This window comes from Aquarana catesbeiana, linkage group LG11 (genome assembly GCF_042186555.1).
Source record: "Aquarana catesbeiana isolate 2022-GZ linkage group LG11, ASM4218655v1, whole genome shotgun sequence".
Taxonomy (NCBI): Eukaryota; Metazoa; Chordata; class Amphibia; order Anura; family Ranidae; genus Aquarana; species Aquarana catesbeiana.
In genome coordinates, this window is record NC_133334.1 from 212803551 (window position 1) to 212925446 (window position 121896).

General features: G+C 44.0%; 1 protein-coding gene across 1 annotated transcript; it reads left to right on the top strand.

The window, feature by feature from the left end:
* The first annotated feature begins 46582 nt into the window (after positions 1-46582).
* LOC141112428 (cathepsin W-like) lies at positions 46583-116236 on the top strand. The gene is made up of 11 exons (XM_073605272.1): positions 46583-46739; positions 46896-46950; positions 64233-64346; positions 64447-64589; positions 67307-67400; positions 78878-78958; positions 83661-83780; positions 91028-91092; positions 97789-97876; positions 110212-110273; positions 113063-116236. The coding sequence occupies exons 1-11, from the start codon at positions 46668-46670 to the stop codon at positions 113168-113170; spliced, it is 1002 nt and encodes a 333-aa protein (XP_073461373.1). The 5' UTR covers positions 46583-46667; the 3' UTR covers positions 113171-116236.
* Positions 116237-121896: the final 5660 nt, after the last annotated feature.

Below are 121896 nucleotides of genomic sequence, written 5' to 3' on the forward strand. Positions count from 1 at the left end.
GACTGTAGGAAAAGAAAAAACAAAAAAGAAAAAACAATTTACTGACCAGACTATATGTAAATATTATGCTGTGATGGTGGAAAACATGAATAGGAATCATGTAAAAGTTATAAAGGTAAACTATTTGTGAGACAAATGTAACCTCTTACCTGTCAATTAAAAGAGAAGTAAAGGATTTTTTTTCCTGATTCATACTTACCTAGGTGGATACAGCATTGGTCCAATGTTGCATCTGTCCCCCGGTGCCTCTAACACTGAGAACTGAGCGATTGAACACCGCTGATTACTCAGTTTTCAGGGCTCTGTGAGCAGAGAGCTGCAGACTATCAGTCACAGCTTTCTGCTCTGCTCCCTCCTGAGCTGTGTAGGGGGCGGAGCGGCCGGCTCAGGCTCTCAGCAGCTCGCTGAGAAGCTGAGCGTGATGCCAGTCCAGGCACCTGGCGGATTCGGACTTTATTGTCACGATGATGCAGTGCCTGGACTGACGACCGTGATGTCAGCAGAGAGCGGCCTTCAGCCAGCTCTCTGCTAAAAATGGGTCGCAGGAGTGCAAAACGAACTGCACTCCTGTGATCCATAGGTGAAGTACAGCCAAACGAGCTTTGGCTATAATTTACCTTTAAGGCCTGAGAGGACAGAAACTGTCATCTACTGTATCCTAACAATCACCCAGCTGTAGGAGGTACAAGATGGGGCCCACAAGCAAACTAAATTGGAGCCTTACACCTGCAGTGCCCCCTAGTGGCAGAATTGCATATTTCTCTTGTTCTATAACTGCATTGAGAAGTACAGTGTTACTTGAACTGTATTCCACAATTAGTCTTCAACTGAAAGAACTTGCAATAATTTAAGACTTTACATAAAGTATCAGAAATATTTCATTAAGGTCTTCATGTATATAGTTTGAATACTATATCATAGATATATTATTTATCGTTGTAAAGTCCATATTCACACTTTTTTTACAATTTTTCCCAGAAGAAAAAGACAAAAAAATGGATTGGAAAAAAAAAAAAAAAATTTCTCCCAATGTTTAAATTTTTTTCCATGATTTCCTATCTCTAGGTACAGCTATATTCTAGAAGGCTGAAACAGAACTTAGGCTGGTGGGGCTGCACGAGCACTTGCCATAATGCACAAGTATGCAGGTATACACAGAATACTTGCACAGTATGCAAGCTTACCTCCCAGTTTGCATTACTCAAGGTCTGACAGATCCTTGCTGACAATACCAGCATATTTATCTATTTGTAACTGAAGAATTTTTCTGTCACCCTTAGGGATGACTGAAAGATATAAATATGTCATCAACTATGTCTCAAAGTGTTAAAAGGCTGTCGTTGTATGGACACCTCCTTCTTCTAACCTCTGTGTTCTCTGTTCTGGAAGGGATACTGGAGAAAAAGTTAAACAATGTCTTGTGTTGTAAAAATGCAAGGCACTGCCTCTAACCGCCAAACCGCTGTGTGGGCTGCTTATAGTGTGAGCTGGTATGTACAAAATAGATTACATATGTCAGCTTTTAAAAAAATATTTTCTGAAACACTGATGATTAGTAATAGAATAATAAAAGGCCCAATCAGTTTGAAAGGGGGATGTGACAGGGAATGTCAGCTTCTCAATCTCTAACCTGTTTGAAGCCGGTTTATGCAGGTCAGGAGGTGAACTTCAGGTCAAATGCACCTATCAATCAATTCTGAATGATCGGAAGCATGTCCAACTGATGCCATTGACTTTAACCCAAAGCCTGTTCACACTTGCCCTTTGGCAGGTTCCAAGCAGATAAATATATTAAAAAGTGGCACCCCTTTATGCCTTGCATGTCAGAATGCCATGAGTAAAGCCTTTATTTAGGAGTGACCTCTGGTGGTTATCCTGGAGTTTTTCTGGCTATTATTAAAGTGCATATAAACCTCTTACACTGTGGGATCTATCCATCTGTTACGCAGTTGGTGTACTATTTGCACATCAAATTTGGTGGTGAAAGTGATTGATTACCAGAAACCTTACATTGTTGCGGACATGTTTTAAGGATCACTTTTGTCTTCATATGTTATGCTGTTCATGTGATTTGATTTTTTTCATTCACATATACTTGGATAAAGTGGTTCATTTTAAGGCACAGCACAACACAATTGGGTGTATGTATATATTTAGTTATCTTGTATTCAGGTAATAGTGAGTGTGGCTGTACCATTATTTAATTAATTTAATGTTTGCACATAGCACAGTTTTATCAATGTTAATACAGTAATACATACACTATGCTTGGAACCTAAGGGCAAGTTTCAACAAGCTTTGGGGTAATGTAGATGGCATAAGTTTGACATCAGTTTAAGATGCTTCGGATCATTCAGAATTCATTGATATCTGACTTGCAGTTCATCTGCTTCTGACCTGCATAAACCTGCTTCAAGTGGGTTTTGCATTCCCATAGATTTGATGAAGCAAACAAAATGCCATCAACACAGGCCTTAAAGTGGTTGTAAACCCACTTTGAAAAAAAAAAACTAACACCTGCAAGACAAAGGCATAATGAGCTGGTATGCATAGCATACCAGCTCATTATGTAATACTCACCTGAGATCGAAGCCTCTGCAGTGGTCCCCGTACACAGCACTGGCTGGTGACAACACTCCTGGGGGTTACTTCCGGGTATTGCGGCTCCAGCGCTGTGATTGGCCGGATTTGCATCACTCCCGCTCATGCGCGTGGGAGCCGCCGGTACCAGCACACTCACTGAAGCAAACGGCATGTACGTACCATATCTTCAGGGCGCATGTGCTGATGACGTCTGCACATGCAAATACAGGGGATATCTCCTAAACCATGCAGTTGTGTCCCGCGCACACGCGGTGGAAGGAGAATGCTGGGGATCACATGAGGTCAATGAGCCTCTCTCTGTTTAGGGAATTTTGATTGTGGATTTGGCACCAGTGTGTTTCCACAGGTGCAGATCCTTTTCTCCCCCATATATACATGACTGGCTGCAGGCTCATTTGAGAGCTCTGAGTGGGAGTTTGAGAGGGAATGATGTATTCAACGGTTGGTGGTTGCTGGTGATTCTTGAGACACTTTTGAAGGCATTTATTTAAGGTATGATTTTTGTTTTTTTGTTTTCCTTTTCTTATTTTTGTGCCATTATTATTAGTGTTTTATGCCTCATTTGCAGTGTCTATTTGGAGGAAGATTTCTTCCTTTTGTCTGAACATGCAGCCGGACGTCTCTCTGTGGGGGACTTTTTAAATTCCTGCACAGATTTTTTCCAAGTTTAATGTGGTCTTGTTGGATATTCTCCTGTATGCCCCTGTGAATGGGAATCCACGGAGCTCTACAAGGAAATTGATACATTTCTAATGTTTGTAAGTATAAATATAAAATGATCATTTATTGTAACGTAATATATGTCTGTGAAAACTGATATTTTGGTGAAATTTTCTATTTTCAGAGTGGTGATTAATATCCCTGAGGAAGACATTTGAAACGGCGTTGGATAGCCCGTTCCATGTACTGCTGTTATTGAACTTCTGATCATACAGTCGTTCATGGTTTTGGGTATCACCACTTCTTCTATGTTTTGTGTTCTATCTTGAATACATTTGACATGATCTTTGTTTTTAAAACATGTGCCTCATGTGAGGAGCTTTTAAAGTGAAAGTAATAAAATCAACTTTTATAATATTTTTTTGTTATCCTTGGTTGCCTTTTAAAAGTCCCATTTAAAGAGATATTTTGATATTCTATACAGTCTCTGTACAATCAAATCTGGATCTACCAAGACTTCCCCTGTCTATCCAATCAATGTCCATTCAACCAGGCTGGCCCCCAGGCCTACATAGATATCAGTAGATCTGATGCAGACCATACACTGTACAATCCACGCTATATCTACTGAAACCTATGAGGGCTGACCTTTTCCATCTAATCAATGTCTATCCAACCAGACTGGTCTCGGGCTGCACTCATGTCTGCTGTCTCTGACCATCGCTCATATCATGGCCACAATCTCTGACCATCTCCCGTATCATTTCCACAATCTCTGACCACCTCCTGTATCATGTCCACAATCTCTGACCATCTCTTGTATCATGTCCGCAGTCTCTGACCATCTCTTATATCATGTCCGCAGTCTCTGACCATCTCTCTTATGTAATGTCTGCAATCTCTGACCATCTCTTGTATCATATTTTCAATCTCTGACCATCTCTTGTGTCATGTCTGCAGTCTCTGACCATCTCTTGTATCATAAAAAATGAAAATTAAACCTGTGCCGTGGAAAAATGAAAAAAATATTAAATACAATATTTATACAGTCAAGTCCATAAATATTGGGACATCGACACAATTCTAATCTTTTTGGCTCTATACACTACCACAATGGATTTGAAATGAAACAAACAAGATGTGCCTTAACTGCAGACTTTCAGCTTTAATTTGAGGGTATTTACATCCAAATCAGGTGAACGGTGTAGGAATTACAACAGTTTGTATATGTGCCTCCCACTTTTTTAGGGACCAAAAGTAATGGGACAGATTAACAATCATCCATCAAACTTTCACTTTTTAACACTTGGTTGCAAATCCTTTGCAGTCAATTACAGCCTGAAGTCTGGAACGCATAGACATCACCAGACGCTGGGTTTCATCCCTGGTGATGCTCTGCCAGGCCTCTACTGCAACTGTCTTCAGTTCCTGCTTGTTATTGGGCATTTTCCCTTCAGTTTTGTCTTCAGCAAGTGAAATGAATGCAAAATCGGATTCAGGTCAGGGGATTGACTTGGCCATTGCATAACATTCCACTTCTTTCCCTTAAAAAACTCTTTGGTTGCTTTCGCAGTATGCTTCGGGTCATTGTCCATCTGCACTGTGAAGTGCCGTCCAATGAGTTCTGAAGCATTTTGCTGAATATGAGCAGATAATATTGCTCGAAACACTTCAGAATTCATCCTGCTGCTTTTGTCAGCAATCACATCAATAAATACAAGAGAACCAGTTCCATTGGCAGCCATACATGCCCACCCCATGACACTACCACCACCATGCTTCACTGATGAGGTGGTATGCTTTGGATCATGAGCAGTTCCTTTCCTTCTCCATACTCTTCTCTTCCCATCACTCTGGTACAAGTTGATCTTGGTCTCATCTGTTCATAGGATGTTGTTCCAGAACTGTGAAGGCTTTTTTAAATGTTGTTTGGCAAACTCTAATCTGACCTTCCTGTTTTTGAGGCTCACCGATGGTTTACATCTTGTGGTGAACCCTCCGTATTCACTCTGGTGAAGTCTTCTCTTGATTGTTGACTTTGACACACATAGACCTACCTTCTGGAGAGTGTTCTTGATCTGGCCAACTGTTGTGAATGATGTTTTCTTCACCAGGAAAAGAATTCTTCGGTCATCCACCACAGTTGTTTTCCGTGGATCTTTTAGTGTTGCTGAGCTCACCAATGCGTTCTTTCTTTTTAAGGATATTCCAAACAGTTGATTTGGCCACACCTAATGTTTTTGCTATCTCTCTGATAGGTTTGTTTTGTTTTTTCAGCCTAATGATGGCTTGCTTCACTGATAGTGACAGCTCTTTGAATCTCATATTGAGAGTTGACAGCAACAGATTCCAAATGCAAATAGCACACTTGAAATGAACTCTAGACCTTTTATCTGCTCCTTGTAAATGGGATAATGAGGAAATAACACATACCTGGCCATGGAACAGCTGAACAGCCAATTGTCCCATTACTTTTGGTCCCTTAAAAAAGTGGGAGGCACATATGCAAACCGTTGTAATTCCTACACCGTTTACCTGATTTGGATGTAAATACCCTCAAATTAAAGCTGAAAGTCTGCAGTTAAAGCACATCTTGTTTGTTTCAGTTCAAATCCATTGTGGTGGTGTATAGAGCCAAACAGATTTGAATTGTGTCGATGTCCCAATATTTATGGAACTGACTGCATGTGTGTGTGTGTGTGTGTGTGTGTATGTATGTATGTATGTGTGTATGTATATATATATATATATATATATATATATATATATATATATATATATATATATATATATATATATGTTTACACATACATATATATGTAATAGGGCTGCCGCTGTAGTGCACGGTAAGTACCCCAAAAAGTGACGAAAAAGAATTTATGCTCAGCGCTGCCTCTATGAACCGTTAATATACATATACACGCATCAAATATGTGTCATATAATATGTATAATAAAGTGCTCAATGTCAATATAGTGCAAATAAAGTGCAATCAATAAAGTTCAACAGATGTGCAAAGCAAAGTGCAATCAATGAAGTTCATCAAATGTAGGGTATAGGGCTGGTGACACGTTGATATAATCTTGTTGACTTACTGTGCTCCCCTCCTGGGTCCCCACTCACCAGATGAAGATGACAAATGCGTCTGTGTATATCAAGATGGTGCCTCCTGTCCAACGAATAGGTAGGTTGATCGTGCCTCAGATAATGGGATCTCCTCTCCTCCACCACATGATGTAAGTCCTACACACTTTTGTTGCTGTTCTGAACAAAACCCTTTCGTTATGCCCTGATTCTAAACGAAACCCTTTCCTTATGTCCTGGTGTAGGGTAGTGGACTGTGTCAGTAGAGCAGTGGATGTGTCAGTAGATCAGTGGATGCATCAGTAGGCCAGAGGTTGGTGTCAGTAAGACAGTGGAGGGGGTCAGTCAGTAGAGCAGGGGATTATGGAAATCACAATTTGTACCTTTAATAATTGAGATAAAAAAATGAATCCAAATACACTATAGCTATGAGGTAGATTTGTACACACACACGAGGCAGATTTGAGACTATCAGTGATCTTTGGTTTCCCTTGACGACCTGGTATTCAAAGAACAACCTGGTCCTGTAATGTTGCTAAAGTATGCTTTTCGATAAGTATGCTCCAGTATTTTATCTTCCCAGCTGCATCTAAACAATGAATAGTCTATCATTTTTCTCATGCTGATGGTACATCACTGTTATTGTTCTACTTATAACTTATTTGTATTTTGTTACTATGCTAATTGAAATTAAGCCAGGGGCTGGCCGCGTTGCCTCCCACCCTAAGACACAGTTTGATCCCAGTGGGGTGTGTGGGGATGGGGGGCGGCGCTCCTGCCATTAGACTATTATTGACACTGCATCCAATGGTCAAGTTCTATTATGATTCTTGTTTTCTCATTTTAACCACATTAGTAACCCTTCGTTATGTTTTATTTTATCACAGAAAGTACCAACCTTCTCTTATATAATATATATATAGATCTTTGTACTCTTCTTTATGAAAAAAACTCAATAATAGTAAAACTAATGTAGCCATCACATCTAAGAATTGGTAAGCTGCAATATAATAAATGTTTGCTTTTTGGTTTATTACCACTTTATTGCAGCCCTGTAAACATTAATTACACCATCAAATGTATCTTTAATGGCAAATGGTGTAGGCTCCTGAATCAACCTGGCACCTTTTGCAGTCTCTATACAGCAGGGCTGGAGGGTATGATAAAGAAGTAGTACAAGTTGCCAATCTGTTCATGTTCTGAGAAGAAGCTTACTGATAGGCAGAGAAAGCAGAGTGACTGAGAGATGAGCTAATCACAGCGCTGCATCTCCATTCACAGTCTAATTAAAGACTTTATATTCTTTATATATGTAGCACCCTTTAGTGTGTGTGCTAGATGTAGCATAGGTTTTGTGGTGTAGGTAAATTTTTTTTGGCTCAAGGCTAAGCTTGAGCTGTGAATCTGGGTCAGGGTTCAGTGACTCAGGGCTGGATGACTCATCCTGACAGCTCCTCTGGTGCCTCCCCCTGTTTTTGGTACATTGGAGAATGTTCTACATCTAGTGGGCAAGAGGTTAGGAGGAGCTGCCTGGAACATTTATGAGGCCGTGGCCAATCTCCAGGAGTGGGCAGGCAGGGGGCAGAGCTTACTTCATAAACAAGCAGGAGTCATGCCAGCAGGTGCAGGCAGGTGGAAGATGGAGATATAGTGCTGAGGAGGCTGTCTGTGGCCCTCAGGGGTGCCCCCTAGTCTGGGGGGTGACCTTGGGCTGGGGCTCTGGTGCTGGAAGGATCCTGCCACAACACAAGGAGGAAGCCCTTCCTGGAGGCATGGGAGCAAGAGAGAGGATAGTGTGACCAGATCAAACCTACTGGGAACTTACCAGGGGGGAGACTGCCACATGTAGCCAGTCCCCCTGAAGTCTTCAACCTTTCCCAGGAGATCTCCTGCAGAGTCAACTGGGTGGGCTGGTGAGAGTCAGCTGGGTGGGCTGGTGAAGAATTAGTCTGGAGGACTGGGGAGGAAACTTAGCCTGGATGGCTAGAGAAAGGGGCAGCTGCAGCCAGGTGGGTTGGCAGTGCCTGACGAGGTGGTGCTGGGATCAGTAGCCACAGGAGGAGAAGTACAAGCTGATTACTATATTCTGCTACACAACAAGGGGCTTCAAGTTACTGCCTGCAAAGGGCCATTGCTTAAATCTGAATGAAAATTTGATAGATCCATTAATAGCGATTAAGCTGGAGACTGCAATCAAGTGAAGTGCAGGAGGAGTGTAAAGGAGACTGTATATATAGCTGTATATAGGAAGATGTCCCCGAAGTTGTTGTTTTGTTGAAGCCAAGTGGGCATCCCCTAACCTCCCATCCCTATCCAATTTGAAATCCCCTAATAAAACACAAAAAACAAGTTATGGACTGTTCCCTGTCTCTGGAGTGCCTGTGAAGATTCGGTGTGCCTGGATGTGCAGCAGTGGGGGATCCAGTTCATCTTTGCTCCTTAGGTGGTGCACCACATATAAAGTATATAACACTATTAGGATAGTTTTACCAATTCTCTGCTAAAAAAGAGCATGGGGTCAAGAAGCATGTTGTGGAATAGAGTTTCAGTTGAGCAAGGAGAACAGTTGTTACATTTTGGTGAAATGTGTCAGAATTTAAAAAAAAAAAAAATTCTTCAGAAAAGATGGTAATCCTACTTCCTTTTTTGGCTTGTCAGGTCACCTAGAGGCTGGGTGACAGATGCACACCGTTGGGATCAGGAGTGCACCGCAAGGTAGTGGACCCTACGGCTGACTGCTGCTGACTGAACCCTGGGAGGTCCAGGAAGCAGGTCTACTGGATCACTGACACAGATCCCACTGGGAGCTAGAGTATAGATTCCCCAGGGCGCGGAGTCTAAGAGCCAGCAGGTGTTCACCAGAGCCTTTAATGGTAAGCATGGACTGCGCTGCAGTCTGGCTCCAGGTCACGGCCCCCAGGGTCTCACAGCTCACGGTAGACTACAGGAGAAGAGGAAGGAGGCAGCAGGCTGGAACAACAAGGAAAGTAAGGGACAAGCCAAGGTCGGGGCCACAAGCAGAAAAGGACAACAGAGTACACGCCAAGGTTCAGGGTCACAGGCAAACAGGGATGGTCGGGAACACGCCAAAGGTCAGGGTCACGAGCAGACAGGAATAGTTAAGAACAGGCCAAAGTCGGTAACAGGAATCAGATGTAGGAAACACAGCAAGTACACACAGAGGCTAACACACAATGGTTGATCAGCACTGCTGGCTTGCAGTGCACAGGTTAATATAGGGTTCCCTGATAGGGCCTGGGGTGGGGCCATGCTTAGAGGAGAGGTTACAAAAGCAGTCAGGTGAGGGTCAGCTGGTCTCTAGAGATGAACACATGGAGACAGGTATGCTGATCGACAAGCTCTATTGCATAACCATGACAGTACCCCCCCCTCTTAAGACCTCCCCCACCTATGCCCAGGCTTAAAGGGAAACTCCAGATGGAACCTCCTCAATAGACGAGGAGCAAAGACCTCGGATGCAGTGATCCAAGACCTCTCCTCAGGACCAAACCCTTTCCAATGTACGAGGTACTGAAGAATGCCTTTACGGAGCCGGGAATCCAAAACTTGACTAGCCTCATACTTTAGATTATCCTCAGAGGCCGGAACCGAGGTAAGGAGAGGACGAAAGGACTTATTGAGGACTAAAGGCTTTTTAGAAATGGGTAAGGGCACGAGAAGACCATCAGAAGTCTGAGCAGGGTCCCCCAGACCCTTAAAGATGTGCTGGACATCCAGCACAGGACCATCAGACTGGGTAGAGGTCAGTGGATCCCTGAGGTCAGGTTGGTTAAAAGGGGACGTGTCACAAGAGTTAAGCTGGATAGCCGGAACACAAACAGAATGCAGAGAGCCCTGAACAAAAGATTGAAAACCCCACCTGGCCGAATGAGGCAGTCTATCCAAAGGATGGATTGAGCCTCTTAAACAGGTTTGAACGGACGTAGTAGCAGTAGGGTGAGGCCAGGTTACAGAAGGTCCTGAACAAGAAGCAGGAAGCTCACTGGGCATAGGCTGGACTGGTGCAGAGGCCGACTGAACAGCATTGCCAGGTGCAGCGACCACCAGAATTGCATCGCAGGGCGTAGCGGCTGTGGAACTGGTGGACGAGTCAGCCTGGGTGTGTGTCCAAGGGGGTCCAGGGACAGGCAAAGGGAAATGGCCATGCAAACTGGAGTGACTGATTGGCTCAGGTTCACAGGTAGGCTTATCATCCAGAGTGCCACACGACCCAGAGAGTGCCTCAGCCTGACTATTGCAGGAGACATTCCAGAAATCGCTATACGCAGCGGGAAGAGCAGAAGATACTGGGATGGTGGCAACAGGAGGATTCTCTTTTGGGGTAACTTAGAGTAGGCAGGAGGAGGAACAGGAGGAATCCCAAGTCAAGATCTGTCCAGCAGTTCAGTAAACATGTGGAGAATGGAGCCATAACCAAGGAAGACCTAATATGATAGGAGAGGAGGCCTTAGGTAAGACAAGGAAGGATATCCACTCCTGGTGGAGTGTCCCTACCGACATCTTAACAGGGAGGGTCTGGAAGTGGATAGGGCCCCCTGGGAGAACAGTACCATCAATCGCCAAGACCACCAATGGCGTTGTAAGGGGCAAAAGGGCAAGTCTCATGGAAGACGCAGTTCCCCAGTCCATGAAATTGCCAGCGGCTCCGGAATCCAGATGTGCCGAGACCGAACGAGAGGAAGCGCCGACATGAAGGAACACAGAAAGAAGAAGACGAGAAGGTGAAGGTGATACTTCAGGGTCTAATACTCCACCTTCCAGATGTATTAGCCCCAATCGTTTTTCCGGACGAAGAGAACAAGTGTCACGAAAATTACCTTTGGCCCCACAGTAGAGGCACAGGCCCAGAGTTCTGTGCCTAGCGCGTTCTTCAGGAGACAGCTTGGTCCAGCCCAGCTGCATAGGTTCCTCAGCAGGCAGGGGGTGCTCCTCGGATCGAAGAGAAGGGACTGGGAGCTCAAGCTGCCTAAGGAACGGGGAGTGCTGGCGTCTTTTTTCCAGGGCCCTCTCCTGAAAGCGAATATCGATCTGGTTACACAAGGTGATGACACCGTCCAGATCAGCAGGAAGGGATCTTCCTGCTAATTCATCCTTCACTCTATCAGAGAGGCCATGTAAAAAGGTTGCAACTAGGGCCTCATTATTCCAGCTCAATTCAGCTGTGAGGATACGGAACTGAAGAGCATACTGTCCCACAGAAGCGGACTCTTGACGGAGACGTAAAAGAGCGCTAGCCGCTGAGGAGACACGACCCGGTTCCTCGAAGATATTCCGAAAAAGTTTCAAGAAATCAGACAGGGTAGAAACGACTGGATCATTCAGTTCCCACAGAGGGGCAGCACAAGCTAGCGCCTCACCGGACAGAAGGGATATAATATAGGCTACTTTCACCCGATCGAACAGGAAGTTTTGGGGCTGAAGTTCAAAATGAATCGTGCACTGGCTAAGGAACCCACTGCAAGCCTTGGAGTCCCCAGAGAAACGGGCCGGAGCTGACAGTTGTAATGAATGTGTGGCTGCGACTGATGCGATAAGTGCAGCAGCAGATAGCGGTTGAGGTTGTTGAACCGGGGGTCCTAATGAGGCCTGAACCTGTTCAAAATCCTGGGTCTCAAGTCTGCGAATTAAGCCCTGCAATGGATCATCTGCGGGTAGCGGCACATCAGCCGGGTCCATGGCTGATCAAACTGTCAGGTCACCTAGAGGCTGGGTGACAGATGCACACCATTGGGATCAGGAGTGCATCGCAAGGTAGTGGACCCTACGGCTGACTGCTGCGGACTGAACCCTGGGAGGTCCAGGAGGCAGGTCTACTGGATCACTGACACAGATCCCACTGGGAGCTAGAGCATAGATTCCCCAGGGTGCGGAGTCTAAGAGCCAGCAGGTGTTCATCAGAGCCTTTAATGGTAAGGATGGACTCCGCTGCAGTCTGGCTCCAGGTCGCGGCCCCCAGGGTCTCACAGCTCACGCTCACGGTAGACTACAGGAGAAGAGGAAGGAGGCAGCAGGCTGGAACAACAAGGAAAGTAAGGGACAAGCCAAGGTCGGGGCCACAAGCAGACAAGGACAACAGAGTACACGCCAAGGTACAAGTACTTGGGCAAATGCTCGGTATCGGTGCCGATACCGATACTAGTATCGGTATTTGGACAACCCTAATATATATATATATATATATATATATACACACACACACACACACTGTATATGCAAGATTATTCCTGTTATCTCTTAGTTCCCTATTGTATTGCCTATAAAAGGAGTAATCACAGTTGTATTAGCTATTAGTTGTATCTACCAATTAGTTAAGATGGCACTGATGTGCAGGGGACTTTGTCAGTAGGGCAGAGATTGGTGTCAGTAGGGCAGTGGATACTGTCGGTAGTTTTTTTACTATTTTTACATGTTTTTATTATAATTTATAATATTATTCTTTTTACAATTTGTTTAGGAGCCCCGTTGGTGGGCTTTGGTGAAATATCACTTTTGAGACAGACAAAGGGACAGAGAATACCCAGTCCTTTTCTCTGAAGCCTCAGCTTCACTGGACAGTGAATGAATGGGAAGTGTTCTGTGCTGGGTGGCTTCCTGATCAATCACAAATGGAAGCATAGTAAACGAAGTTTACTATGCTTCAGTTATGAATGGCCACAGGATCAATCGGTACTAATTGCTCACTGTGTTCATTCAAAAAAGAAAGGGGCAGATAAATTACATATTTACTGGCTCCTATTGCTACTCTCCATCCTGAAACATCCCCCTTTGTGTCTGCAGCAGCCAGCTGGAGAGAAGAGGAGGGAGGCCACCAATGCTGCAGGGGAGGGGCGACACAGGTAGACAGGGCCCTGGGCAGCAGGGGAAATCTGTGCCACAAGGGGTGGCGTGTGCATTCCTATGATGTCCTGGTTTCAGGCATTGGAAACTTGGACACGTGATTCAAAACTGAGACTGAATCCCGGAGGGGTGGCAACCCAACATACCTGGGTTGAATATAATCCATAACAACAAATATTCCATAAAATGTAAAGAGGTAAAGAAGAAAAATTACATCACAGTAGGTGGCCATCACAGATTTATTCCCATTGGATTCCCCACTCGAGTTGGTCCTCTGCAGATATATATATATACTCCAAAAATACAGGATATGACATCCCTGCAGAGGAAGAAGTCATACACTTGACCTGTCCCCTGCTGCAATCAGCCAAGGGATTTAAAGCAATGTAGTATCAAAATCACAATAGAATGTCAAACACAATAAAGTAACATTTTACAATAGGCGCCTTCCTACACTCTCAGTTGGCTTTCAAGCTGAACTCCAAGCAGATAGTAAAAACACAAGTTAAAGTGGTTGTTAAGCCACTACTAGAAAAAAAAAACTCCCATCCCCTCTGTAACATAACAATATGTGTCCCACTGCCTGTGTTATATAGAAAAAATGCCAATCTGCACCTATATCAGAGCGTCTCCCGGAACTTACGTGACTCCTCGGCTCTCTCCTCTGCCCGGCTGACAGCTCCAGCGGGAGGGGAGGAGGGGAAGAGAGGAGGCACAGGGACACATATTGTTATGTTACAGAGCGCATGGGAAGATTTTATAATAGTTATGAGAGCAGCAGGAGGGGAGGGGGCGGGCATTGACATGAGCAGACAGGCAGGGAGAGGAGGGGGGAGAGGAGGACAGAGAAGGACAGAGCAGGACAGAGCCAGGCTGCGGATGATGGAGGCACATAAACTGACCATGGTGTTGGGGCTCCGCAGTCATGATAAACTGTGGTCAGTTTATAGGGAGTAGGATATAGCCAGGCAGGATCAGACAGGTTTTTTAGCTGATAGAAGGGGCCAAATTACACAGCACAAGCACTATGCTGTATAACATGCTTTAAGGGATCAGGATCTGTTTTTTTTTTTTAGGGTAACAAACACTTTAAAGCGATGCGGACAGATTGGCAACTTATACCACAACTTCTGGTCTTGTAGTAAACTCTCTAAGCTGCCAGCAGTCTTTGAAATTAGCTAAAAAATCACAGGCTTTAATGTGAACCTCTCACCAAGCCTGGGGATTTTGAACATAGGCATGGAGGACATCCCTCCGAATTTTAGAACAGTTATAACTCATGATGTCCTTGCCACTAGGCTTTGTATTGCCAGATTATGGAAATCACAATTTGTACCTTCAATAATTGAGATAGTAAAATGAATCCAAATACACTATAGCTATGAGGTAGATTTGTACACACACAAGGCAGATTTGAGATTATCAGTGATCTTTGGTTTCCCTTGACAACCTGGTATTCAAAGAACAACCTGGTCCTGTAATGTCGTTAAAGTATGCTTTTCGATAAGTATGCTCCAGTATTTTATCTTCCCAGCTGCATCTAAACAATGAATAGTCTATCATTTTTCTCATGCTGATGGTACATCACTGTTATTGTTCTACTTATAACTTATTTGTATTTTGTTACTATGCTAATTGAAATTAAGCCAGCGGCTGGCCGCGTTGCCTCCTACCCTAAGACACAGTTTGATCCCAGTGGGGTGTGTGGGGATGGGGGGCGGCGCTCCTGCCATTAGACTCTTATTGACACTGCATCCAATGGTCGAGTTCTATTATGATTCTTGTTTTCTCATTTTAACCACATTAGTAACCCTTCGTTATATGTTTTATTTTATCACAGAAAGTACCAACCTTCTCTTATATAAAAAAAAAAAAAAAAATATATATATATATATATATATATATATATATATATATATAGATCTTTGTACTCTTCTTTATGAAAAAAACTTAACAAAAGTAAAACTAATGTAGCCATCACATCTAAGAATTGGTAAGCTGCAATATAATGTTTGCTTTTTGGTTTATTACCACTTTATTGCAGCCCTGTAAACATTAATTACACCATCAAATGTATCTTTAAAGGCAAATGGTGTAGGCTCCTGAATCAACCTGGCACCTTTTGCAGTCTCAATACAGCAGGGCTGGAGGGTATGAGTAAGAAGTAGTACAAGTTGCCAATCTGTTCATGTTCTGAGAAGAAGCTTGCTGATAGGCAGAGAAAGCAGAGTGACTGAGAGATGAGCTAATCACAGCGCTGCATCTTCATTCACGGTCTAATTAAAGACTTTATATTCTTTATATATGTAGCACCCTTTAGTGTGTGTGCTAGATGTAGCATAGGTTTTGTGGTGTAGGTAAATTTATTTGGCTCAAGGCTAAGCTTGAGCTGTGAATCTGGGTCAGGGTTCAGTGACTCAGGGCTGGATGACTCATCCTGACAGCTCCTCTGGTGCCTACCCCTGTTTCTGGTACATTGGAGAATGTTCTACAGCTAGTGGGCAAGAGGTTAGAAGGAGCTGCCTGGAACATTTATGAGGCTGCGGCCAATCTCCAGGAGTGGGCAGGCAGGGGGCAGAGCTTACTTCATAAACAAGCAGGAGTCATGCCAGCAGGTGGAAGATGGAGATATAGTGCTGAGGAGGCTGTCTGTGGCCCTCAGGGGTGCCCCCTAGTCTGGGGGGTGACCTTGGGCTGGGGCTCTGGTGCTGGAAGGATCCTGCCACAACACAAGGAGGAAGCCCTTCCTGGAGGCATGGGAGCAAGAGAGAGGACAGTGTGACCAGATCAAACCTACTGGGAACTTACCAGGGGGGAGACTGCCACATGTAGCCAGTCCCCCTGAAGACTTCAGCCTTTCCCAGGAGATCTCCTGCAGAGTCAGCTGGGTGGGCTGGTGAGAGTCAGCTGGGTGGGCTGGTGAAGAATTAGTCTGGAGGACTGGGGAGGAAACTTAGCCTGGATGGCTAGAGAAAGGGGCAGCTGCAGCCAGGTGGGTTGGCAGTGCCTGACGAGGTGGTGCTGGGATCAGTAGCCACAGGAGGAGAAGTACAAGCTGATTACTATATTCTGCTACACAACAAGGGGCTTCAAGTTACTGCCTGCAAAGGGCCATTGCTTAAATCTGAATGAAAATTTGATAGATCCATTAACAGCGATTCAGCTGGAGACTGCAATCAAGTGAAGTGCAGGAGGAAAGTAAAGGAGACTGTATATATAGCTGTATATAGGAAGATGTCCCTGATGTTGTTGTTTTGTTGAAGCCAAGTGGGCATCCCTTAACCTCCCATCCCTATCCAATTTGAAATCCCCTAATAAAACACAAAAAACAAGTTAAGGACTGTTCCCTGTCTCTGGAGTGCCTGTGAAGATTCGGTGTGCCTGGATGTGCAGCAGTGGGGGATCCAGTTCATCTTTGCTCCTTAGGTGGTGCACCACATATAAAGTATATAACACTATTAGGATAGTTTTACCAATTCTCTGCTGAAAAAGAGCATGGGGTCAAGAAGCATGTTGTGGAATAGAGTTTGAGTTGAGCTAGGAGAACAGTTGTTACATTTTGGTGAAATGTGTCAGAATTTAAAAAAAAAAAAATTCTTCAGAAAAGATGGTAATCCTACTTCCTTTTTTGGCTTGTCAGGTCACCTAGAGGCTGGGTGACAGATGCACACCGTTGGGATCAGGAGTGCACCGCAAGGTAGTGGACCCTACGGCTGACTGCTGCTGACTGAACCCTGGGAGGTCCAGGAAGCAGGTCTACTGGATCACTGACACAGATCCCACTGGGAGCTAGAGCATAGATTCCCCAGGGCGCGGAGTCTAAGAGCCAGCAGGTGTTCACCAGAGCCTTTAATGGTAAGGATGGACTGCGCTGCAGTCTGGCTCCAGGTCGCGGCCCCCAGGGTCTCACAGCTCACGGTAGACTACAGGAGAAGAGGAAGGAGGCAGCAGGCTGGAACAACAAGGAAAGTAAGGGACAAGCCAAGGTCAGGGCCACAAGCAGACAAGGACAACAGAGTACACGCCAAGGTTCAGGGTCACAGGCAAACAGGGATGGTCGGGAACATGCCAAAGGTCAGGGTCACGAGCAGACAGGAATAGTTAAGAACAGGCCAAAGTCGGTAACAGGAATCAGATTTAGGAAACACAGAAAGTACACACAGAGGCTAACACACAATGGTTGATCAGCACTGCTGGCTTGCAGTGCACAGGTTAATATAGAGTTCCCTGATAGGGCCTGGAGTGGGGCCATGCTTAGAGGAGAGGTTACAAAAGCAGTCAGGAGAGGGTCAGCTGGTCTCTAGAGATGAACACATGGAGACAGGTATGCTGATCGACAAGTTCTATTGCATAACCATGACAGTACCCCCCCTCTTAAGACCTCCCCCGCCTGTGCCCAGGCTTAAAGGGAAACTCCAGATGGAACCTCCTCAATAGACGAGGAGCAAAGACCTCAGATGCAGTGATCCAAGACCTCTCCTCAGGACCAAACCCTTTCCAATGTACGAGGTACTGAAGAATGCCTTTACGGAGCCGGGAATCCAAAACTTGACTAACCTCATACTTTAGATTATCCTCAGAGGCCGGAACCGAGGTAAGGAGAGGGCGAAAGGACTTATTGAGAACTAAAGGCTTTTTAGAAATGGGTAAGGGCACGAGAAGACCATCAGAAGTCTGAGCAGGGTCCCCCAGACCCTTAAAGATGTGCTGGACATCCAACACAGGACCATCAGACTGGGTAGAGGTCAGTGGATCCCTGAGGTCAGGTTGGTTAAAAGGGGACGTGTCACAAGAGTTAAGCTGGATAGCCGGAACACAAACAGAATGCAGAGAGCCCTGAACAAAAGATTGAAAACCCCACCTGGCCGAATGAGGCAGTCTATCCAAAGGATGGATTGAGCCTCTTAAACAGGTTTGAACGGACGTAGTAGCAGTAGGGTGAGGCCAGGTTACAGAAGGTCCTGAACATGAAGCAGGATGCTCACTGGGCATAGGCTGGACTGGTGCAGAGGCCGACTGAACAGCATTGCCAGGTGCAGCGACCACCAGAATTGCATCGCAGGGCGTAGCGGCTGTGGAACTGGTGGACGAGTCAGCCTGGGTGTGTGTCCAAGGGGGTCCAGGGACAGGCAAAGGGAAATGGCCATGTAAACTGGAGTGACTGATTGGCTCAGGTTCACAGGTAGGCTTATCATCCAGAGTGCCACACAACCCAGAGAGTGCCTCAGCCTGACTATTGCAGGAGACATTCCAGAAATCGCTATACGCAGCGGGAAGAGCAGAAGATACTGGGATGGTGGCAACAGGAGGATTCTCTTTTGGGGTAACCTAGAGTAGGCAGGAGGAGGAACAGGAGGAACCCCAAGTCAAGATCTGTCCAGCAGTCCAGTAAACATGTGGAGAATGGAGCCATAACCAAGGAAGACCTAATATGATAGGAGAGGAGGCCTTAGGTAAGACAAGGAAGGATATCCACTCCTGGTGGAGTGTCCCTACCAACATCTTAACAGGGAGGGTCTGGAAGCAGATAGGGCCCCCTGGGAGAACAGTACCATCAATCGCCAAGACCACCAATGGCGTTGTAAGGGGCAAAAGGGCAAGTCTCATGGAAGACGCAGTTCCCCAGTCCATGAAATTGCCAGCGGCACCAGAATCCAGATGTGCCGAGACCGAACGAGAGGAAGCGCCGACATGAAGGAACACAGAAAGAAGAAGACGAGAAGGTGAAGGTGATACTTCAGGGTCTAATACTCCACCTTCCAGATGTATTAGCCCCGATCGTTTTTCCGGACGAAGAGAACAAGTGTCACAAAAATGACCTTTGGCCCCACAGTAGAGGCACAGGCCCAGAGTTCTGTGCCTAGCGCGTTCTTCAGGAGACAGCTTGGTCCAGCCCAGCTGCATAGGTTCCTCAGCAGGCGGGGGGTGCTCCTCGGATCGAAGAGAAGGGACTGGGAGCTCAAGCTGCCTAAGGAACGGGGAGTGCTGGTGTCTTTTTTCCAGGGCCCTCTCCTGAAAGCGAATATCGATCTGATTACACAAGGTGATGACACCGTCCAGATCAGCAGGAAGGGATCTTCCTGCTAATTCATCCTTCACTCTATCAGAGAGGCCATGTAAAAAGGTTGCAACTAGGGCCTCATTATTCCAGCTCAATTCAGCTGTGAGGATACGGAACTGAAGGGCATACTGTCCCACAGAAGCGGACTCTTGACGGAGACGTAAAAGAGCGCTAGCTGCTGAGGAGACACGACCCGGTTCCTCGAAGATATTCCGAAAAAGTTTCAAGAAATCAGACAGGGTAGAAACGACTGGATCATTCAGTTCCCACAGATGGGCAGCCCAAGCTAGCGCCTCACCGGACAGAAGGGATATAATATAGGCTACTTTCGCCCGATCGGACAGGAAGTTTTGGGGCTGAAGTTCAAAATGAATCGTGCACTGGCTAAGGAACCCCCTGCAAGCCTTGGAGTCCCCAGAGGAGCTGACAGTTGTAATGAATGTGTGGCTGCGACTGATGCGATAAGTGCAGCAGCAGATAGCGGTTGAGGTTGTTGAACCGGAGGTCCTAATGAGGCCTGAACCTGTTCAAAATGGGATGCCAAATCCTGAAGGAATCGCATTACTTGGGTCTGATGCGATTTCTGGGTCTCAAGTCTGCGAACTAAGCCCTGCAATGGATCATCTGCGGGTAGTGGCACATCAGCCGGGTCCATGGCTGATCAAACTGTCAGGTCACCTAGAGGCTGGGTGACAGATGCACACCATTCGGATCAGGAGTGCATCGCAAGGTAGTGGACCCTACAGCTTACTGCTGTGGACTGAACCCTGGGAGGTCCAGGAAGCAGGTCTACTGGATCACTGACACAGATCCCACTGGGAGCTAGAGCATAGATTCCCCAGGGTGCGGAGTCTAAGAGCCAGCAGGTGTTCATCAGAGCCTTTAATGGTAAGGATGGACTGCGCTGCAGTCTGGCTCCAGGTCGCGGCCCCCAGGGTCTCACAGCTCACACTCACAGTAGACTACAGGAGAAGAGGAAGGAGGCAGCAGGCTGGAACAACAAGGAAAGTAAGGGACAAGCCAAGGTCGGGGCCACAAGCAGACAAGGACAACAGAGTACACGCCAAGGTTCAGGGTCACAGGCAAACAGGGATGGTCGGGAACACGCCAAAGGTCAGGGTCCCGAGCAGACAGGAATAGTTAAGAACAGGCCAAAGTCGGTAACAGGAAACAGATGTAGGAAACACAGCAAGTACACACAATGGTTGATCAGCACTGCTGGCTTGCAGTGCACAGGTTAATATAGGGTTCCCTGATAGGGCCTGGGGTCGGGCCATGCTTAGAGGAGAGGTTACAAAAGCAGTCAGGTGAGGGTCAGCTGGTCTCTAGAGATGAACACATGGAGACAGGTATGCTGATCGACAAGCTCTATTGCATAACCATAACATGGCTACACACACACACACACACACACACACTGTATATGCAAGATTATTCCTGTTATCTCTTAGTTCCCTATTGTATTGCCTATAAAAGGAGTAATCACAGTTGTATTAGCTATTAGTTGTATCTACCAATTAGTTAAGATGGCACTGATGTGCAGGGGACTTTGTCAGTAGGGCAGAGATTGGGGTCAGTAGGGCAGTGGATACTGTCGGTAGTTTTTTTACTATTTTTACATGTTTTTATTATAATTTATAATATTATTTTTTTAAATTCTTTTTACAATTTGTTTAGGAGCCCCGTTGGTGGGCTTTGGTGAAATATCACTTTTGAGACAGACAAAGGGACAGAGAATACCCAGTCCTTTTCTCTGAAGCCTCAGCTTCACTGGACAGTGAATGAATGGGAAGTGTTCTGTGCTGGGTGGCTTCCTGATCAATCACAAATGGAAGCATAGCAAACGAAGTTTACTACGCTTCAGTTATGAATGGCCACAGGATCAATCGGTACTAATCGCTCACTGTGTTCATTCAAAAAAGAAAGGGGCAGATAAATTACATATTTACTGGCTCCTATTGCTACTCTCCATCCTGAAACATCCCCCTTTGTGTCTGCAGCAGCCGGCTGGAGAGAAGAGGAGGGAAGCCACCAATGCTGCAGGGGAGGGGCGACACAGGTAGATGGGGCCCTGGGCAGCAGGGGAAATCTATGCCACAAGGGGTGGCGTGTGCATTCCTATGATGTCCTGGTTTCAGGCATTGGAAACTTGGACACGTGATTCAAAACTGAGACTGAATCCCGGAGGGGTGGCAACCCAATATACCTGGGTTGAATATAATCCATAACAACAAATAGTCCATAAAATGTAAAGAGGTAAAGAAGAAAAATTACATCACAGTAGGTGGCCATCACAGATTTATTCCCATTGGATTCCCCACTCGAGTTGGTCCTCTGCAGATATATATATATATACTCCAAAAATACAGGATATGACATTCCTGCAGAGGAAGAAGTCATACACTTGACCTGTCCCCTGCAGCAATCAGCCAAGGGATTTAAAGCAATGTAGTATCAAAATCACAATAGAATGTCAAACACAATAAAGTAACATTTTACAATAGGCGCCTTCCTACACTCTCAGTTGGCTTTCAAGCTGAACTCCAAGCAGATAGTAAAAACACAAGTTAAAGTGGTTGTTAAGCCACTACTAGTAAAAAAAACTCCCATCCCCTCTGTAACATAACAATATGTGTCCCACTGCCTGTGTTATATAGAAAAAATGCCAATCTGCACCTATATCAGAGCGTCTCCCGGAACTTACGTGACTCCTCGGCTCTCTCCTCTGCCCGGCTGACAGCTCCAGCTGGAGGGGAGGAGGGGAAGAGAGGAGGCACAGGGACACATATTGTTATGTTACAGAGCGCATGGGAAGATTTTATAGTAGTTATGAGAGCAGCAGGAGGGGAGGGGGCGGGCATTGACATGAGCAGACAGGCAGGGAGAGGAGGGGGGAGAGGAGGACAGAGAAGGACAGAGCAGGACAGAGCTAGGCTGCGGATGACGGAGGCACATAAACTGACCATGGTGTTGGGGCTCCGCAGCCATGATAAACTGTGGTCAGTTTATAGGGAGGAGGATATAGCCAGGCAGGATCAGACAGGTTTTTTAGCTGATAGAAGGGGCCAAATTACACAGCACAAGCACTATGCTGTATAACATGCTTTAAGGGATCAGGATCTGTTTTTTTTTTTAGGGTAACAAACACTTTAAAGCGATGCGGACAGATTGGCAACTTATACCACAACTTCTGGTCTTGTAGTAAACTCTCTAAGCTGCCAGCAGTCTTTGAAATTAGCTAAAAAATCACAGGCTTTAAGGTGAACCTCTCACCAAGCCTGGGGATTTTGAACATAGGCATGGAGGACATCCCTCCGAATTTTAGAACAGTTATAACTCATGATGTCCTTGCCACTAGGCTTTGTATTGCCAGATTATGGAAATCACAATTTGTACCTTCAATAATTGAGATAATAAAATTAATTCAAATACACTATAGCTATGAGGTAGATTTGTACACACACAAGGCAGATTTGAGACTGTCAGCGATCTTTGGTTTCCCTTGACCTGGTATTCAAAGAACAACCTGGTCCTGTTATGTCGCTAAAGTATGCTTTTCGATAAGTATGCTCCAGTATTTTCCTTGTCAAAAGAAGTTTATTGAGTATACAATGTTATAAAGATACATAAAGTAAGTTTACAAGGATCTATAAAGTAAGCTCATTGTTTTACAGTAGGGTTTATATAGGTAAATATCATGAAATTTCAAATATTAAACATTGGGTTCACGTAAACCTAAATTAAAGATATATATCATTTCCTTAGTTACTTTTGTAGGTATTTAAATGATTTATACCTACTATACATATTGTTTACAAGTAGAGTGTATATAGGTCAAATACAATCGGATAATGAGCTTTAATCGTAAGGTGGAGAAAAGGAAACAGAAAGAAGAAAAAGGGTTGAAAGGTAGAGGTATGGTCCACAAGGTTGTCCCGCTCGTCAGTTTATTATTCTTTTTAGTTCTCTTTGAAGCCTTAGAATGGGTGTCTCTGTAAGTCATTTAATCTGTTACCATGGCAACAGGACAGAGTCATTGAAGTTTGACAGGAACTGTTGTTTTATCCAAGGATGCCAAAGTTTTTCAAATTTTGGAATTAGATTTTGATCGATGGCTACCATCTTAGCATGGGACATTGTATTATTCATTCTGTGAATTGTTTCTGCTAGTACCAATGTAGGAGATTTCCATGTCTTGGCCACTGTTTGTTTTGCAACCGTTATTAGTTGGATCATAAGTTTGAATTGAGAGAGTGTTAACCATTCCTGTTTTAGATTAAGTAAAGTTAAATATGGATCTGGTTGTATTATTTTTTTAAATATTTTAGATGCAATCACGAAGACTTCCTTCCAGAAGGTTTGGATTACTGGGCACGTCCACCATATGTGTAAATATGTGCCTATTTCTGGGCATCCTCGAAAACAAAGAGCTGAGGTATTAGGTGAATAGTTTGCCACTCTAGCGGGTACAAGATACCAGCGAGTTAGGACTTTATAATTTGTCTCCAGTGCTAAGATGTTGGGTGAAGATGACTTAGATGTGAGCCATATGTTAGACCAGTCCCTGTCTTCTAAAGTTCGTCCCAGGTCCTCCTCCCACCTCTGAACGTAAGAGGGTCTATTAAGATTTGCTACTCCATATAATTGATTATAAAGTGATGAAATTGTACCTTTAGCAAATGGATCTTTTGTACAGATTGATTCAAAAATGGATAATTGGGATAATGGTGTATCCCCCTTTAGGAATGGTGTATAGAAATTTTTGATTTGGAGATATCTAAATATCTCAGAGTTTGGTAGATCATATTTTTCTCTAAGCGATGGGAATGAAAGGAATGATTTAGATGCTATGAAGTCATTTAGTGTCTGAATGCCTGATGTTGTCCAAGCTTTAAAAGAATTTGGGTAGATCCATGCCGGATAAAAGGCCGGATTTCTTTTTTTTTTTTTCTTAAATATTCTTTATTAACATTTCTTATAATTTACATTTCATAAATTTTACAAATCTTCCAACAGGCATGTGGTGACAACCTCCAATTCGTATAGACAAAGTTCATTTAATCAATCCATGTCCATTTTATCTACCCCTTCTGCCTAGCCCCTCCCCCCCTCCCACCTCCTCCCATCCCATCCAGGGTCCCACATTCTTTCATTTATTCCTTACAACCAATGCTTATCAACCAGGGGTTCCACATCTTTTCATATTTCTTTATATTTCCTCTTCTAATGTATAGGGCTCTCTCCTTCCAAATGATCTCATTTACTGTTTTTACCCATTCCTCCACCGTCGGGGGGGCTACAGTTTGCCATCTTTGCATAATCAGCTTCCGGGCTTGATACAGGCACCTCAGAACTGCTGTTTTTAGTGTTATCTCCTCCTGTCCCCATATTCTATCTCCAAGAATGCATAGTCTGGCCTCTGTTTCCAAGGATATCCCCCACCTGCTGCTAATGGCTTCTACTACCCCTGTCCAGTACCGAGCTAACTTGGGACATCTCCAGACCATATGTATCAGGTCTCCCTCCCCACCACATCTAGGGCATTTAGCGTCTAATCTTAGTCCGAATCTAAATAGTTTTTTTGGTGTATAATATGCCCTATGTACCAGCATTAAGTGAGAAACTCTCTGCGCAGGGGATACTGAGACCAGCTGCCCGGTCTCCAATATTTTCCTCCATTGTCCATCTGATAATTTCCCAACATCCATCTCCCATTCCTCTCTACACCCAAGGTGTTCTGGCCTTACAATACTTTTACCGCACAGCTGTGCATATATTTCTGAAATAAATCCCTTTATTTTCCCAGGTTTAACCACTTTCTGAAGCAATGCAGCCTCGCTCCACACTAAAGGATGTATCCTAAACTGGGCAGTCAAAGCAGATCTCATTTGCAAGTATCTAAAGAAGGTTTGCCTTGGGATTCCGTTTTCAGTTTGAAGTTCCCCAAAAGATTTTAATACGTTCCCTTTGTATAGTTGGGATAGTCTGTTTATGCCCCATCTCTCCCACTCTTTAAACTCCCCCATGGCCACCACCTCCTGTAAGTTCCTATTGTGCCACAGGGGGGCATATTCTGTAAATCCAACATAGCCCATTAAGTTCTTTACTGCCTTCCAGACCTTTGTTAACATCCTAATTGTGGGGCCGCTCTCAGGAAAAGAGTCAGCCTCCAATGCCTCCACCACTGTCTTGTGTGGCGCCTCCAGGGTCAACAACCCTCTATCTACGCTTCCGCCGCTTATATGCTGCAGCTGTGCCGCGAGAAAGTAACATCTTGGATGCGGGAGTGCCATTCCCCCTTCCTTGATTGGCAGCTGTAAACTCTGGAGGCTGATCCTAGCCTTACCCCTCTTCCACACCAACTCCCTAAATAGAGTGTCAATTTTCTTAAACCATTTTTTATTCACCCACACCGGTGTGTTATGTAACAGATACAGTAACTGGGGCAGCCAGACCATCTTAATTAAGTTACCTCTCCCTGCCACTGATAGGGGTAGCCGGTTCCAGATATCTATTTTGCGCTTAAATTTAACCAGTAATGGGGCTAGGTTATCTTCTATATACTGCTTGGGATCCTTTGTCATGTCTATACCCAAGTATCGTATTGTTGCAACCACTTTCAACTGGGAGATTTCCGATGACACAGAATTATTAGGGATATCTATGGGCAGAAGTGCCGATTTCTTCCAGTTCACCACTAATCCTGACAAGTTACCGAACCTCTCCATTATATCCATTACCTGCCTAAGGGAGTCCTCAGTGTCTCCAAGAAACAGCAGGACATCGTCGGCATACAGGGCAATCTTCTCCTCTCCTGTTCTTCTTATAAACCCCCTCACCCTAGGACAAGACCTGATGTAAATTGCTAATGGCTCCATAGCAAGAGCAAAAAGGAGAAGGGATAGAGGGCACCCCTGCCTCGTCCCTCTTTCTAAACAGATTTTTTGTGAATATTCATTGTTGACCTTAATCTTCGCACTCGGACCGTTATACAGTATTTTTACCCATTTTATAAAAACGGGACCTAGTCCGAATTCTTCCAGAACCCGCCAGAGATAACTCCACTCCAGGCTGTCAAAGGCCTTAGTTATGTCTAGGGACGCCACGGCTCTTGACCCCATATTCTCTGTCGGGGTCTGGAGATTCATATATACCCTCCTTATGTTCATGCTAGTGGTCCTGTGAGGGATGAATCCCGTTTGGTCCGGGTGTATTAGTTTACAAATGATTTTGTGAAGTCTGGACGCCAGTACCCTTGCCAGAATCTTGGCGTCCGTACACAACAAAGATATTGACCTATATGCCGACGGCTCTAGCGGGTCCCCCCCTTCTTTATGCAGCAGGATAATGGTAGTTTCGGTCATAGAGTCGGGCAACCTCCCCGCCTTTAATGCCCAATTCAGAGTTTTAAGTAATTCTGGTAACAGGATTTTCCCGTATTGCTTATAGATCTCAACCGGGAGGCCGTCTGGCCCCGGAGATTTATGATTTGCCATTCCATTCACCGCTTGCCCTAGTTCAGCTAAGGTTATTGGCGCGTCCAATCTCTCTTTATCCTCCTCTGTGGCAATGGGGATTGGCAAATTACTGAAGAATTTATCCATATCCTCCTCTCCTCCCATCCCTTGTGACCTGTACAGGTTTTCGTAGTACTTCCCAAATGTGTCCGTGATCTCTGAGCTATGAGAAGAGATCTCACCATTTAGGGTCCTAATTACAGGAATTGTCGAAGAGGAGGAGTTGGTTTTCACTAGGTAGGCTAACATGCGTCCTACACTTTCTCCTTCCACAAAGACTCGTTGTCTCTGAAAAAGTTGCTTATTCTCCCCCCTCCTTAATACTGCTATTCTTTAAGACTCTTGTTTATCCTCCCACAGTTTCTGCCTCTCTGGGGATGGATCCTCCAGGAATTGTTTCTCTGCCATCTCCAAATCCCTCCTAATCCCTTCCTCCCACTCTCTTGATTTCTTCTTGACACCTGCCACCCCCTGGATCAGTATACCCCTGAGGAATGCCTTCAGGGTATCCCATTGTATACCCCCTGTAGTTGAACCTGCATTAAATCTTACAAATTCTTATAGCTTTATTATTATCCTCTCTGGTTCTCCCATTAACTCCAACCAATATGGACTCAATTTCCAGGATCCCCGGGACTCCCTACCCCCTATATTCACTAAGACCACCATCAGGGAATGATCCGAGACCCCTCTCGGGAAGTATGCTACATCTTTTATTAACGGCAGCACTTCTGTATTCCCGAGGGTCAGATCTATCCTGGAAAGGGTGGAGTGGGAGGCCGAGAAGCAGGAATATTGTCTTATTGCAGGATTCCGAAGCCTCCACACATCTATCAATCCTGCCTCTGCCAAAAACTGGCCTAAACGGCCCTCTACTAGATTGTGTGTTTGAGCTCTTGGTGGGAATCTATCCAGTGCTATGTTCGTCACCTCGTTAAAGTCGCCTACGACTATTACCGGGGTATCCATTTTGTCTACCATAAATTCCATTAGCTTGTACAACACTTCGAGTTTAAAAGGTGGGGGGATATAGATGTTAGCTAAGACATACATTCTATTTTCTATTAAACAATGCAGAAAAATATAGCGGCCCATATCGTCTATACTGGTCTGCCGACAGGAAAACACCACACCTCTTTTCACCAATATGCTCACCCCTCTGGAATACGAGGAGTAAGCCGAGTGATATTGGGCCTGAAACCTCCTATTTTGTAGATATTTTGCCGTGTCCTTTGTTAAGTGGGTTTCCTGCAAGCAGACCAGGTCCACCCCCCTCATTTCCAACAGCGAGAAGATGGCCGATCTCTTATTTGGGTTCTCCATCCCCCGTATATTCCAGGAGCCTATCTTAAAAACCTTAGACTGCATCAGAGGGGCGAGGAGCGGGAAATAGTTCTTATAAACCCCATGGTACGCATACCAGAAAAACAAAAAAACGAAAAAAACAGGGAAAATCCCAACTTTAGGCTTAGTACAATATATTGTGCAAAAAACCTCTGCATCCTCTGTGACTCCATACCCTTAAGGCAAATAACAAAGAAGCCCACTACTATTGCCGTGAAGTGCATTATATGAGGGAAGGGAAAAAAAAAAAAAAAAACACCCCATGCTTGCACTCTATGCTTTAATACCCACATGACTTAACCTACTATTCTTACTATTACTATTATTCTAGTGACTATTCCAAGTGTTCCCCCTTATCTTCCATTTTCCTTTTTTATTTACCACACTTGTTTTCAATCCTGGATACCCTTCCCCTATCCCCTTACGTTCCCCCCCAGCTACTAAATGTGTTCTATTTTCACTCTGTCTTGGTTTTACAAACCCCCATTCACCCCGCCTCCCATCCGTCCCACCCCCCCACTCCAACAATCTCCCACCCCCGCCCTTCCCCCACCTTACCAGGTTCGCCCTAAGGGCTTTAATCGTGACCACCTCATCCACTCCCAGTGCCATACCCATTCCTACCATATTCCCCCCACCCACTGCTGATAGTGTACTCATGTACCAAATTTTAAGTGTAATACCATCCCCTTCTCTCATTCCTACTTAACATACAAATTCCTACTACCACCCTTTGCCAAGCCCATAGTTCTTCCCATCGTCCCAAATCTTCATATCAGGTATCTTAGCTCACTTGGCTCCTCTCCTTGAATTTCAGTCTCTGTTTGTTTCCTTCAAACCAGCGTGTTGCTCCTGTCGGGGAATCAAAAAAGCGAACCTCCTCAGCTGCCTCTACCCGTAGCCTAGCTGGGTACAATAGAGCGTATTTTACTTCGAATTTTTGTAAGATGCGTTTGATCTCCACAAACCCCTCCCTGCGTCTCTGCAACTCCGGTGAGAAGTCCGGAAAAAAAGAAATTTTAGCTCCTTTGTAAAAAATAGGCCCCTTTTCTCTGGCTTTACGCAGTAAAATTATTTTGTCATAGTGGTTCAGGAGCTTCATTAATAGAGACCTGGGGCGGCCTCCAGGAGGCGGGGCCCTGAAGGGGACCCAGTGAGCCCGTTCAATCGCAAACTGTAGTGAAAATGCTTCTCTTCCAAATATTTCAATGAGCCAACCTTCCAAAAAAACAACAGAGTTATGCCCCTCGCACCCTTCTGGAAGCCCCACTACCCTTACATTGTCCCTTCTTAAACGGTTTTCCATGTCATCCATTTTTTCAGTAATTCTGCCCAGTTGATCCTTCATGATTTTAACATCTTGCTGTAGTGGAAATACATCATCTTCCATTTGGCTCACCCTTCCCTCCAAAGCTGTTATCCTCTCCACTGCCTTTTGCAACTCTTGCTTTATTAATAATAGTTCCTCTTTAACCTTTTTAATTTGGCAGCTTAAACCCTCCAATGATGTTTTGCACATATTAACCGCTTGTAGTACTTCCCGCAGGGTGGGTTCTGCATCTATAGTAGGAGCATTAGTAGGAGCATTAGTTGGTAATGGTATATAAGCATTTTCCCCCATCCCTGTGCTTTTGTTGTTGTTCATATTCTTAGGCCCCACTCCTACTGCGGTTGATGAAGCCTGTCCCTGGCTTTTCCTATCCCCAGATGCTTTAACTTGCATTGCTACCCCAGTTTTTGTGGGGGTCTGCTCAGGGGCATGCGCAAATTTCTCCAGCTTTGCTGCTGCCGCCGCCTGATTTCCTTTTTCCTTTGCGGATCGCAGTGACTGCGTCCCCAGATTCTCCATGTTACCTGGTTCCTCCCCCCTTTTCCTTGACATTGCTGACTTTAAGTGTCTAAATCACACAAAGGAAAATAGAGGGGTGCACAGCAAACAGCAGGACCCAGAGTGGTCACAAATGGCAAATGTCACTAACAGCAGAGGCAATATAAGTGGTAATATGGCGTTTAAACAGGCACTATTTATGCTGTACACTATTACTTGATCCTGAAACTTTGAAACTTGTACCACAGTTACCCATGCACTCCTCCGTCCCCTTATCTTGTGATGCAGGGTCGCTTGCACACCGTCTCTTAGCAACAGCAACAGCGAACAGCAAGCTATCAGGGCCTATGCCCTTATTTCAAAGTCCTATTACAGCACAGCAAACAGCAGGTCCCAGAATGGTCACCAATGGCAAGTGTCACTAGAAACAGAAGCACTATAGTTGGCAGAGTGGCGTTTTAAACAGGCAATAATTATGCTGTATGCTATTACTTGATCCTGAAACTTTGAAGATTGTACCACAGTTACCCGCACACCGTCTCTTAGCACAGCAACAGCGAACAGTGAGCTGTCAGGGCCTATGCCCTATTTCAAAGTCCTGCTCACCTGCCTTCTCCAGACCGGATTTCAGCTGCACATCCGCTGGCTTCCACCCAGCCTCCGGGGAGTTCTTTAGGTGCCGCCTGGCAGGGACCTCCGCACTGAAGCCGCCAGTCTTTCACCCTCCACTGCTTCTGAGCACTTTCGATTCCCGGGACTCCGGTTGCACATGCGCAGTGGTGGCAGCAGCACCAGCGATACTGCCACAGTGCGTGCTGACTTTCAGGCTATGGGCGCCGATTCCTCCTCCGCCGGATCACTCCTCCACACTCGCCCTCTACCGCTCAGATCACCGAGGACTGTCTCACAGGGCGCAGAGCAATCTAGTATTGCCAGGTACTTCAGCCGTGGCAATACGCTGAGGGGGAGCTCTCAACACACCGCTCGTTCACGCTCCACACTCAACTCAAAAGGCCGGATTTCTGATAAAAGAAAGGAGAGGATTGTGTGGAGATTGTAACTGATATTTGGTTTTTAGTTTATCCCAGAGAGATAAGAAGTGTTTAGTTATGGGATTATGAATTTTAAAGCGGTCTTTAGGATCAAGCCATAATAAATTTGATATTAATAGAGGGTCATTTTCTGAAGCCTCTATAAATACCCATAATGGGATTTCCTGTTTTGCATGGTATTTGGACAGACTGGCCAAATGTGCTGCTCTGTAGTAGTTAGTAAAATTAGGGTATCCCAGGCCTCCTTTATTTTTGGGAAGATGTAGTGTGTGTATAGGTATACGTGGTTTAGAAAAGCCCCATATAAACGAAGTTGCTCTTTTTTGTACTATTCTCAAAAAATAGGAAGGAATTGGAATAGGGAGGACTCTGAATAGATAAAGCAATTTGGGTAGAATAGTCATTTTGATTGCATTAATCTTCCCTATCCAGGATAAAGGAAGTTGCGACCATTGTTTTATTAAATTTGTTATCTGTCTTAATATAGGAGGATAATTGGTTGAGAATAAGTCAGAATGAGATGCTGTTAAATGAATTCCAAGATATGGGATTGATTTTTCTGCCCATGTGAATGGGAGTGCAGCCCTAGCTGGGATCAATTCCATGTTTGTGAGTGAAATATTAAGCACTAGGCATTTCTTAGGATTAATCATAAGGCCGGATAGGGCTGCAAACCCATCAAGAGCTGGTATTAAGTTAGGACCAGAGACCTGTGGTGATGATAGGAAAAGTAATATATCGTCTGCAAATATACATAATTTGTGTGTAATACCTCCTACTTCAATGCCAATTATAGTTTGGTTTGTTCTGATGTATTGGGCCATGGGTTCGAGTATAAGGGCAAATAATAAGGGAGATAATGGGCAACCCTGTCGGGTACCTCTTTCAATATTAAAGGCTTCAGATTTGTATCCAGCATATATTATATAGGCTTTGGGTTTATTATATAATGCTTTGATCCATGTTAAAAAGTGGGGTCCAAAACCCCATTTTTGTAATGAATATTGCATATATTGCCAGGATACTGTGTCAAATGCCCTCTTAATATCGAGAGATAGAAAACATAAAGGGATTTTCCGTTTTTTAGCAATATGTGCCAATAACACTGCCCTGCGTATATTATCGCCTGCCTGTCTATTTGGCATGGAGCCTACTTGATCTCTATGTATTAATTTTCCTATAATGCTATTGAGGCGTTTTGCTATTATTTTTGCTAATAATTTAATATCAAGGTTTAACAGAGAGATAGGCCGATAATTTACACAGGAAGTATCATCAAAAAGGGGTTTTGGGATCATACAAACAATTGCCATTAGTGTTTCTTGCCGAAAAGAATGTCCATCTAGAAGTTTGTTAAAAGTTTCAGTGAGAATGGGAGAGAGTATTTCTGAGAATGTTTTATAGTATAAAGCCGAGTAGCCGTCTGGGCCTGGTCTTTTGTTAAGTTTTAGGTCTTTTATGGCGTTAGCAACTTCATCTATAGTTATAGGCTCATCCAAACTGCTTTTTTGATTCTGAGATAACTCAGGTAAGGTTATTTTTGAGAAGGATTCAGCCTCTGTAGGATTAAATTCATTGTTTGTCTTGTATAAAGTTGCGAGATGTGAGTGAAATTTATGGACTATTTTAACTGGATTACAAGTGTAAACGTTTTTTGATAATTTCAAACGTATTGGTTTGAAAGATTTGTTAGTTGAATTTAATGCCCGAGCCAAATATGTACCTGGTTTGTTTGTATTCATGTAGAAATTGTGTTTGGAGCGTTTGAGGGATTTATCAACTGACTCAGTGAGAAATAGATCGTATTCCAATCTAGATTTTTCCAGATGAGATTTTGTACTCTGAGATGGATTATCTTGAAATGATATGTAGGCTGCATTAAAATTGAGTTCTAGTTTTTTTGCTAGATTTTTGCGTTCCCCTTTAAATAGTGCCATTTGTCTTTGTATTGTACCACGCAAGACAGGCTTATGAGCTTCCCACAGTGTTATTGGGGAGATGTCTGTTGTATTATTAATTGATATGTATTCCTTTAAAGCTTGTTCAATGGCCATCTGATGTAGTGGGTGTTTGAGCATTATGTCCGGTAAGTACCACGTTGGGTCATGCGCTTTTGGTATGGCTGAGGCTATAGTAGTGTATACTGCATTATGGTCAGACCACGGAATCGGAATTATATCTGATGCAATAATTTCTGGTATCATTCCTATTGTTAGAAAAATATGATCTATTCTGGTGAAGGTTTGATGAGGGTGCGAGAAATAAGTGAATTTCTTTTTCATTGGGTTACTTTCTCTCCATGAATCTACCAGATTGTATTTGGAAAGAAGTTGAGAAAAAGGAAATCTAGAGGTTATTTTGGATGGTGTAAAAGGTGATTTATCTAGAAATGGGGGGAGGACCTGGTTCGAATCTCCACACATTATCACTGTTCCTATTTTGTGTGTATTAATCACTTGTAATATATGTGAGAGGAATGGTGTAGGTTGTTTGTTAGGAGCGTAGTAGGAAATCACCGTGATTGCTGTATCCATTATATAACCCATGAGTATCAGGTATCTACCTTCTGGGTCTTTAATTTCTGATGATAAGGTGAATGGTGTGGATCGGTGAAATGCAATTAGAGTTCCCCTTTGCTTGGTACAGGCAGAAGCCGTGTAAATTTGTTGATAAAAAGGAGAAATATATTTTGGAGTAGAATCTTTGGTGAAGTGTGTTTCTTGGAGGCATACTATGTGAGCCTTCTTGTTATGGAAAGTACGGAAGGCTTTGGTCCTTTTTTGAGGGACATTTATTCCCTGAACATTCAGGGAAAGTATATTCAGTGGTGCCATGGCAATAGATCAAATAGTTTTGACTTACTTTTTGTTATGCAGAGCTGACTGCGCAGATCAACCTGTGTGGACTGAAGAGATGAATAGATAGAAAAGAAACCAGTGAATTCTGGAGTAAAGAGTAAACAAAAAACATATGAGATTAGATGATACATTGTATAAATTATTTTTTGCAAGTAATCACAATTTACCCGTGAAAGAGAATAAATATCTCTCTCAGGGGAATAAGTGCCTTCGTCACACTCCCACATAATATGGTTGGGAGAATGAGGAGGGCTAATGGGGGTACACGGATCTTCCGCTTACAGGAGAGAAGTGCTATGTCAAAAGACATCAAAATGATGTTTCATTAATTGGAGTGCAGAATATAGTTTTTGTTGAAATTATTTATTCCAGGGTGGTTGTATATGGTTAGTCTTGCCCTAGGCTAAATAATTCAGTTAGAAAGGTACTGTTAATAACTTTGGTATTGATGAAGATAGTTTGAATTATTTTGGGATTTTAACCCTTTGAGAGTAAACAATTACATATTTTATTCATATGTAACTGTTTAGATATGTTAACTCATAAAATTGAGGTTGTATTGCTTCAGATTAGAATAAACAAAAACATAATTCTAGGAACTAGTTAGGTAATAATATATTTGTTCTAAGAAAAGAAAGAAAAAGCTTCCATTACTTCTGGATTATTGAACATATTTGTCCTAAAAAGTAATAAATCTATTGTTATTACCTGATAATATATAACTGAACAAGAATTTCCTTATTTCACTTATATATTCTAAGGCTATATGAATCAGAAGTAATAAGAAATATAACTGGAATGTAACATGATCCCACACAGTGTGTGACTATCAGAATGCAGTTACATTCAGTTATAAATATAGGTTTTTTATAGAGAACCATCTCTTAGTATAATAAATGAAGAGATATCAGGAATTAGGATGTCAGTCCATTGAATCTTCTTGGTCCATGGATGATGTGGCATAACGGCCTCTTTTGTGAGAATGATGATTCCCACTTTGTTCTGAAATTTTCTGGGTGCTGCCTGAAGGTGAAGATGATGCCATTCTTCTGCGTGTGGGAGTGTTGCTGCTTGTGGGTTCTGTCAGATTTAATTTTAAAAGGGTTTGTTGTAGTTCATCTGCTGATCTGCTTCTGTAAATTGTACCTTGGTAGTTAAATCTGATTGAAAAGGGGAAGCCCCATTGATACATAATGTTGTGGCGTTGCAGTTCCATTAGTTGGGGTTTCATGGATCGTCTTTTAGTAATAGTAAGTTGGTATAGGTCAGCAAAAATTTGATAATTGTGTCCTTGAAAATTAAGTTCCTTTTTTTCTCTTGCAGCAATTAGTATTTGTTCTTTCGTTCTGTAATAATGAAATTTTGTGATTATATCACGTGGGGGTCCATCTTTCTTTTTGGCTGTGAGGGCTCTGTGTACTCTGTCCAGTTGTAAACGTTCAATAGGGATATCTGGCTTTAGTTCTTGTAATAGAGCAGTAATAGTAGATTGCAGGTCTGTCACAGTTTCAGGTATTCCCCTTATGCGCAAGTTTGAACGTCTGGCTCTATTTTCGTAATCTTCGAGCTTAGTTTGAAGTATTAAATTCTCTTTTTTTAATTGTTCCAATTCTGTTATATTTTCTTGGGTTGTAATTTCAATTTCATCCATTTTTATTTCTAAGGCTGCGGTGCGGTTTCCCAGCTCTCTTATTTCTTTGGTTAGGCTTTTTGTTATTTGGTCTGAGGTTTGTTTTAAAGCCTTATGAAGCATCTTTTCAAATTGTAATAATATTACTGGGGATACTGAGGAGGCTTGTGGAGAAGTTTGTGAGAGGATTTGTTCTGTATCTGACTCAAATGGAGAGTCTTGCTGTGACATTTTCTGTCTGTGAGAGCGCCCTGATGCTGTATCTTGTGAGGTGACTGGAGCTGCTTCAGCTGCAGTGAGTGCCTGTGAGCTCTTTGTGAGGTGATTTTTATTTCTGCCACGGTTTCCTCCCAGTACCATATTTCCTGCCCAAACTTTCACAGTTTGTTCCCTGGGGCAAAAAGGTTCAAATGGATACCTTTTGAGCCTGCAGGCTCCGCTTTGTCCTTCTCTTCTCTCCTCAGCGGTGTGGAGCTCTAACAATGCATGTCTGCTCCGCTAGGCTCCGCCTCCTGCCCCCCCCTATGCTCCAGTATTTTATCTTCCCAGCTGCATCTAAACAATGAATAGTCTATCATTTTTCTCATGCTGATGGTACATCACTGTTATTGTTCTACTTATAACTTATTTGTATTTTGTTACTATGCTAATTGAAATTAAGCCAGGGGCTGGCCGCGTTGCCTCCTACCCTAAGACACAGTTTGATCCCAGTGGGGTGTGTGGGGATGGGGGGCGGCGCTCCTGCCATTAGACTATTATTGACACTGCATCCAATGGTCGAGTTCTATTATGATTCTTGTTTTCTCATTTTAACCACATTAGTAACCCTTCGTTATATGTTTTATTTTATCACAGAAAGTACCAACCTTCTCTTATATAATATATATATATATATATATATATATATATATATATATATATAGAGAGAGAGAGAGAGAGAGAGAGAGAGAGAGGTCTTTGTACTCTTCTTTATGAAAAAAACTCAATAAAAGTAAAACTAATGTAGCCATCACATCTAAGAATTGGTAAGCTGCAATATAATGTTTGCTTTTTGGTTTATTACCACTTTATTGCAGCCCTGTAAACATTAATTACACCATCAAATGTATCTTTAAAGGCAAATGGTGTAGGCTCCTGAATCAACCTGGCACCTTTTGCAGTCTCAATACAGCAGGGCTGGAGGGTATGAGTAAGAAGTAGTACAAGTTGCCAATCTGTTCATGTTCTGAGAAGAAGCTTGCTGATAGGCAGAGAAAGCAGAGTGACTGAGAGATGAGCTAATCACAGCGTTGCATCTCCATTCACGGTCTAATTAAAGACTTTATATTCTTTATATATGTAGCACCCTTTAGTGTGTGTGCTAGATGTAGCATAGGTTTTGTGGTGTAGGTAAATTTATTTGGCTCAAGGCTAAGCTTGAGCTGTGAATCTGGGTCAGGGTTCAGTGACTCAGGGCTGGATGACTCATCCTGACAGCTCCTCTGGTGCCTACCCCTGTTTCTGGTACATTGGAGAATGTTCTACAGCTAGTGGGCAAGAGGTTAGGAGGAGCTGCCTGGAACATTTATGAGGCCGCAGCCAATCTCCAGGAGTGGGCAGGCAGGGGGCAGAGCTTACTTCATAAACAAGCAGGAGTCATGCCAGCAGGTGGAAGATGGAGATATAGTGCTGAGGAGGCTGTCTGTGGCCCTCAGGGGTGCCCCCTAGTCTGGGGGGTGACCTTGGGCTGGGGCTCTGGTGCTGGAAGGATCCTGCCACAACACAAGGAGGAAGCCCTTCCTGGAGGCATGGGAGCAAGAGAGAGGACAGTGTGACCAGATCAAACCTACTGGGAACTTACAAGGGGGGAGACTGCCACATGTAGCGAGTCCCCCTGAAGACTTCAGCCTTTCCCAGGAGATCTCCTGCAGAGTCAGCTGGGTGGGCTGGTGAGAGTCAGCTGGGTGGGCTGGTGAAGAATTAGTCTGGAGGACTGGGGAGGAAACTTAGCCTGGATGGTTAGAGAAAGGGGCAGCTGCAGCCAGGTGGGTTGGCAGTGCCTGACGAGGTGGTGCTGGGATCAGTAGCCACAGGAGGAGAAGTACAAGCTGATTACTATATTCTGCTACACAACAAGGGGCTTCAAGTTACTGCCTGCAAAGGGCCATTGCTTAAATCTGAATGAAAATTTGATAGATCCATTAACAGCAAATCAGCTGGAGACTGCAATCAAGTGAAGTGCAGGAGGAAAGTAAAGGAGACTGTATATATAGCTGTATATAGGAAGATGTCCCCGAAGTTGTTGTTTTGTTGAAGCCAAGTGGGCATCCCCTAACCTCCCATCCCTATCCAATTTGAAATCCCCTAATACTTGATTTGTTGTAGCCGTATTAGTGCAATTGTGACAGAGAAAATTGAGTACTGTCCGTGATACTTTTTTTATTTGCACTAACATACAATTTTTCAGGACAAGCTTTCGGGGTGTGTCCCCTTGAAGAAGGGGACACACCCCGAAAGCTTGTCCTGAAAAATTGTATGTTAGTGCAAATAAAAAAAGTATCACGGACAGTACTCAAATCCCCTAATAAAACACAAAAAACAAGTTATGGACTGTTCCCTGTCTCTGGAGTGCCTGTGAAGATTCGGTGTGCCTGGATGTGCAGCAGTGGGGGATCCAGTTCATCTTTGCTCCTTAGGTGGTGCACCACATATAAAGTATATAACACTATTAGGATAGTTTTACCAATTCTCTGCTGAAAAAGAGCATGGGGTCAAGAAGCATGTTGTGGAATAGAGTTTGAGTTGAGCAAGGAGAACAGTTGTTACATTTTGGTGAAATGTGTCAGAATTTAAAAAAAAAAAAAAATTCTTCAGAAAAGATGGTAATCCTACTTCCTTTTTTGGCTTGTCAGGTCACCTAGAGGCTGGGTGACAGATGCACACCGTTGGGATCAGGAGTGCACCGCAAGGTAGTGAACCCTACGGCTGACTGCTGCTGACTGAACCCTGGGAGGTCCAGGAAGCAGGTCTACTGGATCACTGACACAGATCCCACTGGGAGCTAGAGCATAGATTCCCCAGGGCGCGGAGTCTAAGAGCCAGCAGGTGTTCACCAGAGCCTTTAATGGTAAGGATGGACTGTGCTGCAGTCTGGCTCCAGGTCGCGGCCCCCAGGGTCTCACAGCTCACAGTAGACTACAGGAGAAGAGGAAGGAGGCAACAGGCTGGAACAACAAGGAAAGTAAGGGACAAGCCAAGGTCGGGGCCACAAGCAGACAAGGACAACAGAGTACACGCCAAGGTTCAGGGTAACAGGCAAACAGGGATGGTCGGGAACACGCCAAAGGTCAGGGTCACGAGCAGACAGGAATAGTTAAGAACAGGCCAAAGTCGGTAACAGGAATCAGATGTAGGAAACACAGCAAGTACACACAGAGGCTAACACACAATGGTTGATCAGCACTGCTGGCTTGCAGTGCACAGGTTAATATAGGGTTCCCTGATAGGGCCTGGAGTGGGGCCATGCTTAGAGGAGAGATTACAAAAGCAGTCAGGTGAGGGTCAGCTGGTCTCTAGAGATGAACACATGGAGACAGGTATGCTGATCGACAAGCTCTATTGCATAACCATGACAGTACCCCCCCTCTTAAGACCTCCCCCGACTGTGCCCAGGCTTAAAGGGAAACTCCAGATGGAACCTCCTCAATAGACGAGGAGCAAAGACCTCAGATGCAGTGATCCAAGACCTCTCCTCAGGACCAAACCCTTTCCAATGTACGAGGTACTGAAGAATGCCTTTACGGAGCCGGGAATCCAAAACTTGACTAACCTCGTACTTTAGATTATCCTCAGAGGCCGGAACCGAGGTAAGGAGAGGGCGAAAGGACTTATTGAGGACTAAAGGCTTTTTAGAAATGGGTAAGGGCACGAGAAGACCATCAGAAGTCTGAGCAGGGTCCCCCAGACCCTTAAAGATGTGCTGGACATCCAACACAGGACCATCAGACTGGGTAGAGGTCAGTGGATCCCTGAGGTCAGGTTGGTTAAAAGGGGACGTGTCACAAGAGTTAAGCTGGATAGCCGGAACACAAACAGAATGCAGAGAGCCCTGAACAAAAGATTGAAAACCCCACCTGGCCGAATGAGGCAGTCTATCCAAAGGATGGATTGAGCCTCTTAAACAGGTTTGAACGGACGTAGTAGCAGTAGGGTGAGGCCAGGTTACAGAAGGTCCTGAACATGAAGCAGGATGCTCACTGGGCATAGGCTGGACTGGTGCAGAGGCCGACTGAACAGCATTGCCAGGTGCAGCGACCACCAGAATTGCATCGCAGGGCGTAGCGGCTGTGGAACTGGTGGACGAGTCAGCCTGGGTGTGTGTCCAAGGGGGTCCAGGGACAGGCAAAGGGAAATGGCCATGCAAACTGGAGTGACTGATTGGCTCAGGTTCACAGGTAGGCTTATCATCCAGAGTGCCACACAACCCAGAGAGTGCCTCAGCCTGACTATTGCAGGAGACATTCCAGAAATCGCTATACGCAGCGGGAAGTGCAGAAGATACTGGGATGGTGGCAACAGGAGGATTCTCTTTTGGGGTAACCTAGAGTAGGCAGGAGGAGGAACAGGAGGAACCCCAAGTCAAGATCTGTCCAGCAGTCCAGTAAACATGTGGAGAATGGAGCCATAACCAAGGAAGACCTAATATGATAGGAGAGGAGGCCTTAGGTAAGACAAGGAAGGATATCCACTCCTGGTGGAGTGTCCCTTCCGACATCTTAACAGGGAGGGTCTGGAAGCAGATAGGGCCCCCTGGAAAAACAGTACCATCAATCGCCAAGACCACCAATGGCGTTGTAAGGGGCAAAAGGGCAAGTCTCATGGAAGACGCAGTTCCCCAGTCCATGAAATTGCCAGCGGCTCCAGAATCCAGATGTGCTGAGACCGAACGAGAGGAAGCGCCGACATGAAGGAACACAGAAAGAAGAAGACGAGAAGGTGAAGGTGATACTTCAGGGTCTAATACTCCACCTTCCAGATGTATTAGCCCCGATCGTTTTTCCGGACGAAGAGAACAAGTGTCACGAAAATTACCTTTGGCCCCACAGTAGAGGCACAGGCCCAGAGTTCTGTGCCTAGCGCATTCTTCAGGAGACAGCTTGGTCCAGCCCAGCTGCATAGGTTCCTCAGCAGGCAGGGGGTGCTCCTCGGATCGAAGAGAAGGGACTGGGAGCTCAAGCTGCCTAAGGAACGGGGAGTACTGGTGTCTTTTTTCCAGGGCCCTCTCCTGAAAGCGAATATCGATCTGGTAACACAAGGTGATGACACCGTCCAGATCAGCAGGAAGGGATCTTCCTGCTAATTCATCCTTCACTCTATCAGAGAGGCCATGTAAAAAGGTTGCAACTAGGGCCTCATTATTCCAGCTCAATTCAGCTGTGAGGATACGGAACTGAAGAGCATACTGTCCCACAGAAGCGGACTCTTGACGGAGACGTAAAAGAGCGCTAGCCGCTGAGGAGACACGACCCGGTTCCTCGAAGATATTCCGAAAAAGTTTCAAGAAATCAGACAGGGTAGAAACGACTGGATCATTCAGTTCCCACAGAGGGGCAGCCCAAGCTAGCGCCTCACCGGACAGAAGGGATATAATATAGGCTACTTTCGCCCGATCGGACAGGAAGTTTTGGGGCTGAAGTTCAAAATGAATCGTGCACTGGCTAAGGAACCCCCTGCAAGCCTTGGAGTCCCCAGAGAAACGGGCCGGAGCTGACAGTAATGAATGTGTGGCTGCGACTGATGCGATAAGTGCAGCAGCAGATAGCGGTTGAGGTTGTTGAACCGGAGGTCCTAATGAGGCCTGAACCTGTTCAAAATGGGATGCCAAATCCTGAAGGAATCGCATTACTTGGGTCTGATGCGATTCCTGGGTCTCAAGTCTGCGAACTAAGCCCTGCAATGGATCATCTGCGGGTAGCGGCACATCAGCCGGGTCCATGGCTGATCAAACTGTCAGGTCACCTAGAGGCTGGGTGACAGATGCACACCGTTCGGATCAGGAGTGCATCGCAAGGTAGTGGACCCTACGGCTTACTGCTGCGGACTGAACCCTGGGAGGTCCAGGAAGCAGGTCTACTGGATCACTGACACAGATCCCACTGGGAGCTAGAGCATAGATTCCCCAGGGTGCGGAGTCTAAGAGCCAGCAGGTGTTCATCAGAGCCTTTAATGGTAAGGATGGACTGCGCTGCAGTCTGGCTCCAGGTCGCGGCCCCCAGGGTCTCACAGCTCACGCTCACGGTAGACTACAGGAGAAGAGGAAGGAGGCAGCAGGCTGGAACAACAAGGAAAATAAGGGACAAGCCAAGGTCGGGGCCACAAGCAGACAAGGACAACAGAGTACACGCCAAGGTTCAGGGTCACAGGCAAACAGGGATGGTCGGGAACACGCCAAAGGTCAGGGTCCCGAGCAAACAGGAATAGTTAAGAACAGGCCAAAGTCGGTAACAGGAAACAGATTTAGGAAACACAGCAAGGACACACAATGGTTGATCAGCACTGAAGATTATTCCTGTTATCTCTTAGTTCCCTATTATATTGCCTATAAAAGGAGTAATCACAGTTGTATTAGCTATTAGTTGTATCTACCAATTAGTTAAGATGGCACTGATGTGCAGGGGACTTTGTCAGTAGGGCAGAGATTGGGGTCAGTAGGGCAGTGGATACTGTCGGTAGTTTTTTTACTATTTTTACATGTTTTTATTATAATTTATAATATTATTTTTTCAATTTGTTTAGGAGCCCCGTTGGTGGGCTTTGGTGAAATATCACTTTTGAGACAGACAAAGGGACAGAGAATACCCAGTCCTTTTCTCTGAAGCCTCAGCTTCACTGGACAGTGAATGAATGGGAAGTGTTCTGTGCTGGGTGGCTTCCTGATCAATCCCAAATGGAAGCATAGTAAACAAAGTTTACTATGCTTCAGTTATGAATGGCCACAGGATCAATCGGTACTAATCGCTCACTGTGTTCATTCAAAAAAGAAAGGGGCAGATAAATTACATATTTACTGGCTCCTATTGCTACTCTCCATCCTGAAACATCCCCCTTTGTGTCTGCAGCAGCCGGCTGGAGAGAAGAGGAGGGAAGCCACCAATGCTGCAGGGGAGGGGCGACACAGGTAGACGGGGCCCTGGGCAGCAGGGGAAATCTATGCCACAAGGGGTGGCGTGTGCATTCCTATGATGTCCTGGTTTCAGGCATTGGAAACTTGGACACGTGATTCAAAACCGAGACTGAATCCCGGAGGGGTGGCAACCCAACATACCTGGGTTGAATATAATCCATAACAACAAATAGTCCATAAAATGTAAAGAGGTAAAGAAGAAAAATTACATCACAGTAGGTGGCCATCACAGATTTATTCCCATTGGATTCCCCACTCGAGTTGGTCCTCTGCAGATATATATATATACTCCAAAAATAGAGGCTATGACATTCCTGCAGAGGAAGAAGTCATACACTTGACCTGTCCCCTGCAGCAATCAGCCAAGGGATTTAATACAATGTAGTATCAAAATCACAATAGAATGTCAAACACAATAAAGTAACATTTTACAATAGGTGCCTTCCTACACTCTCAGTTGGCTTTCAAGCTGAACTCCAAGCAGATAGTAAAAACACAAGTTAAAGTGGTTGTTAAGCCACTACTAGAAAAAAAAAACTCCCATCCCCTCTGTAACATAACAATATGTGTCCCTCTGCCTGTGTTATATAGAAAAAATGCCAATCTGCACCTATATCAGAGCGTCTCCCGGAACTTACGTGACTCCTCGGCTCTCTCCTCTGCCCGGCTGACAGCTCCAGCGGGAGGGGAGGAGGGGAAGAGAGGAGGCACAGGGACACATATTGTTATGTTACAGGGCGCATGGGAAGATTTTATAGTAGTTATGAGAGCAGCAGGAGGGGAGGGGGCAGGCATTGACATGAGCAGACAGGCAGGGAGAGGAGGGGGGAGAGGAGGACAAAGAAGGACAGAGCAGGACAGAGCCAGGCTGCGGATGACGGAGGCACATAAACTGACCATGGTGTTGGGGCTCCACAGCCATGATAAACTGTGGTCAGTTTATAGGGAGGAGGATATAGCCAGGCAGGATCAGACAGGTTTTTTAGCTGATAGAAGGGGCCAAATTACACAGCACAAGCACTATGCTGTATAACATGCTTTGAGGGATCAGGATCTGTTTTTTTTTTTTAGGGTAACAAACACTTTAAAGCGATGCGGACAGATTGGCAACTTATACCACAACTTCTGGTCTTGTAGTAAACTCTCTAAGCTGCCAGCAGTCTTTGAAATTAGCTAAAAAATCACAGGCTTTAAGGTGAACCTCTCACCAAGCCTGGGGATTTTGAACATAGGCATGGAGGACATCCCTCCGAATTTTAGAACAGTTATAACTCATGATGTCCTTGCCACTAGGCTTTGTATTGCCAGATTATGGAAATCACAATTTGTACCTTCAATAATTGAGATAATAAAATGAATCCAAATACACTATAGCTATGAGGTAGATTTGTACACACACAAGGCAGATTTGAGACTGTCAGTGATCTTTGGTTTCCCTTGACCTGGTATTCAAAGAACAACCTGGTCCTGTTATGTCGCTAAAGTTCGCTTTTCGATAAGTATGCTCCAGTATTTTATCTTCCCAGCTGCATCTAAACAATGAATAGTCTATCATTTTTCTCATGCTGATGGTACATCACTGTTATTGTTCTACTTGTAACTTATTTGTATTTTGTTACTATGCTAATTGAAATTAAGCCAGGGGCTGGCCGCGTTGCCTCCTACCCTAAGACACAGTTTGATCCCAGTGGGGTGTGTGGGGATGGGGACGGCGCTCCTGCCATTAGACTATTATTGACACTGCATCCAATGGTCGAGTTCTATTATGATTCTTGTTTTCTCATTTTAACCACATTAGTAACCCTTCATTATATGTTTTATTTTATCACAGAAAGTACCAACCTTCTCTTATATAATATATATATATATATATATATATATATATATATATATATATATATATATATATAGATCTTTGTACTCTTCTTTATGAAAAAAAACTCAATAAAAGTAAAACTAATGTAGCCATCACATCTAAGAATTGGTAAGCTGCAATATAATGTTTGCTTTTTGGTTTATTACCACTTTATTGCAGCCCTGTAAACATTAATTACACCATCAAATGTATCTTTAATGGCAAATGGTGTAGGCTCCTGAATCAACCTGGCACCTTTTGCAGTCTCAATACAGCAGGGCTGGAGGGTATGAGTAAGAAGTAGTACAAGTTGCCAATCTGTTCATGTTCTGAGAAGAAGCTTGCTGATAGGCAGAGAAAGCAGAGTGACTGAGAGATGAGCTAATCACAGCGCTGCATCTCCATTCACGGTCTAATTAAAGACTTTATATTCTTTATATATGTAGCACCCTTTAGTGTGTGTGCTAGATGTAGCATAGGTTTTGTGGTGTAGGTAAATTTATTTGGCTCAAGGCTAAGCTTGAGCTGTGAATCTGGGTCAGGGTTCAGTGACTCAGGGCTGGATGACTCATCCTGACAGCTCCTCTGGTGCCTACCCCTGTTTCTGGTACATTGGAGAATGTTCTACAGCTAGTGGGCAAGAGGTTAGGAGGAGCTGCCTGGAACATTTATGAGACCGCGGCCAATCTCCAGGAGTGGGCAGGCAGGGGGCAGAGCTTACTTCATAAACAAGCAGGAGTCATGCCAGCAGGTGCAGGCAGGTGGAAGATGGAGATATAGTGCTGAGGAGGCTGTCTGTGGCCCTCAGGGGTGCCCCCTAGTCTGGGGGGTGACCTTGGGCTGGGGCTCTGGTGCTGGAAGGATCCTGCCACAACACAAGGAGGAAGCCCTTCCTGGAGGCATGGGAGCAAGAGAGAGGACAGTGTGACCAGATCAGACCTACTGGGAACTTACCAGGGGGGAGACTGCCACATGTAGCCAGTCCCCCTGAAGTCTTCAGCCTTCCCCAGGAGATCTCCTGCAGAGTCAGCTGGGTGGGCTGGTGAGAGTCAGCTGGGTGGGCTGGTGAAGAATTAGTCTGGAGGACTGGGGAGGAAACTTAGCCTGGATGGCTAGAGAAAGGGGCAGCTGCAGCCAGGTGGGTTGGCAGTGCCTGACGAGGTGGTGCTGGGATCAGTAGCCACCACAGGAGAAGTACAAGCTGATTACTATATTCTGCTACACAACAAGGGGCTTCAAGTTACTGCCTGCAAAGGCCCATTGCTTAAAACTGAATGAAAATTTGTTAGATCCATTAAGTGCCGGTTCACACAGGGGCGGCACGACTTGCAGGTCGCCTCAGTGAGGCGACCTGCAAACGACTTCCGAGGCGACTTGCAAAACGACTTCTGCATAGAAGTCTATGCAAGTCGCCCCCAAAGTAGTACAGGAACCTTTTTCTAAGTCGGAGCGACTTGCGTCGCTCCTATTAGAACGGTTCCGTAGCACAGAACGGGAGGCGACTTGTCAGGCTACTAGGTCGCCTGACAAGTCGCCCCTATGTGAACCGAGCCTAACAGTGATTCAGCTGGAGACTGCAATCAAGTGAAGTGCAGGAGGAGTGTAAAGGAGACTGTATATATAGCTGTATATAGGAAGATGTCCCTGAAGTTGTTGTTTTGTTGAAGCCAAGTGGGCATCCCCTAACCTCCCATCCCTATCCAATTTGAAATCTCCTAATAAAACACAAAAAACAAGTTATGGACTGTTCCCTGTCTCTGGAGTGCCTGTGAAGATTCGGCGTGCCTGGATGTGCAGCAGTGGGGGATCCAGTTCATCTTTTCTCCTTAGGTGGTGCGCCACATATAAAGTATATAACACTATTAGGATAGTTTTACCAATTCTCTGCTGAAAAAGAGCATGGGGTCAAGAAGCATGTTGTGGAATAGAGTTTGAGTTGAGCAAGAACAGTTGTTACATTTTGGTGAAATGTGTCAGAATTTTAAAAAAAAATTCTTCAGAAAAGATGGTAATCCTACTTCCTTTTTTGGCTATATATATATATACTGTATATGCAAGATATTTCCTGTTATCTCTTAGTTCCCCATTGTATTGCCTATACAATGAGTAATCACAGTTGTATTAGCTATTAGTTGTATCTACCAATTAGTTAAGATGGCACTGTTGTGTTTTCTATCTTTTGTCATAGTGCTTTCTCTAGACATTGTCTCAGGGACCTTGTATCAGGTAATTTATTTGATCATTGATCTTTTTTTTTCTGTGTTTTCTGTTGTTCCCTTATTATTCTGATTCCCTAAAATGTTGTTTGCATATGCGTGTAAATATAGATATTGTATAGCAATTTAATTGGATGTCCTATTGGTTTGATCTCTTGCTTTCTAGGCACAGTTTGAGAACTTTATCCAGGATTTCAGTAAAAACTATCAGAGCAAAGAAGGTGAGCACTTCATCAATATGTTCATGTATATTTTTTGAAAATTACCATCACTTTTGTTACTAGAAACATATTATTTAGAACTTTGACTTATTTCAGATTGCTGATGTTACATTAAATCCCATCTCCAGCCAAAATTAAAGTGATATTAAAAGAGAAGTTTAGGATTTAAAAAAAATAAACATTTATACTTACCTAGGTGGATGCTGCATCTGTCCCCTGCCAGCTCTGCAGTGAGAGAACTAAGTGATGAACCACCACTGATTGCTCACTTCTCCCCCTCCGCTCTGAGCAGAGAGTGACTATCAGTCAGCGGTCACTGGAGCACTGGGCTGTGGCAGGGGGGGGGGGCTAGCTCAGGTTCTCAGTGAACTGCTGAGAGGCTGAGCCAAGTCCTGGTCCAGTTTTCTGGGCAGATACTGACCATTTGGTTAGGATCTTTTCAGAACAAACTGCACTCCTGTGCTCCACAAGAGAGGTAGGGTTAAAAAAGCTTCAGATTTTTTAAGCAATTTCAGCAGCTGATTAAATCACACTGGGGTGGTTTGCAGGCTCTATTGCGCTAATAATAGCGCCTGCAAACCAACCTGAAAGTGCCGCTGCTTCGTATCCAGTGTGAAAGCCTCGAGGGCTTTCACACTGGAGTGGTGCGCTGGCAGGACGGGAAAAAAAAGTCCTGCCAGCAGCATCTTTGGAGCGGGGAAGGAGCGGTGTATTCACCGCTCCTTCACCACTCCTGCCCATTGAAATCAATGGGACATCGCGGCTATACCGCCGGCAAAGTGCCTCTGCAGAGGCGCTTTGTGGTGGTGGTTTTTAACCCTTTCTTGGCCGCTAGCGGGGGGGAACCGCCCCGCTAGCAGCTGAATACCGACGGTAAAGCGGCGCTATTGTTAGCTAACAATAGCGCCGCTTTACCGCCGACGCCACCCCCGCCCCAGTGTGAAAGGGGCCTTACGGAGTATGCAGGTTACCTTTGAGGCTGGATTCACACTTGGGAACGCAGCGGCTCACAGCAGGAGTTCGTTGCAGTGATGGAACTATAGGGGTCGCTGCAGTCGCACTTGCGACTGGGCCGTGCCGTTCTGCCACTTTGGGGGGGCCCAAGACCCGGCAGCTCCACCCTGCACCTCTGGCTGTCCATTTAGAATGCAGTGAGGGGGAGGTGGGAGGTGACAATCGGCACTGTTGCCTTAGGGGAGTTTCTCTGGGGACACTAGTGTAAGGGGGGGCTCCCTGGGAACCCTGATGTAAGGAGGGGCTCTCTGGGGACCCTGATGCAAGGGGGGGCTCTCTGGGGACACTGATGTAAACAGGGGTTCTCTGGGGACCCTGATGTAAGGGGGGCTCTTTGGGGACCTTGATGTAAGGGGGGGCTCTCTGGGGACCCTGATGTAAGGGGGGCTCTCTGGGGACCCTGATGTGAGGGGGGCTCTCTGGGGACCCTGATGTAAGGAGGGGCTCTGGGGACCCTGATGTAAGGAGGGGCTCTGGGGACCCTGATGTAAGGAGGGGCTCTGGGGACCCTGATGTAAGGAGGGGCTCTGGGGACCCGATGTAAAGGGGGCTCTCTGGGGACCCTGATGTAAGGAGGGGGGTTCTGGGGACCCTAAAGTAAGTAGGGATGCTCTCTGGGGACCCTGGTGTAAGGGGAGGCTCTCTGGGGACCTTGATGTAAGGGGAGGCTCTCTGGGGACCCTGATGTAAGGGAAGGCTCTCTGGGGACCCTGATGTAAGGGAAGGCTCCCTGGGGACCCTGATGTAAGGGAAGGCTCCCTGGGGACCCTGATGTAAGGGAAGGCTCCCTGGGGACCCTGATGTAAGGGAAGGCTCCCTGGGGACCCTGATGTAAGGGGAGGCTCCCTTGGGACCCTGATGTAAGGGGAGGCTCCCTGGGGACCCTGATGTAATGAAGGGGGGCTCTGGGGACCCTGATGTAATGAAGGGGGGCTCTGGGGACCCTGATGTAATGAAGGGGGGCTCTGGGGACCCTGATGTAATGAGGGGGGCTCTGGGGACCCTGATGTAAGTGTGGGATCCGCATCCAGATATGTAACGATTATATATTTTTTTTTTTATTACACACGCACACACGTATATTATATACATGTGTATGACTTTCTTTACTTCTCTGCTATGGGCTCTAGCCCGAGATCTTTTGTAGACCCAGCAACGCCCCTGGTGGCCTTTCATGGTTATTTGCACCGGGGCCCTAAAGATTCTAATTACACCTCTGGTTCGGTGGGTCTCCATTCATTGTTTCAGGTCTGATTTCAGCCTGAATTGTGGGCTGAATTCGGACCTGAAATGGGCCAAAAGACGCACAGGAGTCAGGACTCCTGTGCAATTCGCAGTGGAGTGGCTGCGCAGATGTGTAAACCGGCTCCATAGAGATCCGGTCACAATCTCCTGCTATGCGAATTGGATATGGGGAAATCCGCATCCAATTCATAATAGTGTGAACCCAGCCTTAATCTTTGTCTGTCTTCCAGTTTATGCTGATGCCATGATTGCTGCCCCAGCTTTACTTTTCAGTGTGGCTTCTTTCTTTTACAGCATCATATGAAGCCACCTTTGCATGCACTCTCCCTCCACTAGCCTGAGATGGCAAGGCCCTTCCCTGCTCCTTTCTCTTCCCCCTCCTTTCTCCAAGCTAACAGACTAACTTGAGACTGCAGTGACCACTGTTAAAGGGCCTGTAAAACCTCAGGTTTTGTCACCTTAATGCATTCTATGCATTAAGGTGAAAAACCTTTTGTGCTGCAGCAGCCCCCAGACCCCCCCCCTTTTTTTTTTTACCTGAGCGTGATCGTTCCAGCAACGGGGACGAGCACAGCAGCTCCAGCCTCCATCTCGGGTCCTCATTGGATAGATTGGTAGCAGCAGGAGCCATTGGCTCCTGCTGCTCTCAATTAAATCCAGTGACATGGGAGCTGGGGGCGGGGCCGAGTCCTGCTGTCTGTGTCAATGGACACAGCAGCAGGACTCGGGAACACGCCCACATGAGTGCTCTGAGGCACTCAAAAAGAGGAGGAGCCAGGAGCACCATGGGGGGGACCCCAAAAGAGGAGGATCAGGGCCACTCTGTGCAAAACCCTTGCACAGATGAGGTAAGTATAACATGTTTGTTATTTAAAAAAACAAAAAAAAAAACAAAGGGGGTGATTTACTAAGAAGGCACTGCGCCAGTTCATACAATAATTAGTGCGTCGGAAAAGTCATTAATCGAACGTGCTAACCGGCGCACATTGAAGCGCAAATAGCGATAAGAAATACCTGCATGTGTAAACTGCAACTGGCGCTAGGGTAACTGCGGTTATCTCATTAATAATAGCGCATGCCCAATACAGTTGGTTAATTTCATCTCATTGGATTTGGCTTGTTAGGCAATTAGTAGGTGTTCTCAGTTAATTAACTCTTTTGATGCTAATCTCATTGCTATCACTTCTAATATATCTTTGAAATGTGTTTTTTTTCCTTTTTTTATCCAAATCTTTCAATACATTACAAAGAACAGAGAAATGTTTCTAAACCAAATAAATTAATATTTTCAGATCTTGATCTTTAAAGGTGACCATACACTGCAATCAGTTAGATCTTAAATAAGTTAGACTTAGTGCAAAAACCTGTTTGATTTAATATAATTTGAATTAATTGTTCAAGTGCGTCTTCCTATTACCAATTTTGCCTAAATATTGAGTTGTACAGAGATTGGCCAATCGGATTGTATAGTGCATGACGATCTTAAGTGGCAAATTTAGAATGTAGATGTGCCATGACCCACTTGTATTTTCCTAACAATATTTCTTGGGTGTTATACAAGGCACATGAAAAAACACCCTTTTTCAAGACATTCTAGAGTAATCAGGAATCTTCAAACTATGGCTCTCCAGCTGTTGTGGAACTACACATTGCATGAGGCATTGTAAAACTCTGACATTCATAGACATGACTAGGCATGATGGGAATTGTAGTTTCTGAACAACTGGAGGGCCGTAGTTTGAAGACCCCTGTGCTAGACCATTATTATGCCTCCAGAATTGGGAGTGTGGCATCTACCCAACTTCTCTCTGCTGGTGGACACAAGAACTTACATCACACAAACACCACCCCATGTAAAAATAAATACAAAAGTACCTTAATTTGCAAATAAGGATCATCTCTTCCTCAGAGAACAGTGAGCGGGGCATGGTGGTGGGAAGAAATTAGCAGCAGTACAAGAAACTTCCTGTATGGCGTGATGTCATTCCTGTGTGATGGCCACTGCTTCCGGGAACCAGTTATGCGCCACGGGTACATACCTCCGCACACACAGCAGTTGCACATCTCACATACACAGCAGTAGTGCATCTAGATGCATTTGGCGCATCTAGCTGCAGGAACCCAATTTTTTAGAAAATTAATAGTAAAGCAGATGCAGATTTCCAGGACTGGACTAACAAATGTTTATAGTGAAAGGCAACTGGTGTTTTCTATTAAACAAGGTCTAAATGGGATATTGACATGCATCACAGTTGAACTTAGGAATGTGTCTTTGCAAAGTTAAACTAAATGAAATCCTTTCTTATTTTTTCTTGGGGATAGAGTGCATAGGGATTAGAAGTCTTGTCTGTGTTTGGGGATGTCTGCACCCCTGACAGGGTGAAGACACCTCCCAAATTTTGCCAGTTTCTTCTTCAAATTTATTCACTTCCTGTCACAGCCAAACAGGAAGTGAGGGTAAAACCCTACCAATGTCTTTCCTTGGGGACACACAGGTCAATCTAAATGGTTTCCCCATTAGGTAAATTGCACTCTAGCATTTTGCTGTGTACATCCCAAATTATTAGGTATCTTGGACTTTGAGGTTTATTTACTAAAGGCAAATCCACTTTGCATTACAAGTGCACTTGGAAGTGCAGTTGCTGGGGATCCGAGGGGGACATGCAAGAAGAATAAAAAAACAGCATCGTTGCTTCTACATGATTGGATGATAAAATCACCAGTGCTTCCGCTCAGATTTACAGCGAGAGTACACTTGTATTGCAGAGTGGATTTGCCTTTAATAAACCCCAAAATTAGGGTTGCCAACTAATCCCTTTAAACCTGAACACATATGAATTACACAGGTTCTAAGGCTAATTTATTGTAGGTAAGGCACCAAGTGAGTTTAACTACCACCTTAATCAGCCACAGAACCTGTGTAATTAATATGTGTTCGGGTTTAAAGGAATGAGGCAGCAACTCTACCCAAAATACCTAATAATTTGGGGTGTACACAACAAAGTGCTAGAGTGCAATTTGCCTAATGAGGGACACTAGTTAGATTGACCTGTGTGTCCCCAAGGAAAGACATTGGTAGGGTTTTACCCTCACTTCCTGTTTGGCTATGTGACAGGAAGTCAAGCCAATTTTCAGAAAAGGGACACAAAGCCCAACCCAAAAAAGACAAGCAGGGGTTCTAACACTCACTTGGTTTCCCTCAAATGCCCACAATTAGAAGAGGATTGTCTTGAGCTAGATTTTAGCTCAGTGCTCTAAATAAGTGGTTCTCAACCCTGTCCTCAAGTACCCCCAACAGGCCATGTTTGCAGGTTTTCCTTCATCTTGCACAGGTACTTTAAATCAGTCAATGGCTTGGTATTTTGGACAGCTATTTTAGCTAAGATAAATTTCCAAAACATTTCCTGTCGGGGGTACTTGAGGACTGAGGCTGAGAACCACTGCGCTAAAATGGAAAATGTAATACTTACCTCTCTGTAATTTTCCTTTCCTGGTGCCTATCCATGGCAGCATACGCATGCATATGCTACCATGAAGGCACCAGGAAAGTAGCTTTTAGACAAATCACACCTTTTTTGTTTTGCCATGCCAATCAGCCTAGTTACGCTGCAGCTGGGAAATCTGTTGCATGAAAATTGTTTATGGGGCGGGGGGGGGGGGAGAGTGTATAATGCATTACTTGGATTGAGCATGCATCTGCAAAACAAATTATTAACAAAACACATAAAACTTTGCCACAAATTTTATTGGTCAACAAAACAGGACTCGGAAAAGAGCAAGGAAAGCAAAAAACACATGTATGTTAATTTGAGACACTCAGCCCGGGTTCACACCTATGCGAATTAGATGTGCGTTTCCGCACATCTAATTCACATAGCAGGAGAATGTGACTGGCTCCCTATGGAGCCGGTTCACATATCTCCGGGGCGGCTGCGGAGCGCACTGCACAAAAAAACCCGCTATGCCGAATTCAGGCATAGAATCGGCCCTGATTCGTCCCTGAAATGGAGAACAGGGACGCACAGCGCTCCTGTGCGATCCGCAGCCCGATATAATGTGAACCTGGGCTAACAGAATATGCTTTTGAAGTCTGACCATTTTGCAGAGGAGTTAACAGAAAATTAACAGCTTGAGGAAGATTTTGGAAAACAATACAGCACAGACAATTAAATCAAAGTGAAACTAACCTACAAACAACACAGATTGACAACATCAAAAATATTTCAGTGAAAAATATCCCCCCCCCCCCAAAAAAAAAAAAAAATAAAAACTACTTGCTTTAAAACATCTGTTTTGCAAAGACACAACAAACAAAATACAAAGAGAAAATACATGTGTTACAAACTCTATAAGGACACCCAAATGTACTCTCTTGACACACACACACACACTTGGCTGGCTTATATTCTAGTTATTGGCCTTAAAATGGGTAAGGGGGCCCGGGTCCCACCCTGAGGGACATATATCAATGTCATCAATTTGGACAACCCCAAAAACAAAACAGGGATAAGTGCCTTTAAAAATGAAAAATTGCTTAAAAGCCAGTAACTTGGGGGGCTTACTCTACCTGTAAAGTGGTGCATCTGTAGCACGTATCCAAAATGCTGCTTCAAAGATGTACGGCTTTAGAGAAAACTTACAAATCTACATTGCAGCTGCAATATTTTAGCCTAAAACAAAAAATAGCCTGCCCCGCCAATACATACAAGGCCATTTGGGTCTGTTAAGGCTTAAAATAGGAACCCCGCATGAAAAATACCACCCTAAACTAAAAAAATATTGTGCCCCTCTCACACACTAACAAACCCATAGCCAAACGCACAGCAAGCCAGCCCATGAAAGGGGGGTGGATGCTTGGGGGCTGGAGGGGCTCGGGCACCCCAAAAGTCAACCACCTTGTTCCCATATTCAGGGGGACAAGGGCCTCTTCCACACAACCCTAGGCTGGGGTTGTGGGGGGCTGCAGACAGGGGGCTTTACGGAATGTTGAAAACCCTTTTAAACTAGTGGGTACAAGGTGCTTTGTGGTTGGTATTGGGCTGAGCCCAACATGCCCCAAAGGCAGCCAGCTATGTTGAGTGCATGAGGCCTTGTATGGTTCAGGAGGGGGTTTAACGATTGCTCTTCTTGCCCCTTTCCTAGCTGGCCCTGTTGTATGCTCTGAAAAAGGATGTGGTTTGGATTGGTGAAGGCAGCTCACAGCCTTTTGAGAATGGAGTGGAGTGTGGAGTTCCCCTTTAAAAGCAAAAGTTATCCCATGGAAATCTAAGGGGTTAGAGGGGGGAGACAAGAGCATTGGAGAATGGAGTGTGGAGTTCCCCTTTAAAAGCAAAAGTTAGCCCATGGAAATGCAAGGGATTAGAGGGAGGAGACAAGAGCATTGTAGAATGGAGCATGGAGTTCCCCTTTAAAAGCAAATGTTAGGCCAAGGAAATGCAAGGGATTAGAGGGGGAAGACAAGAGCATTGGAGAATGGAGTGTGAAGTTCCCCTTTAAAAGCAAAAGCTAGCTCAATGAAATCATATGCATTAGAGGAGGAAAGTTAAATGCCCTTTTAGGAGGAGCTAGAGTCTTTTTACATAATTTTAAGGTACATGTCACATGTTGGCAACGTAAAATGCTAACATAACCTGTGTGCAATCTCCTTTAAAAAAAATACATAAAGGTGAACCAGCGTAAAAAAAAAAATTGTCAAGATTAGAGGTGCGCCCATTCAATCCATGCAATTGCATGTACGTTGCTTAACATTTACTACGATTTTGGCCGCGCAGTGAACAAACTCATGTGAAGGAGTGCAAGAGCCGCTTGCGCATGTGCACTGCTTACATTGATCTCACGCAGTTCTTAAAGTACTTGCGGGCACAGCAGACTTTCTCTGAAAAAGTTACTTTCTCATTCTATTTTAGGCATATTTGTTGCTTGGGCAGTTGTTACTAAACTTCCTCACATCACCCCATAATATTGGCACTTCCATCTTCCTACCTGACGCGCACTGACCCACACTGACCTACCTGACATACACTGACCTACCTGATATACACTGACCCACACATGATACACTGACCTACCTGACCCACACTGACCTACCTGACATACATTAACCCACACAGACATGATAAACTGACCTACCTGACCCACACTGACCTACCTGACATACACTAACCCACACTGACATGATATACTAACCTACCTGACATACACTGACCCACATGGGCATGATACACTGACCTACCTGACACACACTGATCTACGTGACATACACTAACCCACACTGACATGATATACTGACCTACCTGACATACACTAACCCACACTGACATGATACACTAACCTACCGGACACACACTAACCCACACTGACATGATACACAAACCTACCTGACATACACTGACCCACATGGACACGATACACTGACCTACCTGACACACACTGACCTACCTGACGTACACTAACCCACACTGACATGATACACTAACCTACCTGACATACACTGACCCACATGGGCATGATACACTGACCTACCTGACACACACAGATCTACGTGACATACATTAACCCACACTAATATGATATACTGACCTACCTGACATACACTAACACACACTGACATGATACACTAACCTACCGGACACACACTAACCCACACTGACATGATACACTAACCTACCTGACATACACTGACCCACATGGACACGATACACTGACCTACCTGACACACACTGACCTACCTGACATACACTAACCCACACTGACATGATACACTAACCTACCTGACATACACTGACCCACATGGGCATGATACACTGACCTACCTGACACACACAGATCTACGTGACATACATTAACCCACACTAATATGATATACTGACCTACCTGACATACACTAACACACACTGACATGATACACTAACCTACCGGACACACACTAACCCACACTGACATGATACACTAACCTACCTGACATACACCGACCCACATGGACACGATACACTGACCTACCTGACACACACTGACCTACCTGACATACACTAACTCACACTGACATGATATACTGACCTACCAGACCCACACTGACCTACCTGACATACACTAACCCACAATGACATGATACACTGACCTACCTGACATACACTAACCCACACTGACATGATACACTGACCTACCCGACACACATTGACCTACATGACATACACTGACCCACACTGACATGATACACTGACCTACCTGACCAGACTTCAGGTGACGTGACCTCCTCCTGAAGCTCAGCCGTAGTGTGCGGCGCGCCCGTGGAGTAGACAGGAGGCACTCCAGGCAGCCAAAGCTATGACACGGGAGAGGAGAGGAGAGCCGCCCGAGCGCTGAGTGGGGATCTTCTCACAGTGGCGCAGCGGCCGCATTGTAATTCCGGCCTTCTGGAGCCTGCAGCGCCTATGATGGACGTCACACGTCCCGCGTGCCCCTCATTGGACCAGTGGGATGTCCATCATAGGCACTGCAGGCTCCAGAAGGTGGGACCTGCTATGTCACTCGGCCGCGCTCGGGTCAGATCGGTCCCCACTCAGCGGCATTGCTCGGGTCTAATAACAAAACTGAGTATGCCCGAGACCCGGGACTTTTTGGGGACCCACTCAGGGCTCCAGCCACCATCAGCTCCCCCCTGTCGACGCACTTTGCCGGTGCCTCTTCTGGGAAAGACTGGTTATCAAGCCCTGGACTCTGCGCCCTCCACTGACCAGTCTCCTCATAGTAAAGTTATTAGGATGCTTCAGTTGTCCTGAGGAAACCCTGCAGCTAGACAGCTAATGGGAAGTGTCAGTGTCAACCAGGCAGCAATGCAGAGACCTAAAGGAGGACCTTCCAACTATTTACTCCAGAAGATAGACTCAGGGCCCAGTGCAGCACATGGACATGGATTTAGGTAAGTAAAAGGGGCATTTAGATTTGTTGTTTTTGTGCATTTCTGTTTTTGTACATTTCTGATTAGTTAGAAGGGATATTGTTTGGGTGGATGTTTTGCTTGCGTAAAAAAACAGTGGGGTACCTGACTTATGTGGGGCTTTAGAAAGTAAATATTCAGTGTTACCACAACTGTATCTGGAACCTTAAAGTGGCAGTAAAGGAAGAAGGTTTTTAATCTTCATGTATTCTATACATTAAGATAAAAAGCCTTCTGCTTGCAGAAGTCACCCTCAGCCCCCTAATACTCACTTGAGCCCCATCTCTATCCAGCGATGTTGCAAGAGAGACTCGGCTGCCTGTGAATCTCCCTACTCATTGGCTGAGACAGCAGCGCGGCACCATTGGCTCCCGCTGCTGTCAATCAAAGTCAGTGAGCCAATGAGGAAAGAAAGGGGGGGGCGGGCCACTGCTCCGTGTCTGAATGGACACGGAGCTGCAGCTCGGCTCGGGTGCCCCCATAGCACGCTGCTTGCTGTGGGGGCACTCAACAGAAAGGAGAGGCCAGGAGTGCCAAGGAGGGACCCCAAAAGAGGAGGATCAGGGCTGCTTTGTGCAAAACCACTGCACAGAGCAGGTTAGTATGACATGTTTGTTACTATGAGACTTTAGTATCGCTTTAAACCCCAGATTGCCAGATATGCCATTATTCTATGGAGTTTTATTGTTAACCACAGAAGAGGGGATGAAAAGTGCATCCTGGAACCAATGGCTCCCGCTGCTATCAAACTGTGCAGTGAGGAAGGACAGAGTCAGGAGAGACACAGCTCTCTTGCACATTGCTGGATTGGGTTTGAGCTCAGGTAAGTATAATTGGGGGCTGGAGGGACACATGCAGCATACAACTACTTTAATAAAGGCAAATAGAATTTTTACTCTCACCTCTCACAGCCTGTCTCCACAGCTCTCACCTCTCACAGCCCCCCTCCACAGCTCTCACAGCCCCCCTTGATAGTTCTTGCAGCCCCCCTCCCTCCACTGCTTTCACAGCCCTCCCTCCACAGCTCTCACCTCTCGCAGCCCCCCTTCCTTCACTGCTTTCACAGCCCCCCCTCCACAGCTCTCACCTCTCGCAGCCCCCCTTCCTCCACTGCTACCACAGCCCCCCTCCACAGCTCTTACTGCCCCCCTTCACAGCTTGCACAGCACACCCCCCCTCTACAACTCTCAGCTTTCACAGCCCTCCCTCTACAGCTCTCACAACCCTCCACAGCTCTCACAACCCCCATCTTCTACAGCTCTCACCTCACACAGCCCTCCCTCTACAGCTCTCAGTTCTCACAGCCCCCCTCCTCCACAGCTCTCACCTCTCACAGCCCCCTCTCCACAGCTCTCACCTCTCACATTTTACAGCCCCCTCCACAGCTCTCACAGCCCCCCTCCACAGCTCTCACAGCCCCCTTCTCTATAGCTCTCACAGCCCCCTTCTCTATAGCTCTCACAGCCCCCCTTCTCTATAGCTCTCACAGCCCCCCTTCTCTATAGCTCTCACAGCCCCCCTTCTCTATAGCTCTCACAGCCCCCCTTCTCTATAGCTCTCACCTCTCCCAGCTCTCCCTCTACAGCTCTCACCTCTCACAGTCCCCTCTATACAGCCCCCACAGCCCCCCTCTTCTACAGCTCTTACCTCTCACAGTCCCCTCTCCACAGCTCTCGCAGCCCCCTTCACAGATCCCACCTCTCACAGGCCCCCTCCATAGCTCTCACAGCACCCCCTCCTCTACAGCTCTCACAGCCCTCCTTCTAGAGCTCTCAGCTCTCACAGCCCCCTCCACAGCTCTCCCCTCTCACAGCCCCCCTCCACAGCTTTCACAGCACCCCCTCCCCTACAGCTCTCACAGCCCTCCTTCTAGAGCTCTCACAGCCCTCCTCCACAGCTCTCCCCTCTCACAGCCCCCCTCCACAGCTTTTACAGCCCCCCTCCTCTACAGCTCTCACAGCCCTCCCTCTACAGCTCTCCCCTCTCACAGCCCCCCTCCACAGCTTTTACAGCCCCCCTCCTCTACACCTCTCACAGCCCCCTCTTTACAGCTCTCACCTCTCACAGCCCCTCTTTACAGCTCTTACCTCTCACAGCCCCCTCTCCATAGCCCTTACCTCTCACAGCCCCTCTCCACAGCTCTCAGCTCTCACAGCCCCCTCCACAGCTCTCCCCTCTCACAGCCCCCCTCTACAGCTCTCACAGCCCCCCCTCTACAGCTCTCACCTTTCACAGCCCCCCTCCATAGCTCTCACAGCCCCCTCCACAGCTCCCACAGCCCCCTCTACAGCTCTCACCAGAGGCTGCGGGAGTGTGTCTTGGCTGTCAGTGCAGCCCTGCACCCCTCGGTGATGGAGTGGCTGTGGCTGGAGATGTAGTCCCCCGGCTCCTGCTGTAGCTGTGCATGGAGTTGGCCAGCGGAGGATCCCATAAGACTTGGGGACCGGCACAGCGTCTATTATTATAGAGAAGAATGAATTAAATGGCAGTGACTGTTTAGTGGCCCAGACAGGGCTCAGTGATCTCTTGCTGCTGTACCTACCACTATGGGGAAACCCTACCAGGTGAGCCAGCATTCGGCATCCTGGCCCAGAGCTCACACTCCTCTCTCATGGCCCTGGAGCTGCTCTTGCAGAGTTTTGAAGAGGTGGTGGTGGGTCTGGGAGCTGAGTGTCCCAGGAGAGTGCTGACAGCCCGCACATAGCAGTCCTTCTGTCTAGGAAGTGGTGCCGCCCCTGTGAAAAATACCACCCAACAAAAACGCCTTCTTTGCCTCGCGCAGGTACGCCCCTGGACAGCCGATTTGCTTTTAGTAAATCAACCCCTTTGAGTCGCTTACAATTATATCAATAAGGTCTTCTGACTTAAAACAACTATATGATGACCTTATTCTACAAAATAATCTATACACATTCACTGCTTAAAGGCCATGTAATCTATTTTCACAAAGTTGTTTCTTACTTTTCTGTAAGGTTTTCTGCCTCCATGTAACATCCTCTGTGAGCTATTGAGCCTCAGCTTAAAAACTGGCAAAGTTCTGCTTTAACTGTCCCCTAACACTTAATCTGACTATAACCTAAACTAACTTAACTGCACCCTAACATTAACGTTTAACTTATCTCTGAAAATTAATTGCTAACGCTCAACCTTAACATTAATATTAAGATGTACGTGGAAAAAATACTTGTTTTTAGTCCCATCAGTTGTCACCAGAGCAGGAGACCCCATTGTTCCTGTAACAACAAAATTCAAAAATTTTGATTACCCATCACTTTCTGTACTGGAAACAATGGAAACCAAGAGCAATAATGAGGGTGAATTTCCCCAGCAAGGACAAAGACAGCAATAAAAACCTGACTGAAACCATAAATAACGGTTTTACTTTACAATTACTTTAATTTAATACTTAACTCCCTTAAAACCCAACGCTAACCTTATCCTAAACTAATCTCCAACCTAACTCTAACCTCCAAACTGCTGTATATTAATGACCTTGTAATGACCTGTTATTCTGAACTGCAAGATGGAAAATAGATGCTTTCTCATACCATGCATATGTTTTTATTTTTGATAGTTATAATTGGGGATGCACCGATACCAGGCATTTGAGCTAGTATCGGTATTCGTCCAAATGCTCCCGATACCAAAAATGATACTTTATGGTGCGATTTGCGTCAATACGAAATTAATGGGCGCAAATTGCACAGCAAAGAATCGTATTGCAATTTGAACAGGAATGCGGTGTGATTTATGACAGAACCTCATGTGATTTCCCCCACTGCTGTTACCACAAAATTCAGTACACCCCTCACAGTTTTGTAAATATTTTATTATATCTTTTCATGTGACAACACTGATGAAATGAAACTTTGCTACAATGTAAAGTAGTGAGTGTACAGCTTGTATAACAGTGTAAATTTGCTGTCCTCTTAAAATAATTCAACACACAGCCATTAATGTCTAAACCGCTGCCAACAAAAGTGAGTACACCCCTAAGTGAAAATGTCCAAATTGGGCCAAAAGTGTCAATATTTTGTGTGGCCACCCTTATTTTCCAGCACTGCCTTAACCCTCTTGGGCATAGAGTTCACCGGAGCTCCATAATCCAGTTCATCCAGCCGACAACTCCTCCCTCAGCAGGCTGACCATGGGTATATGTAAGAGGCCTGCCCCCTGCCAATCCTAGTTGGGGATTGGTCAGAGCTCCTTACATGCATCCCATGTCACTCCAGCTCTCTACCCTGCCCCTTTTCCAGAACATTCTCCCTGGAAACAGAGGAGGCGCACAAGAGCTGAAGTACATGTCAGTCACCTACTGCTATACTAAACCAATCCCCTGCCCCCAGACCAAACAAACCGGCCTAGCTCACAGCATAGGCCTGCTTAAATTTACCTGCACGGGCAGTTTACACAAAAACCTACACTAGCACCTACCTACCTACCAGAGGGGGCTACACTAGGATGCCCCACAGATGCTCAATAGGATTTAAGTCTGGAGACATGCTTGACTAGTCCATCACCTTTACGCTTAGCTTCTTTAGCAAGGCAGTGGTTGTCTTGGAGGTGTGTTTGGGGTCGTTATCATGTTGGAATACTGCCCTGCGGCCCAGTCTCCGAAGGGAGGGGACATGCTCTGCTTCAGTATGTCACAGTACATGTTGGCATTCATGGTTCCCTCAATGAACTGTAGCTCTCCAGTGCAAGCAGCACTCATGCAGCCCCAGACCATGACACTCCCACCATCATGCTTGACTGTAGGCAAGATACACTTGTCTTTGTACTCCTTACCTGGTTGCCACCACACACGCTTGACACCATCTGAACCAAATAAGTTGATCTTGGTCTCATCAGACCATAGGACATGCTTCCAGTAATCCATGTCCTTAGTTTTCTTGTCTTCAGCAAACTGTTTGCAGGATTTCTTGTCCATTATCTTTAGAAGAGGCTTCCTTCTGGGATGACAGCCATTCAGACCAATTTGATGCAGTGTGTGTCGTGTTGTCTGACCACTGACAGGCTGACCCCCCCACTCCTTCAACCTCTGCAGCAATGCTGGCAGCACTCATACATCTATTTCCCAAAGACAACCTCTGGATATGACGCTGAGTACATGCACTCTGCAACTTCTTTGGTCGACCATAGAGAGGCCTGTTCTGAGTGCAACCTGTCCTGTTAAACCGCTGTATGGCCTTGGCCACCGTGCTGCAGCTCAGTTTCAGGGTCTTGGCATTATTCTTATAGCCTAGGCCATCTTTATGTAGAGAAACAATTATTTTTTTCAGATCCTCAGAGAGTTCTTTTCCATGAGGTGCCATGTTGAACATCCAGTGACCAGTATGAATGAGAGCGATAACACCAAATTAACACACCTGCTCCCCATTTACACCTGAGGCCTTGTACATTTTCACTTAGGGGTGTACTCAGTTTTGTTGCCAGCGGTTTAGACATTAATCGTTGTGTGTTCAGTTATATTGAGGGGACAGCAAATTTACACTGTTATACCCCGTACACACGGTCAGATTTTCCGACGGAAAATGTGTGATAGGACCTTGTTGTCGGAAATTCCGACCATGTGTAGGCTCCATCACACATTTTCCATCGGATTTTCCGACACACAAAGTTTGAGAGCAGGATATAATTTCCGACAACAAAATCCGTTGTCGGAAATTCCGATCGCGTGTACACAAATCCGACGGACAAAGTGCCATGCATGCTCAGAATAAATAAAGAGATGAAAGCTATTGGCCACTGCCCCGTTTATAGTCCCGACATACGTGTTTTACGTCACTGCGTTCAGAATGATCGAATTTTCCGACAACTTTGTGTGACCGTGTGTGTATGCAAGACAAGTTTGAGCCAACATCCGTCGGAAAAAAACCTAGGATTTTGTTGTCGGAATGTCCGAACAAAGTCCGACCGTGTGTACGGGGCATAATACAAGCTGTACACTCACTACTTTACATTGTAGCAAAGTGTCATTTCTTCAGTGTTGTCACATGAAAAGATATAATAAAATATTTACAAAAATGTGAGGGGTGTACACACTTTTGTGAGATACTATATCTGGTAGGAAATCAGGGCTGCTGAAGGTGCTCACAGGGCTGGAGGAGATGTAGAGACAGTCCGCCCCCAAGCTGACATCCCTTCCACCCTATACCCATTATATTCCTGGAACTTCTCCAGCCCTGTGAGAACCTCCAGCAACCCTGATTTTCTACCAGATATGTACTGTGAGTTTTAACATTGTTTAAATTGACTAGATGGCCCTTTAATCCTTTTACGCACACAGGCAGGAATGGATAAGGGAAGTGGATTTTCAAATAATTTCCTGTATGCAGGTTCCCAACTTGCTTAGTAAACCAGCCCAATTTTAACGAGTAGATGGTTGAACATAAACACAAGTAAACTGGGTTGTGTGAAAAGTGATGCCATCAGCCCAGAATGTGTATTGAGGTGAATTGTGAAACCTAACTAGGCTTGTGTTGTGACAGATCAGGAGATGTGAGCAATGCTAGTGCTGTGTATTAGCTGTATTGTAATGATTACTAATGATTGCTGAGTCTTCTATTATAATAACACCCCATTGTTGTATCAGGCTGTTATACAAACAGTTAGTCTGCATTATAAGTAATGTGTATTCAGTAGAGAAAGAGAAGTTGGGAATAGGCAAAAAAGTGGAATCTTTTATATTACATTGCTCAGCTCAGGGGCTGCAGTGCCAGTGATTTATAGTGAATGACACGTGGCAGAGATTGGGGCCCACAGCCTAGGAACCCCCGGTTCACCTAGATGTAGGGAGCTGTCGTATACATTTATTCCCCAATCACATACACATACACACATGTCTTTGCAGTGTGATTTGCGCCAATTTTTTTTCTATTGCCGCAAAGTACCGAAGTATTGGTACTTGGTATCGGCGAGTACCTGACCAAAAGTATTGGTACTCGTACTCGCCGATAAAAAAACAGTATCGGTGCAACCCTAGTTATAATAGCTAAGGGATTTAATTTAGGTTTATTTTTTTCTATATAGACTGAATTTCTAGTACTGTATATTAGGCAGCACTGATGAACTACCTTTGTTACAGAGTTTCAATATCGACTATCAATATTCTCCAAAAACCTGAAAGAGGCAAAACGTTTACAGAAGGAGGAACTGGGGACAGCAACGTATGGTGTCACAAAATTTAGTGACCTCACAGGTGATATTTTTTTATAGCCATTGCTCTTTAACATTTTTTTCTGCTAATTAATCATCTCTTCATTGAACCTTTTTTTTTAAAATTTGTTATGTACTTATAGATGAAGAATTTGCAGGATACCATTTAAATCTAGTTGATGCACTGCCTCCAGACAATTTGAGAGAGTACGAAATAGAGGCCCCACCAAAACAAAATTCATGTGACTGGCGCAAAGCAGGTGTCATTTCAGAAGCCAAAAACCAGGTTAGAAATACACAAACCATATCAAAAGGCATGCTTTGTCAGAATACTTAGTAAGTAGTGATGGACTTGAGCATGTTCGGATCGAGCCCGCCAGGAAGCCGTCACTACACATCGTCAATCATAGGCAGTGAGGCATTTCCTGACTGGCAGCTGCACACACACACACACAAACGCTGCTTATGATTGGCAGTGTGCAGTGCCGCCTTCCTGGTGGGCTCGATCCGAACACGCCCGAGCCCATCACTATTAGTAAGCAATTGTTTCAGCAACATCATTCACCTACTGTATAAACATGAACAATGATCTGTGTGGTGGTAATGTACCACGGTCATCTGTACCATTTTTTGGAATGTAAAGTGAAAAATATGAAAATTACCAACATATGTTTAGATTTTATTAGATTGCCAACTCAGCTTTCCAGAGGAAATAATAATCCACCATGATGCGTATGAAGGCTCAGCAATAAAATATTGAGAAAGATTATCGGGGTTGAAGTCAGCAAATGTTTAATCCAATATAATATATTTTTCTGATGTTCACAAGATACCCCCTAACATGAAGTCTCTTTCATCCGATCCTTGTGTAACTTTTATACTTTTAATATCTTTTGAATCTTTACTTATGTTTGAAACTGTAACAACATGAATTGTATGGTAAATCAAAGGCTATCCGGTCTATTTCTTTCATCTCAATACATTTTCTTTTTAGGGCTATTGTACTTTTCATACCTGCACCCAAGTAGGCCAATCCTGTTCCCAGAACAAAACTTTTTCTGTTCTACTATATACCTGCACTTAATATATGGTTTGACCTCTGTTGGGTATAGATCCCACATCCCAAGGTTTAAATCTTGTTATCACCTTAATTTACTATTGTTGGCAGCGGACTCTACTTTACTATTATATCACATTATAAGCTTTTTTTTAAGCACTGCTCCCCATTCATGCTAAATTGTATTTATTTGGTCTCTATGCTTTAGTTAAAACCATATTCAACTAATTTGTTATTAAATCTATTAACCCCTATCCATACCATGTGCCACTCAAAGATTGCTGCTAGGACACAAATAGCCAGCTTTCCTTTGAACAGCAAAAGTACAGGAATAAGATTTAATACTTTCACATAAACTATTGTGTGTAATATATTTTTCTCATACATGTATATTATTCTGTTTTCATTATTCTATCGAATTGCTAACTTCCCATGATTCCATTGTTGCATGTGTAATACATACACTATATTACCAAAAGTATTGGGACGCCTGCCTTTACATGCACATGAATTTTAATGGCATCCCAGTCTTATGCCCCGTACACACGGTCGGATTTTCAGACGGAAAATGTGTGATAGGACCTTGTTGTCGGAAATTCCGACCGTGTGTAGGCTCCATCACACATTTTCCATCGGATTTTCCGACACACAAAGTTTGAGAGCAGACTATAAAATTTTCCGACAACAAAATCCATTGTCGGAATTTCCGATCGTGTGTACACAAATCCAATGCACAAAGTGCCACGCATGCTCAGAATAAATAAAGAGATGAAAGCTATTGGCTACTGCCCCGTTTATAGTCCCGACTACGTGTTTTACGTCACCGCGTTCAGAATGATCGGATTTTCCGACAACTTTGTGTGACCGTGTGTATGCAAGACAAGTTTGAGCCAACATCTGTCGGAAAAAATCCTAGGATTTTGTTGTCGGAATGTCTGATCAATGTCCGACCGTGTGTACGGTGCATTAGTCTGTAGGGTTCAATATTGAGTTGGCCCACCCTTTGTAGCTATAACAGCTTCAACACTTCTGGGAAGGCTGTCCACAAGGTTTAAGAGTGTGTCTATGGGAATGTTTGACCATTCTTCCAGAAGCGCATTTGTGAGGGCAGGCACTGATGTGGACGAGAAGGCCTGGCTTGCAGTCTCTGCTCCAATTCATCCCAAAGGTGTTCTATCGGGTTGAGGTCAGGTCTCTTCAGGCCAGTTAAGTTCCTCCACCCCAAACTCGCTCATCCATGTTTTTATGGACCTTGTTTGTGCACTGGTGCGCAGTCATGTTGGAACAGGAAGGGGCCACCCCCAAACTGTTCCCACAAAGTTGGGAGCATGAAATTGTCCAAAATGTCTTATTGACGCCTTAAGAGTTCCCTTCACTGGAAATAGGGGGCCAAGCCCAAACCCTGAAAAACAACCCCACACCGTAATCCCCCCTTCACCAAATGATTTGGACCAGTGCACAAACAAGGTCCATAAAGACATGGATGAGCGAGTTTGGGGTGGAGGAACTTGACTGGCCTGTACAGAGTCTTGACCTTTGGGATGAATTAGTACGGAGACGGTGAGCCAGGCCTTCTCATGCAACATCAGTGCCTGACCTCACAAATGCACTTCTGGAAGAATGGTCAAACATTCCCATAGACACACTCCTAAACCTTGTGGACAGCCTTCCCAGAAGAGTTGAAGCTGTTATAGCTGCAAAGGGTGGGCCAACTCAATATTGAACCCTACGTACGGTCTAAGACTGGGATGCCATTAAAGTTCATGTGCAGGTAAAAACAGGCGTTCCAATACTTTTGGTAATATAGTGTATACTGTATATTCACACTATTTGCTAATTTGTCAGTTTTAAACACCATCTTACTACTTCCTGAATATGGATTGGCTTGTTATTTCACATCATTTCTCAATTAAGTTTAAGTTCCTTTTTTAAATATATATCTGCAGGGCAAATGTGGTTCATGTTGGGCTTTTGCTTCTACTGCAAACATTGAGGCACTGTGGGGAATTCGTGGAAATCCAATGAATTTGTCAGTTCAACGTAAGTCTGATAGTGAAGAACTTTCACTTAAATATTATACTATCTTTAATCTGTCTGTAAAAATAAACGTTGTTCAGCCCGGTTTCACACATGTGCGGTGCAAACTGAAGCTCAGGTTTCACTGGGGAGATAAAAATAACTTGTTCAAAGGTTCATCTGCGTTTCAGCTGCGGATCAGAGAGCAGGGACAGGGGAGGGAGAGGGGAGGGACAGGGGAGGGAGAGGGGAGGGACAGGGGAGGGACAGGGGAGGGAGAGGGGAGGGAGAGGGGAGGGACAGGGGAGGGAGAGGGGGGGAGGGGGATGTGTAGTGAGGAGAAGGAGAAAATCCATGTTCAGAACGCATGTTCTGTTCAAAATCCATGTTCAGCCCGGTTTCACACATGTGCGGTGCAAACTGAAGCTCAGGTTTCACTGGGGAGATAAAAATAACTTGTTCAAAGGTTCATCTGCGTTTCAGCTGCGGATCAGAGAGCAGGGACAGGGGAGGGAGAGGGGAGGGACAGGGGAGGGAGAGGGGAGGGACAGGGGAGGGAGAGGGGAGGGACAGGGGAGGGAGAGGGGAGGGAGAGGGGAGGGACAGGGGAGGGAGAGGGGAGGGAGAGGGGAGGGAGAGGGGAGGGAGAGGGGAGGGAGAGGGGGGGAGGGGGATGTGTAGTGAGGAGAAGGAGAAAATCCATGTTCAGAACGCAATGCATCTGCGAATCAGATGCGTTCCCATAGAAGATACTCGGCTTGTAATTCGCAACGCAATGCCCAAAAAACGCACACGTTTTTTGTGCAATGCGCAGTGCGAATGCAACGCACATATGTGAACCAGATGCATTCATATGAATATATTTTAAAATGTCCTGCGAATTGGATGCGTTGTAAGCTGCATCTAATTTGCATAGGTGTGAACCCGGGCTTAGAGTTCCTGGTGCTTGCAAGAAATAGACATAGTTGTGCAGGATGATTGGTCCTGTATTCACTCTCTCAGGAGTGGGTGGGCCTGCTGGGTCCCTACCACAGTTCTGCTGTCTGTACAAGCTATGTGCAGCATAGTGATGATGTCACTGCTACTTAGTATCTGGGTTTGCAAAGGCATTTGGGTGCACATAATGGAGTTCGTATGCTACAGCTATTACGGAATATATTTAAATGAATGTTTCTATGTCCAAGGTTAGATTTTAAATATTCAAAATGAATGGATGTTTGCCTTAATGCAAAAAAAAAAAAATGATTTAGCCACAGAAGTGACGTATATTTCATTGGGGGAATGCTTTATCATGCTATAATAGGGCTATAATGTAGTTTAACAATTTATTGCTAAATGTAGGGAAAATGTGGGGTTGTTTCTTTTGGTGGAATTTACAAGTAATGTCCGTGATTAAGTACCATTCATTATCCATAATATTTTAATCACCAGTGTTTCTGAATAAGGTCCACAAGGGGTAGGGTTTGGTGCCTTTTCTTTTGACTAGTTTCTAGTGAGTTACACCACTGGTTGTCATGGGTAGGGATGGGCTTTATGTTCGGGTCGAACATGAGTTTGACTCGAACATTGGCTGTTCGCCCGTTCGCCGAGTAGCGAACAATTTGGGGTGTTTGCGGCAAATTCGAAAGCCGCGGAACACCCTTTAAAAGTCTATGGGAGAAATCAAAGGTGCTAATTTGAAAGGTTAATATGCAAGTTATTGTCATAAAGTGTTTGGGGACCTGGGTCCTGCCCCAGGGGACATGTATCAATGCAAAAAAAAAAGTTTTAAAAACATCCGTTTTTCGGGAGCAGTGATTTTAATAATGCTTAAAGTGAACCAATAAAAGTGTAATATTCCTTTAAATTTCGTATGTAACTTTTTTTTAGTATGCCTGTAAAGTGGCGCATGTTTCCTGTGTTTAGAACAGTCTGAGAGCAAAATGACATTTCTAAAGGAAGAAAAGTCATTTAAAACTACTCGCGGCTATAATGAATTGTTGGTCCCGGCTAGGGATGAGCTTCGTGTTCGAGTCGAACCCATGTTCGACTCGAATATCGTCTGTTCGCCCATTCGCCGAATTGCGAACGATATGGGCCGTTCGCGCCAAATTCGTGTGGCGCGTCACGGCCTATAATTCACTGCAGCATCACAGTGCATTGCTGGCTGATGATTGGCCAAGCATGCACTATGACCCGCATGCTTTGCCAATCACAGCGCCGTCTTTAGAGAGAGCTTTAATTGGTCAAAGCCAGGGTGGCTTTGGCCAATTATGGCTCAGGGGGTTTAGTACATGCCCCACACTATATAAGGCCGCCTCCACGGTGGCCCTGTGTAGTGTGTGTTCCGGCATTGAGAGACAGACAGAGAGACAGTGTCATTTGATTTAAGTTAGATAGATTAGGCAGGACAGTCGGTGAGATAGCTGCACTTATAGTGTATTGTGTATATATATATGCATCCCAGGTGTTTTGTGTGTGTGTGTGTGTGTATATATATATATATATATATATATATATATATGTATATATATATATATACACTGTATTCAGTTTAGCTAGATCTGTTCCTGTTATTATCTTCCTACTGACAGGCAGGCTTGTGTTGTTACAGTATTTACAGCTACCTGAAGAAAATTGCTGGTGTTCTTCTGATCCTATTAGTACCACAGTCAGGCAGCTAGACTATTTACAGTTAGTGTAATGCGTCCTCCTCACAGTGTTCAGCTAAAGCTACAAGTTAGTTTAGTGTGACCTCTGCACAGTGTTCAGCTAAAGCTACAAGTTAGTGTAGTGCGTCCTCCTCACAGTGTTCAGCTAAAGCTACAAGTTAGTGTAGTGCGTCCTCCTCACAGTGTTCAGCTAAAGCTACACGTTAGTGTAGTGCGACCTCTGCACAGTGTTCAGCTAAAGCTACAAGTTAGTGTAGTGCGTCCTCCTCACAGTGTTCAGCTAAAGCTACAAGTTAGTGTAGTGCGTCCTCTGAACAGTGTTCATCTAAAGCTACAAGTTAGTGTAGTGTGACATCTGCACAGTGTTTAGCTAAAGCTACAACTTAGTGTAGTGCGTCCTCCTCAGAGTGTTCAGCTAAAGCTACAAGTTAGTGTAGTGTGACCTCTGCACAGTGTTCAGCTAAAGCTACAAGTTATTGTAGTTCATCCTCTGAACAGTGTTCAGCTAAAGCTACAAGTTAGTATAGTGCATCCTCTGAACAGTGTTCAGCTAAAGCTACAAGTTAGTGTAGTGCACAGTGTTCAGCTAAAGCTACAAGTTAGTGTAGTGCATCCTCTGAACAGTGTTCAGCTAAAGCTACAAGTTAGTGTAGTGCGTCCTCTGAACAGTGTTCAGCTAAAGCTACAAGTTAGTGTAGTGCACAGTGTTCAGCTAAAGCTACAAGTTAGTGTAGTGCGTCCTCCTCACAGTGTTCAGCTAAAGCTACAAGTTAGTGTAGTGCGTCCTCACAGTGTTCAGCTAAATCTACAAGTTAGTGTAGTGCGTCCTCCTCACAGTGTTCAGCTAAAGCTACAAGTTAGTGTAGTGCGACCTCTGCACAGTGTTCAGCTAAAGCTACAAGTTAGTGTAGTGCGTCCTCCTCACAGTGTTCAGCTAAAGCTACAAGTTAGTGTAGTGCATCCTCCTCACAGTGTTCATCTAAAGCTACAAGTTAGTGTAGTGCACAGTGTTCAGCTAAAGCTACAAGTTATTGTAGTGCGACCTCCTCACAGTGTTCAGCTAAAGCTACAAGTTAGTGTAGTGTGACCTCTGCACAGTGTTCAGCTAAAGCTACAAGTTAGTGTAGTGTGTCCTCCTCACAGTGTTCAGCTAAAGCTACAAGTTAGTGTAGTGCGTTCTCTGAACAGTGTTCATCTAAAGCTACAAGTTAGTGTAGTGCACAGTGTTCAGCTAAAGCTACAAGTTAGTGTGGTGCATCCTCCTCACAGTGTTCAGCTTAAGCTACAAGTTAGTGTAGTGTGACCTCTGTACAGTGTTCAGCTAAAGCTACAAGTTAGTGTAGTGCATCCTCTGAACAATGTTCAGCTAAAGCTACAAGTTAGTGTAGTACGTCCTCTGAACAGTATTCATCTAAAGCTACAAGTTAGTGTAGTGCACAGTGTTCATCTTAAGCTACAAGTTAGTGTAGTGCGTCCTCCTCACAGTGTTCAGCTAAAGCTACAAGTTAGTGTAGTGCATCCTCCTCAGTGTTCAGCTAAAGCTACAAGTTAGTGTAGTGCGACCTCTGCACAGAGTTCAGGTAAAGCTACAAGTTAGTGTAGTGTGACCTCTACACAGTGTATAGCTAAAGCTACAAGTTAGTGTAGTGCGTCCTCTGCACAGTGTTCAGCTAAAGCTACAAGTTAGTGTAGTGCACAGTGTTCAGCTACAGCTACAAGTTAGTGTAGTGCGTCCTCCTCACAGTGTTCAGCTAAAGCTACAAGTTAGTGTAGTGCGTCCTCCTCACAGTGTTCAGCTAAAGCTACAAGTTAGTGTAGTGCGACCTCTGCACAGTGTTCAGCTAAAGCTACAAGTTAGTGTAGTGCAACCTCTGCGCAGTGTTCAGCTAAAGCTACCTGTAGAAGGTTGGTGGTGTTCTCATACTACAGGCAGGCAGTTGATTTTGCTAGCTGCAGTATCAGTGTGTGTGTGTATATATATATATATATATATATATATATATATATATATATATATATATCCCAGCTTAGTGCAGCTATATCTCACTGCAGAACATTAGTATGTCTGGAAGGCCAACAAGGAGAGGCAGACAGTCACAAGCCAATACAAGAGGGCAAGCAGGCTCTGTGTCTAAAGCCAATAGTGCTGGTCGTGGAGACGATGCATCCTCATCAGCACGTGGCCGTGGGACACGCTTGGCCTTTTTTTCGGCAGCTGGCCGTGTTGAGCTGCAACATGCAGAAGACTTGGTCGAGTGGATGACCAAGCCGTCCTCATCCTTCTCATCCTCTCTCACCCATGTTCAGGGTACTTTGTCTGGCAAAGCAGCTGCCAACGTGGCCTCTTCCCTCGGCTCAATGGCATCAGTGACTCCTTCCCTAGCCCCACCATGTTCTCCTGAGGAGTCCCTCGAACTGTTTGACAACAGTGTTGGGTACATGCTCCAGGAGGATGCCCAGTGTTTAGAAGGCTCTGATGATGATACTGAGTTAGATGAAGCCAGTAACGTGAGCACGGACAGAGGGGGTGCCCAAGAAGGACAGCAATCTGGCAGTCATGCTCCCCCTGCTGCAGCATACTGCCAGGTTTGCTCCAGTGATGAGGAGGGAGGGGATGATGAGGTCACTGACTCAATGTGGGTGCCTGAGAGGAGGAGGAGGCACATCACCAACGAGGCAGGATGCCCTCCAGGGGCCAGCCTAAGGGCAGCACACTGACTGCATCACACCGCAAAGCTCCGCATGTGCAGGGCGCTGCTGTCTCTGCACGTTATTCCATAAGTTCTTTGGTGTGGGCCTCTTTTGAGACGAGTGCATCAGATCGCACCACTGCTATTTGCAACATATGTCTCGTATCTCGCATGGCCAAAACATCTCCCGCTTGGGAACCACATGCTTGACCAGACATATGTTGACCTGCCATGCAGTTCGTTGGCAAGCGTATCTAAAAGACCCACATCAAAGAACAAAGAGGACCTCTCCTTGCTCCTCATCAGCTGAGATCTCCAACCCCACTATACCTTCAGTCCTCTCTGAGACCTGCACTGAGAGGAATGAAGGTGTAGAATTAGGTGTGTCACAGCCAAGTACTTGTGGGCAATCTGCTTTCGGTACACCGTCAGATTGTACCAGGCAAATTTCTCTGCCCCAGCTGTTGCACCGCCGAAAGAAGTTCGCTCCCAGCCATCCACATGCCCAGCGGTTGAATGCTAGCTTGGCTAAATTGCTAGCACTTCAACTGCTACCTTTTCAGTTGGTAGACTCTGCCCCCTTCCGTGAGTTTGTGGAATGTGCGGTTCCTCAGTGGCAAGTACCCAAACGCCACTTTTTCTCACGGAAGGCGATTCCAGCTCTCTACCGGCATGTGGAAGGCAATGTCCATGCCTCGCTGGACAGGGCGGTCAGCGGTAAGGTGCATATTACCGCTGACTCATGGTCCAGCAGGCATGGACAGGGACGTTACCTAAGTTTCACCGCGCATTGGGTGACTCTGCTGGCAACTGGAAAGGATGCAGGACAAGGTGCAGTAGTGTTGGAGGTTGTTCCGCCACCACGCCTCCAAAATGCCACTACTAATGATTCTGACACACTTCTCTCCATCACCCCCTCCTCTTCTTCCTCCATGGCCTCTTCCTGTGCTTTGTCCTCGGAACCAGCGGTGCTCTGTAGGCATTCAAGGGGCTACGCAAGTATGCAGGCCAAAAGATGCCATGCGGTGCTTGAGCTGGTGTGCTTGGGGGCAGGAGCCACACTGGGGCAGAGGTTCTGTCAGCTCTGCAGGGGCAGGTTCAGAGGTGGCTGACGCCACACCAACTTAAGGCAGGAATGGTGGTTTGCGACAATGGCACCAACCTCCTCTCGGCCCTCCAACAGGGACAACTGACCCATGTGCCCTGTTTGGCTCACGTCCCTAACTTGGTGGTGCAGCGGTTCTTGGGCAGGTACCCGGGCTTACAGGATGTCCTGAGGCAGGCCAGGAAAGTCTGTGTGCATTTCCGCCGGTCATATAATGCCAGTGCTCGGCTGGCAGACCTCCAAAAGGAATTTAACCTGCCCAAGAACCGCCTATTCTGTGACATGCCCACCAGGTGGAACTCAACGTTGGCCATGCTGCAGCGGCTGTACATGCAGCAGAGGACCATCAATGAGTACCTGTGCGACTATGGCACCAGGACAGGGTCAGGGGAGCTTGTTTTTTTTCCCCACGCTAGTGGGCCATGATCAGGGATGCATGCACTGTCCTGTCACCATTTGAGGAGACCACGAGGATGGTGAGCAGTGACAGTGCATGCATCAGTGACACTGTCCCCCTTGTCCACCTGTTGGAGCACACGCTGCGTGGAATAATGGACAGGGCACTTGAGGCAGAACAGAGGCAGGAAGAGGAGGACTTCCTTAGCTCTCAAGGCCCCCTTTATCCAGACAGTGTTCCTGCGTGCCCGCCGATCACGCAGGAAGAGGATGAGGAGGAGGAGGATTGTGTCAGTATGGAGGTGGAGCCTGGCACTCAGCATCAGCAGCAGTCTTTAAGGGATCATTTACAATCCCAAGAAACACATGGACTTGTACGTGGCTGGGAGGAGGTGGCTGTGGATCATGTCGTCCTTAGTGACCCAGAGGACTCCGGACCGAATGCCTCAGCAAACCTACGCTGCATGGCCTCCCTGATCCTGCAAAGCCTGCAGAAGGATCCTCGTATTCGTGGTATTAAGGAGAAGGAACAATACTGGCTGGCAACCCTCCTTGATCCACGTTACAAGGGTAAGGTTGCGGACCTTATCTTGCCGTCACAGAGGGAGCAGAAGATGAGACATCTTCGGGAGGCCTTGCAGAAAGGTCTGTGCAACGGGTTCCCAGAGACTGGGAGGTTACAAACTCCTGTTTCTGGACAACGTGTTGCTGAGGCTTTGGTCAAAGAAGGAGCGGTGGAGAAGGTGGCCGTCTGACCGATGCGTTCAGACAATTTTTTAGTCCGCAGCCCCAAGGTATGATCGGTTCCAGCAACCATCGCCAGCGTCTATTTTACATGGTGCAGGAATACCTAGGGGCAAGATCTGACTTAGACACCTTTCCCACCGAAAATCCTCTGGGTTACTGGGTCTTGAGGATGGATCACTGGCCAGAGCTTGCACAGTATGCAATTGAGCTACTGGCCTGTCCTGCATCCAGCGTTCTTTCGGAATGCACATTCAGTGCTGCTGGAGGCTTTGTAACCGATCACAGGGTGCGTCTGTCCACCGACTCGGTCGATCGACTGACCTTCATAAAAATGAATCAGTCTTGGATCACCACCAGCTACCAAGCACCTGATGCTGATGTAACCGAATAAATTTTTTTGAAATGTCAGATCCCTTCAAAGACTGCCTGTGCTGGTGCTGAGTGACTATCCTGTTATACTGAGTAATTATCCTCTTCCTCAATGATCACGATGATAGCTTGTAAGAACATTTTTGGTTCTGGGCGCCACCAGTCCCGCCACCAGTACCTAAGGCCCAATTTTTCAGCCCCTGTTTAACAGGTGCATGTAATTACAATTTTTGATGCAATTCTTTGCAGCAGGGCTAGTTCTTGCACTCCAACTAGAGTATCTGTGAGGTGGTGCAGTGTTGTGGCACCAGCACCAGTGCCTAAGGCCCAATTTTTCAGCCTCTGTTTAACAGGGGCATGTAATTACAATTCTTCATCTAATATTTCACAGCAGGGCCCGTTTCTGCACCCACCAAGAGTATCTGTGAGGACTTACAGTGTTGTGGCACCAGCACCACCACGAAAGGCCCAATTTTTCTACCCCTGTTCAACAGGGGCATGTAATTACAATTCTTGATCTAATATTTCACAGCAGGGCCCGTTTCTGAGCCCACCAAGAGTATCTGTGAGGACTTTCAGTGTTGTGGCACCAGCACCACCACCAAAGGCCCAATTTTTCTGCCCCTGTTCAACAGGGGCATGTAATTACAATTCTTGATCTAATATTTCACAGCAGGGCCCTGTGAGGGCTTACAGTGTTGTGGCCACAACAACACCTAAGGCCCAAATTTCTGCTGAGTATATAGGGCAGGCCCCTACTTTCAAACATCCAACTTACAAACGACTCCTACTTGCAAACGGAAGGAAACAGGAAGTGAGATGAAATCTACCCCTAGGAAGGGAAATTCTCTTCTGTAAGAGTTAATATGGGAAAAACTTTTCTCCTTTCCACTGATGCTTTATCACCAATCCTTGTTTTACAAAAAACCCCAAATTTTCAAAAAACATTTGTCATTGGGACAAAAAGTGAGGTGAAATCTTCTGAAGAGGAGCACAGACAGCAAAACAAATGTCACAGGGGTGATAACCCTTCCCTAGGTTTTCCAAAAAGCTTAAAATAGATTTTTTGGCTGGAGCTAAACACGTTAAAAATGTACCAGTTCAAAATTACAAACAGATTCTACTTAAGAACAAACCTACAGTCCCTGTCTTGTTTGCACTGCCTGTATACTACTGTTCAGGGTATATAGGGCCTGGGGACCCCACACCTTTCCTTTTTTAATTTGGGAGCGGGGTTCCCCTTAATATCCATACAAGACCCAAAGGGCCTGGTAATGGACTTGGGGGTACCTATGCCGTTTGTCTCACTGATTTTCATCCATATTGCCAGGACCCGACATTACATTAAAGCCGCAAGCAGTTTTAAATTACTTTTTTCCTTTAAAAATGAAATTTTGTGCAGGAAAACACGCGCCACTTTACAAGCATACTATAGACACCCTCCAGGTACGATATTTAAAGGAATATTTCACTTTTTTTTTTTTTTACTTTAGGCTTAATTAAAATCACTGCTCCCGAAAAAACGGACGTTTTTAAAACTTTTTTTTGCATTGATACATGTCCCCTGGGGCAGGACCCGGGTCCCCAAACCCTTTTTAGGACAATACCATGCAAATTAGCCTTTAAAATGAGCACTTTTGATTTCGAACGTTCGAGTCCCATAGACGTCAACGGGGTTCTAACGTTCGTGCGAATTTTTGGTCCGTTCACAGGTTCTGGTGCGAACCGAACCGGGGGGGGGGGTTCGGCTCATCCCTAGTCCCAGCAATATACATAAAAGTCATTGAAAAAAACGGCATGGGATTCCCCCACAGGGGAACCGATTCAAAATGAAAAAATAAATGACTGGGGGTCCCCCCAAATTCCATACCAGGCCCTTCAGGTCTGGTATGGATATTAAGGGGAACCCCACACCAAAATAAAAAAAAATTGCATGGGGTCCCCCTCAAAATCCATACCAGACCCTTCAGGTCTGGTATGGATTTTAAAGGGGAACCCCGTGCCAAAATTTTAAACAAATATGGCGTGGGGGTCCCCCCCAAAAATCCATACCAGACCCTTATCCGAGCACGCAACCTGTCAGATGCCGAACGAGAAGACCGGAGGAAGAAGAAGAGGAAAATAAAGGAAGAAGCGGGGGAAGAACAAGATGGAGGAAGAAGAAGAACACCGAAGGAAGACCAGAAGCAGATGGAAGAAGACGCGGGGAAAGAAGAAGACATTAATACAGGAATTGTCAAAAACTGTCTATTGTCTTTTTTAACATTTTTGACACTTTTTTTGTGAAATGGTAGGGTACATTTGTACCCCATTACCAATTCACATGGGGGGCGGGATCTGGGGGTCAAGGCAAGGGTTGTGGGGATGAGGCCCTTCTCCCCATCAACATGGGGACAAGGTGCTTTGGGGGTCTACCCCAAAGTACCCTCCCAATGTTGAGGGCATGTGGCCTGGTACGGTTCAGGAGGGGGGGGCGCTCTCTCATCCCTCCCTCTTTTCCTGCGGCCTGCCAGGTTGCGTGCTCCGATAAGGGTCTGGTATGGATTTTTGGGGGGACCCCACGCCTTTTTTAAAAAAAAAAATTGGCATGGGGTTCCCCTTAAAATCCATACCAGACCTAAAGGGTCTGGTATGGATTTTGAGGGGGACCCCCACGCCATTTTTTTAAAAAAATTTGGCGCGGGGTTCCCCTTAATACCCATAAAGAGAAGAAAAGCAGAGCCAACCTAAGTGCAGTATTTAAAACACACACATTTTAATCATAGTAGAGATGCACTCACTCTGAGTATGACAACTACAGGCACATCAATAAAAATGGTCCGGGTAGGTCGTGTGGTAGGCAGCAGGGCTCCACAGGGGGTGATCCTTGTGTGCTGTGGTGTTCTCGGTAGTTCCCGTCTAGCGGCACCGGTGGATTCCAGTGTCGCAGGCCGGGGTAGGAGAGGCACAGCGTGGATCATCCGTAGATTGGTCCCGGGTCGCGGAAGGATGACACTATGCATCATAGCGTATAGCTATGCCATACGCCATAGCGTCATCTTATTTTTATGACAATAACTTGCATATAAGCCTTTAAAATTAGCACTTTTGATTATTCATGTTCCCCATAGACTTTAACGGTGTTCATGTGTTCGAGGAAATTTTTTGCCTGTTTGCATGTTCTGGATGCGAACCAAACCGGGGGGTGTTCGGCTCATCCCTAGTCAAGGGCTGTGGTTTAGAGACAGACAGAAATATTGTGTCAGTCTATGAAAGAGTGGTACCTTCCTTTCTTGTGGGAGAAATTTCAGCTCGGAAGTTTCCCAGTGCCATATCAAGCCAACAAATTATTTAACCGAGGCCCAATCTAAATAAAAAGATGAGATTTACATAGAATTCACTAATAATACGTCATTGTGTGTATTTATGAAAATTTAAATATTATGTAATAGAGGATGTAAGTTTGTCTTTGTAGTGGTCTTATCCATGCTCTTGCCTTCTGGCATAAATTCCTTATCCATATTTTTTTCACATGTTTTAATTCTGTTCATTTTCTACTTCCAGAAATTATAGATTGCGGTCCATGTGATGCTGGATGTACTGGAGGGTTTGCCTGGGATGCATTTACAGTTGTAAAACGTGAAGGTGAGACATAAATATGTTTTATACTTTTATACAAAAAAATCTTACTAGTCATTAGGGATGAGGTTTGGGTTTGCGGTTATACAGGATTCTCACTGAACTCTGCATGCTCAGAATTTGGTAACCGGGCAAACTAAATAGCTAGAATTGACCTTTTCACCCATGCGAACCTTGGCTGTTGCTGCAACAGAAAGTCATTAATTTGGAGGAAGTAGTACTACCACTACTAAATGTCAACTTTCTGCTGTGATGCCTGTGCCCTAACAACTAAGGATACTGTGTAGGCTGATCGGTGCCTGCGTCCTAGCAACTGATGGAGTTATTGGTTGCTAGCACACGGGTGGCCACATAGTCATTGGTTGTTATGGTGTACTATAACAACCAAGGACACTGTGCAATAAAAAAAAATGAGGTTCCCCCAAAAAAATGCAAAAAAAAAACCCCACAGAAAAGCTTGCTTTCTCTCTTAAAATCCATAGCATACCCTGTATCGAGGATAAGGGTGTGGTATGGTTTCATGTAAACCCCACACTGTGTTTTTTCCATAATAATTGTGTAAATAAAGAAAAAAAAGCATGAGCCCCACCCCCTTTTAAAATCTATAGCAGACCCTCGTCTGAGCATGCAAGCTGGCAGTCCAGGAAAGGGAGGGGCAGCAAGTGTATGCCACTCCCTCCTAAACAATACCATGTCACATGCCCTCAACCTGGGGATGGTACCTTGCCAGGGGGATAAGGGCCTTTTTTCCACATCCCTGGTCCAGTGAATGTGGAGGTCTGCATGGAGGACTTATCAGAATCTGGAAGCCAATAAAAATAAGGGGCCCACAATTATCCAGCCCCCCTACATGAATGAGTAAGGGGAACATAGTAGAAGAAAATAGACAGACCACACATTTGACAATGTCCTTTATAAAAAAAACATGTCCCACAGTGTAAATCCATCACCAATCATGCTGTTCAGCACTGTAGATACATGTCAACCATGATGAATGACAACTGCTGACAAAACATTCTGGTACAATACAGTCCCAACAGACTCTCACCAGAAATTACATTCTCACCTTGGCAACAAACTGCAAACAAAAAATTGGGGAATCCCTTGTGATGTCATTGACTAAATATGGCCATGGACTCCACGCTTTTTCTTTCTTGTTTTTTTGCATGGGGCCCCCCACTTCAGCCCTGGAAGATTTTACCCCCTTCCTGACCAGAGCACTTTTTACAATTTGCGTCATTTTAACTGACAATTTCGCGGCCATGCAATGCTGTACCCAAACTAAATTTGTGTCCTTTTTCCCCACAAATAGAGCTTTCTTTTGGTGGTATTTGATCGCCTCAGTGTTTTTTATTTTTTGCGCTATGAACAAAAAAAAGCGACAATTTTGAAAAAAAACAATATTTTTTCATTTTTGATATAATAAATATCCTCAAAATTTTTTAAAAAACAAATTTCTTCATCAGTTTTGGCCAATATATATTCATCTACATAGTTTTGGTAAAAAAATTGCAATAAGTGTATGTTGTTTGGTTTGCGCAAAAGTTATAGCGTCTATAAACTATGGGAAAGATTTATAGCTATTTTTTTTTTTACTAGTAATGGCGGTGATCTGCGTTTTTTAGCAGTACTGCGACATTGTGGCAGACAGACCCCAGACACTTTTGACACATTTTTGGGACCACTGACATTTATACAGCAATCAGCGCTACAAATATGCACTGATTACTGTGTAAATGTCACTGGTAGGGAAGGGGTTAACACTGGTGGGCAATCAAGGGGTTAAATGTGTGTTCCCTAGATGTGTTCTAACTATATGGGGATAGGACTGACTGGGGAGGAGACATATGGTTGTTCCTACCTAGTAGGAACAACCATATGTCTCCTCTCCCCTGACAGAACCCGGATTTGTGTGTTTACACACACAAATCCCCGTGTTGGCTCTCGTGCACACGATCGCGCGTGGCCGTCGGCGATGGGGTCTTAAAGGGGAAGACATACTCGTACGGGGTTTTTCCCAGCCGTGCCATTCTGCCGCAGTATATCTGCGTGAGGCGGTCGGCAAGCGGTTAAATGTCATGCAGGACCCCGATCAAGAATAAAGGTCTGGTATAGACTATTAGGGGGAACCCTACTTCATTTTTTTTGTTTTTTCTTATCTAGGATAGGGTCTGGTATGGCTGTTGAAGGGAACCTTGGCCATTTTGTTAACAAACAGAACAAGTGGTCCGGAATTGTCATTTATTTAGAAGCAATTCAAATGGTATTTTTTTAAATGGTACTTTTTTCATGGTATATATGTAACTTTTGCTTTAGTACATCATACACAGATAGAATTAGAGCATTCCCCACACGTTATTTTATGGAATTGAGCATTTTTCATCTTTTGTTTTATGCGTTATTAAATGGACTGCTCCCTGGCGAAAGATATTTAAACTGGAACTATAGTCAGAAAATTAAGTCCTGATAGATCACTTCAGGCTGGCCCCTTTTGCAGGTAATGCTATGTAAAACATCAAAAATAAGTGCCTCTACTGTTTAACCACTTCCCGCCCGCCCTATAGCGGATTGACGTCCGGGAAGTGGTTCTGTTATCCTGACTGGACGTCATATGACGTCCAGCAGGATAACATGCCGCAGCGCGCCCCCGGGGGCGCGCATCGCGGCGATCGGTGGAGCGGTGTGTCAGTCTGACACACCGCTACACTGATCTTGGTAAAAAGCCTCCGGCGGAGGCTCTTTACCACGTGATCAGCCGTGTCCAATCACGGCTGATCACGCTGTCAATAGGAAGAGCCGTTGATCGGCTCTTCCTCACTCGCGTCTGACAGACGCAAGTAGAGGAGAGCCGATCGGCGGCTCTCCTGGCAGGGGGGGTCTGCGCTGATTGTTTATCAGCGCAGCCCCCCCTCAGATCACCCCACTGGACTACCAGGGATGCCACTAGGACCACCAGGGAAGGGGCAACGTGGATGGCCAGGTATGTACCCCATGGCCATCCACATGTGCCCAATCTGTGCCAATCAGTGCCCACAAATGGGCACTGATTGGCACTATTATGTCAATGATATGCCCAGATCTGCCCAGCAATGCTTTATCAGTGCCACCTGTCATTGCCCATCTGTGCCACCTGTCATTGCCCATCTGTGCCACCTGTCATTGCCCATCGGTGCCACCTGTCAGTGCCCATCTGTGCCCATCAGTGCCCACCTATCAGTGCCCATCAGTGCCACACATCAGTGCCACACATAAGTACCCATCAGTGCCACCCATATATACCAATCAATGCCACCTACGAGTGCCCATCAGTGCCGCCTATGTGTGCCCATCGGTGCCACCTATGAGTGCCCATCAGTGCCGCATACCAGTGCCACCTATCAGTGCCCATCAGTGCCACCTATCAGTGCCCATCAGTGCCGCCTATCAGTGCCCATCATCAGTGCCCGTTAGTGCCACCTCATCAGTGCCACCTCATTGGTGCCACCTCATCGGTGCCCATCAGTGCCGCCGTATCAGTGCCCATCAGTGCAGCCATATCAGTGCCCATTATTGAAGGAGAAAGCGTACTTATTTACAAAAAAATTTAACAGAAGCAAAGAAAAACTTGTTTTTTTTCGAAATTTTCGGTCTTTTTTTATTTGTTGCGCAAAAAATAAAAACCGCAGAGGTGATCAAATACCACCAAAAGAAAGCTCTATTTGTGGGAACAAAATGATAAAAAATTTGTTTGGGTACAGCGTAGCATGATCGCGCAATTGTCATTCAAATTGCAACAGCGCTGAAAGGTGAAAATTGGGCTGGGCGGGAAGGTGTCTAAGTGCCTGGTATTGAAGTGGTTAAAATCCAGTCAGGCCCTGTCTCACCCTGCTCTGCACATGCTCAGTTGCTATCTATTCTCTGCACTGTGCCTAAAATCAAAGACACCAGAGGCTGATCAGCTGACGGCTTTAAAATTTACTGTTGCTAAATGGGAAAGAAAGCAACAGGAATGATAGGACAAACTCTGCTGCCAGGAAGACACAAAAGAGTTAAACTTACATGGATAGTATCATATCTTATCTCCCTGATATTCCCTCCTTTTGGCAGCCTGTGAATTTCAGAACTGTAAAGCTTCTGTCAAACTTCCTCTCTAACTGAGCTATAGCATACAATCAAGGCTGATTGTATATGAAGAAAGTTATATATAGTAGTATTTAAAACCAAAGCGAGAGATAGAGTTTTCAATAATGAAGTAACTACTGGGCTTTAACAAAATGGCAGTCTCCAGCTCCACTTTAAAGAAAAAATAATTTAATTGGCACATGTCCCCCCTGGCAGCGCCCAACTCCCCAAGCCCTTTGTTTAATAATCCTTTACTTATTAGCCTTGAAAATGGAGAGAATTGAATTTCATAATTCAACTCTCTTTGATTTTAATGGGGTTCATATTGAAGTTTGCAGTTTTGTAGATTTTGCAGGCCGCATTTTGGGAACTTGCAACAGAGTCACCTTTACATGGATTAGCGATTAATGGCCAGGAGTGGTTTTGAACAGAATTATCTAGATAAGATTGTCTTACATATCTGGCAATATCTTTACCTATTTGAAATCATGATAAGTGAGTAAGTAGAGGCCTGGCACATATAATTACGCTTCAGTGTCCGTGACCAAGTTACTTACCTTACCGCTTACCTATATTTATTATCTCTCTGTTTTTTTTTTATGTAAAGGAGGACTGGTAACCGAAAAGCTTTACCCATATAAGGGATCAAGGGGGCGCTGTAAAAGTTCCTCTTTTAAGAAGGTTGGAAGAATTGATGATTTTGTAAAACTGCCTACAGATGAAGGAGGTAAGGATAATGCCTATGGAAGAAGTGTGCTCTTGCATAGAGAATTGTCATATAACACCCATCAAAATATTAAGAATGTATTCTACTTTATATATTAACATTTTTTTGCTTTTTGTACAGTTACGAAAAACACCTAAACAATAAACACAATTATAAAAAATACCAAACTCAGATCTCCTTCTACTGCACACAGGGGTGGTGTGGTGGGTGGTGATTAGAGGTCAATTTAGACCCCTCATGTTTTATTAAAAAGGGACCTGTCATCACTTCTATATACTGTTTGCAGGGAGTTTTTCAACCCCCCAGTAGTAGTAATAATAAAGTTAAATATAATTTTAAATTATACTTTAATATAATTGCAATTTAAATTTGAATTTTAAATTTATATTTAAAGACCCTGTTGCCAGAGCAATCACTGTTAACAACAAGCTTCCTATAAGATCATATGTGCTTTTTAGGCATGTTATTTACTATAAAAAACATTCCTTTTGTGTGTGACGTCAGCAGCCCCAGCTGTCATTCAAGTGACACTTTATTGTATTCTACTTTACTCCTCCCCCAACAGCTACAAAAAAGTTTATGTAGAGAGGTTGGGAGTAGCTGGACCTGCAGAGACAGTAATTAGACACAGTAAAGCCTGATTCACACCTATGCAGATTGCAGTTTGCATATTGCAGGTGCATTTTGTGTTTTTCAATACACGTTTTTTATCCGTTGAAGTCTATGGAACCAAAAACCAGAAAAAAGTCCCTGACCCTTTCCACAAAATGCACAGATGTGAACTACATCCATAGGAAACCATGTTAAATGGAATGTAGCGTGTTTCTGCAAAACTGAAAATGCACTAAAAACGCATAGGTGTGAACCAGGCCTTAGGCCCCATTCACACTAGCGCGTTTTTTGATGCATTTTGCATTTTGCAGAAATGCACTGGAATTTTTTAACATGGGTTCCTATGGAACATGTTCACATCAATGCTTTTTTGTATCTCAGCGTTTTTGGAAAGGGTCGGGGACTTTTTTGCATGCAAAAAGCAGCGTTTTGCATGTAATGGTTTTCAATGGACAAGCATCAAAAACGCAAGTGCACCGTTTTTGCAGCGTTTTTGATGCGTTTTTGGTGCGTTTTTGGTGCGTTTTTGCCGTTTTTTTTTTTTTTTGTAATTTTTTTTAAGACTGTAAAAAAAAATGAAAAAAAAAAAAAAAAGCAAAACGCAAATCACGGCAAAAACGCGGCAAAAACGCCGCAAAAACGCCGCAAAAACGCGGCTCAAAAACGTGGCAAGCATGAAAAAAAAACCTCCAAAAACGCTCAAAAGCAACATGCATAGGTGTGAATCGAGCCTCAAGCCTGATTCACACCTATGCAGATTGCAGTTTGCATATTGCAGGTGCATTTTGTGTTTTTCAATACACGTTTTTTATCCGTTGAAGTCTATGGAACCAAAAACCAGAAAAAAGTCCCTGACCCTTTCCACAAAATGCACAGATGTGAACTACATCCATAGGAAACCATGTTAAATGGAATGTAGCGTGTTTCTGCAAAACTGAAAATGCACTAAAAATGCATAGGTGTGAACCAGGCCTTAGGCCCCATTCACACTAGCGCGTTTTTTGATGCATTTTGCATTTTGCAGAAATGCACGGGAATTTTTTAACATGGGTTCCTATGGAACATGTTCACATCAATGCTTTTTTGTATCTCAGCGTTTTTGGAAAGGGTCGGGGACTTTTTTTCATGCAAAAAGCAGCGTTTTGCATGTAATGGTTTTCAATGGACAAGCATCAAAAACGCAAGTGCTGCGTTTTTGCAGCGTTTTTGATGCGTTTTTGATGCGTTTTTGGTGCGTTTTTGCCATTTTTTTTTTTTTTTTTGTAATTTTTTTGTAAGACTGTAAAAAAAATGAAAAAAAAAAAAAAAAAAAAAAAAAACGCAAAACGCAAATCGCGGCAAAAACGCCGCAAAAACGCCGCAAAAACGCGGCAAAAACGCGGCTCAAAAACGCGGCAAGCATGAAAAAAAAACCTCCAAAAACGCTCAAAAGCAACATGCATAGGTGTGAATCGAGCCTAATGCTGGCCATACACTATACCGAAAATCGGCAGAACCCATTTTCGAAAAAAGAACGTTTGACCGTGACCGCAAACGATCGTGCCATCATATAATGACCGATAAATTGTTCAGTGGACATGAATAAATAATTTTTTGTTCGTTTTTTTACATATACCTAGTGCAGACAGTTCGGACGGGAAACACATTAACCTTGCAATTTATCGTACGTTCGGCAGAAATTTTCCAAACTTCCCGTTCGTTTTTTCCCCACAAAAACGTCACAAACGATTATCGATTTGTGCCCATTAACTTGCCGAAAAACGAATGAAGTGTCTATACGAACGATTTTTCGGCCGATTTTTCGTATAGTGTATGGCCAGCATTAGGCTCGATTCACACCTATGCATGTTGCTTTTGGGCGTTTTTGGAGGTTTTTTTTTCATGCTTGCCACGTTTTTGAGCAGCGTTTTTGCCGCGATTTTGCCGCGATTTTGCCGCGATTTGCGTTTTGCGTTTTTTTTTTTTTCTTTTTACAGTTTTTTTTACAGTCTTAAAAAAAATTAAAAAAAAAAAAAAAAACGGCAAAAACGCATCAAAAACGCACCTAAAACGCATCAAAAACGCTGCAAAAACGGTGCACTTGCGTTTTTGATGCTTGTCCATTGAAATCCATTACATGCAAAACGCTGCTTTTTGCATGAAAAAAAGTCCCCGACCCTTTCCAAAAATGCAGAGAAACAAAAAGGCATTGATGTGAACATGTTCCATAGGAACCCATGTTAAAAAATTCCCGTGCATTTCTGCAAAATGCAAAATGCATCAAAAAACGCGCTAGTGTGAATGGAGGCCGGGGACTTTTTTTCATTCAAAAAGCAGCGTTTTGCATGTAATGGATTTCAATGGACAAGCATCAAAAACGCAAGTGCACTGTTTTTGCAGCGTTTTTGCAGCGTTTTTGGTGCGTTTTTGGTGCGTTTTTGCCGTTTTTTTTTTTTTTTTTGTAATTTTTTTTTTAAGACTGTAAAAAAAATGAAAAAAAAAAACAAAAAAACAAAAAAAAAACGCAAAACGCAAATCGCGGCAAAAACGCCGCAAAAACGCCGCAAAAACGCTACAAAAACGCTGCCCAAAAACGTGCCAAGCATGAAAAAAAAACCTCCAAAAACGCTCAAAAGCAACATGCATAGGTGTGAATCGAGCCTTATGCTGGCCATACACTATACGAAAAATCGGCCGAAAAATCGTTCGTATGGACACTTCGTTCGTTTTTCGGCAAGTTAGTGGGTACAAATCGATAATCGTTTATGACGTTTTTGTGGAAAAAAAAACGAACGGCATGTTTGGAAAATTTCTGCCGAACGTACGATAAATTGCAAGGTTAATGTGTTTCCCGTCCGAACTGCCTGCACTAGGTATATGTAAAAAAACGAACACAAAATTATTTATTCATGTCCACTGAACAGATTATCGGACATTATATGATGGCACGATCGTTTGCGGTCACGGTCGAACGTTCGTTTTTCGAAAATGGGTTTGGCCGATTTTCTGTATAGTGTATGGCCAGCATTAGGCTCGATTCACATCTATGCATGTTGCTTTTGAGTGTTTCTGCAGTGCGGTGCTTGCCGCGTTTTTGAACATGCGTTTTTGCCACGTTTTTGCGTTTTTTTTACAGTGTTTTTTTTATACTGTATACAGTGTTAAAAAAAAAAGAGAAAAAAAAGAGAAAACCGCAAACCGCATCAAAAACACGTCAACGCTGTAAAAACGCGGTAAAAACGCAGTACTTGCGTTTTTGGATGCGGGGTCCATTGAATTCTATTACATGCAAAACGCTGAATTTTGCATGAAAAAAAGTCCCTGACCCTTTCCAAAAACAGAGACACAAAAATGCATTGATGTGAACATGTTCCATAGGAACCCATGTTAAAAAATTCCCATGCATTTCTGCAAAATGCATCAAAAAACGCATTAGTGTGAATAGAGCCTTAAGCCCCATACACACTATTAGATTTCCTGCAGATTTTTTTCTTCAGATTTACCAAAACCATATAATATGAGGTCAAACCTTAAGAGCCCTTTCACACTGGGGCGGTTTGCAGGCGTTATTGCGCTAAAAATACCGCACTGCAAACCGACCCAAAACAGCCGCTACTGTTTGTTCAGTGTGAAAGCCCGAGGGCTTTCACACTGAAGCGGTGCGCTGGCAGGAGAAGAAAAAAACTCCTGCAAGCTGCATCTTTGGAGCGGTGAAGGAGCGGTGTATTCACCGCTCCTAAACCGCTCCTGCCCATTGAAATTAATGGGGCAGCGCGGCTATACCGCGGCAATACCGCGGCTATAGCCGCACTTTGCGAGCGGTTTTAACCCTTTTTCGGCCGCCAGCGGGGGTTAAAACTGCACCGCTAGTGACCGAATACCGCCGCAAAAAACGATGGTAAAGCAGCACTAAAAATAGCGCTGTTTTACCGCCGACGCCCCCACCGCCCCAGTGTGAAAGCAACCTAAGAGTTTCAGTTTGTATGCAATCAGGCAGGCCCTTGCACTATGTGGTTTTGGTAAATCTGAAAACAAAAATCTGCAGAAAATCTAATAGTGTGTAAGGCTCGATTCACATCTATGCATGTTGCTTTTGAGCATTTTTGGAGTTTTTTTTGTGATGCTTGCCACGTTTTTGAGCAGCGTTTTTGTAGCGTTTTTACAGCGTTTTTGCCGCGTTTTGCGTTTTTTTTTTTGTTTTTGTTTTTTACAGTTTTTTTAGACTGTATACAGTTTTAAAAAAAACGCTAACGAACACAAAATGCATCAAAAAACGCGCTAGTGGAGCCTAAGGCTCCATTCACACTAGCGCGTTTTTTGATGCATTTTGCATTTTGCAGAAATGCACGGGAATTTTTTAACATGGGTTCCTATGGAACATGTTCACATCAATGCCTTTTTGTTTCTCTGCATTTTTGGAAAGGGTCAGGGACTTTTTTTCATGCAAAATGCAGCGTTTTGCATGTAATAGAATTCAATGGACAAGCATCAAAAACGCAAGTTTTTGCAGCGTTTTTGCAGCGCTTTTGATGCGTTTTTGATGCGTTTTTGACGTTTTTTTTTTTTTTTATTTTTTTTTTTAGACTGTAAAAAAAAACTGTAAAAAAAAAAAACGCAAAACGCAAATCGCGGCAAAAACGCGGCAAAAACGTCGCAAAAACGCTGCTCAAAAACGTGGCAAGCATGAAAAAAAAACCTCCAAAAACGCTCAAAAGCAACATGCATAGGTGTGAATCGAGCCTAATGCTGGCCATACACTATACGAAAAATCGGCCGAAAAATCGTTCGTATAGACACTTTGTTCGTTTTTTGGCAAGTTAATGGGCACAGATCGATAATCGTTTGTGACGTTTTTGTGGGGAAAAAACGAACGGGAAGTTTGGAAAATTTCTGCCGAACGTACGATAAATTGCAAGGTTAATGTGTTTCCCGTCCGAACTGTCTGCACTAGGTATATGTAAAAAAACGAACAAAAAATTATTTATTCATGTCCACTGAACAATTTATCGGTCATTATGTGATGGCACGATCGTTTGCGGTCACGGCGTTCTTTTTTCGAAAATGGGTTCGGCCGATTTTCTGTATAGTGTATGGCCAGCATTAGGCTCGATTCACACCTATGCATGTTGCTTTTGGGCATTTTTGGAGGTTTTTTTTTCATGCTTGCCACGTTTTTGAGCAGCGTTTTTGCCGCGATTTTGCCGCGATTTTGCCGCGATTTGCGTTTTGCGTTTTTTTTTTTTTTTTTTACAGTTTTTTTTTACAGTCTAAAAAAAAAATTTAAAAAAAATAAAAAAAAAAAAAAACGGCAAAAACGCATCAAAAACGCATCAAAAACGCTGCAAAAACGCTGCAAAAACGGTGCACTTGCGTTTTTGATGCTTGTCCATTGAATTCTATTACATGCAAAACGCTGCATTTTGCATGAAAAAAAGTCCCTGACCCTTTCCAAAAATGCAGAGAAACAAAAAAGCATTGATGTGAACATGTTCCATAGGAACCCATGTTAAAAAATTCCCGTGCATTTCTGCAAAATGCAAAATGCATCAAAAAACGCGCTAGTGTGAATGGGGCCTTAGGCTGGATTCACACCTATGCATTTTTGGTGCTTTTTGCATTTTGCAGATTTGCACTACAGAACGTGTTCCATAGAAAACAATGTTAAACGGACTGTAGTGCAAATCTGCAAAATGCAAAAAGCACTAAAACTGCATAGGTGTGAATCCAGCCTTAGGCTCCATTCACACTAGCGCGTTTTTTGATGCATTTTGCATTTTGCAGAAATGCATGGGAATTTTTTAACATGGGTTCCTATGGAACATGTTCACATCAATACTTTTTGTTTCTCTGCATTTTTGGAAAGGGTCGGGGACTTTTTTTCATGCAAAAAGCAGCGTTTTGCATGTAATGGATTTCAATGGACAAGCATCAAAAACGCAAGTGCACCGTTTTTGCACCGTTTTTGCAGCGTTTTTGCTGCGTTTTTGATGCGTTTTTGCCGTTGTTTTTTTTTTTAATTTTTTTTTTTTAATTTTTTTTAAGACTAAAAAAAACTGTAAAAAAAAAAAAAAAAAAAAAAAAAACGCAAAACGCAAATCGCGGCAAAAACGCCGCAAAAACGCTGCTCAAAAACGTGGCAAGCATGAAAAAAAAACCTCCAAAAACGCTCAAAAGCAACATGCATAGGTGTGAATCGAGCCTTACTGGGTTTACCAAAAAAAAAGAGAAAATCTTTAACATCTGGCACCCTAAACACTGAGGCTGGATTCACACCTATGCATTTTTAGTGCTTTTTGCATTTTGCAGATTTGCACTACAGTCCATTTTACATGGTTTCCTATGGAACACATTCTGTAGTGCAAATCTGCAAAATGCAAAAAGCACTAAAAATGCATAGGTGTGAATCCAGCCTATGAGGAAATGTATTAGGTCTCCAAAAATATAAGCATGCAATTCGAGGGAGCCACTTGTAGAATTTTTTTACACTAGTTTTAACCTTTGAATATTTGTAAACCTCACTGCAGTGTCAAAAAGCAAAAGCAGACAGGCTAAATATACACATTTGCATGGCTGATTTTACAACTAAAAGATAATGAAGGATTTACTTGGAGTTTGAAAGTGACTTTTCTTTGTCAATTTGTCAATTTATTTGACAGCAATGGCTTCTTTTGTTGGCAAGGAAGGAACCCTCACTGCCTGCCTTAATGCTACTGTGCTCAAGGTGAGTCAGTGTTGATCCAAGGTTTGCAAAATAATATTAATTAAGCAGCAGTGGGGTAAATGATGGTGCAATGACATTTTTTAATTGGGAAACTTGCTTTTTTTAACAAAATATAGACATTTTATTTCTAAATGATAGCAGGGTTCCACTTTAATATATAGTATACTGTATATTATAAAGTAACAGTAGTTTTTTGGTTTTTTTTTTTACATTAAATGCTTCTCAGCAGGTACAGTTCTGCATATTTTGTTCTGCCTCTTCCAAAACTCAATCGGTCTTTCTCCAAAATGTCATCAGTTGTCTTTCTAGGGCCTCACAACTTCAGTTATTCTTGCTCCAAGCTTTGATCAGTTGCTAGTCACCTTTCTAACATGTCTCCTTCATTCCTACTCCAAATGTAAGTAGTTTATTTAGTCACCTTACTCAATAGTCTTCTAAAAGTTGGTCTCCATCCTCCTCAGTTATCCTTCTAAAATCCTTCTAACATCCTTTTTATTTGTCTTTTTAAGTTTTAGTTTTCAACTGGCAGTCAATCATCTGTGTCATGAGCAGTAGAGGATCACTGGTTGTGTTTGGAGTTATCAGCGGTTTCTGGAAAACAGTAACCAACTGAACAGAACATAGTGGATATCCATAGATATGTTTTCACTGTGTCAGAAAATGGTGGATTGCTGCCACATCCCTGTTGCATAGGAAAAAAGGAAAGACCCCCCTTAGTGGGATTTTGAAGGCAGCAACACCACTAACATAGAATAAAAGATGTTTATTAATAATATAAAATTAGATCATTTCGCAACTGAGATGATCAGTTAAAAAGCATGTTTTGTTATGCTTTTTAACTGATCATCTCATGTGCAAAATAATCTAATTATATATAATTAATAAACATCTTTTATTCTATGTTAGTGGTGTTGCTGCCTTTAAAATCCCACTAAGGGGCAGAAAAAGATATTGGGGATACAGGAGCTAAGCAAAAACGTGTGTAGTGTCTTTATTCACTTTTTACACTTTCTTTTTGGTAACTGGGTACCATGCTCATTCACATAGGGGGAGCCAGGATCAGCCCCCCGCCCACAGACCCCCACAACTACAGCCCAGGGGGACAAGGTGCTTTGCTGTGAGGGGCAGAGCCCCTCGCCCCAAAGCACCCCCCATGTTGTAGGCATGTAGCCTGGTATGGTTCAGGAGGGGGGGCACTTGCTCGTCCTCCCCTTTCCTGACCTGCCAGGCTGCATGCTCAGATAAGGATCTGGTATGAATTTTGGGGGGGACCCCATGCCATTTTATTTTATTTTGGCATGGGGTTCCCCTTAAAATCCATAGCAGATCTGAAGGGCCTGGTATAGATTCGCGGGACCCCACAATGTTTTTTTCCTGAATTTTCTATTGCCAGCATTCTTTCATTTACCATTCAGCTCTCAGTAGGGAAGCCTGATGACAGCTGATGAGTCATTGATTGTTAAAGCGGAGGTCCGCCAACCATTCTTTTTCTTTTTTTTTTCAGCCATTCTGACACTTTGCTAAACACTATATAACACTCACTTGTTTGGTGTATTCCCCCCGTGTCCGTTTTCGATTAGAAAATTAACTTATAAATCTTATGATGGCCGGTTCCATCTTGCTTATGGGCATGTGAAGCCCACAAGCATTGATTTCCAGGATGTGGTGAATGCTGAGCTCCCAGCATTCACCGCTCCCTCTCACGCATGCTCAGTGTTTACGGCGTGGAGCAACCAAACAAAGAGATTTTGTGGCGGTGTTCCGCACTGACTCCTGGGAAGCCTGAGACTTAGCTCCCAAGAGACAGTGCGGTGCCCCTGCACTCCCGCGGGAGTGAAAGACAGGAAGTGCCACAATAAACACCGATACTAAGGTAAATACAGCACTAAAAAAAATTTTTTTGTTCATTTGCACATCTGTGCAATGCACTGATGGGGATAAGATTAGCGCAGCGACCGGCTGTCCTGCTCCTTAACAAACCACTATTCTTCACACAAAATTTGAATCGGTCAATTATTTTTCGACCAATCCGAATTTGAATTGTTCCGAAAATTTGGGATTCGTTAGAAAATTAATAAAACAAAACTAAATTAAACTAAACCAAATGAATTCCAAATCTAATCAAAGAAATTAAATTAGTGACATATCGAATCTATCCAAAACAAAACAAAATGTATTTTTCCGTTATGCACATGTTTATAATATGTCACACTAAGCTCAGAAGACAAATTAGTACAGACTGATGAGGGCAGAGTTCCTAAGTAACCTCAAGTACAAAGCAGAACAGACAGACGAGAAGGGAGTGAAGACACAGACTAGATCTAGATACATATAAACAGTTGACGAGAAAGAGGTACAGAGTGCCAGAATAACTTACTGGTAAGGAAACTTTGGCCAGAACTGTGAGAATCTGCCTCATTTGCTAGTTTCAGTCATCTGAGTTACTTTAACTCATTGTGGTATTTAAACTTCAAAAAGCATAGCCATAGAGTAAAGGAAGAGCACTAATCACTTGGCTACACTTTTAACCATTCTTTTTTTGTTATTCTTATATATGGCACTCCCTTATCCTTGTCAAGCACACAAATGTTACTATTTCATAGTGTACACTGCAACAGTTTTTAAGTTGAATATACGTTCTTTTTTATACTTTCAAAACACAAGCTATTATTCAAGTAACACAATAAAACTGAGCACCAATTACAAGAGTGGGAGCTAAACTGATTAATTTTCTGTGCTTCTTGGGTGGGTCCCTCCAAAAAGCATAGGTATTGTGAAAGTAAGCCAATACTTTATACTCTAAAGCCTGGTACCCAGCTGGCTTGAAAAAAAAATGAGCAGCTTGCAAGCAAGTCTCTGCATTAACCATGCAATTTTAGTACAGCAATCTCCCGCTGAGCTTTTGTGTTCTGACAAGGGACGGTCCCCCTGCCATAACACACCGGCCATTGGTTGAGAACGCTGATTGAATGCTGATCGGCAGACCTTTTTCGGTCGTGCCCCTTTAACAGACACCGAACATTTGGTCGGCTTCTGTTGGACTGCCTGCCATATACATGGGCCGAATGTCAGCCGGTTTCTATTGAACCTGCCGATACCGCCCAATATTCAGCCCATGTGTACAGGGTTTAAGTCTAACAACTGAAAATGACATGGAAAGCAGATGACTGATAAGGACAAAGCTGATAGTGAAGATAAGTGCAAGTTATAACAACTGAATGTCATTAAACTGACAACTGAAGATGACAACTGAGACTCATAACAAACTGATGACTCAAAATTATGATTGAGGGGGGTCATTGAGGAAAAAAGAATGGAACAGCTGAGGAGAATGTGTGAGAATGACCATAATTTAGAGGTCATCTAACAAGTGATCACAGATTATAGGACAACTGAGGTGGAAAACTGCTAAAAGAATGATGTTTGAAGGAAGGGCCAAGTGAGAAAAATAAATGAAAAGTGACAGAGGTTTTTGAGGAGTGATTTAAAGCTGCAGAAGGAATAGGAAGAACTAATGGCTGATGTCTAGAGCAGGAGGGATCTAGATTTCAGGGAAAACTAACTAAGGATTTGAAAGGGAGTGTCTCAGCTTTGAAGAAAGACTGACCAGAGTTTTGAAAGAGGAATAATAAGCATGCTGGAGTACCAGGCTCCTGATAAGGGGTAGTACCTGCCCTCCTGTATTGGGCCCATGCCTCATAAGAGTACAGAGCCCTTCCTATTCATTCACTCTGCAGTTGAGGTTGCAGAGAAAGGATTGATGAATCTGTGTCCTCAACCTATTTCTCTGTACGGAGCCCCAAGATTTTTAACAGCAGCTCTGCTTGGGTACACCTGAAATTGGACAATGTTAGCTATATTTTTAGTATTTAAAATTACAACATGTGCTCTTTCAGATGGGCCCCTAACCATATGAAATTTTTGGGGATGAACCTTAACCCAACTGTTGATTCTATATTTAAAGCAATTTTTCCACCATTTCTTACCAAAATCAGACAGGATTTCCACAAATGGAACAAAGAATCCTTCTCTTGGTTTGGGAGAAACAGGATTCACAAACTGATTGTCCTACTAAGACAAGCTCTTCCTATTCCATTACACTTTCTCAAGCAAGTACGTACTGAATTCAGCCAATTCTTATGCTCTCACAAAGGTCATCACCTGAGCTATTCTCTCCTGTAACAGTCTAAAATACAAGGCGGTATTGGACTACCAGACCCCTTCAAATATCATAAAGCAGTTCATATGATCAAGCTGTGACTCCTTCTCCCTATTCCCCTTAATTGCTCTCTTTGGCTTCTAGAGGACTTGTCCTCCCAGGTCAGACCTTATCCTCTGACTGAGGTCACACTAGATGTGCTCGCTCACAATTGGAGACACATTCTCGAGGATTCAGACCCCTCAGGCTTGACTTCAACTATTGGCCACCCTAAATTTACTCCTTCACCTAAGGGATTCTGGCTGCAGGTCGCCCACTGACTTTAAGTTCATACTCGACATCCAACATATGTCTGACACCCCTTTACTGCTGTGGAAGCCATGGCACCGAGACATATTCTCCTTTAAATATTTAAGGACCCCATCCCTCCATCTAAGCCGACCACTTTCAAGGAACAATGCCATGATCCTTCTCCAATGCATCATGACTTATCCATATCACATAAGCTCCTATCGCTACCACCTGATCAACATGTCCCTCTGTCCTAACATGTTGGGAACAAGACTTGAACGTGACTTTCTCATACCAACAATGGCAGAGGATTCTACAGCTCACCCATAATTTGTCTATCTACAGAAAAATACAAGAGTCAGGCAATAAGCTGCTGGCGGATGGTACAGGGTTCTGCATACTTTGCACAAACTCTTTCCGCAGTGCTTAAGCCTTGGCTAGATATGCCAGTGTCCTAAAGGGACACTATCACAAGTTTTCTGGGACTGTCCCACCATAGGAATTTTCAGGGACAAAATTCAAGATATCATTTTCTAACTGACAGATGTCCGACTGTGGAGTGACCCTTACCCCCTCAGTGCGGCAAAAGCCTGTATTCCACTTTACTGGAAACAGACCTCTGTCCCCCAGCTCAGCTTCTGGATCAGTAAAGTCAATGAATTTAGAACTATGGAAATCCTGCTGGTGGACACTAACCATACTGGAGGAGTGGTTCCAAAATATTATATATAATATATATTTATTGGTCAGTTTTTTAAATCACATCACAGTACAAGTAACACCCTCTTGAGCACAGTGTAGAGATGAGTGTGATGTGAGGGCATGCTCTGGGGCTCTCCTTAACACTGTCTGACCATTTTTTTCTACTCCTCCCCCTATACTCTTCTGTACTTTCTTCTTTCTTTACTGATCCGTTGAGCTTCCTACGGATCCTTTTCTATGTCCGGTTGCACAATAATGCTCCCTGAGAACTTGCATTTCCTACCCACTGGATATCCCCTTTTTTTCAAGTATTTGCTGAGAGCAGCATGATTTTAGCGAGGGATGAGGTAGAGCCAGTTTTCACAGGACGATTTTCTCCCATTGAACAGTGTGATGTCTGCCTTCTGGAAATTTGCACTTTGTTCTATAATCTGGTTCCATGTATTTTTTTTCTCCATGTAACTGTCATCCTGTCTTTTTTCTGTGTTATATACTTGTGAAATTTTAAAGGAAGAATTTAACCCCTTCATGCCTAAGCCATTTTCTGACGCTTGTTGCTTACAAGTTAAATTAGTATTTTTTGCTAGAAAATTACTTAGAACCCTTAAACATTATATACATTTTTTTAGCAGAGACCCTAGAGAATAAAATGGTGATTATTGCAAATATTTTATGTTACACTGTATTTGTGCAGTGGTCTTTCAAATGCACTTTTTTGGAAGAAATGCACTATCATGAATTAAAAAAAAAAAACAGTAACGTTAGCCCAATTTTTTAATAATGTGAAAGATGATGTTACACCGAGTAAATGGATACCCAACCTGTCCTGCTTTTATATGGCGACAAACTATGGTACTTAAAAATCTCTATAAGGGACGTTTTAAATATTTCTACAGGTTACCTGTTTAGAGTTACAGAAGAGGTCTAGTGCTAGAATTATTGCTCTCGCTCTAATGATCGCAGCGATACCTCACCTGTGTGGTTTGAACAATGTTTACATTAGCGGGCGCGACTTACGTATGTGTTCACTTCTGCGAGTGAGCATGAAAGGATTTTTTTCCCCTTATTTTTTTAATTTTCTTTTACGCTGTCCCTTTAAATTTTTTTATTTTTGATCACTTTTATTGCTGTCACAAGAATGTAAATATCCCTTGTGACAGTAATAGGCAGTGACAGGTACTCTTTATGGAGAGATCCCCAAAATCTCTCCTTTGCAGTTAACAGCATTCAAAACGCAAAGTTTGGCTGTTTTGAAAGCTGTAATTTTTTTAAATCTGGCACCAGTGGGATGGGAGAACCCAGCGAGCCACGGAAGGTAGCGCAAGGTAGCTGCTTAGCCACATCGGTTGTTACAAGAAAGCCAAACGTCGGCTCTAAAAAAACAGTACTGGGGAGATGCGTGCAGCTGGAGGCATCACCTTGATATCAGAGGTCGCATATTTGTGTTACGTCGGTGTGAAGGGGTTAAAAAAATACTGTATATGTTTCTAAAAAGTATTTATGCAGATATTGTATCTAACTAAATCTTTTCTGGGTCTTTATAGCATTACCAAAATGGAGTACTTTATCCAAAACGTGAAAACTGTAGCCCAAGAATTAACCACATGGTTTTACTAGTTGGCTATACCAAAGGTACAGTTAAACCTTAAAAAATGCCCTGCTTTTTTCTTAATTTGTATATTGTCATTTATTTGGAAAAAAAAAATGTATTGAAAGGTCATCTTCTACTTTTCAATATAACATCTGCCTGATCATCTGATTTTGCATTTGCTTTAATAATATTGCACACATTTTAATTGCTCATTCAGAGCCCCTGTAAATGTGTGATATAATTCTAACTAAACATGTGGCAAGTTGAGCCAAATTAAGGTATATCTCCTTATCTACAGTATATAATTGTTCATAGTTACATAGTTACTTAGTTACATTGTTCGATTGAAAAAAGACAACACTCCATCTAGTTCACCCAATAGAAAAAAAATAAACTAATAGAAAATCTCCATATACTCAATCCTATATCCACAGTTAAAGCAGAGTTCCACTGGTTTTTGAGTTTGAGTTTATTAAAAGTCAGCAGCTACAAAAAGTATAGCTGCTGACTTTTACTAAACAGACACACTCACCTGTCCCACGGTCCAGGGATGCGGCCACCCCACTCCAAACCAGAAGTCCCACTCCAAACCAGGTACCCAGCCCCCCCATCAAAAAAAATGACATGCCATTTGCCCTGCAATGTTTTGGGGGGTCCATAGGATAAGTTCCATTGCCAGTGGAGAGCAAGCCTGTGCCTCCAGTGGTACCCAGTCAGGGCGATAGCGTCGACTGTGAAGTTGGCATAATTGGGCTAGCTGTGCAGCTATGTAGTATTTCTGGAATTCGGGCACCCCCAGACCACCCAGATTCTTAGGAACGTACATCATAGCCCTAGCGATCCTAGGTCCTTTGGTGCCCCAAATGAAATAGACAATTTGAAATTGAAAATGTCGAATAACGTCAGCAGGAACTTGAATGGGTAGTGTTCGAAGGCAGTACAACAATCTAGGTAGGACTGTCATCTTTACAGATGCAATTCTGCCCATCCAAGATAAATTGATATCAGACCATGTCTTCACGTCCTCTAGCAATTTAGCAAACATTGTTGGATAGTTGGCTTTGTATAGTGAGGCTATATTGGGTGTCAGTCGGATTCCCAAATAAGAAAGGGACATCGATTGCCAATGAAAAGGATATTGGGACTGAATGCTTTGGAGCGTTGAAGTAGTTAGATTGACGTTTAGTGCCTCCGATTTGTCATGGTTAACTATCAGGCCAGAAAGTTTCTCTTTTTGTTTCAACAGGGCACTGTAGTGTTTCCTGTGCCTGGGAGCCATCTGAATCAAAATACCTCTAGTCGTAGCTTTATGGGTGGGGTGTACAGTTTCTAATACACTTCTGGTGGTGTACACAGTATATAATACAGTGCAGCCGGTGTACAGTTTCTAATACAGTGCAGGCAGTGTAGACATTAAATAATACAGTGTGTACAGTTTCTAATACACTTCAGGCGGTGTACACAGTATATAATACAGTGTAGTGCGGTGTTACAAAAAAGATCATGTCCCGAAGGCCACCAAGGAGAGGTAGACGCTCACAGGCCACTAAAAGGGGACAAGCAGCCTTTGAGTTGACGTCTGTATGACAAAACGTGTAGGGGGGTTACGAACGTCTTTGCATCTCTTCCTGTCAGACGAGAATAGGATTCTGACATGCTTTTTACATATGTACCAAATGTGAGTATATCTCTTATTTTAAATAAATAATACCTTTTTTAAAATACGGATTCACACTATGGGCATCCCTTCTCTTCTACATATGGGGAACGAATAAAAACATTGACAATTATTAAAAACATGGACCAGGGGTCCCAGGAATTGCTACACAGTGGCAGATACTGTGAACGCACAGTACCCCTGGGGGGGTGAGGCTATCCGGTGAGTGCATTCACATTAGGAGCACGGATAAGGATCACTAACACCGGCTGTCACCCAAATAAGAAGGTTTTAAGATATTATTCAACAACAAGCACTGGACACTTTTTTTTTTTTAGCACAAGTCACTTTATTTGTGTCACATCGCTTTTATAGAGTTATTGTCACATGAAATTTGCATCTAACCTTAATGTCCTATGATCATCACTATATTATTAGGTTTGAACCTGTTGGGTTGAACTCATTGAATGCATTTATTGGTGAAAATAATTCTTTTAGGGAAACAAATTAACTTTGTTTAGCACCTTCCAGGGGGTATAACACATCCCACATCTATACCACTGGGTCTGATTCATTCAGGTTATTGGTTTTTATTCATTGCCACTAATATTTTTTCATTTTTTGTACAACACCTGCCAGAGGGTGCAACACATGTTTATTTGACCACTTGAATCTATCGCATTTTATTAATTTTTCACTTTAATTTATAACTACATTTTCTCACCCAAAAGGGTTATAGAAGCACATAGGGTTGTAAAAGATAAACACCAATTTTATGCAGAGGGTGTAGCACAATAGCACACTAATTAAAAAATTGTGGTTTCATATCACCTATCTGTTGATTCTCACCACTCTGATCTACCAGTTATTTTACCGTACATTCCTTTCCGACTGGACTTATTTAACAGAAGATTTGGTGCCCATTTTTGCATTTGCCAATGCAGGGGGTGGCATACAAAAGCAGGCATATACCTGGTTGTACGATGACATACTGAAAGTGGTATATACTGCCAGAAATATCCTTCTGTATATCCCTTTGGCATATCTTTTTTCGTTTTTTGCTTTTCTTAGTTGGTTTCACATACTTTATGTATGTTCTGCATATTGCAGAGGGTGTAACACAGCAGGTGAAAATTAAATACTTTCCAATTAGAACAGCGCCACACCTACATTCTCTCTTAACTAACTCTAGTATACCGTATATACTCGAGTATAGGTCGATCAGAATATAAGCTGAGGCCCCTAATTTACCACAAAAAAATGGGAAAACGTATTGACCCGAGTATAAGCCGAGGGTGAGAAATGTAGCAGCTACTGTAAGTGGAAAAAGAGGGTCAACAATGCCCATCTGCAGCTGCATGCCTCCCTGTGCAGCCTATCTGTGTCCTGTGCAGCCTATCTGTGTCCTGTGCAGCCTATCTGTGTCCTGTGCAGCCTATCTGTGTCCTGTGCAGCCTCCCTGTGTCCTGTGCAGCCTACCTGTGTCCTGTGCATGTGTCCCTGTGTCCTGTGCAGCCTACCTGTGCAGCCTCCCTGTGTGCTGTGCAGCCTACCTGTGTCCTGTGCAGCCTACCTGTGCAGTCTCCCTGTGTCCTGTGCAGTCTCCCTGTGTCCTGTGCAGCCTCCCTGTGTCCTGTGCAGCCTCCCTGTGTCCTGTGCAGCCTCCCTGTGTCCTGTGCATGTGTACCTGTTACCTGTGCATGCCTCCGTGTGGCGATCTGCAGCCTCCGTGTGGTGATCTGCATCCACCGATCAGCGTGTAAAAATAACATTCGGCGGCCATTCCAGTGTCCAAAAGCCGCCTCCTCCTCGTCTGTGATAGGCAGAAAACTCAATTTCCCAGCAGTCAGTGTTCAGCCTATCACGGACATCCGCTCATCCTCATACCACGGACGAGGATGAGAGGATGTTCGTGATAGACTGAACACTGACTGCTGGGAAGTTGAGTGTTCTGCCTATCACAGACGACGACGAGGAGGCGCGGCTTTTGAACAGTGGAATGGCCGCCATCTGTCTGCATGACACGCTGATCATGTGGGCAGACGGCGATGACTCGAGTATAAGCTGAGGGGGGCACTTTCAGCCTAAAAAAAGGGCTGAAAATCTCGGCTTATACTCGAGTATATATGGTACTTCACTTAAGTGATAGTGTATCTGTAGAGGCAGCAGTTTATTTTTCTAATCTTTTTTCTTTTAATTTATCTTGTACTTGAATCCGGTGCGTGGATTTACCCATAAATTTTCTCTAAAGTCAACAGTGCTGGTCGTGGACATGGTGCATCCTCTGCAGGTGGCCGTGGGGCACGCTTGTCCTTTTTTTTTTTTTTGATGCTGGCCGTGTTATTGAGCCACAACATGCAGAAGAGTTGGTGGAGTGGATAATTAAGCCATCTTCATCCTCCTCATCCTCTGTCACTCAGGCTCAAAGTAGTTTGCCTTCCAACGCAGCTGCCAAAGTGACCTATTCCACTGGCTCCTTGTCCAGTTACTCCTTCGGTAGCCCCACCATCATCCCCAGAATTATTCAACCACAGTGTCGGTTACATGCTGCTGGAGGATAAGCAGCGATTTGAAGGCGCCGATGTTGGTTCCCAGGTTGAGGAAGGGAGTAATGTAAGCCTAGAGAGAGGGGGTGCCAAAGAAGGACAGCAAACTGGCAGTCATGTTCCCCCAGCTGCAGCATACTGCCAAGTTTGCTTCAGTGACGAGGAGGGAGAGGATGATGAGGTCACTGATTGTACTTGGGTGCCTGAGAAAAGAGAGGAGGAGGAGTAGGCACAACTCCAACGAGGCAGGATGTCCTCCAGGGGGCAGCTTAAGGGCAGCCACCCTATTGCATCACACCACAGAGTTCCGCAGGTGCAGGACACTGCTGACTCCCCGCTAACTTTTAAAATTTCCTTGGTGTGGGCCTTTTTTGACACGTAGGCAGCAGATCACACCGTTGCTGTTTGCAACCTATGTCTGAAGCAGTGTGTATATACTAGGAGGACTATGGAATGGACTTTATAGGCACACAGGTAAATTTTCTAAAAATAGTAGAATTGATTTATTAAATACATAATTCGTATAATACAAACAAAACATATACAGGCAAGTACATATAAAATTCAGTAGGATTAATATTATATATCCCGCACACAACCTTCACTCCACTTCATACAATACGTAGACCTGGTAATGTGACCAGCAGTATGGAAATTGAGATTCCCGTAGTGGTGATTCTGTTGGAGGTGTAAGCGAGCAGACTTTTGGGTCAGGTTGTGAGTCCGTGAGTTCGCGAATAAGCTATCAGGCCGAATACGTGGCGCCCACGGTCTGGCCCTGTTGTGGGATTACCTCTCCTTGGTACTGGTTTCGTTTCTACCCTCATGCTGTATAAGCAGACTACCAAACTGCACCTACTCTAGGCTACCGACTAGTATCCTCTACCTGCCAGTACCGCATTGCTATATATTCTGTGGCCTCTGGATGAGACCCAGCAAACTGTGCTTGTTAGCTTTTTCTGATACCTTCTATCTCGTGTCTGTTTTATGCATGAATCTTTTGTGCTCCTGAGGAAGCATGCTCCCACGCGCAACATGTTGAGAAATTAGAAGTTCATGTATACCCGGACTCACAACCTGACCCAAAAGTCTGCTCGCTTACACCTCCAACAGAATCACCACTACGGGAATCTTAATTTCCATACTGCTGGTCACATTACCAGTTCTACGTATTGTATGAAGTGGGGAGAAGTTTGTGTGCGGGATATATCATATTAATCCTACTGAATTGTATATGTACTTAACTGTATATGTTTTGTTTGTATTATACGAATTATGTATTTAAAAAATCAATTCTACTATTTTTAGAAAATTTACCTGAGTGCCTATAAAGTCCATTCCATAGTCCTCCTAGTATATACATGCCCTTTTAGGACGTTAGCACACTGCTACCTGTGTACCCACAGTGTCACCCTGTGAGTACACACTCATTTGGAAATTTTTTTCAATATGTCTGAAGCAGATCAAGCGTGGCCAGAACAGCAGCCGATTGGGCAGCACATGTTTGACCAGACATATGATGACCTGCCATGCAGTCCATTGGCAACAGCACTTGCAAGACCCACATCATAGAAAAATGCGGACTTCTCCTTGCTCCTTATCTGGGATCTCAAACCCTACTATACTTCCAGTCCTCTCAAAAACCTGCACTGAGAGGAATGAAGGTATAGCAATAGGTGTCACAAGTACTTGCAGCCAATCTGCTAGCAGTACACCACCAGTTGATTTCAGCAGGCTAATTTACCTACCCCAATTGCTGAACCGTAAAAAGAAATTCGGTCCCAGCCATCCACATGCTCAGTGCCTAAATGCTAGCTTGGCCAAATTGCTAGCACTGCAACTGCTGCCTTTTCAGCTGGTAGACTCTGCCCCCTTTTGTGAATTTGTGGAATGTGCTGTACCACAGTGGCAGGTTCCAAAATGACATCTCTTTTCACGTAAGGCCATTCCAGCTCTCTATCTTCATGTGGAAGGTAATGTTTTGGCCTCGTTGGACAGGGCGGTCAGCAGTAAGGTTATTACTGCTGACTCATGGTCCAACAGACACGGGCAGAGATGTTACCTTTCCTTCATGGCGCACTGGGTAACTGTGCTGGCAGCTGGGAAGGATGCAGGACAGGGTTAAGTGTTGTTGGAGCTTGTTCCGCCACCACAATTCAAAAAAACTAGTGGTGATTCTGCCACAGCTCTTTACTCCACCCCTCCTCTTCTTCTTCCTCTATGGCCTCTTCTGCAGAATTGCCCTCTGAACCAGCAGTGCTCCGTAAGCGTTCAAGGGGCTATGCAAGCAGTCAGGCTAAAATATGCCATGCGGTGCTTGAGTTGGTCTGGCTAGGGGGCAGGAGCCACACAGGGGTAGCGATTCTGTCAGCTCTGCAGGGGCAGGCTCAGGGGTGGTTGACGCTATTACAGCTTGAGCCAGGAATAGTTGTATGCGACAATGGCACCAACTTTCTCTTCACCCTCCGACAGGGACACTTGACCCATGTTCGGCACAAGTCCTGAATTTGGTGGTTCAGCATTTCTTGACCAGGTACCCAGGCTTACAAGAGGCTCCAGGCTCCTGAGGCAGGCCAGAAAAGTCTCTGGTAATTTCCCTGGTCGGTGCTCGGCTGGCTGTCATTTGAAGGGGATGCAACCTGCCCACCAACCGCCTCATTTGTGACAGGTGGAACTCAATATTGGCAATGCTGCAGCAGCTGCACACACAGCAGAGGGCCATCAATGAGTACCTGTGCGAGTATGGCACCAGGACCGAGTCAGGGGAGCTTGGCTTCTTTTCGCCACGCCGGTGGCTACTGATCAAGGATGCATGCACTGTCCTGTCACCATTTGAGGAGGCCACAAGGATGGTGAGCAACGACAATGCATGCATCACTGACACTGTCCATCTAGTCTTCCTGCTGGAGCACACGCTTCGTGGAATCATTGACAGGGCAATTGGGGCAGAACAGCGGGAGGAAGAGGACTCCCCTTTCTCAAGGCCCGCTTATCCAGATAGCATTCCTGCAGGGCCGCCAAACACACAGGAAGAAGAGGAGGAGGAGGATTGTGTCAGCATGGATGTAGAGGATAACACACAGTAGTCTTCAAGGGATGGTTTTCAGTCCCCAGAAACCCAAGGAGTTGTACTTGGCTGGGAGGATGTAGTTACGGATAATGTGATCCTTAGTGACCCAGAGGACTCAGAATCGAATGCCTCTGCAAACTTACACTGCATAGCCTCCCTGATTCTGCAAAGCCTGCAAAAGGTTCCTAGGATTAGTGGTATCAAGGAGAGGGATCATTACTGGCTGCCAACCCTTCATGATCCACGTTACAACGGTAAAGTTGCAAAACTCATCCTGCCTTTGCAGAGGGAGCAGAGGATGAAACATCTTCAGGAGGCCTTGAAGAAAAAATTGTTTAATGCCTTTCCAGACCCTGGGAGGTTACCATTTCCTGGTGCTGGACAATGTGTTTCCGTGGCCTCATTCGGTCAGAGGAAGAGCGGTGGATGAGGTGGCCGGCTGACCAATACCTTTAAGCAATTTTTCAGTCCTCAGCGCCAAGGTCTGATAGGCTCAAGCAACCATTGCCAGTGTCTGCATTATATGGTGCAGGAATATCTATGGGCAAGAGCAGACTTGGAGAGTTTTCCAACAACGCATCCACTGGGTTACTGGGTCTTGAGGATGGACCACTGGTCAGAACTTGCTCAATATGCAATAGAGCTACTGGCCTGTCCTGCATTAGCGTGCTATCTGAATGCACATTCAGTGCTGCTGGAGAGTTTGTAACAGATCAAAGATCAAAGGAATGAATTGTCAAAAACTGTCTCCTGTCGTTGTTTACATTTTTGACACTTTTTTTGGTGAATGAATAGGGGTACGTACAATGTACCTGATACTCATTCACATAGGGGGCAGGGCGAGATCCGGAGGCCCCCTTGTTAAAGGGGGCTTCCAAATTCCGATAAGCCCCTTGCCCGCAGACCCCCACAACCACTGGACAAGGGTTGTGGGGATGAGGCCCTTGGCATGTGGCCTGGTACGGTTCGGGGGGGGGAGTGCTCTCTCGTCCACCCATTTTCCTGCAGCCTGCCAGGTTGCATGCTTGGATGGAAGGGTCTGGTATGGATTTCCCCTTAACATCCATACCAGACCCAAAGGGCCTGGTATGGCCTGGGGGGAAACCCACGCTGGTTTTTTCAATGTTTTTTTATGTACATTGCCAGGATCCGGCAATATATTAAAGCCGCTAGCAATTTTAAATGACATTTTTTCCTTTAGAAATGTCCTTTTTCTGCGGCACTGTTATAAACATGGAAAAGATGCGCTACTTTACAGGCAGACTAAGGGTACCCCCCAGGCATGATATTTAAAGGAATATTTCATTTTTATTGCTTAACTTTAAGCATTATTAAAATCGCTGCTCCTGAAAAAACTACCGTTTTAAAAACTTTTTTTGCATTGTTACATGTCCCCTGGGGCAGTACCCAGGTCCCCAAACACTTTTTATGGCAATAACTTTCATATAAGCCTTTAAAATGAACAATTTTGATTTTTCATGTTCGTGTCCCATAGACTTTAACGTTGTTCGCACAAATTGTTTGTTCGCATGTTCTGGTGCGGAGTGTGTGAGAGTCAGGGCAGTTTTACTGTAGTATATTGAAGTGTGTCAGTATAGTGTGTTAGGGCAGTTTTACTGAAGTATATTGAAGTGTATTAGGGCATTTTTAGAGCAGTATATTGTAGTGCGTCAGTGTACTTTTACAGCCGTATAATTAGTGCGTCAGTGCACCTTTACTGCGGTATATTGTAATGCATCAGTGCACCTTTTACTGCGGTATATTGTAATGCATCAGTGCACTTTTACTGCATTATATTGTAGTGCGTCAGTGCACTTTTACTGCATTATATCGTAGTGTGTCAGTGCACTTTTACGGCAGTATATTGTAGTGCATCAGTGCACTTTTACTGAATTATATGGTAGTGCATCAGTGAACTTTTACTGCAAAATAGCGTAGTGCGTCAGTGCACTTTTACTGCAGTATATTGTAGTGCATCAGTGCACTTTTACTGAATTATATGGTAGTGCGTCAGTGAACTTTTACTATATTATATTGTAGTGCGTCAATGCACTTTTACTGCAGTATATTGCAGTGAGTCAGTGCAGTTTTACTGCAGTATAGCAGTATATTGTAGTGTGTCGGTGGAGTGTGTCTGTGTAGTGCACAGTATTACGTAACATTTAGTGCTGTATACAGTGCTGTACACCCCCTTTTTTTTTTTTTTTTGGTTGCTGTGTGTTATCTGTCAACGGCAGTCCTCAAGTTAACCGCTTGCCGACCAGCCGCCATCATTATACTGTGGAAGGTCAGCTCTCCTTCAAACCGCCGTAGGTGTAAGTCGGTCTTTGCATAGGAGATAGCGGGCACGCATCTGCCGCATGCCGCGGGAGTGTGCCCGTGGGTCTGGTGACCCGCGATCGCGGTGTACAGAGGCAGAACTGGGAACTGCCTATGCCAGATGACATGTCAGAGATCTTCTGTTCCCAGTGATCGGGAACAGCGATCTCTGTCATGTCCCTGGTAGCCCATCCCCCCTACAGTTAGAAAACACCCAGGGAACACACTTAACCCCTCGAGACAGAGCAGTGGGAGGAAGAGGAGGACTTAATTTCCTCTCAAGGCCTGCATTATGCAGACACCATTCTTGCATTGTGATGTGTGAACCCTCGCTGTCAAAAACAAAAATTATATACAGTCCTAATACCTTAGGGTTATGAGCTTTACCGCAAATACAATATAAATAAGTAAAATGAATCTTATATAAAGACCGTTTTAAATTTTTTAAAAGTTCAACTGATATGCAGTGCTGATAAGTGAATCAATGAATAAGTCCTTCAAAGTGCTGTTTTTGTCTTTATATTTTGGTGCCAGTAGTGAGAATAAAGTGCTGTGCTCTCCTCCTCTTGTGCCCTCACTCACCAACTTTCACTGAATACAGTGCTTGTGAGGGAACTAGTAGTCCTCAAATTATTTAAGATGGATGGTCCACTTTTTCTTCTAATGCCCCGTACACACGATCGGATTTTCCGACAACAAATGTTGGATGTGAGCTTGTTGGCAGAAAGTCCGACCGTGTGTATGCTCCATCGAACATTTGTCGGACTTTCCGCCAACAAATGTTGGCTAGCAGGTTCTCAAATTTTCCGCCAACAAATTTTTGTTGTCAGACTTTCCGATCGTGTGTACACAAATCTGTCACACAAAAGTCCACGCATGCTCGGAATCAAGTACGAGCCGGAAGCACTTGGTCTTGTAAAACTAGCTTTCATAATGGAGATATCACATGACTATTGAACTTCCTTTTTTATCGGCTCGCCTTACGTCTTGTACGTCACTAAGTTCTTAATTGTTGGCCAACATTTGTGTGACCGTGTGTATGCAAGACAAGTTGAAGCCAACAACCTTCGAACAAAATTCCACAGTTTTGTTGTCCGATCGTGTGTACGGGGCATTACACTCCAACAGGTTAAACAGTTTCCTGACATGTGGTGTTATGAAAAGAGAACCGGGAGAAATCCATAGTGTAATTCCATTTTATTAAAATATAATTTTAAAAGCTGATTGAACACTTACAAAATCCTTTCCTGCTTAAAAGCATGTAAAACACCCCTTTGAAACACAGTGTTTGCGGTATGCACTCCAAATCCTGGAGGTGACCGGAAGTTCCCGTCTGTCTTATGCATTTCGCTCTGCCCAGGAAGCATCATCAGAGCCTCTTTAGTCCTATGAATAAATGGAACCTTCTTAAAAAAGGTTACAAACACTATGTATTTGGATATCTTTTTAAAGAAATGTTATTTAAAATTTTCCACATTTTAAAACACAGAGAGAGACAGATTTGCCAGTTACACATGAAAAATACATAAATCAAAAGTAATAACAGTGCTGGTTCCCAAGTGGATTACATTTAAAAAGAAAGAGCAGCTGAGCCTTAAAAAACAAGCTCAACCACACTCCTAACTAATGTCATTCTACTCTCAGAGAAAACCAAAAGTAGGGGGATGTCGGGTGAGCAGATAGCAAATGGATATCTTTTTAAAATATTTTAAATGATGCTATAATCAGTACTTTTGAGAGGCTCCATATCATTATATGGATGGTCATGCATGTACGGTTTTCTTAGCAATTGTCCTCTGTAGTTGCAAGAATGCTTGTCATTCCACTAAGGGATATACAATACATCCCATAGATGTATGGGAATTGGCAGAATCTCCACCATGCTATCGTGACATTTGGGAGCTACATACTATCTATTAATAACATATAAGTTTCATATGGATTTCACAGTACTTGATATTTATTTACAACAAAATAGGTTGACTTGTTTTGGTCAATGGTCTGTTCATTTAAAATGCATGTGACTATTCACAAGGATGCCCTTTACATTGATTGCTTAGCTCTCTTTAGTTATTGTATATTAGCATTGTGTAGCATTGGGTATTGTATATTAGCATCCTAGATATATATTTGGAAATGCCACCTTAATTTTTTAACTTATGTTTACTTAAAGCGGAGTTCCACACTAATTTTTAACTTTCAATTGAAATCATTCTTGCAGCATTATCATTGTGAAATGGCCAAACATTTTTTTTGTTTTGTTATTAATGGTTAACTGGATATTGCAGTTTTAGATCCAGCTTCCTGTCTTTGCCACCCGCAGATATGCCTGTAATATCCGGCAGCGCACTGTCTCCTGGGAGCTATGTGTCATAATTCCCAGGAGTCGGTGTGGATGGCCGCCGCTCGCTATCGCTGCGAGCCGTACATACTGCGCATGCGCAAGAACGTAGCGGTGCATGCTGGTCACTCAGCTGCACCGTAGCCAGGAAGATAGTGCTTGTGGGCTTCACATGCCCACAAGCAATATGGAACATGCCGGGGATCAGACATCGTATAATCTAAATCGGCAATCAAGCAGACGTTAATCGCTAAACAGTGAGTCATGTAAATAATAGCATTTAACAAAATATATTCGGCCAAAAAAAAAATTGCATAGTTGGAACTCCGCTTTAACTCATTTTGATATTATTCTGTAGTAGTCACTACCTTGGTAGGTGTTTTACAATATATTTTGGAAAATACATTTCTGCGCATGTCTTAGTTTGTTTCTTTACTGAACAGATTACAATAACTACCCATACTGGATTGCAAAAAACAGCTGGGGAAATAATTGGGGAGAAAATGTAAGTACTGTTAGTGCATAGTAGCTTAATTCACTTTTCACCTTTTTTATGTGATTCTGTGCACAAACACATTCTCTAAAAACTGTAATGTATGGTGCCCATTAATCACACAAGTCTTGCTTTCAAAGTTAAATATGTGGTTATAGTAGGCAAATTTTTTAACTCTACTGCACTGTTGCTTATAACCCCTCCCATGCTCATAACATAATTCTCCAACCCTTCTGCTCTATTGATTGAGCAGAGGACATGCTATTTTCACAAGACCACGTTAAAATGCGAAGATGATCATCACCTGCTTGAGTACAGTTTTTGAAAATGTAGTAAATTACCTTAAAAACAACATATAATAATTATTTGTATATTACTTACTTATGGTAATTAACCCCTTGCCACCCAGGCCAAATCTGACACTTCCTACATGTAAATATCATTTTTTTTGCTAGATAATTACTTAGAACCCCAAACATTACATGTATTGTTTTAGCAGACACCCTAGGGAATAAAATAGTGGTCATTGCAACTTTTTATGTTACACAGTATTTGCACAGCAATTTTTCATACACATTTTTCTTGGAAAGAAACTGTTTCATGAATTTAAAAAACTAAACTTAGCCCGATTTTTTTTTTTTTTTTTTTGTATACTATGAAAGATGATGTTACGCTGGGTAGGTAGATACCTAACATGTCACGCTTTAAAATTGCGCACACTTGTGGAATGGTACCAAACTTCAGTACTTAAAAATCTCCATAGGTGACGCTTTAAATTTTTTTTTTATAGTTTACATGTTTAGAGTTACTGAGGAGGTCTACTGCTAGAAATATTGCTCTCGCTCTAACGTTCGTGGCGTATGTAACCTGTGTGTATCTGGCTCTGATATTAGATAGTGCCTCCAGCCACTGACCTCATCGCATGTCCCTGTTGTACACGGTAGTTTGGATTAAGGCCTCATGCACACTGCACGTTAAAAAAAAAAACCCAAAAAACAGTAGCATTAGGTGTAGAAAGCTGTAGCTGTAGACTTAGCGTTTGTGCAGTAGCATTTTTCAGCGTTTTTCAGCTGTAGCGTTGTTTAGCTATTTAAACTATACTCCCACAAGAGCCCATGGCTCAAAAATGCTGATAAACGCCAAATAGCCACGTTTTTCAGCGTTTTTAATCTTTTACCAGAGTTAGTGTTTTTACAACTGAAAAACTCCTCTCAAAACCCACCCACTAGATCTGAGGGTTTTTTCCAGACAGAAAACGCCCCTGCCAAAAATTGCTGTTAACAGCCTATGTGTACATGGATACATAGGATAACATGCTGGGGAGTTTATTGGTTGCAGAAAAAAACGTCTGAATCCAAAAACAGCAGCTATAAAAACATCCAGTGTGCATGAGGCCTAAGGCCGCGTACACACGGGCGGACTTTTTTCGACTGGACTGGTCCGACAGACTTTCTAGCGGACTTTCGACTGACTTTTGACGGACTTCCAACTGACTTTTTAACGAACGGACTTGCCTACACACGATCACACCAAAGTCCGACGAAATCTACGTGATGACGTACACCGGACTAAAATAAGGAAGTTGATAGCCAGTAGCCAATAGCTGCCCTAGCATCTGTATTTGTCCATCGGACTAGCATACAGACGAGCGGATTTCTGGGTCCGGCGGAGTTACGACGTAAAGATTTGAAGCATGTTCCAAATCTAAAGTCCGTCAGATTTGCGACTGGAAAAGTCCGCTGAAGGTCCGGTGAAGCCCACACACGATCGGATTGTCCGCTGGATTTGGTCCGTTGGACAAGTCCGGTCGAAAAGTCCGACCGTGTGTGCGCTGCATAAGAGTTAGGTATTAAGATAAGGGTTAAGTGATCATGTTAATTCATTTGATAGGGGTTAAGGGTTAAAGGAAATATGGAGTAGTTCTTTACATATTTTTTCAATATAGTGGTCAAAACTGTAAAATAAAAAATATTAAAATACTTATCTTCAGTAATGGTAAATATGAAATTTACGCATTTTAACATGTTTTTTTTAGTCAGCAGGTTGAGCTCTCAGCTCCTTTTAACATATATACTTGCTCCCTTAGCCTCTTTGATGAAAAAAATCCTTTTCTTTACAAAATATCATCAATAAAATCAAAGATTGTTTAAATATGGTTAATAAAGATAAAACAATAAAAGCAATAAAACAGTTTAAAATATATAATCTAAAAAGGGGCTTTATTAATGTTGACCAAAGTTGAGTATTTAGGACTCGCGTTAGGTGTTAGGTTAGAGTCAGTGCAAGGATAATGGGTAGATGGGTAGACCCCCCCCCCCCCACAATAAAAAGACCCGTTTAACTAATTAGTGCAGTTCAGTATAGCTGAGGAGACAATAGATTAGGCAAAGCCTGTTGGACAGAGTCAGAAGTTGGTTTGGAGGGTTTAATCAATATGTGGAAAATTTTACAACCCTAGGCCTGGAGGCAGCAAGTCTGTTGGGGGGAAATGCCAGATAAACAGAGGTTGTCTGATTTTTTTTTTTTTTTTTTTGTAAATGTGTTTAGAAGCTTCTCCCTCCCCCTTCTTTTCAACCCTCCATAGTAGTTACATGGACTGTAAAGACAATAATTATAAAAGTAATAATGAAAGTTGATTGCCACAGAGATATCTGTAGGAAAACTGGCTGTTAAGTTCTGTTCTCTTGCCAGTGAAAGGAATCCTATAGGTCAATAGGGTGAATAAATGTGCTTATCTCTTCTTTCTGCATTCAGGGCACAGCAGTTCTACCACATTAATAACTGTGTTTTCAATTCCTCAGGGCTATTTCAGAATTTTTCGTGGGGAAAATGTCTGTGGTATCACTAAATATCCAGTAAGCGCTGTCATTAACGATCCAGAAAAAAGAAAAATTCCTTGTCCGCCATGATCTTGTGGTAACTGATACTTCATATTTGAAGGAAAACAGAACATACAAAACCTGCAATAACAGTCACACTATGGATTTACTTTTAAAAAACATTTTGTTATTTTAAAATTAATAATGTGATTGAGAGTACACAATAAAATATTTCATTACATTATAACAATCACAATTCTAAGCAATCTGTAATCCATAACAGATATGGTGATAGAAACACAAAAAGATTACCCCAAATTACCCCTTTTTGGAAAGTACACAGTCTAAGGCATTTAGTAAGAGGAACAAAGTCCCAAAAAGATTCATTTGAATAATCCAATGAAAACGAAAAATAAAAACTCCTCCTTTGTGGATCATACGATGAAAAATTAAGTGTGGATGTACACTCACCAGGTGTAGATCCCCATGCCTTATGACAGAAAGGATCATATAGGACTTATGGGGTCTCCCCGACCTCCTTGGGTCTTTTAAGCGAATCCTCTGATATCCTCCTCATCCAGGTAGGATGTAACTTCAAACGGGATGTCACCAGTGGTATAGGTAAGCGAAAAGAGAGGACAAACTTCATCATTAAGTGTGACATCATCAGAAGCTTTTAGCACGTTTAGCAATTCACTTAAAAGGTTTGGAACAGCAGCTGCCATCTATTTTAATTGAGAAGTTTATTTTGGCGTGGGTGTATTGATTCACATATTTAGTAAGAGGCATGGCAAGTTTTTTGAAGTTGTAATTTTTTGGAAAATTAAGAAATTAAATAATTTTTTTTCACAATTTTTTTTTTTTTTGCATACTTTTACTTTTTGTTATTAATTTTTTTTAAATATTTTTTTTCTTTTAAAAATTCTTCTTTTTTTCTTTTTTAACAATTTTTTTTTTTTTTACATACCATAGTAACACTGTACCACTTTTTTCTTGTTAAAATAATGATCATTGTAATAGCAATGTTTTCAACTGTCATGAATGGGTTACATTCATGACACCTATGATTACCAGCAATCTGTGATTGACTACAGCAAATCACATGGTACAGGGTGCTGTGATTGGCACAGGTACCATGTGATACCGGTGGGCCAATCACAGCTCATTGGTATGGAAGCAGAGCTATCATAAATTAGATTAATTTATAACAGCTTTGTTTACAATGAGATCATATAGTGGCCGGGTGCCAGGATCCACAATCCGCTGTGTATGGTGGACAGAGAGGTCATGGGGAGGTGGGGGGTTGCGTGCTGCGCACTCACGGGCACAATCATGTACATGATTGTGCCTGCACGTGCTGCCCTGCTGCAGTATAATTACTGTGGCAGGTCGGCAAATGGTTAAACCAAAAAAGTTATATATTGCAGCTTACGAGTCATTAGTTATGATGGCTGCATTTGTTTTCTTTTTTTAGGCTTTTTTCCTTCTGTATTCACCTGGTGATCTGGTCAGTAACGCACCTCCTGTATTAGAGTGCCTCCACTCTGGATGAAGAAGCATAGGGTGCCTTTGGACAGAAGCTTTTTCAGTCTGGGGGGAGGGGGGGGGCGAGGGGAGTGTTAGATTGACTAGCAGATTTAGATACACTAACAAACTGAAGCGGAATTACAGCTCACACCCTATAAGCAGTTAGTTTTTTTCTATTTAAAGAGGTGTTCCAGCCGAAATTATACTTTTTAAATAAAATTACCCCTATAATACACAAGCTTAATGTATTCTAGTAAAGTTAGTCTGTAAACTAAGGTCTGTTTTGTTAGTTTATAGCAGTAGTTTGTTATTTTATAAACGTACAGCAGGCCGTGGCCATCTTAAGTGTGGGCATCTGAAGCCAGACTGTATTTCTTCCTGGATCTCATCCTTGCAGATCTCGCACATGCTCAGTGCAGCACAAGCGGTGTAATAGGTTAGGTTTCCATAGCAACGGCAGTGTCAGAGGAAGTTGCCGCCCCTTCCCAGAAGGCATTGCAAACAGGAAATGATGCGATGGGCCACGGCCAGGGAGGAGGAAGTGAAAAATGAATACAGCAGATATACAGTAGGTGCTGAGAAATTTTTTTTTAAAATATCCAATTCGTTTACAGTGCACAGTTTAGTGAGGGATGCTGAAGCATTGTAAAAGTGGGTGGAACTCCACTTTAAGATAAAGGTTTTACATCAGATAAACTCTGATCATTGTAAGCACCTCTGTCAGCGATAATTGGTTTGTCTTAGCTGTAACTGCAACATCTGCAGAGAGAGTTTGTTCTTTTCAAAGATACTGGCCAGATCACCAGGTGAAAATAAGGTAAAAGCCTAAAATAGAAAACTAATACAGCCACCACATCCAAGAATTAGTAAGCTGCAATATAATACATGTTTAATTTTGGTTTTAATACCACTGTAAGTCTTATGTATGTTCTATATACTTTTTGACTCTAGTATTGCTTCTATATCTTTTGCTTTTGCTCTGCAAGTACACACTATAACAAGTGTACTAAAATAAAATATATAATGGTCAGTATTTTGTCCCAGTTCATACCAGCCCATAACACTTCTTACTAGTCTAGACATGTTTTCCTTTTCATGTTAAGGCCCTTAGTGCATGCATGTCATTTTGGACCCCAAATCTCAAGTTACTTTATCCCCAAAATATAAGAATACTGTATAAGCCAATGTACAATGTTTTACATGCTTTCTATCACTGGTTGTGGGGTTTGTGTTGTTAAATGTGTCACCAGGGCATGAACTGGGAAATGCTCTACTCTCTTATTGCTCACAATATTTTTAAGCTTGGTACCTGTATATCATATAATTGTCTAGGTTCTTAAAAAGCATTTATTCAATTTCTTGCATTATAAATAAACTACTAATTTTCAGTGAATATTTTGTACTATTTTTTAAATAGATAAAACATATTCAATAAAAAAAAAAGTAAAGCACCATTTTCTTTGTATAACTCTACTATCGTTGCAGTAAACAAACATGGCAATATAGGGCAAAAATAAACAAGTAAGCTAATAAAAAGTTTTATATGGTATGGTGCCTGGTGTTTAAAAGAGGGTCTACCTTTAAGCAGGATTTGATTGCCCACAAATCTCTTTTATGGCTTCTCTACTATATCTGTGTGAGGACCAAGAGCGTCTTAAAATGACAAAGTTAAGCAGAAATAAGCCCATTGATTTTTAGTGGTTGTAAACCCTTATATGAGAAAAAAGGAAGGTGGGACTTTAAATGAAGCATGCATTCATATGAAGAGTCAAAATAGTAGATATTTATGTATGTCAGAATAAAAATAGTAATACATAGTAATGATTAATATTGCAATAATTCATCTATATACATACATATGAAAACATAATGACACATATCAATGTAGAAAGATTATGGGTACATTACCTCTTGACTTCCCATCAATTGTAAGAATGAATGCCATAGTTTACAACAAATTCATATGATTACAAAGGATACATAATTCTGATAATAGAAGATGATAAACACATGATCGATTGACAGAGTATTGGTAACTGTAAGCGCAAACACACAAGTCCATATATAACAGGAGATATAAAGGGCTGAGCAACTTAGTCCATAGGGGACAGGCTGGAAGTTCAAGGGTTAAGTGGTAACCGGTAATGTAATGGTTAAAGTAGGCTGGTAGGCTAGGCGGCTGCTGTCCTCAGAGAGCTGGCTCTGTGATGGATGAGAGAGGGGTAGAGAAGGAAGCGCCACCTGAGTATAGTATTAACAAATGATGTTTAATGACACCAGGTAAAAACACACTTACAGGATAAAAACATATAAAAGGCTCATCTGTATAGGTATGTGGTCCTCGGTGTTCCCTCTGATCCTGTGGTGGTGACGCTGCAGGGATGCTGGGCTGCAGAAGGTGGATTACCAGCTGGGAGCTCCTTCTGTGGCCATCAGGAAGAGACTAGGGGCCGGCGTGGAGCGCACGTGGAGCGTGCATGACGTCACAGGTCGTCCGTCCGTCCCGACCTGTGACGTCATGCACGCTCCACGTTGGTGAGTACAAAACGCATTTCATGGAATTTTATCTACTCTTCAGGAACAAACGTGTACATCTGTAATAAAATGTAGAAAAAATTCTTAAATAACTATCTTTTGGGGAAAAAATTACCCCACTGGATGTAGAGTACTCACAAAATCGCTGTGTATAGAAAGTGCAACACTGAGAACTGGAAGCCCCCATGAAAGGCCATCATGTCCGGGAGCTGTGGCTGCATGCATCACATGCATGGCCCATGCAAGGCGACATTCGGGGATGCAGATATCCCTGTAGGGGCAATTCCTGTATGTGACCATAGGTGCTTCCCTTAAGCGTCTTGAGGGACTTCTAAAGAAAATGTAAATGTGTGTATTAGCATGTATTACAAGGTCCTGTACCCAGTTAGAAAACAGGATAAATATAACCATATTCATGTTAGTGAAGACCAAACAAGAAAGACTGGGGAGTGGGGAAATATAGTGACAAATGGCAAAAAAAGGCTAAAACAAACCCTTACATATACCCAGTGATGTGACTAGCCACTGATGATAGAGATGAAACAAATTATCCTACATAATTTGTACCTGTTTATCAACAGCGATTTCCCATGTACAGCCTTCTACAACATAGAGATGAAAGAATTTTTCTCTGCAGCAGAAAGCATAGGGCAGGGATCCGAGGTCACACATACTACAGAGCTACAGCACAGAAAAGTGTAATCTGAGAGCTGATTGGAGGCAAGTGACCCCCCACCCTCACCCCTCCAGAGGCTCTATATAACATAAAGCAGGGGGTATGAGTCATCTGCTGTGTGCTGGGGGGGGGGGGGGGGGGGGCATGCACATGAGGCTGTGGTGTCATCTTAATCTATTAGAAGTAAAACTATTATATTAAAGGCATGCCATGAATGATAACTGTTACAGTTTATTGGCCTGTCAACCCATCAAAAAGCTGGTGTCTGAACTGATCAGATGTGCAGAAACTGCGCATCAAACTAAGGCTAAGATGGCAGCTTTCTTGGTAAAGGATAGGAGGGTTTAGTTCTGCCTCAAGAACCTTAAAAAATTATATAGATGGCACAACCTGCATCTAAGTAGGGCGTTTGAAAATAGAGCTAATATGAGTACCTTTTTAAAGCAATGTATACTCAAGCTGAGCCTTAACTCGTCTATTCAGAATTAGTACCGTTCACTATTTCAGAATGACACTATGGGGGTCATTTACTATAGTGCCAATATGCGATCTCACAGCCCATGAAAATAGCGCCCAATCAAGCTGTAAACAAGAACATATTTGGGGGGCACACCATACAATGCGTTTAAATTCAAGATGGTGCTGCTATAAGACCTGCAAACAGTACAAAATATTTTACAGCGCACACATACAAGAATGACATTTCCTGCAGGGTAGTTAAAAACACCTGAACATATTCAAAAAACACGGGGGTTTGATCACACTATATGGTCATATAGTGCTAAGCCCACTTACTGCGACAAAGTACCCCGAATTAGTGGGTCCTACTCTAGTAATAGAATGAAAGATCCTTTGTCTCAACCATGGGAGCTGAACTCCTCTATGTGGGAGAACTGAAGGGGATACATCCTATACACTGGTGGCCACTAAATAAGAGGTAATGAGGAGGGGGAGGGGTGCTCCAGCCCAAAAGACCTGGTCAGGGCCTATTACAATATACAAGAACATATTTGAGGGGCACACCATACAATGCGTACATACAACCATATAGTGTGACCAAACCCCCGTATTTTTTGAATATGTTCAGGTGTTTTTAACTAGCCCTCCAGGAAATGTCATTCTTGTATGTGTGCGCTGTAAAATATTTTGTACAATCAAGCTGTAAGACTTCAACTGGGCGGACATACAAATGGAAAAATCGTGCTATTGCCGGCGAACATGCCTGTGAAATCGGCATATGCGGGAATAGTTGAAGTCAATGGAGCTCGAATCTGTAAAACCCAAAGTCCTCATTGAAGACTTGTATGCAAGTTATTTGCCATAATAATTGTATGGGGACATGTATCAATGCAAAAAAGTTTTTAAAACGATTTTTTTTTCAAGAGCAGTGATTTTAATAATGCTTAACGTGAAAAAAACATTTCTAAAGGAAAAAATGTAATTTACCACTTGGCGACCAGCCGCCGTCATTATACGGTGGCAGGTCGGCACGTTCCCGCAAATTGCCTTAGGTGTATGTCAGCTTCTTTAAGGAGTTGTAGCAGGTGTGCGCGTGCGCTGTTTGTCGGGGGACCCGGCGCGCGTGGCCGGCGGCTGCCATGTCCGCCGTCCACCCGTGATCGCGGGAACGAGAGCCAGAACGGGGATCTGTCAATGTAAACAGGGGAGTTAGAGACAGATCTGCTGTTCCTAGTGATTAGAAGCAGCGATCTCTCTCTCCTCTCCTAGGGAACACACTTAACCCCCTGATCGCCCCCTAGTGTTAACCCCTTCCCAGCCAGTGACATTTATACAGTAATCAGTGGCTATTTTTAGCTCTGATGACTGTATAAATGTCAATGGTCCCAAAAAAGTGTCAAAAGTGTCCGATCTGTCCGCCACAATGTTGCAGTCTCGCTAAAAATCACAGACCGCCGCCATTACTAGTAAAAATAAAATAAATAATAAAAATGCCATAAATCTATTCCCTATTTCTTTATCGTATATCACAGGACCCAGAGCACCACAGTAATAACTATGTGGGTTATACGCCACCTATAGGTGAATGGACACTGGTACACCCAAAAAAAGGAAGTCCCCCTCCCTATATAACCCCTCCCAGTACCTCCGTTTTTTCGCCAGTGTCACGGTTGATGAAGTGCTAAGAGAGCTCCGCTAAGTAATCCCTGATGGGATCAAGGGGCTGTGCAATCGGATCCATCCAAAGTGCCTGAAAGCCAAAATGGATGGTACCCGGGCCTCGTGGAAGAATAAACGAGGTTTCTGTCTGTAATGCTTCTCTTTTGAGAGCTGGACCCTGGGATCCAGCACCTTGGTTATGTTTATACAACCAAAGAGTTCTCCGGCAGGGTGCTGTACAGGTCCAAGGGAATGGACTCCGTAAAGAGGGACCCGGTCCTTGAAGGTCTGTCATGACATGGCCCGCCATGATGGGTGAAGGCTGGATCTGTCTGATAATCTCCAGCAGTCCTGCGGTGGGACAGGTAAGTCAGAAAGATTCTAAGGAATGTATATATATGATTCACTTTTGGACTTTCTTCTGTGAGTATGCGTTGCCTTGCCTGTGTTTTGCCACTAGAGGGTGTAAAAGCAACATACCTGGCATCCAGCATTCCATGCTTCCCCTGTGTTATGCTCAGTGTCAGCAAAGGCTTCTGTGGACAGCATTGCTCCCTCTCCGCTCTGTCAGGCCATCAGTAGGGGTTTGGGAGGACCATCCGCCTTCAGCAAGCGGTCAGTCTCCCCCCTGCTGACACCCCTCGTCCCCCTTCAATCCGTCCCCACATGGGACCGGCCTACTCGCGCGCGGGAAAAGTTCCTTTTTTAAAATAGGGGGCGGAGCACATGATACATGGCACAGGCGCAAGGCTTACTGGCTTTACAAGCTTTTCATTCTGGAACTGTCTGGTAGGCTGACGGAGGGACACAGAGCATACAAGGGCATGTAAGCTGTATAGTTGTTTGGATACAGGCATTCTTAAGAGGGCACGTTTTACTCAGAATTTAGACTGAGCATTTATAGCGGCATATTATTTCATTTTCTGGACTAAAGCTCGGCAGTAGATGCACTGTGTTATTACCTCTGCTTTTTGTGCTTAAGACTATGTCTTCCCATAAAAAGGGGAATACAACAGGGGGGAGCGCAAGGTTGCTGCGGTCAGAGTCTGAGGCTCCTAGTCGCACGTCCGTAGTTCAATCCTCCCCTGAAGGACCTGCAGCATCTGGCCAGTCTGAGTCACCTAGACTCTCAGGCATTGTAGCTACCTCCAACATTTCAGCCTCTGCATACGTCACTAAGGACGATTTGGCTTTGGCTCTGGCTGGTTTGGAAGGGAAAATAGCAGATATGCTCGCATCTTCCTCCCAGGAAGGGAGAAAAAGCCGCAGATCCCCTTTTCCTGCCCTTGACCTTCCAGTATTGGAACTAGAATGGGCAGGAGATATTGAGGTACTTTTGGGGATCAGGCAGAAAGAAGTTCGGATGACTACTCTTCTGGGGGTTCAGCATCTGAAGAACCTTTCTCAACTTCGCAATCTCAGAAATTGCTAATGCAATCCCTTACGGAGTTGGTCCGTTCTGTATATAAGTTGCCCCCTGCAGAGGTGGATGATATTTCTTTCTCCTCCTTGGGTTCGCTAAAACCCCCACAGGGTTCACATGCTTTCCCTATGCACCCGTTACTGGAGCAACTGATTTATGCTGATTGGGATCACCCAGATAAGCAGTTTTCTCCTCCTAAGAAGTTCTCTCTTCTCTATCCTACGGAGAAAAAGTTTACAAAGGGCTGGCATTTTCCAGCGGTAGATGCTGCTATCTCCTCTGTGAACAGGAGTTTAACTTGTCCAGTGGACAACGTACAAGTATTTAGAGATCCAGCTGATAAGAAGTTGGAATCTCTGCTTAAAGCCTCATTTGCTGTAGCTGGGGTGGTAGCACAACCTGCAGTAGCGGCAATAGGCGTTTGTCAATCCTTTAGGGACGCATTCAAGCAGGTTATTAAAAGAGTCCCTGCTCAAACTGAAGAGGCCCAAAGTTTAGCTGAGCTACCTAGGGCCTTATGCTTTGCAGTGGAAGCTA

Excerpts from the sequence above, each read along its gene's own strand:
- LOC141112428 (XM_073605272.1), top strand. The coding sequence starts at position 46,668 with ATGGCACTGTTGTGTTTTCTATCTTTTGTCATAGTGCTTTCTCTAGAC. Across the intron at positions 64,590-67,306 it reads TTTCAGAAGCCAAAAACCAG|GGCAAATGTGGTTCATGTTG; the intron begins GTTAGAAATACA and ends ATATATCTGCAG. Across the intron at positions 91,093-97,788 it reads TTAATGCTACTGTGCTCAAG|CATTACCAAAATGGAGTACT; the intron begins GTGAGTCAGTGT and ends GGGTCTTTATAG.